The sequence below is a fragment of the Acinonyx jubatus genome, chromosome B1 (assembly GCF_027475565.1).
Source record: "Acinonyx jubatus isolate Ajub_Pintada_27869175 chromosome B1, VMU_Ajub_asm_v1.0, whole genome shotgun sequence".
Taxonomy (NCBI): Eukaryota; Metazoa; Chordata; class Mammalia; order Carnivora; family Felidae; genus Acinonyx; species Acinonyx jubatus.
The window spans coordinates 87,720,793-87,864,971 of record NC_069382.1 but is presented as its reverse complement, the minus strand read 5'-3'; positions in this window follow the sequence as shown (position 1 = coordinate 87,864,971).

Below are 144,179 nucleotides of genomic sequence, written 5' to 3'. Positions count from 1 at the left end.
AGTACATTAAAAAAAAAAAAGAAAGGAAAATGAAATGACAACAATGCATTAGTGCTTAGTGCTACAAAAGGGGTTTGATGTTAAAGGCTTATACATCAAAGAGCCAGGAGACCTGGGTCAATGGTCAAGTTCTAATGAGCTGTGTGACCTTGAGGAATTCACTGAAACTTAATGGCTTTGTAGCTCTACAAATCAAGTAATTAGAAAAATTACTTCCTAGGGATGTGTGCTAAACAAGATCATCTTCTATGACAATACTACTATATCTTAACACAGATTAACTAAGATAGCCTGTTGTTTTTTAATATGTTAGGCACCTACTATGTACTATGCTTTCTATTAGATGTTGCATATGAAGAAATAAGATTCTTTATATTCCAAACTGGAATGTAGCAGATTCTGTTAAAATGTAGCAGAATGTTTAAATGATACATATATATGGTACTTACCTATAGTGTGTTTGTGTATAAAAATATACACATAGTGTATATGATGTAGTTTACATATATTTAAGGAGATCTTATTTTGTAGAATAGTTTTAGATTCATAGAAAAATTAACAAGAAAGTTCAGAGTGTTCCGATATACTCTTTCTTTCTATCTCACCCTACCCCCACAGCTTCCCCAGCTATCAACATCCTGTACCACAGTGGTACATTTGTTACACTGATGAGCCTATATTGGCACATTATTATCAGCAAAATCTGTAGTTCGCATTGGGGTTTACTACTGGGAGGTTTACATTCTATGAATTTTGATAAAGGTATAATGAAAGGTATCCACTATTAGAGTATCATCTGGAAAAATTTCATTGCCCTAATAATCCTGAGTTCTGCCTATTCATCCTTCTTTCCGCCTTGCCCTTTGCAACCACTGATAATTTTATAGTCTTCATAATTTTAGTTTCTTTCTAGAATGTATAAGTGAAATCAGTAGCTTTTTTAATTCACTCTTTTCATTTAGTAATGTGCATTTAAGGTTCCCCCATGTCTTTTCATGACTTGATAGCTCATTTCTTTTTAACATTGAGTAATTTTCCATCATTTGTGTGTGGCATAATATATTTATCTATTCACATACTAAAGGACATTTTGATTGATTCCAAGTTTGGGCAAGTATGAATAAAGCTGCTATAAATGTCACCGTGCAATTTTTTGTATGGACAAGTTTCCAAACCATTTGTTTAAATACCAAGGAGTGCAGTTGCTAGATCATATGGTAAAAGCATGCTTAGTTTGCTAAGAAATTACCAATTTATATTCCTCAGTTACTGTGCCCACCAATAATTTATGAGTTCTTGTAGGTTCACATCCTTGCCAGCATTTGGTGTTGTCAGTTGTTTCAGATTTTGGCCATCCTAATAGGTGTGTAATGATATGTTCCTGCAGTTTTAAATTGCATTTCTCTGATGATGTGAGAATCTTTTCATATGCTTATTTTCCATCTGTATATCTTCTTTGATGAAATGTCTGTTCAGCTCCTTGGCCCATTTTTAATAGGGCTTTTTTTGTTTGTTTTCTTATCGTTGAGCTTTAAGTGTTCTTTAAATATTTGGACATTGGTCATATATAAGATGTGTTTTTGCAAATATTTTCTTCTAGCAGGTGGATTGTTTTCTTGTTTTGTTAACAGTATATTTCACAGAGAAGACATTATTAATTTTAGTGAAGTCCAGCTTATTAATAATTTCTTTCATGTATTGCATTTTTAGGGTTGTGTGTAAAAAGATATCATAAGAAAAGTGTCCTGCAGATGATATGATCAATAAAATGACCAATGTTTTGATATTAGAATTGAAAAATTAGTGCAAAAAGCAAAATTCCTTAAAACAATAAGGGATGACCAAAAGCTGAGTAAGAAAATGTGTTAAAAACATGACAAAAAAATGAATTTTAAAAATAGGAAAACGTATATAGTTACAGAGGGTAACTAGATTTATTGTGATCATTTTGTGATGAGTGGAAATATCAAATCACTATGATGTACACCTGAAACTAATAGGATATTCTATGCCAATTATACAGCCATAAATAAGAGGGAAAATAAATGAATATAAAACAAGAAAATAGTCATTTCCATGTCTTGTTAATAAAAGTGTGAATTGTTCTACCTTCTTTCAGGGGAAATTTGGCCAAATTTATCAAAATTAAAATTTCTCACAGTGCCTAAAACAGTGACATCCCATTTACTGCTATTAGCATACCCAGTGACCAGATTTTAGTTTCCAAAACCATTCTGCAATAAAAAACAAAACAAAACAAAACAAAACACTATGGTTCCTTGGAGAAATAGATGACTCTAAAATGGGCAGAGAATATAGAATATAGAATATAAGGCTGCAATACTATACAGTAGGTACTTAAAAGTAAAAATTAAAAAGAAGTTGACGAGAGTATGTCAAAGGACATAGAAGAAAACATGAAAGAGTTCTTAATGGCTAAATTGGAAGCAATTGAAAATCAAAATTTATAATAGCAAATAAACACCCAAACAATGAATAGCTACAAGTTCATACTGATATAAATATTTAAATATGTAAGTAAATAGGGACAGATACAAATATTCCCTGCAGAAGAATTATAACTCCTCTCTCCAAGTGATGGAACCTAGTCTTGAAAGGAGAAAACTCACTTTATGGAGAAACATGGCAAAAAGCAACATAACCAAACGATAAAGTTAGTATCATCAGTGGTAAGTCATGTAACGAGCATGTTCGTAAGATATGATGTGACTAGAAGAAATTTTGTCCCTTTGGGTTCTTCCAGGAACCCATATCCAGAATCAGCAAGGTACATAACCTAAACCGGACCCTGAGGTAGTGTTGCTCTGGAGCCGGTGTTCTTAAACACGGCACCCCTTCCTTATGGGTAGACAGCAAGAGTTTAGTAAACAGTGTTCCAATGAAACAAAAACATACCAAGTTATTAAAATTATGTTTTGGGGGCACCTGTGTGGCTCAGTCAGTTAAAAGTCTGACTTTGGTTCAGGTCATGATCTCTCCGTTCATGAGTTGGAGCCCTGTTTCTGGCTCTGTGCTCAGACCCCGGAGCTCAATTCAGATTTTGTCTCCTCTCTCTGCCTCTTCCCCGCTCACACTCTATGTCTCTTTCTCAAAAGTAAGTAAACATTAAATTTTTTTTAAATAAAATAAAACTGTTTTTCATGTATGAAATGTTTGTTCTCCACAGGGTTCCCTGAAGCAGATATTTCCAAGAAAAGGTAATAGATAGCATTGCAAGTGCAATACACTGTGCTAAAGGGCACTGATGGTCCTAAAGCTGCATAGTGATGAATACAACCATGATTCACAACCATAAAGAAATCTAAGATGCTTAGAATTTGTTTATTTCCCGAATGCAAAAATTTTGTTTGGAAAAAAGGCTTAAAATAGCATTTAAGCTAGAAGGTATGCTTAAATTGTTGACACCATGTATCATGATTAATCTCTATTTCCATCTCAAATCTTTTCAGTTAGTTTGATTAATATGCAATCTTGATTTGTTTATCCCTATAAATTTGATGATAGAATCATCATAATGTATAGAATATAGAAGGTCTTTGGATATTTCTGTGTTGTCAGTGTTATTTATTATTATTTATAAAAAAGTTATTTATTACGAAGTTATTTTATTTCATTTTTTTAAAAAATTAATGTTTATTTACTTTTGAGAGCAAGAGAGAGAGAGACAGAGCAGGAGCAGAAGAGGGGCAGAGAAAGAGGGAGACACAGGATCTGAGGCAGGCTCCAGGCTCTGAGTTGTCAGCACAGAGCCTGACGTGGGGCTCAAACACACAGGGCATGAGATCATGATTTGAGCCAAAGTTGGACCCTCAACCCACTGAGTCACTCAGGCACCCCAAGAAAGAATTATTTTAAAAACAAGTGATAATGCTGTAGATTTTAAACCAGTTGTTTTATTAATTGTTTTCTGTAGGTCTTAGAGATCTCGAAAATTGACCGGTTAATATTTATTAACATATATTCATCACACATATATGTGGTATGAAAATTTTGTACATGTACATGGGTGTATCATGGTCACGTCTCCAACCTGTCAGCCCAGGAAAACACTTCTTTTTGGAACTTCCTTCGTACATACATAGAACATCTCCTCCTGGTTTATGCTGTGGAACGATGTATGTGAATAATATGAGGACAGTGTGCATTCTATTACATCTTTGTATGAAAGTTTTTTTCTAATAAACCCATGTTCTGTTGGCCCCATGTGGTACCATTGGTGCATTCCTGAGATCATTTTTGCAAGTCAGTCAGTGACCATCATGCAGCAAATGTTACTAATGTGTTCTGGGAACTACAGAGTTAACCGGAACACCTGTAACAAGTTTTCCCTTCTGGGATGGTGACAGTTGGTGATTAGCGTCCAGTAACCAGTGATAGGTAGGGCTGCCAAGGAATCTGCTCAGAAGTCTGAAAATGTGCAAAAATGCGTGGGCTCAGGTCCCAGAAAGAATGAAATATCAACAAAGGGGTTGGTCAGTTGAAGGAAACTTGTATTTGCTAAAAAGGAAAACCCAGCCATGTGACTGCTAGTGTTGAGAGGACTTCAGACACTTAAGAGCTTTGGGGGAGGGACCTGAAAAATACAAATGTTTTGTGTTTGGAGGCTGGGAGAAGTCTAAAACTTAAGGGGCAGGCAGAGCTGAGATAGACCTGCAGTGGTTTCTCAAATGCAAACAAGCTAATGAGTTGATAGCAAAATATGGAGTGGAATTCAGAAAACCATGAGGATGAGATGAGCAGACGTGAAGACTAGATGTAAAACATTCATTCCCCTCTTTCATCCTAAGGTAAGATCCCAAATATTGTTAAACTGTATACCTACTAAAGCTTAGATAATTTGCTATTATACCTGGGCTGCCGTTCCTTTGTCATCTTGTGTATATGATATGGATGTTTTGGACACTCCAAGGATTGGTTACAGTTATCATAATCTTTGTCTTTGACTTCTTCAAAAATCAAGGAAATGCATGGCCAAGAATGGACTATACCTAAGAAGTTGTAAAGCTGAAATAATGTTTCTTTCAAGTAGCAGAAAAAAGTACTTGATTTTTCTCATAGAAGAATTACTACAGTCACAGTTATTATCCAATGCATTGTTCAAATTTTAAGAGCCCTGAATGACCAGTGGAAGCCACCAGTGCCCAGAGCCTTACTGTAAACCACATAGGATAAGGAAAAAAGGGACTACTTTTATTCCCACTGTCTGATATCATAAGATATCTGCCACTGTGAGTACTTGACATGCAGGCTTGGACGTTTGTAATGGTTTGTCTTTTTTACAACATTCTGGAGACAAAACCAAGATCAGTTCACCTTTGCTTGCCTGGAAAAGCATGCCAGTGACAGAACATAGATGGATGGACAAACCTTAGCATGTCAACTCTTGAAAGATGCACAGATTTTCTGTTTACAGTGATTTTTTTAATAAGGTCTTTAATGGAAACACCTGCTTGTATTTAATTGCACACCATCCTCGTACAACTGGCTAAAATTGGTGTGCCTTGAATGAGAACAAAGCACAAGGTAACATCATACAGATGATAAACTTGGGAATGAAATGAATCATAACGTAAAGAAATAAAAATGATCTACTGGATATACATCCACCAAGTACAAGGAAAGTGGCCTAACTACTGATTAGCCTCTTGTGATACTGGAGGCAGCACATCCCTCACTTGAGGTATTTTACACCAGCCTCTAAAAGAATTGGCAAAGGTGGTCACATTTGAGTGGGAGGACCTATGGCAACGTTCCATGAAAGCATTCCAAACAAATGTAACTCAAGCACTGCTATAGATCTCCATCTCTCTTTCAGACTCCATGACATATATATCTTTCACCATCCTCACAAATGACTGAACTTTTGGCAAAAATTCCACCAGTGTTCCTGAGTTGCTAGGTGATTATGGATAGACTACCACTGTTTCCTAACAGAGATTGTCTCACTGGCGGGGGGGAAAACAAAGTCATGACTCTAATATTGTCATCCTACAATGGATCCTCCAATTAATGGTGAATATTAGACCTTGAGCCTTAGCCCCCTTCATGAATAGACAGTTGCTCACCCATTAAACACAGGCATAATCTTGCTTACCACATAAACTCATCACTAGCCTTGGGACTTACAACGTTATTCATTAGGGAAACAGCCTGCCTTCAAGGTAGGCATGCCCAATGGAATACAACAGTGATCCACGATAATGATGATGGATTTATAATGTCTGCGGGATGGGATACTCTGCACAATGAGTAAAACTGAAACGTTCTTCCTGGATAAAGAACATAGCCTAACATTTATTGAAACCTACCTTTACAGAATGGTGAGGCAACAACAATAGTTTAATTCTATGGTCATACGTTTATGACTATATTATTAAAGATACATATATATATAGAATGAGTTATGACAATTTTAGCTCAACTCAGTCTTTATGTGTCACATGTAAATGTCAAAATAAAGCAGCTATATCTTAGGAAAAATAAATGGACTATTAAAGGCCATTCAAATATGCACAGTCATCACCTGTACTATGGCCCAAAGGAATTACAGTCTATCCCACCATAATATCTAAACCAGTCTGAATGAATAGGGTCTTTAAAAATAAGTTTTTGGGCATACAGAGCAAACACTGTTAGTTACAAGAAATTTATTCTATGCCAACTGTGAGAAATAAGCCCACTGACCCAATCAAAGGAGGGACATGGAGACTCGGAGCACAGTGAAGCAAGGCTTTAATCAACATTTTTGCAAGAGTGAGTGTCTGATGGACAGGCACACTGTGGGAAGTTATAGCAGGCAATTTACCTCCTAGTGTGCAGGTCCTTCCCTGATTCCACATTGACTGAGTACTACAGAGGTTACAGCTTTACCTGGATGTCACCCATGCCCATGTAAGGAAAAAAAGTAGTCTGATTAGAACAAATGTACATTCCTTGAGGTGATGCAAAGATTTCAGTTCTTTGGAGCATGCTCATTGTAAAGCTTGTGATAAATAAGCCCCCTCAAAATGGAGAGGGGGAAGAAGAACCCGGAAGTGAAGTGTTTAAGGGTTTGGGACTCCATTTTGTGGGTTGGTGGTGGGGGCGGGGGGTGGGTTCCTACTTATTTCCAATAGGATATAATTCTATTGTTAACTAGACAGCACAACTTTTATTTGGTATTTCTGAAAATGAATCGCCTCACTTACTTCTCACAGCAGCCATACCAGCATCTCCTGCAAAAGCCTCCATAAGATTGTTTGATCTTATCATCAACCACTTAGAAATTATATATGGTCATATCCACTCCGCCTCAGCTGAGTGTATAAACACCAGAATCAGGGAGTGGAGAACAAGAATTTGATGAGAAACTGTATACTTTTCTCCATTTTCAAAACAAAATACTCCTTTTTCAGGATAGTGACTTCTCAAGATAAAACAGTAGTTTATAGAATGCCTGATTTTGACCTCAAGGGATGGATGGACGGATCAGCAATGCTCTAACCAAGGACATCTGAGCAGACATTAATTTGGATACTGACTTTGCCTCAAGCAGTTCTAGGAGTATATTCCTCTGTCCCCAGATAAAGGATCATGTAAACATGATGAGTCCTGGATTTCTATGAAATACAAGGACTTGTTCTTATTCAAAAACAAGGACAAACATTTTGGATCATTTCCAAGAGTGGCTGAATATTTCAATTGGTTGGGTATGGATGGATATGCCTTATTTCTGGGAGGTAGACAATTATCTATTTTTCCATTACGCATATGGACAAAAAGCTTCAAGTAGCCTTACCAAACTGTTTTTTTTTTTTTTTTGCAATATCTTGAATTCTTTGCAAGTTGAGATATTTAGCTTCCCACCTGAGTCAGTGATGTGAGAAATCATATCCCCTCTGCAGTCTGATGTTAATCAGAACTTACAGAGTCACTTACATTTTATGAGCCTTCCAAGACAATGGGAGTCAAATACAGAGGTATTTGGAAGCCCATTCTTACCTGCTTTGACAGCTTAGCCTAGTGGAGAGCTGGCTCAGATTAATTAAATATACCATTCAAGGTTGTTTTCTAGTGCTCCTGGTATGAAACGTGTTTCTCTGTATTCACTCTCCCTAGTAGTTCTTCTAATACTTCACATCCTCTGGTAGTTTACTCATTAATTTGAGAGCTACATTTTTTTTAAGTACCTGTTACCCTCTTCACATACATGACGTGATGTGTGGGTACAACTCATTCTCTCACAAAATGCTCTTAGTCATGAAAACCCATATTCAAGTATAATGTAGTTTTGTTCACACAGAAGCTCTTAAAAATTGTGATTTAAATCATGTTATATGAGTTCATTAAAATAACATTTAAGTTCATAAAGTCCATACAGTTTTCTGGTTGTGAGAAAAAATGGCATATTACTCTTTATAATTTCATGCTGAAGTTCACTGCTATCTACACAAAGAACTTTATCAAGCTTATGATAAAAATATTTGAAAATGTTTTGAAAGTAACTTTAATTTTGCAGATTTTTGGAAAAACACTTTTGTCTCCAAAAATGATTTATAAACTGAAAAATTTGAATACCTGAATAAATGAAATTGAAAATATAACCATTGAGTTACAGTATAGGAACATATTCTGACACATTTTATGGATTTAGAGCAAAAATCAACTTTAAGTGAATTTAAAAAGTTCCAATGTTATTGTTTGGATGGTGTTATAATTTCCTTTCTAAAGATGAGTTATTAAAAGTAACAGAATAGTATTTATGTAGACTTAAGAAAAAACTTCATTGTAATTACCAATTTTTGGTGGAAATTGCTTGTATTCAGGTTTTAAATGGCATTATCATAGTTAAATTCATCATTATATTGTTACATTAAAGAAAAGAAAGGGCGGAGTGCCTGGGTGTCTCAGACTATTAAGTGTCCAACTTTGACTGAGGTCATGACCTCAGAGTTCATGAGTTTAAGCCCCACATCTGGCTCTCTGCTCCCGGCCTAGAGCCTGCTTTGGATCCTCTGCCTCCCTCTCTCTCTGCTTCTCCCCTGCTTGCTCTCTCTCTCTCACAAAAATAAAAACATAAAAGGAAAAAAAAAAGAAAAGAAAAGGAAAGGAAAGGCTGATATGGAACATTTTCTTGAAACACAATTTTTAGAAGTTAAGATGACAAAATTCTAGTTAATAAAAATAAAAAGTTTCTGTCAATTAGAGAAAAACTAAGAAATATTCTTCTGCCATTTTCTACCATCTATCCGTACAGACAGTTTCTTAACAATTTAAATTCTCAGAAAGGAGGACAATCTTCTAAAAGCATCAGTCAGCAGTTGGGTGTAACCATTGCAAGCTGAAAACTTAATATTACAAAAATATGTTTATAGGGGTGCCTGGGTGACTCAGTCGGTTGAGCATCTGACTCTTGGTTTTGGCTCAGGTCATGATTTCACCATTTGTGAGTTTGAGCCCAGCGTCACGCTCTATGCTGACAAAGAACTTGCTTGGGATTCTCTTTCTCCTCTTTTCTCTCTGCCTCTAAATGTGCACCCTCTCTCTCTTAAAATAAATAAATAAATTTAAAATAATATGTTTGTAGGAGCAAACTCAATTTTATCATCATAAGCCTTGAAAATATTTAATTTGAGGTATTTTACAAACTTAATGTTTAATATCTTCTTCAAAATATGTATTTAATTAATCTGAATAAAATTATGAAAAGATAAGAACTTTTCACCTTGCCCTATACTGATGCTAGCATTCCTTTACAGCTTAATTAAGGCTGTTATAAAATTGTCTTTTTAACTGCATGAATTTCGTAAAAATGATTGGGAAACACTAGAGAAATGAAGACTCTGAAGTTGTGTGCCTACCATTTAACGTAACAATAATAATCATTATTATCATCCTCATTATTGCCTTACTTTAACCATTTTAAGTTCATAAACAGATATAATCAAAAGGCAGATTAAAATCAATAGTAATGCTACTACTTCTGAAAATATATTTTTCATGTAATCCTGAATAAATAAATTCTGAAATAGATGCACAGGAACATCTTCCTAAGTATGTTATTTTGTAACTTTTTATACATAATGTATCATGTTGATATTTTATGCTGACAAATGTATTTCTATAAAATGAGTTAACTAGCTTTCATCAGATGTAAAGTATACATTATGCAGATTTGCTAAAATCCACATGTAACCATTTCTTGTTAGATGTTATGACTATTTCCAAATATTACTTTTATAAATGATACTATGAAAAATCTTAGACCTATATTTTTGTGCACTTTCTTATTTATTTCTGGGATCAGAGAGTGCTCTGGTTTTTGTGATTTTTTTATATAGATTTTGTAATTGCCCTCTGATTTTGCAATGTTTTAATTTACTGTAATAATCATGTTCAACATATGGCTTCATATTGAAGTTATACAATAACTTATACAATATAATAAGTGGCTCTTTGTAAGTTCTACTACATCTGAGAAGTCTTAAAGCATATGTAAAGTCTTAAAGCATATGATATTCTGAAGTTAGTACTTCTATGCATTTTTCATGGAACAATGATTCTCTAAAAGTAAAAAAAATATATATATTCCCACAAAAAACTTTTTGTATAGCAAGTTGCAAATTGATGTTGTATCTACATTTAATATTTGTGTTCAAGATTGTAAAATTGCAATGTATTTTAAGAGATTCATCTCAGAGGTTTAGGGCTGTAATTAGGAGTATAGAAAGCCAGATGCTCTTTCTGTTCAGTAAGAATATAATTGACAGTTAACTTGGAATCTCACACTTCTGCTAGATTGTTTTTCAAAATCTACAGTGATAATGAGAACAAGAGCAACAATGCCAATTACCTGGTGTTTGCAATATCACTAACAAAAAAAAAAAAGGTAACAAGAATTTGAAATCTTAAAAAAAAATGGTACGGACTTACTGGAGAAAATCTTTACTAAGTGGCCTTCACTTAAAAAAGATCAATGAAAATAGTAAGTGAGAGTGCATGAAGAAAGATCCTTGAACCATATCTTTAGGTCAAAATTAATATTATTTTTTTTTCTGTTCTGACACAGATAATTGGAAAAAAGAGTCCAACCAACAGACCCCTGAAGTGGTGTCATTTTCATTTTCTTTAGAAGACACTTGTAAGGCAGGTGAATTCACTGAAAGCATCTACACATGCTGGAAGGGAGAAATAATTTACCAAAATGATGATCATCTGTCATAATGACAGAACCTTATTATCAGGAAGGCATTGGGTGTGAACTTCTAAGAATATATGTATATATTTTTAATTCTTGTTCCACTGGAGAGGGAAATAATTTCATAGGGACATCTTCAAAGGATACTACAACAATTATCTAGACGTCTTTTCAATCTTTCTGACATGCGTTATTACTCATTTGCACACATATGTAGTAAGTACCTAAAAAAGTATAATTGTATACTTTTTGTATGTGAGAAACAAAATAATACAAATACATTGTATCAGAAAAATTACTCAGATCACTAGGCCTGTGATTATTAATTTTGAAGATGAGTTAGGAAGGATCGGCAAGAAAACAAAAATCAAACCAAACTCAGTAATGATAGTGAAGTTACTTTACCAGCAGTTAAAAAAAAAAAAAAAAACAAACAAAACTATTTCATGTATGAACAGCAGCACCCATTTAGGAAGGACTAACAGATGAATCAATCGGCTCAAGTCCCAATGAGATCACTTGTCCCAAGCCTTTTGATTATCCATGAATCCAACATCATTCAGAGGAAAATATTTACTAGAGGCAGAAGAAAAAAAAAAAGTTGAACTTATTGACAAATAATCAGAAAAACAGAACCAGAGTTTATATTTACAATTGATATGCTCTACCTCACTGAGAGTATATCTGTATTACCAAGTTTTGGTAGCATTAACATACTGTGAGGCTCTGTTCTCACTATTTTATATCATTGGCACAATAAATGAAAAAGCACACAATCAAATTATTCAGCAGAAAATATTTTGTTGTATGACATGGAAAGGATATTCTAAGGATAGAATTACTAAGTTCTAAAAAATATTTATATGATTCCTGAGGATATTTTCAAACTTAAAAGAAGCAAAAAATGACTTGAATTGTAAAAATCTTCGGTGACCAAAATAAATGCTAATTAAAGTGTAAATTAATTATTATAAAAATGATGTAAAGAAAATATTTGTGAAAAGTTTTGCAGACGTAAAGGTTAGTGATTAGTGGCTCCCTAGCTTGTATCTGTATTTCAAACACTGGAAAAAATACATATCACAGAATTTACAAGCATTAAGATGATTGATAGTTCCTAAAGAGTCTCTATCTTCACTTTTCTGTGCCCATACTTCATGGAATTTTTCACTTATGTGCCAAGATTTGTGGTTGTTCTACTTGTCCATATTTTCTTATACTCCCACATGCAACTTTCCCTGCCAAAAATGTTTCCCCTATATCTTAATTTTATAAGAATGCTCCTAATTTTGAAACCTCAGTTCGGGGTTCCTGGGTGGCTCAGTGGTTAAGCGGCCGACTTCGGCTCAGGTCATGATCTTGCGGTCCATGAGTTCGAGCCCTGCGTCGGGCTCTGTGCTGACCGCTCAGAGCCTGGAGCCTGTTTCAGATTCTGTGTCTCCCTCTCTCTGACCCTCCCCTGTTCATGCTCTGTCTCTCTGTCTCAAAAATAAATAAATGTTAAAAACAAATAAAAAATTAAAAAAAAGAAACCTCAGTTCAACTCTCTCTGACCCCATGAAACCTTGACGACTTCTCATTACCTGTTTTACAATCTTCATCACATGTGTAATCCAGTAGCAATATTTAATTTCATACTGTATTTTTCTTTTGCACCATGCATCATTTGTATTTGTACCCAAAATGGATAATTTTACTGAATGTTGCTTTAAGGAAGGTTAATGTATATATTGAAAATGTACCTGGTTGGGTTCTGCAGAAGCAAAGGACAAGTCATTAGCTGGTGTGCAGGCTTTTAGTAGGAATCAACACTAGCCAAAGGCTGAGCAGCAGATCTTCCCTTTAATGTGGGCAGCATCTATAAGTATAATACATAAATCTATACAAATCATAAGTATACATCTGGCTCAGTTGTCTCAAAATAAATACCATTCTTCCAATATATCTGATTTTTCTAGTTGGTCTTGGATGAGGCGTTAGTCAGCTACAAGGAGTTTCAATACTGTGATTCTAGTTACACCTCTATGTTGGATAGGTGAACATAGATATCACATTCCCTGAGGAAAATCTGCATTTTGAGTAGGTTGCCAGATTTAAGATTATGAAAATAAGATAGGGGAGAAAAGAAGGTATTCTCATCTACCAGAAAAAGTTAATCAAATCAACCCAGGAATTACAAATTGGGTCAGATATATTCTACCCTATGGTATCATCTTGCATCTACCAATTAGATCGAAGTTCCAGGGGGAAAAAAAAAGTTAAATCAGATGTTGCTGAAAGAAATTAATTCTTTGCTCCAACGTTAAAATGCCTAAATAGTGCAACAAGATCTCCAGCTTGTCCTCAAGGAAGCTAAATAATGTTTTATTACATATTTTAAACAAGTCGGTAATGAGAGATGTAAGATCAAGAATAATATAGAACAGACTAAGATGCAAGCATTGAAATGGTTAAATAATCAGGGTAAAAATGGTCCCCAGTCTTAAATCAATTTTCTTTTAGTGACAAAAGGCATATATACAGCATTAGAAGACATTTATTTTTACCTGTATAAATCTATAACGTGTAGAAAAGTGTACTAATTAATCATAAGTATACAGCATGATGTATTTTCACAAAATGAACATGTTTACATAATCAAGACTAAAATCAAGAAACAAAACATTACCAACACACCTAAAACTCTCCTCACGTTCTTTGTGGTCACTGTCTCCCTAAAGATAATCACAATTCTGAAATCTGCCGTCATATTTTAATGCTATGTTGTTAAAAATAATCTATTTTGAAGCAATTTCAAATTTTTAGCATAGTCGCCAGTACAGTTATAAAGGATTGTCATATGCTCCTCATTGACATTCACCATTTTGCAGTATTTGCTTTTTTTGCTCTTGCTCCTTAATTCCCCTTGCCTCATTCCCCACCTGTGGACCTTTTAAGAGCAACCCACAGATAAACAAACATGATTTTCAGTCCAGTGATTCCCAACCCCAGTACATATTTCCAAAAAAAAAAAGAGGAAATTTTCCTACATAACAACTGTATAATTCCCCTAAGACAAGGTATTAACACTGGTAATACACTGCACTTCTTTCCAATATCTCATTCAAGTATCCAACAATGTCTCTTCTTTCATTTCTGGCTCAACATCTCCATCTAGAAACAATTCACTTGCCATGATGTGTTTTGTAATTTAAATTTTGTGCTCATCTTTGTCTAATCATACTCTGTGGGAATCTTGATGAATTGAGTTGAGGGAATTTACCTTAGAGAGGATATGTGCTTGTTTTTTACATTTTTTTTTCCTGGAAGACTACAATCTTAAAGCCTCTCTTACATTAATTTGCTTTTGGATTCCTGGCTAACAGAGATAATGAAATTTCTTCCAGAATATCATGTGAGTATGGGACAATGCTTATATATTTTCAGGGAAGTGTACCCCTATCTGATGTTGAAAACGAGTCAAAATTTCTTCCTTATCTCCCTTGGTAGGTAAATAGATTTTTCCTAACTCAGTCTTCTTCTTAAGATGTATCATTTTTGGAGACCTGACTTCATGCGGGGATCTCATTTCTAATTCTCCATTATCAACAGGCCAAGGTTTTATCTGTTGTCTCCCTCTGGCTGTGCAAACTGAAATTAAATCCTATCCAATACCCTGAATTTTGTTTCCTCTTTATCACTGGCTCCTATGGCTTTCCTCAGCATTCTTTTTCTTTAGTTCAAATTTATATATAATCTGACATATTTTTCATCTTACGTAGATCTATAGATGTTTTGTAGGAGGACATTTCGCACCATATACTATTCTTTGTTGTTGTTTTGATGCACTCCTAGTGAAGTACAGACTCCCTCTCTTTAACAAATAAAAGGGAAAATAAAAAAGTCTACCTATTAGATTAATGCTCCCTCTAAGTCATTTGTTTAGCTGGCTGCTGTTCACTCAATGCCCATGTTTCTCCTTTTGTGTTTGAAATTCGTGGCGACAACACAACATTTGAGTCTCCGCAAGTCCTCTTATTATGAGAATTTTACCAGTAATTCAATACTTCAGTACTTTTTAATAGGTTTGAAACCTCCATTTTAGAACAGGAAATATGAAATTAAAATAAAACAGATGTTTCTTCATCTTCTAAAGAAATATTTGCCACGGAGAACAAATGTCATTTAAATCACAAAGGTGAAAATACAAGAATTTTCATAGATAATTTATATTTCATTAACCAACTCACTCTGAAAGGTATTACAGAAATAATATATGGATATAAATTCTCTCTGTCTCATGAGAAAGAATGATGCCTGCAGGATATTCTCAATTAATTTCCATATCTGATATCCTATAAATGTAAGATGAATTGCTATAAAAAAGGCAAGGCATGTGGGTGAGCTTTTATATAAATATATCAATGATGGATTAAACAAATCTAATATGAAAATGAGACAATCCCTCTAGGCTTAGAACATGCTGAATTGGATTATCCAGGGAACTGCTAGAAATATATATGAAAAATAAGAAGTACATCTCAAAAGAACTGAATTGGAAAGTATTTTGAAATTTTCTGAGTATTGCAAATGAGTTCAATTTGTGAAATTTGCTAAAAAGAATTATTACACAGAACTGAAAAAGATTATCAATATACTGAACTTTCTAGAAAGAGCATCAAAAAGAAATGACTCTTTTTGAAAAAACAAAAATAAAAAACACCACTCAGCCTTCCTTCACTTTTTTATCGTAATCCAAATGCCGAGGATATATATTCTTTCATGAGTTTTAGTTGTACGTACTATATCTACATCTATCTATCTATCTATCTATCTATCTATCTATATACATACCTATTATATATACATATATGTGTATATGTATTATATATGTGTATGTATACATATACACTACTTATATTTCTAAATTTACAAATAGTTCATAAATATATTGATTTTTTTAACTGCATCCACAAATATAAACTTTCTAAATTATTTTCACCACTATCCTAAAAATATAAACATAATAGGTTAAAACAGTAATGTAACATTTCCTTGGGTACTTAAACTGATGGTTGTAAAAGCTATTTTTAATGGAAAATTTTAGTTTGAACAGTTCAACATAGGAGGGAAATAGATCAGAGAGGTGCAAGGAAAGTATGTATAAAAAACTCTGTGCCCCTAGTGCAAGAATTGGTCTTCTGAAAATCATATATTCTTCTCTGTCTTCGGATTCACCTCATTCAAAACTTCTCATTATTCTTTATAATATTGTTCCTCCAATTCTGTATACACCAAATGTATCAATAAATATTTTCTGAGGCTTAGATTCTTAGCAGTCTTTTTCCTCCTGTAGTATCAGCTCAAGTTTAAGGAGCTTAAACATAATGGTAGCATCAATGGAAAGTGTCATAGCCTCTCTAGCCTCTGGTTGTATCATGAGTTCATCCTGTCTGGTTTTGGGATACCATACTGCTCCATTCCCTGCAGAGGCCAGCAGGCCTAGCCTTCACCTCTGTTTGTGAGGTACACAGTCTGCTCTCTCTTCCTTGCAATGTATGGCCTGTCATGTTCATTAACCATAGGTATTTCTTAAAAACAACATGCTGGAGTTCAGGGATTCCTAGGGTGTTTATCTCATACCAAGCTGGATGTTGTTAAGCTGTCCTCAGTCTCATCAAATTGCTTTCTCCCTTAGCATTTGTTAATGTGCTACCTGGATATCACATTGATTTCCCTCTGCTCTCATAAAACTTTTTAAAGATATTGTGTGTTTTCCTGATTAAGGGCCAGTCACAGGGGCTTAAGACTCCGTGTTCAGTCTTTTCCCAAACATATGTGGAGACCTCTGCCTCCTTTCCTCTTCTCCCCTATCCACACCAACGGGATTAATCAAGATTGGGAGTAGGGATAAACATCATATGCTCAAATGTCACTAGTGAAGAAGCCCCACAGTGCCTCTTTATTTAAAACTGAAACATGGCCTCTACTCATGATTTCATTTATGCTCTTAAAGTTTTCTTTTTATAAGACTTTTCACCTTCTAAAATAATATATAATCAAAATACCTATTGTGATTAACGTTCATTATTTGACTCACAACAAGTGCATGCAAACTGTCAATAAAAAGGTATTTGAGTAAACAATGAACACGATTTCCATGCCAAACTGAATCCTTTATATTTCTGCAGTATCCTCCATTCAACACCCATCCTTTAAAGGGCCTTGGGACACCTGGGAGCCTCAGTCTTTTTAGCGTCCAACTTATGCTCAGGTCATGATCTCATGGTTTGTGAGTTCTAGCCCCACATGGGGATCTCTGCTTTCAGCAGAGTCCACATTGGATTCTCTGTCTCCCTCTCTCAATTGCCCCTCTCCTGCTTGCATGTGCACCCTCTCTCTTTCTCTCTATCAAAAATAGTAAATAAACATTTTTAAAAAGAGCTTTTTTACCTCCTTCCTGAGTGGTAGGGATCTGCCTTTATCTCATACTCTTCTTCCCCTTCAATTCATCCTTATACTATTCTCTTTGCTCTGAGTCCACCAAAATTTCATCATTAAAATATAGATAAATCTTTAAGAATACAGAAACTGTTCTTTTTCAAAGAAATACCTCTAGTAAATCAGAATTGTCTTGATTTGAGTATCCAATGCCAACTGTAAGTGAAGAACTACATCTGCTAAGCCTTTCCTTTGCCAGCTGGAACAAATCTTCCCTCCTTTAAACACCGATGGCCATGGTCCAGTGATGGAGAGTTGCAGAGTCACAATAGTGATGCCGTGAAAGGAAATATGGCAGGCTAAAAGGCCTCAATGTTACTCATGCCATTTCTCATTCTAATAAAAATGTTTTCTGTCTCCTCACAAAAGGTATTTACTTTCACCCTAGTTTCCCACCATTATTTTTCAAGAATGTCAGATGTAGCCTTCTCTCCAGGATCTTTTCTCAGAATATCCTTCCAGATATCCCAAGTTTGACTCAGTCACCTAGAAATTACTAATTTTTTACCATCCTCAAAGAGAGTTTCATAAATACTGTCTCTCAGATTTACCTTCCACCATTCTGGGTAGGCTCTCACCTTGCTGGAAGTGGGGTAGATATACATCTGAGCCTCCAAGATGCTGTCTCCAACTGCTTCATCTCCTAACATGAGCAAAATACCCGAGAGAAGGAAGGAAGAGATTCACCTGAGACCTCCTTTAATCTAAATTCATATTCTCCAAATTTAGTTTATGTCAGAATGACCAGGAGGGCTTAAAAATGCAGGTTATTGAGCCCCATCCATAGTTTCTTATTTAGTAGATTTGTGGTTCTCACAAGGACCCAGGTCACATGATACTTTTACTGCTGGCCCAGGGACCACACTTTGGAACTATTTTAGATGTCTTACTTTAACAGCATGGCTTTTTAACCTCTTTTATCAGTTGTATAATAAAACAGGAGGAACCATAGCACTATATAAAATGAAATCAGATTTCCCTCCCACTGAAATATTTCATGTTGCCTTACTGCCTGAACTTGTATCACTTCTAACACTTTCATTAGGGTACCTCCTTCACTCTAAAACTCACTTTTGGGTGTTTCCGAGTTTACTTATAGGCAATTGCTCAACTCTATATTGCATTTAATGACTTTATTATGAGAAAGTAGAAAAATTTTAATAATGATGTCTAAATGTTAGTCACTAATGACTAAAGTAATAGTAAATACATTTTGAATATAAACTGGGTACAATGTAAACAGTGTTATTATGAATTAATACCATCCATTTAGTTCTTAACTGTTGTAGCTTTTAGGAGATCTTCCCACCTTCTCTCCTTATTTCAAAAATAACTTTGTTGTAAAACTAGTTATTTGAGTAAAATAGTTAAAATTAATTGCACTAGGAATTAGGATAAAAACTTTAACATACATAATGTTCTTTGTAAATGATGTTGTATAACATATTAAAAGTATACTATTTTAAATGAATAATATGTTTGGTAATTTAAAGAAAATTCATCATTGTATCAATGTAAATAGGTATTTTCATATTTCTAGTAAATATATTGATGGATATATATGTGTGTGTGTGTGTGTGTGTGTATATATATATATACATATATATATAAAATGTCAGTAAATGTTTTGGGTTTAATTTTAGGGGCGCCTGGGTGGCTCAGTTGCTTGAGAGTCTGACTTTGGCTCAGGTCATGATCTCATGGTCTGTGAGTTTGAGCCCCACGTCAGGCTCTGTGCTGACAGTTCAGAGCCTGGAGCCTGCTTCGGATTCTGTGTCTCCTCTCTCTGCCCCTCCCCTGCTCATGCTCTCTCTCTCTCTCTCTGTCAAAAATAAATAAACATTAAAAATATTTTAAATTTTATAATTTTTTTTCATTTTTATTTTGATATCTCTTAAAAAAGATCATTGTTGGGGCACCTGGCTGACTCAGTCAGTGGAGCATGTGACCCTTCTTCTTGGAATCATGAGCTGTATCCTCACATTAGGTATGGAACCCACTTAAAAATAAATAACAATACCGGGGGGCCTAGGTGGCTCAGTCGGTTGGGCATCCGACTTCGGCCCAGGTCATGATCTCGCAGTCTGTGAGTTCAAGCCCCGCATCTGGCTCTGTGCTGACAGCTCGGAGCCTGCTTCCGATTCTGTGTCTCCCTCTCTCTCTGCCCCTCCCCTGCTCATGCTCTGTCTCTCTCTCTCTGTCAAAAATAAGTAAACATTAATAAATAAATAAATAAATAAATAACAATAATAATAATAAACAAACAAACAAATAATCATTGCTATCTATATATTGTCAATAGAATACTGGAATTTAATGTAGCTTTCAACAGAAGATACCAGTTTACAGGGAGTTCTAGTTTTGTGGCTCAACTTCTAGTTTTCCACTTTGATTTGGGAGGGATTCATTCCAGTTGCCATAAAGCAACATTTGCCTTAGAAAACAGTGAACACATTCAAGTTGCTTAAGACAGCTCATAAATCCATCGAAGGAAAGTGAATTTAGATTTTATTTTTTTATGTCTTCTTTGGTTAAAATGTTTTCATTTCTTTACCCTACACAAATTCATTAAAATGTTGATGCGACAGGAAGAGATGTTTATGCCTACATGAGAGAAAAATTAGATGAATCAATAAAAAAATGTATCCATCTAGATGAGTCATGTATACATCAGGCTAATACATCAAATGCTCACAACAAGGAAATCAGTTAGTGATATAATTAAATCTACTTTCATACTATCTTTCTAAATTTAATAGTGAATTTATAAAGTTGTTTAACGAAATTATGCCTAAATATTTTTATTAATTAGTATGATTTTACCTCTTTTGCATCATATATAACCTTCAAATATGTATATACATATTCGCATATATTTTTTCAATTCCTTTCACAAAAATTGGAAGGGATACAGACAAGTTGTAGATGTAACAAAATATATGTTTCCATGTTCTGTATGAATATGTGGTTTGAAAGGAGAGCCTGAAGAGTACAAAACTGCCCCCATTCCCTTTCGACCTCCAACCCCACGGCACACTGCCACTTGTCCCAAATAGTTCTATGATACCTCAGCTGTATCCTTCTTTTTCTTCAGCAACATGGGAGATAGGTCTCCTATCTCCAACACTCGTGACTTTCCTTAATTTTCAAAGTCTCTGACTGGATATATTCCAAATCTTGGAATTACATCCTCTCCTTCACATCTCTCACTGTCCCTATGGCTGCTAGGATTGCTCAGTAATTTAAAAATTTAAAAAGAAAATTCTGGGGTAACTGTTTGTTACATATTCCAGGGCCTAAAAAAAATGTTTGAAAATTCTATGATCTAAGGGAGCCTGGGTGGCTCAGTCAGTTAAGTGTCCGACTTCAGTTCAGGTTATGATCCCATGGTTCGTGGCTTCAAGCTTCACATTGGGCTCTGTTCTGACAGCTCAGAGCCTGGACCCTGCTTCAGATTCTGTGTCTCCCTCTCTCTCTGCCCCTCCCCTGCTTGTTCTCTCTCTCTCTTTCAAAAATAAATAAGCATAAAAAGATTTCTTAAAAATATTCTATGATCTAATAATATGTGATCTAATAATATACTATCTAATAGAATCTTTTACTTTTCAGTACATTATTTACATGTACTTTGTAATCATTTCTTATCGACTCAACTTTTTCTTTCAAATAACTGAATAATATGTTTTAAGTTACATTTTTGATAACTTCAAAACTTGATTTATTGTAAAAGATTGCTCATTATAATAAAAAAATTCTTCCCTTGGCAATATTTGGTTCAGAATGTTAAAACAGAATGTTTGTTTTTAAAAAAATAATTCAGTGTGACTTTGCTGCCAACACTACTTAAATTGTGTAAGTTTGGTTTTTTTTTTGAATTTGCCTTTTAAGATAAATTGATAATGTATCCAATATACAGGCATCATTATAGAGATAATTTAAAGACATGTCCTCTTTTCTTGGTGACAGTTTTCAAATTCAAGTTACATAATTAGTAGAAGATTTATTTTTTTAATGTTTATTTATTTATTTTTCAGAGAGAGGAAGAGAGAGGTTGCAAGCCGGGGAGGGACATGGGAAGGTGGAGGAGGATCGCAACCAGGCTCCATGCTGTCAGCACAGAGCCTGATGCAGGGTTCCAACTCACAAACCACAAGGTCAGGACCCGAGCTGAAATCAAGAGTTGGACGCTTAACTGACTGAGTCACCCAGGAGCCCAAATGGAAGGTTTCTTATAGTCAGCTAAATTTAAGGCACTGAAAGAAACAAAACAAACTGTCAAATACTTGTATTTTCTGGTTTTGTGAAACACATGTTAATAGTTGCTGTACTTTGTATATAAATGCATTGACTACAAGAACAAAGAATGTTTCTTGTAAATGTAACATTTACATCAAATGATAATTTTGTTTGTTTGCCATTAAATTTAGCAACCAAGTTCATTTATTAAGACATTTTTTTTTATTTCAGGTAGACAGAAGTATTTAACAAGACATGTAAGAACTTCAGCTTTGTTTTTCCCATCTGTGAAGTTTACTTGTCCATGCCCATAGGTTGAATGAGAATGTTAGGACTTGTTATACAATTTCTATGCCAGTTTTTTTTTTTTTTTTTTTTCAGAACAACAGACACAACTTCAGCAATCACAAGCAGAAAGGGATTTTATGTGGGAGAGGAGAGGTTTATAAAACCTTTGGGGGGCGCCTGGGTGGCTCAGTCGGTTGGGCATCCGACTTCGGCTCAGGTCATGATCTCACGGTCCGTGAGTTCGAGCCCCGTGTCGGGCTCTGGGCTGGTGGCTCAGAGCCTGGAGCCTGTTTCCGATTCTGTGTCTCCCTCTCTCTCTGCCCCTCCGCCGTTCATGCTCTGTCTCTCTCTGTCTCAAAAATAAATAAAAACGTTAAAAAAAAAAATTAAAAAAAAAAAAAAAAACCTTTGGAACAACTTGGAGGAACAGAGGACAGAAAAGTGGTGGTGATTGTCCAAGAAATTCAGTAGCTGGAGTTAGACAAAACTAGTGATGATAATCACAACTTTCTGCAGCACCTCATTGGGAGCTTTTCAGAAGAAAAGCAAAAAAAAAAACAAAAAAAAAACAAGCAAAATTTTACCCTGGCCACCGGGCAAAGCCAGGTGATCTGCCTCCCGCCATGACTTACACAAAAATGGCTTTATATTGTCTGTTTTTTTCCACCTCTTATGAAATGCCTACTATAAAGGGAAGCAAAACTGAGAACATGAGGCATAACTTTCAGCCTCTGGTATGCAGGAAGGAGCATATATAAGGTGAAAGGAAGCTGCCTTGTGCCCCCACTCTGCATTTGTACAGCCTTTCTACACTTAACTTTTCAGAAATAATTGCTAAGTATGTGTTTCTGCCTAACGTAATAGGAATATCTCTTATAAAAATACAGGGGCACTCACCCATCCCACCAACAAATGGAAAACCAAAATTTCTTCCTTTTTTCAATTTCTAAAAGATGTTCATTTTCTTTCCTTCTTTTCTTTCTTTCTTTCTTTCTTTCTTTCTTTCTTTCTTTCCCTCTTTCTTTCTTTCTTTCTTTCTTTCTTTCTTTCTTTCTTTCTTTCTTTTCTTCCTTTCTTCTCCTCCCCCTTCTTCTCTTTTTCAGCCTTGTCCTGTTCTACCTTTGATATCCTATACATTAATGAATAAATTATAATATTAACCACCCCAAACTCACCTTATAAAAATAATGGTACAGGAAAGTAGGGAAGAAAAGTAGGATGTGGTTAATATATCACAAAAAATATATATATGTATAGCTACTATTGTCCTCATTTCTTCGACTTTTCATAAGAGCATCAATAAGGCCAGTTATAACTATGCCTGTCTGTCTTCCCTTCTCTTCCTCCTCCAAGCACAATTTACCTAGCATATTTAAAAAATATATTCAGTTCGTCTTTAAGTATGTTGTGTCATTTTAACTTCATTTGAGTGTTTTCTTTTTTAAAATAAAAATTATATTCAGATAATTGTCACTTAACAAGCAGCTGGAAAAAAAATAATACAGCAAGATCCTGTACACATTTTACTCAGCTTTTCCCACTGGAACAACTTTCAAACTATAGTATAATACCAAACCAGAAAATTGACATTGATGCCATTTACATATCTAATCAGATTTTCCTACTTTACTCATATTCATTTATGTTTGTGTATGTACGTGTGTGTATGTAGTTCTGTACAATTTAATCGTGGGTAGGTTCATGCATCCACCACCATATTCAAGGTACTGAACAGCTTCACCAAAGGTCCTCACGTTGCTTGCTTACAAGCACATCTGAATCCCTCCCACCACCCCCACCCTGTCCATGTTCTTAACTCTTGGCAACCGTTAATCTGTTCTCCATCTCTAAAATTGGCCATTTCAAAATGTTATTTAAATAGAATCATAAAGTTTATAACCTTTGAGAATTGGCTTTTTCCACTTGTTACAATTCTCTCAAGATGTATTCAAGTTGTTTTGTGTATTGATAGTTAACCTTTCTGTTTACTGCTCAGTAGTGTTCCATGTTATGGATGTACTACACATTGACCATTCGTCTGTTGAAGGACATCTGTGCTGGAAACCCAGTTTGGGGTTATTCCAGATGAGGTTGCATTGTTTATTTATGTGTGTTTTTTTTCATGAACATAAATTTTTATTTCTCTGTCAAGAGTGGAATTATTGGTTGTAGAGTAGTTGAATTTTGAGTTTTATAGGAAACTACTAAATATATTCCAAAGTGGCTTTACTATTTTAGTTTGTGCTTTCTTAATTGAAATTGTTATTGAGATTCACATGCCATGTAAAAAAGGATATTTTAATAAGAAAATTCACATGATTTATAATTTTTCTAAATACATGTAGAGTCAAATGTCAACATGCTTTCATCTAAGTTTATTTTCATCATTTTTTAAAAGCTTTTGGTATTGTTGCTTTCTTAACTATTCTTACACTATATTTGTGTGTGTGTGTGTGTGTGTGTGTGTTACTCTGCTTTGTTTTGTTTCTTCCTATTCCCCACTGGTAGGTAATTTCTATTTTTGTAGTTTCAAGTTTTTATTCAAAATCCAATTAGTTAACATACAGTGTAATATTAGTTTCAGGAGTAGAATTTAGTGATTCATCACTTACATACAACAACCAGTGCTCATCACAACAAGTGCCCTCTTTAATGCCCATCACCCATTTAACAACCCTCAAGTTAGTTCTTCATAGTTAAGAGTCTGTTTTGTGGTTTGCCTCTCTCTTTTTCCCCCATGTGTATATCGGTTTTATTTTTTTAAATTCCACATATGAGTGAAATCATAAGGTATTTATCTTTCTCTAACTTATTTCACTTTGCATAATACTCTCTAGCTCCATTCACATCACTGCAAATGGCAGGATTTCACTCTTTTTTATGCCCGAGTAATATTCCATTGTAAACATATAACCACCTCTTCTTTATCCATTAATCAGTTAATGGACTTACTTTGGGCTTTTTCCAAATTTAGCTATGGTTGATAATGCTGCTATGAACATTAGCTTATGATAACGCTGCATATATCCCTTTGAATCAATATTTTGGTACCTTCTGCATAAATACTTAGTAGGATAATCGCCAGATTATAGGAAGGTTCTGTTTTTTAACTTTTTAAGGAACCTCTACACTGTATCCTAGAGTGAATGCACCAGTTTGCATTCCTACCCACGGTGTGGGAAAAGGTTTCCCTTTCTCATCCTCACCAAAATCTGTTCTTTCCTGTGTTGTTAATTTTAGTCTTTCTGATAAGTGTGAGGTGGTATCTCATAATGTTGGTTTGTATTTCCCTGATAATCAGTGATGTTGAGGATCTTTTCATGTGTCTGTTAGTCATCTGAATGTCTTCTTTGGAAAAATGTCTATTCATGTCTTCTGCTGATTTTTTAACTTGATTATTTGTTTTTTTGAGTGTTCAGTTTTATGTTTTTTTTTAATACAAATCCTTTATCAGATATGTCATTTGCAAAATCTTCTCCCATTCAGAAAGTTGCCTTTTAGTTTTGTTGTTTGTTTCCTTTGCTGTGCAGAAGCTTTTCAAAATGGATGAAATTCCTACATGTGTATCAGGAAACCATCAAAATCCTAAAGAAACAGGTGGTAAACTCTTTGACATCAAAGTAATAACTTCTTACCAGATACATCTGCTGAAGCAAGGGAAATAAAAGCATAAATAAACTATTGAGACCTCACTGGTAATTTTGAAATAAGATATTTGGGGCTATACTTTTGGTGATATTTTAAGCTTTGAATGCCATGTACAAATCCCTCTCAATATCACAATATATATAGTTTTGCAATTGGTTCTACTTTTCTACCTCAAATAATGTTCTAGAATTTATGTCTCTATTTTCATGTGGTTATATTAACCTTGGATGTTAGTCATATTTTAGCTAAAATTATTGGTTGTGTACGTAAACTTTTACAAAGTTAAGTGCAGTGCTTATTAAAACTCCTTTCAATAGTTTCACTCTTCTGTTTACTTGATTTTTTTACTTGATTTAAGCTGTTAAATATGTTTAAAATAAATTCAAAAATTGTGTAGTTATTTGAAAAATTAATATTTTTAAAAATTGTGTAGTTATTGAGTTGATACATACATGAGAATGGATTTTTTGACTTTTACATTCGAAAGATAGCTTATTAGAAAGTGAATCCATGATTTACACTGATCTACCTTTCACAAATTCTTATGCTCATTTTTCTATTGTGTTATTATGAAGGGACACCTAATTGAGGAATAGCTTAAATCCAATCCAGCATATGTTAGCTTATGAATGACTTGATATGTATACCCAATTCTGGATACATAGGCATTTTTTTGCTTTACCCTTGGGTGTAAGTGACATTCAGAATACCTTCAAGTTTTCAGATTCTACATTAATAATTCCCGGGAATGATGAATCTTTGTTTCAAAATCTTTGATTTTCAGAATTATTTTTTATTAAGTCTTAGTTTTCTGTTTTGATTATTGTTTTTTTATTTATTTGGTATGGTCTCTGTTTCATTTACTCTACTTTCTAAAACAGGGGTATCAGTTATCTGTTGTTGGAAACTGTTTTTCCACTAGATTTCTGACTTTCCTCTGTATCTTTTCATAATTTCGCATGAATTCTGCCTGAAATTCTAAAACCTGCCCTTTGAATTTTAAACTGAAATTTCTACATTATGATGTCAATTTCTACCACTTTGCAATGTACAACTTATACTGTATTGACAATATGTTTGCTTTAATCTCTATCATAGATTTTGACAATTTTGTATTGAACTATAATATTTTCTTGTCCTAATATGAATGGTTGAGTTTTTACTTCTTTTTTTTTAACGTTTATTCATTATTGAAAGATAGAGGGAGATAGAGCATGAGCAGGGAAGGGGCAGAGAGAGAGGGAGACACAGAATCTGAAGTAGGCTCCAGGCTCCAAGCTGTCAGCACAGAGCCTGACGCGGGGCTTAAACTCACAAACCGTGAGATCATGACCTGAGCTGAAGTCAGGACACCCAACGGACGGAGTCACCCAGGCACCTCTACTTCTAAAGAGAATATATCTCGCTGTGCTAATCCAACAGGTAGTAGTAAGGTTATTCTATTTCAATTGTTTCTTTGTAAGTAGGAGCCTTGAAGCAAATATCACAAGGTTGAATACAAGCTTTTCTGTTTATAGATAATCCTTTTGGATTTGTGGCATGAAATCGGGTTTATAACCTAAAGTTAACAGTAATAACAATTCTCTTCCCTTGTTCCAACTTTATCGAGGTATAACGACAAATAAAATTGTAATATATTTAAAGTATATCATGTGATGATTTCATGTATGTAGACATTGTTAAATAATAATTAAAATCAAATTAACACATCCATCATCTCACATACTTAAAAAAAAATTTGAGAATGCTTAAGACCTACTCCCTAAGCAAATTTCAAGCACACAATAGAGTATTACTAACTATAGTAACCGTGAAGTACATTAGATCCCCAGAACTTACTTATTGTATAACTGAAAGTTCATGACTCTTCCATTATTATTGTTTCTATTGCTAATTTTACTAAGGTTTCAAGGGATGAGACTTGTCAAACCTGCATTTATACAATTATATAGCCATATTTCCTAGTGCAGCCTATATTTATATGCCTTGTTATATATTGCATATGTAATATACATTATAACATATATTGTGTATACACATTTGTTTTCACAATATATCACAAATATGATAAATATTGAATTGCTTATATATATTCATTATCATTGCACAGAATTTGTAACTTTGTATAAAATATAGAAAAATGACAAATTAAAATTAGAGTGTTTTGATAGAATCAGAATTACAGTTGATTTATTTCATTTCTAAACTTGTAAGTATATATTACAGAGTTCTATTTGTCAAATCTAGAGTCTAGAAAACTTCAGGTTGTGACAGTTATAGGAGGTAATGCAGAGGAGGAGATAAACTTGAACAGACTGTTGATTTTTCTAAGTCCTTGAAAAAATTGAAACCAGTGGGCTTTTGACTTTTTATAAGGTATAAGAAAAACAACATAACTCTGTGCTGGTCTATTTTGTTACAGCCTGAAGTGATTTTTCTATTTGTATTTTATTATCTACCTGTATTATTGGGAAGAATATCCCTCTAGTCTTTAAAAGGCAATGTTAAATGCAGCTCCCTTCAAAAAAAGGGCTTCTCTTATTCTTTGGGAATACTCTGAATATCTCATTTGACAGAAGAAAAGAATTTATCCAGGATTCTTTTGTTGGTTCAGAAAAGACGTACTGTAATTCCCAGTTTATAAGCCTCTACAAATAAGTTAGTCTAGTCATAGTCAGGATATGGGAATATATCTGAAAATTACATCAGAAACAGAAATAACAAAAGGCTTTTAGAATTCTATGTACCAAAGACTTTATTTCTTTTTAATTTTTTTTGGTCAGTGAAGTGTTTAAGTGAAGTATTTAAATACTTTCATTTTCATAGAAACATTTATATACTTTTAAAAACTATCCTTTTTTTTTTTTATTTTAAATTGTTTTCCAGAGCATTGCTTGTGTGTAGAATTTAACATACTCTTTGTCATGAGATTGTGGATATTTTAAATTGATGCTAAAATATTACAATATTGGGAAGAGCCCCATTCATTTTTCTTCTTATTTTCATATAATACTGATTTTCTTACATAGCACTATTGTCAAAAATAGATTATTTTTGAAAAATAAAGTTATATTATGTTTAATTGAAAACATACTTACTTCTGTTTTCTGTAAAATTGTGTATGAAAAATATAATTTTTACCAGTGTCGTAGTTTTATTCACATGACTAATTATGTAAGATAAATAACTTAGGTAGGAGACAATGTAAAATTATTTTGAATTTACTCTCAAATAAAGATAGGAAATTTCAATCAATGTTATTTTTCTCAGTATGAATCTATTTTTATAATTTTTTGAATCAAGTCACAAAAAGGATATTACAATGACTAAGGATTGAAGATAAATCCACACATACAAATACATTCTACTCTGTGTGTCACTTATTAGTGAACGAAAATTTCTGGTACAAATTAAATTGCTAAGATAGACTCTTTTGCCTATAATTGTAATTTTAAATATGGTGCCTTTTTCCCCCTCTATCCCTACCATAACAATGGTAGAATATTTCAATTCACCCCTCTCAGATAGTGACAAGGTGAAGAGAACAACAAACAAAAACATAAAAAACCCTTAAAAAATAATGAATTAGAGGTGAATTCAAGGTAATGGAATCTCGAAATTACAGTGTAACTTTCTGTTGAGTGTCCTTGAAACATAAAGTAAAATTTGAACAAAAAGAAATTAAAAAGTATACCATATAAAAAATACAAATGAAACAATACTATTCCCTAATAATGATGCAAGAAAGAATAATTGGTAAAATGAGAAAACAAACTGTAGAAAAATAAGCACAGGAAGATTCATAATAAATTGCACTGCTAATTGTATATAAATATATGTGAATGTTACAATGAAACTGATCACTTTCCATGAAAATGTAATTGGTGCAGTCTCTCCTGCAAATGAGAGAAATAATATACATGTTGATTTATACAGAAGGATCACAGATATATTTCAATGAGTTATCCCCTAAAAAAATAATAGGCAGGCCCATACAGTTTAATATATTTACACCAGCAGAATTGTAAAGAACAGATAATTCCAACATTATTTAAACTATTCTAGACCATACAATAAAAAGGGTATTTTTTCAAATAATAGTTATTATATGAAACATTGATAGTAAAAACTGACAAAAATTGTACCAGTAAAAGCTACAAACCAATCTTAATTAAGAATTAGTGAAAAAATTAAGATAAAATGTTAGCAAGAAGAATCCAAAAATAATTTAAAAAATTAGCAACACCATTTACAGCAGTTATTATTGGAAAGTTAGCAATCATTAAATATAAGAGCATATTCTTATGCTTTATCACATTTATACATCAAGATAAAATTATATAATTTTATACAAATGTGCTGAAGTTCCATTTCCCTATTAAAAATTACAACTCTCAGTCTAGATTTTGCTCCCCCTCATTTCACCATATGTCTTTTATCCTTTCTTTCTTTCTTTCTTTCTTTCTCAGTCTTATCTGATATTGCCTTGTGATGAGAATTTTCTTTCCCAATTAAAAGGTCTTTAACTCATTTTGAGTGGATTTTTTAATATGATATAAGATAGGGTCCAAATTTACTCTTTGGCTTATGAATATCTAGTTTTCCCAATGCTATTTATTGAAAAGATGGTCCTTTCCCCATTGTATATTTATGGCATCTATGTCAAAGTTCATTTGAGCTTCAGTGTGAGGGTTTATTCCAGGCTTTCTATTCTGTTCCACTGATGTAAACCTCATTTTATTCCACTTTGCTTTATTGCACTTAACAGATATTGCAATGTTTACAATTTGCAGTTTTGTGGCCACCTGCCTTTAATGAATCAAGTGTCACTGCAGGTCTCGGTGTCACATTTTGATAAATCTCACATTTTTTCAAATTTTTCATTATTATTATATTTGTTATGATGATCTGTGACCAGGGCTCTTTGAGGCTACTATTGTAATGGTTTTGGGGCACCATGAGCCACGCCCATGTAAGATGGCAAAAAATCCATGAACGGTGTGTGCCCTGACTTTTGGACCTACTAGCCATTTCTCATCTTTTTCCCTTTTCTTGACCTCCCTTTTCTCTGAAACACATCAATATTGAAACTTGGCCAACTGATAACCCTAAAATGGCCTCTAAGTATTCAAGTGAAAGGAAGAGTTGCATGTTTTTCACATTAAATCAACAGCTATAAATGATTAAGCTTATTGAGGAAGATATGTTGAAAGCCAAGATAGGTCAAAAGTTAGGCCTCTTGCACCAAACAGTTAGTCAAGTTGTGAATGCAGAGAAGTTCTTGAAGGAAATTAAAAATGCTACTCCAGTGAACACAAGAATAATAAAAGTGAAATGGCCTTATTGCCATTTAGGGAATGTTCTAGTGGTCTTCATAGATCAAACCAGCAATATTCACCCCCCCCTTTTTTTAAGTTTATTTATGTATTTTGAGAGAGAGAGAGAGGGAGAGGAAGAAAGAGAGAGAGCAGGTGGGAGAGGGGCAGAGAGAGAGGGGGAGAGAGAGAATTCTAAGCAGGCTCTGCACTGTCAGCACAGAGCATGATATGGGGCTCAAACTCACAAACCATGAGATTATGACCTGAGCCAAAATCAGACTCTTAACTGACTGAGCCACCCAGGCACCCCTCAAACTGGTAACATTCTCTTTAACTAAAGCCTAATCCAGAACAAGGCCCTAATTTTCTCCATTTCTAAGAAGGCTGAGAGAGGTGAGGAAGCTGCAGAAGAAACATTTAAAGCTAGCCGATGTTGGCTCTTGAGATTGAAGGAAAGAAGTTGTCTCCTTGAGACCAAAGTGCAAGGTGAAGCAGCAAGTACTGATGTAGAAGCTGCAGCAAGTTCTCTGCAAGGTCCAGCGAAGATCATTGATGAAAGTGCTTACCCTAAACAACAGATTTTCCATGTAGATGAAACAGATTTTCATATGAAAAAGATGCCAGCTAGGACTTTCCTAGATGAAGCGAAGTGAAGCAAAGCGAAGAGAAGAGAAATTAACTCCTGGCTTCACAACAGGCTAACTCTCTTGTTAGAAAGCCATACAGCACGTGACTTTAAGTTGAAGCCAATGCTCATTTACCATTCTGAAAATCCTAGCGCTCTTAAGAATTGTGCTGAATCTACTCCACCTGTGCTCTATAAATGAAGTCACCAAGCCTGGATGATGGCACATCTTTTTACAACATGGTTTGCGGAGTATTTTAAGCCCACTGATGAAACCACTGTTCAGAGAAAAAGATTCCTTTCAAAACATTAGTGCTCTTTGACAATACACCTTGTTACGCAAGAGCTCTGATGGAGAGGTACAATAAGATTAGTGATGTTTTCACGTCTGTTAACATGACATCCATTCTACAGCCCGTGGATTAAGAATTAATTTCTATTTTCAAGTCTTATTATTTAAGAAATAGTTTTCATAAGGCTCTAGCTGCCATAGATTGCAATTCCTGTGATCTGGATGAAGTAAGTTGAAACTTCTGGAAAGGAGTCACTGTTCTAGATGCCATTAAGAACATTCATGATTCATGGGAGGAGGTCGAAATATCCACATTCACAGGAATTTGGAAGAAATTTATTCCAACCCTGATGAATGACTTCGAGGGTTCAAGACCTCTGTGGAGGAAGTAACTGCAGATGTGGTGGAAACAGCAAGAGAACTAGAATTAGAAGTGGAACCCGAAGATGTGACTGAATATTACAATCTCATGATAACACTTAAGAGAGGTTTCTTGACATGGAGTCTAATCCTGGTTAAGATGCTGTGAAAGATTGTTGAAATGATAACAAAAGATTTAGATTATTACATTTGCAATATCTGAGAGAATTAACTCTAATTTCGAAAGAAGTTCTACTGTGGTAAATTCTATCAAACTGGATAGAATGCTATGGAGAAATTATTTGTGAAAGAGTCAATTGATGCAGCAAACATCATTATTGTCTTATTTTAAAAGATTGCCACAGCCACCCCAAACCAAGGAAAGCCTTTCTAAATCTGTAATGTCTCAATTTTCCCATCTGTGATTCTTCCTATCTCATGAGTGTGCATATATCAATAGATTATACTTGTTCACAGATGGAGATGTACTGAGTCTTTGATAGCTACCCAGCAACTGAAAGAACAAAAAGAGAATTTGACAAGTTAACTCACTTGTATTTTCAACCAAATGGTCTGCCTGTAGTCATTAAAGTATTCTTTAAGGCTTCACTGCTATATTTATTTCACCCAGAAAGTTAATCCCAGAATAACTCCTATGTGCGTTATAGCTTTAGAGTGAACTTTTGTAATTTTGTGCTATTTGAACATAATTCATGAATATAAAATGTGTTTACTTTTTAATGATAATGGTTATACTGTTTAAGTTAAATAGTATATAATTCAACATAATCATCATCAGCCAAAATAATTAATAATCAAATAATTCCTCAAAATTTTACATTTGATAGATTTTGTAAATTTGGAGCAATGTCCTATCCCCAATTTAGAAAGTCTTCTCACTTACGTTAAAAAAATGCAAACTTGTCAACCACAAAAACAAATAAAATAGCACCATAATCACTCCTATGTATGTAGAGTCAATAAAAAAAAGATACTTCCCCTTAGACTTTAATAAACTTTTATTTTCTTTCTCAAGATAGCTTATTCTATGGAAATGTTTGCTCATTAACTGTTTTGAGTAAGTTAGGAAGCAAGTTCCCTGGCTTAAACCCAATGCAACTGTATCTAACTGAGAAATTGTATTTCTGACCTCCTAAGGAACAGTTCTGGGCTTATACAAAAAATATGAAAATAAATAGAAACAAGTATACTAATATCTCAGTGAAAAATGTTTTTCGAAAGCTACAGCAACAACAATAAGCAAATAAACACTCCATTTTTTTTGTTTTTGTAATGTACATCAAATTTTCCCAGTTATGACATAAGCATTAGAGATATTCCATTTTCTGATAAGGCAAGCTAATTAGGAGTGCCCTGGAATGATGCAAATAGTTAGCTATTGTCTTTAAAAGGAAGATCACAAGATATTTCATATGAATACCAAATTAGCTATCGGGATACCTGGAAGGAACAATAAAAACGTAAAACAAATTAAATATATATATATATATATTTTTCACAGCTCTTTATACACACACATATGCACACACACACACACACACACACGGAGGAAAGGCCATGTGAAGAACCAGAGGAAGGTGCATCTGCAAGCCAGGAGGATTACTCTCACCAGAAACCTTGACACCTTGATCTTGGACTTCCAGTCTCTAGAACTGTGGGAAAAAATAAAAGAAAAGCTTGTTGTTTTAATGTCGTTTAAGGCACGCAGTCTGTGGCATTCTGTGATGGCATTCCAAGTTGACTGGGATAGAAGAATCTGATCAGCTAACTTATTTTGAGAGAGCAGTTTCAGTTAGCCATGGAGCTGGACACTGGGGATCATAGTGACAAATAAGCCATGGTCTTCGCCCCTGGTGAGCACACCAAATACCCAAATATATACCAGACCAAAGGAGCCTTGGCTACCTTACGAGAGTGGGTATTTGGTGAGAGAAATATAAGAAGGTCCCTCCTCCACTGAATGGGAACAGAAGAGTCATGTGTTTGCAGCCCCACCTGTTGGGAGGAGTTCACAAACGAAAACTAAGAATGCAAGAAATTTGGAGACAGCTCAGAATCCAAGAATTCTTTGGGAGACTTATGTTTCTACTATTTTACCTCTCACTGTCATTTCTTCCAACTTCAAGTTTTTTTTTTTTTCACCTCTTCAAACTCTCTTGCATCTTGCAACTCCTGTTGTCTTCTATGACTACTTTGCTCTCTGCTGCCCAGAATTTTTATTCTTTCATTCCCTCCAAGTTCAATTATAGAAGGTGGTTGTGTGATTCAGACTTTACGCGTGAGCATGCAGTATTTGAGAGGAAAAATAGCTCTGCACAGTGAAATAGAGACAACTTAAAATTTAACATTAGTCCTTACTCCCAAGAAGATTTAACCGTTCCCCATCATAGTGATTTTTTGTAACCCTGAACATTATTAATGTCCCAGCTCACCACAATATCTTTCCTGCTCTCCCCCCTTGAAGTTTTACATTTCACTAGATTCCAGACTCCACATCCCATAGTTTGTAATATTTTGCTCAGAATTGTCTTACTTTTGTAAATACATACAAGAGAATACTACTCTGGGATCAAAGAAAATGCAATCTTGCCATTTGCAACAATGTGGATGGAACTAGAGTGTATTCTGCTAAGCAAAATAATTCAGAGAAAGACAAATATCATACGATTTCACTCATGTGTGGAATTTAAGAAACACAACAGATGAACATGGGGGAAGGGAAGGAAAAAGGATATAAAAGCAGAGAGGGAGGCAAACCATAAAAGACTTAAATTCAGAGGACAAATTGAGTGTTGCTGGAGGGGAGGTGGGTAGGGGGATGGGCTAAATGAATGACGGTCATTAAGGAGGGCTCTTATGATGAGCACTGTCTATTATATGTAAGTGATGAATTACTGGGTTCCACTCCTGAAACGAATACCACACTGCATGTTAAATAATTTCAATTTAAATAAATTAGTTTTTAAGAAAAGAATGGTTCATCATCAACCTTGTAACACTAACAAAAGATTTGTAAGTGTTGTGCTGTGGTTGTTGTAGAAGGGAGAGAGGAAGAGGTTGGGGAGGGTTCTCCTTTTGTATGCATATTATTATTGATGTTTGAAAATTAATAGCCTTGTTAAGTGGTCTCTCTTATAAAGAAAACTTGACGCCATTTTGAATAAAATGTATAAGGCTCATATGGCCAGAATCAAGGGCCATGTGCCTTTCTTGTGTAATAAGAATATGTCTCAGAGCATCACTGTTCCAAGGAAGAGAGATATGGAGAAGACCTGAGTCCAACCCACAATCTAGAGCCAATTCCAGGATTTCAGGAGGAGCACATGCTAGATCAACTAAAGCCCAGGCATCCTGCAGAATGAAAAAAGCTATTCAATATACAAAGATGTCCGTTACACTGTATTTTTGCAATGGAGGATAAATGATAGGAGGGGGAGAGTGGAACCCCTGTGTCCACAGCTCTTGCTCTTTGCCATACCACTCTCTCCTCTTACCTCTAAGGACACTTACCTTTGTCTTAGCATATTGATGCCCCTTTTCTCTTCCTCCTAGTAGATTATCATTTCCTAAAGGACAGAACATGAATTTTTCTCATGCTGTCCAGTCCCTAGCACAAATCTTTGTACCTTGCTGCTGATCAATGAAAATTTCGGATAAATGGTAAACTTGAGCCTCACGTTGGTGATAACTACAGATGGCAATTATGGCTTAATTACCTGCTGGTAAATAAATATCACCAGTCCCCAGTGAGACCGGATGAGATTTAGAAATGGGCTGGCACAAATTCATCTCTCTCATACTGGCAGAGCTTACGCCTGACAGCAGAAGTAGTGAGGTGAACCACAGTAATTTGTTCTAGGGGTTTCATCGTTACTTCACATCAGTGTACTACTGAAGACATTTTTGGATACATATGAAAGGGCTTATGACTAAGGTAAGTGACTGCTCCAAATGGAAATAGTTGCAGATAAGATTCTCTATCTTCTCAAGAAAAACTATTCTGGCTGCTGAGAAAATTAGGGAGTGTTCCTGTCTCTGCTACCTTCTCCTTTTCCTTTTCAGGTTTTCATCAAATAGACTTCCTTAAAATGACCAAAGCATGATGTACTGGTATGTAATATGCCACTACACCTAGCTGTTTTATGACTACTGGTGGCATTTAACTATTATAACAAAAATGCATACCAAACTGTAGAAAAAGGAAAGAAAAATATATATATATATATATTTTCACAATCTCCTGTATTTCTCTAAAAATGTGCATTTTCAGGGTGCCTGGGTGGCTCAGTCAGTTAAGCATACAACTCTCAGTTTCTGCTCAGGTTATGATCTTGTGGTTTCATGAGTTCGAGCCCCACATTGGGCTGTGTGCCGATGGTATGGAGACTGCTGGGGATTCTCTCTCTTTCTCTCTCTCTCTCTCCTCTTTCTCTGTCCCCCCTCTACTCACACTGTCTCAGTCTCTCTCAAATACGTGAATAAACTTTAAAAAGCAAATAAAAATAAAAATGTGCATTTTCTTTTATTATCCTTGGATCCTCAATTAATGACTCTCATTGATATAGTATATAAGGACACATTAAACGTTTTGCGGAGATAAGAGAACAATGTTGAGTTCCAAGCAAAAACTATTGCCATTTTTTATGGTTAGTATGCTGCCTTTACCCTGTCATGGCTTAGTGGAATGCTTCTAAAATCCTGGAGATAATAGCAGCTTTAATTTTTTGAAGAATTTAACAATCATGATCAAATAGTAAAATTATGATTGTAACTACCAAAGAGGTTAGTAATCAAGTGATCTACCAAAGGATGGTTCCCCTGATTTTCTGTGAAATAGATTATGTCAAAACCTTGATCATATCAATATTTCTTAGTGAATGAACTATGCTTAATCTACATTTGTGATATAGGCAATGCTCACTGATTTTATTAAATAGTGGCTCTTCTAAATAGGATTCACAAATAGGCAATTTCATTTCAGGTCTTTTGCACCAAAATGAACCTAATCATTGATGGATAAATAGTACATGGATTATTTTCTGTAACTAATCTAAAAGCAATTAATATATGACTCTAAATTTCTCACCTTGAAATTTCCTGCAATAAGAGCTATAAATCTTTATCTTGGGTAATTGGGAAAAGGCATTAACAAGTGTGATATTAAAACAATTTAAAAGTTGTTTTTCGCCATCAAGAACTTGGGCAAGAATAATGAAAAGAACTGACAAAATTCCGACTAAGCAAAAATATGCAAATAAATTAGCAAAAGCTTTTTTAAGCCAGATTGACATGAACATGCTAATGACTATGTTCTGACTACTAGAGATTTCATTATAATTTGCATCCTCGATTTGGGTGCTCGTGAGCCAAGAGAGCTGTAACATTATGGTTTAATACTGCAAACTCCGTAAGCAGTCTTTCCAGGTTTGTACCCCACATCTTTCGCATGTTAATTATGTACATGCATGCAAGGTACCTAAATTATCTGTTTCTCAATAAAATGGACCAATAAAGTTGGTAGTAATGAATGCAATTAAGATTCAATCCTAAAACAAATCAGGTGCGTTTTATTTAAATGAGTCTTTTTCTTAATTTACCCTATTATATATATATATATATATATATATATATATATATATATATACACACACACACACATATATATAATACATATTATATATATATATTATATATGTAATATATATAATATGATATATATTTTCTAATTGTAAAGGATAATGTATGCTTACTGATAAATGTAGGCAGCATAGGGAAACAAATGGAAGGAAAAGCAATCTTTTTTAGAAAACATGAGGCATACTTTAAATAAATTTAATTTGCCCTTTCAAAAACCCATTAAGATAGATATTAATGATAATAGAAATATTAAAATATGTCAGCTACGATTTATTGGGCTCTTACTATAATTAATTACTTTCCTAGTATTATGTATTATTATAAGTCCTTACAACAAAACAGGTAAGTATTATTTTTCACATTTTAAAGGTAAATAAACTGTATATCAAGAGAGTTTCTATTGTTTGTCAAAGCCAATTCAGCTCTTAAGGTATGAATCAAAAATTCCAAGCCCTTTCTGTTTGGATCCAAAGCACCCCACCTTAAACGGGATGTGCTTTTGAAGCAAATCAGGTTAATTGTCTTGTTCACAACTGAACAGCTTGACAGTTAAAGAGTCAGTGCTAATATTCCCAGCTCCACATATGGTGATTAACTGTAGTTTCATAGAAAAAAATGAAAACAGTCAGTTCTTGTATATTGTTAAAAACTAAAACTAAGTAATGGAATGCTAAAAGGCAGTATGTGAATATTATTTAAATATGAGAAGTGATTTTTGATTCATCTCTTCCTTTTTATTTCTATAGTTGTTTTTTTTAAAATCACCAATGTTCCAAGACATAGCTTTGAATCCAAGACATGTATCCATGAGCTATGAAGACTTCATCACAAAATAAGATAAAATAATAAATTACAAATATCAGTGATGCTTATTTAAAAACAAATAATACTTAACACTGCCTGTGAATCTACATTTTATGTTCTAGCTCTCCTGAGACAAAAGGCATATTGTTCTCACAAAAGGGATCCAAAGAAGGAAGAGAGAAGAGTAAAGAACATGCTAATGACTATGTTCTGACTACTAGAGATTTCATTATAATTTTCATTATAGGGTATCATTTTATTCAGCAATGTTTTTAATGGAAGAATAAAATATTTTTTAATCAACTGCTAGGCTTCTGGGATTGATATAATAGTATAACCACCTTTTGAATCTCCACATTTGTGTAGACATATGAACCTTTTCTTTTCTTACAAGTATTCTTTCCATTTAGAAGGATTTTGAAGATTACATTCTACCTCCTTTGAGTGTGCCAAAATGCATGGCTTGTATGTCTCCTCATCCTGAGCCGTTTGTATAGTTACATGGGCAACCAGGTAGGTCAGACAACACAGCACAATTTCCCTGTATCTGCTTACTTCCTGGAGGCAGGGATGGACTATTCGTAGGATGCTTGTTGCTGGTTCAAAAAGGGCTAAGGCCTTGGCCTTGGGTACCCAATCAATATCTCAAACCACAGCATGTGCAGGCATTATCTTTATCCTAAATCACATCACCCCAAAGAAGTTAGGGCTTAAAAATACTAGCACAGAAAATGATGATACTGTGACTGACTGCTATTGGCATAGTATTAAATGGTTCTTCGTTTCTTGGAGGAAGTCTTCTTCCAGCATCTTTGAGATGTGCCAGACTAATTTGTTAGCTTACAAATAATGGAAAATCTCAGACCTCTTCACAGCTTTTGGCAATCATCTTCATGGTGCTGACAGGAGGTAGAATAGATTTTAAAGAACACTTTTTTCCAAGCTTATGTTCTTTTTTTTTAAGTTATTTATTTATTTTGAAAGAGAAAGAGAGAGAGAGAGAGAGAGAGAGAGAGAGAGAGAGAGACAAAAGAATTCTCAGAGACACAGGAGAGAGAATCCCAAGCAGGCTCTGCACTGTCAGCATGGAGCCCAATATGGGGCTGGAACCCACGAACTGGGAGATCATGACCTGAACCGAAGTTGGACACTTAAACAACTGAGCCACCCAGACGCCCCTGGAATGGATTTTAAAAATAAATTCAATTCTTTTTTTTTTATTTTTTTTAACATTTATTTTTGAGAGACAGAGAGAGACAGAGCATGAGTGGGGGAGGAACAAAGAGAGAGGGAGACAGAATCCAAAGCAGGCTCCAGGCTCTGAGCTGTCAGCACAGAGCCTGACTTGGGACTCGAACCTAGGAGCAGTGAGACCATGACCTGAGCTGAAGTCAGAGGCTCAACCTACAGAGCCACCCAGGTGCCCCAAAATAAATTCAATTCTTATGGACAAAGGGCACATTATGACATAAAGGTCTTCCACTACAACCCAATCAACTGTGTGTCTTCTTGAGTCCCTGAATCACACCTCCATTCAAAAGATTGACTTTTTATTTAGGCCATGTCAGTAACTGCTTTGATGACTGGAAATAGAAGTTTTATTTTTGTACCTCCAAGGAAGCCATTCAAATCTGTTAGCTGCCAAATCCTTCCTTTAGGAAATAGCCATCAAGGTCTAAGGAAGCCCAAGCAACCATCATAGTAGACATATATGGAAAAGAATACAACCTTAACTGAGCTCCTGGACAATGTGCATCCAGCATCAACTTCTAGCATGTGTGTGAGTCACCTGGACTGGCTGCTACCATGTTTTACTGATCGTGGTTTGCCTGTGTCAGCTGACATACCAAGAGCAGAGAAAAGCTATTCATGCTGAACGTTATCTAACTTGTAAAATCTTTACAAATAAAAGATGCTTACTGTATTAAGCGTCTACGTATTTTTTTGTTGTTTTGTTAACTAAACTTTTATTTTGAGATAATTTTACATTCACTTGCAATTGTAAGAAACGATACACAGAGGATCCCCTATAGCTTCGCATAGTTTCCCCTATTTGTGACATCTAGCTAAATTTATAGCCATTATACTGACAATGGTACAGTCAAGATAGAGACTATTTGTGAAGAAACTGATACCATCTTGAGTCACAGCTGGAATATCAGTTGTGTCATCACCGTAATGACAAATATTTCAGATTCTCCATAGGAGTCTGAAGGAAAATGGTCTGTCCTTTTAAAAATAATCAGTCTTGTGAACACCAGAGGAAGAGGGGTGCAGAACTGTAATAAAATCTCCTGAACAATTAAATTTCCCATATTTTATGCATGACTCTTTAATGTGAAGGTTTAAGGTATCTGATGATATACTCAATGTCTTTCTGCCCATTGCTGCTTGCTTCTCTTCAGGGCCAGGGGTATGGCTCTGTCACTTAGAGTCAACCCACCATCACCTAATACCATAAGCCAAGCATGCCTTTAAGTGTCGGAATACATCTCCACAGGGATGGATCCTGTGTTTCCTCAATGGAAGCTTTATACTTAGAAATGCAGCCATCTACAATATCACATTTTAGGGTATAGATTCAGATGTTTTCTTGGGCAAACAGGATTCCCCTCCTCCCACTTTGAGGGTAGGTTACCTCTTGTAGCACATACTTCCAAAACCATGAGTCAACACCCATCTAGCTTTACATGAATAAAAAATGGCCAATATTGTGGTCTGCAGCCTTCCCTGCCTAAAGTCCATTGCTTACCTCCGGGAAAATTCCTCTCGTCCGTCTCACATCTGACTTTTTGTAAACAGTACTCTCTCTATCACCAGTTTTGTACAAGATAGACTTCTGGGCAGGAAAACTGTGAGGCCAAGACTTTATATTTAACTGGCAGTTAGTTCTTCACAAAACCACTAATCTACCCATTTTGTAAAAGTAAATCTTATATTTAGAGGCATCTATTCCTTTGGCATTTTCCTTTAAGGTAGCACAATATTACTATGATTTATATGTTTATATTTAATAGTCTATTTTTAGAGGCATTTTAGGATTATTGAAAAAAAGGTATAGGAAGTAGAATTTCCTTACATACCCTCTTCCCTTCACACAGTTTCTCCTATTATAAAAATTTTGCATTAGTGTGGTGCATTTGTTAACAAATGATGAACTAATACCAATACATTGTTATTAACCAAAGATCATAATTCACGTCAGAATTCACTTTTTGTTTTGTTGCACATTTCTGTAAATTTTGGCAAATATATAATGATGTAACTACCATTACAATGCCATATATGATAGTTTCACTGCCCTAAAAACTCCCACGCTCCATGTGTGTATCCCTCTCTCCTTCCCATGAAACCTTGGCAACTGCTGATACTTTTATTGTCTGTATAGTTTTCCCTTTTTTTCCAGATTATCATACATGTGGGAATCAAGAGAATGTACCCTTTCAGATTGGCTTCTTTCACTTGGCACTATGCATATAATGTCCTTCCATGTCTTCCCATGGCTGTATAGCTTATTTTTGTTTATCACTAAGTAGTCCTCTACTTTTTGAACGTTTATCAACTCATCTACTGAAAGACATTTTGGTTGCTTCCAATTTTTAGCAATTGTGAAGAACAGAGCTACCGTTAACACTTCTGTGCAGGTCATTGCATAGAGACATCTTTAAAATTCATTTGAGTAAATACTTGGCAGCATTAATCCAGAATTGTATAGTAAATCAATGTTCAGATTTGTAACAAACTGCCAGTCCTCCAAAGTGGTTGTACCATCTTTCATTCCCAGCAGCAGTGAATGAGAGGTCTTGTTGCTTCCCACCCAAATCTGAAGAGTCATCTTGGACAAATATAATAGAGAAACTCTGAGCTGGGTCCATGTTTAAGAAGAATAGAGATGACAGAAAGGTGCAAACACTTAATTCAAGACCAAATCCTGCATTAGGGCAGTGACTTTAATTAGAAAGAGAACATTACATTTTGGGAATCTGTAATTACCAATTTTAGCAGTGATATTATGGAAATAAGACACATTGAATAAATCTTACTATATTAATGCCTGGCACAGAAATATAAAATCATGTTGTAATCATCTTTGGAGCTACTGAGATTAAAGTACTTAGAACTCAACAAAAAAATAGCTCCTGTAGTTTATATGACTCTTTCCTGTGACAAGGAAGAGTCCATCAGTAGACTGAGTTGATTAATAGCCTTTGTGATATATTTTTACTTTTATATATTAAAACATAAAATTACATTGTATATAATAAGCAATTCATATACTACATGCAGCTTGAAAGAGTTTTTAGTAAAAATTGCTCATACATGCATATAATATATATTAATGGTTATACACAGAAAAATTATCAGTACGTGAACAGTTAATCATTAATTGATAACCTTAAAATTGGAAAAAAACATTTATCTCCAGTAGAATATGGCAATAATTTTGTTCATACAGAAAATCATCTTTAAGCTAATACTCATTTTTGATTCTTTTTCTTTTATTAGATTACTTTCAACATCTTTTGCACTAATAAGCAATGATTTATTCTAAGATTTATAATTTCAATACAAAACCAAGTACACCAAACATATTTATTTCATTTGTACTCATTAGGTCAACTCTAACAGTATATTGATGCTGCTACATAGCAATTTAATTTTACTAATAATAAAATTCCAAAAGTAAGTAGTAGATAGATAATTAAGGCAGAAGAATTTGATTCGCAATTGGAATGTAAGAGAGAAAAAAGTTTGCAAATCATTAAAGTTTTTAATTTCTTTTAAAATTTATCTCACTTTTAGTCTTTTAAAGGATTTCATTGAGATTCAATTTAATGTGATATCTGTTGAAATAATGAGATTTATGGAAGAGATGTATTGTCATTCTTAATAGTTATACTGAAATATATTCCAGTACAATACTGAATCCTGCTAACCATTAAAACGGTGAACCAAATGAACTATCTACTTCTCAGAATAAATGACATTTCATAGATCATTCATTATAATTTCAGAGTGGCAAATAGACATCAAAATGATTTCAAACTAAGCAATAATTTGAAAGATTTGGAAAAATTATTCACACTATATATTGGAAGGGGAGCAGACAAACAAACAAAAAAAAAAGAATGGTGAATTTAATACAATTTACCAGTGCAATTTCCATAAACTAGGATGGCAAGTTTCATGAAAAAAGTATTTACTGATTTGCCTTTGTATTTTATTATTGGGTATAATATTTAACAGTACGTTATGGGTTTACAGGAGACCAACAGACATATGACAAATGGTACATTTTCTCTGAACTAAAAAATGTGCCTGTATTTCTCTCCTATGCTTAGAATTTGAAATCACTAACATGATAGTGGGCCCATGAGTCATCCTGTAGGCATTTTGCAAAATCTAGGAGCTCCTTTTATTCCTGAGAATATTTTTCTCATTCTTTCTGCCCCCTACCTACATTTACTAAAGTCATTCTGCCATTTATGTCCATCATTTGGTGTATTATGTGTTTTCAAATAGATGCTAAAATGCCCACATTTATTTTTTCACACTGTAGAAAAAAATTTTATAATCTTGTAAACAGCTAAATCTTTATGAAATATGCACTGAGGTAATTTTAATTAAAGGAAAATGTATTGTTTTACAAAAAAATGATCAAATGGTCATTCTTGAAATGATCAAAAGGTCTTACTGGTACCCTCAGCTTGACTAAACCTTAAGGAAGCTTTTTCCTTACCCTAGGCCCTAACCTCCCTTTTGTTAGAGCATTTACTTTAAAGAATTTCTAATTTCTTTTTCTTCTCCTTAAATGTACAAATCTTCTGCCAGCCTCTTGCCAGCTTCTCAAGGACTGGGAAGCCATCCCTTTAAAATATAATTATCAAGGAAGATAGTGCCCCAGTCTCCTAGTTTCTGTAGAAGGGTAGAGGCCTAACATTAGCAAGCACCTTGCTCCAAGTTGTAAAAATATCTTCTGTCATGAAGATATGGGAAAATTTACTTTTCTATTGGGCAAAAACAATTGGCAAACACTGATAGCCTATAATTTCTCTCTCGTTCCAGCCTCACTATGGAAATAGTATGGAGGTTCGTCAAAAAATTAAAAATAGAAGTATCATGTGATGAAACCATTCTTACCATCTGTTGTGTTTTGTTTTGTTTTGTTTTGTTTTGTTTTGTTTTGGCAGAGCTGATCCTGAGTTCTGGCTTTCCTTCATAATTCCAGTAGCCTTGAATAAAGTCCTCCTTGCCTATTTAACATTGTCTGGTGCAACTTTGGCTTGGACTGAAAGGATAGCATTTTTTTGAATGTTTTTTTCAAGAGTTTTCTATTATTGAAAGACTAAGTTGAGTAATTTCAACCGCCAATGAGTATGTGATGTTATTTAATTCAGTTTAGTTGAAAATTACTCACCTAAGAGAGTTTTGCTATTTTTTAAAAATAGTTAAATTTCAAAAAGATTAGCATATCTTAACACCTAATTTTATATCTTATTTATCTTGTTTAATTTCCAAAGAGATATAGAGGGATAGAGAGATAGAGATAGAAAGAAAAAGAGAGAGAAAAAGAAGAAATGAATGAACTGTGTCATTTCAATGAATGTGTCATACTAAAGTATTCATAACATAGAGTTCTTTATGGGATTAACTTAAAAATGATATTTTTAGAGGCGCCTGGGTGGCTCAGTCGGTTAAGCGTCCAACTTCGGCTCAGGTCATGATCACGCAGTCTGTGAGTTCGAGCCCCGCGTCGGGCTCTGTGCTGACAGCTCAGAGCCTGGAGCCTGTTTCAGATTCTGTGTCTCCCTCTGTCTCTGACCCTTCCCCGTTCATGCTCGGTCTCTCTCTGTCTCAAAAATAAATAAACATTGAAAAAAATTTTTAAAAATGATATTTCTGGGGGTGCCTGGGTGGCTCTGTCAGTTAAGCATCTGACTCTTGATTTCGGCTCAAGTCACGATTCCAGGGTTGGGGGATTGAGCCCCACTGGGCTCTGTGCTGAGCATAGAGCCTCCCTCTGCCCTGTCCCCCGTTCACACACTCTCTCTCTAAAATTAAAAAAAAAAGGAAAATATATTTAAAAAAATTACATTTCCCTCAATTAAAAAATGTAAATGTGATTATAATAAATATAAGGCCTTTACTGTTTTGTTTTTTTGTTTTGTTTTTGTTTTTTGTTTTTTGTTTTTTTGGTGACAATTTAGCCTTCCAACATTACCCTTTTATGAATTCATGATGTGTTATTTACTGCTTCCAATTTTAAATTTTGACAGAAATTGTTGTGAGTTGAGCATGCATATATTTGAAATCAGGGTGTGAACACTCAGTTGCCAGTTATAAGTTGACCTCAATTTAGGATGTGTGCTAATTTTAACTTTAAATTTCTATGCTGTGTGATAGATCATTTACATGTGTAATTTTATTTGTAAAGCTTGGACACCAATTGCAGTTTTGGATTGTGAAAATGTGTGGTATAAGATATGAGGGTTTTGTGGGCTTTCCCATAATTATTTTTTAATCGTTAGTTGTGTATTTACTCCAGAATATAAAAAATAAAAATAAAAATAACAAATTCTTAGCACCTTTTTCTTCCTTAAATGCAATTGCCCTTCTGTTTTTCCTATCAATGTTTTAGAAAAAATTTCAAGAAAAAGGGAAACTTTTGGAAATCGTCATATGTGTTAATATTAAAGTGAGTCTTCTAATACATATAAAATATTGTTTTCACCTTAAGTGGAACATCACAAGTAGTGTTATATAAGCAAATACATGTTTAATATACTTAAGGCATTGATTTGCTTATTTAAAAACAGTAGATAATCGGATAATTAACTTAGTCTCCTTATTAAATTTTAACTTCTCAAATACTAGTCATTTTATCAAAAATGTGTGATTTGATGAACGTAAATTATTTTGGTGGTAATTATCGGTAAATCTTTAAACATTAAAGTATGTACAGCATTATTTATGAACAAGCTTTAAAAGGTGCAATACATCTTTGGGTTTAATTCGGTGTATTTTCTTTGGAACATTAAATATTTGTCTGCTATCAGGTTTCTTATTATACTGAAATATGTTTAGATAAAATGACCACTTAACAACAGTCCATATTTGCCCAGGTACCTGCCAGGAGAGACCATGCTGCTTTAGTAGGGACTACACTGCTGGGGCCAGCTGTTCTCAAGACGTTAAAGAAAAACATCATTGAAAGAACCCTGGCATACATTCCTAAGAAAGCAGTAAAAATATTTTCATTTGGCTCTAGAGTAAACTTTATTGCCCATATCTGAAGCAAGGTCAGATTACTGCCATGTCTCTGCCTTCAGGTAGCAAGGTTTCTGGTGATTCCTCATCAACCAGCTTTCATTATTTTACACCGGGTCATTCAAACTGCCATATGATACCGTGGCTCTGCTCCCTTTAGAGTATTTCCTAGCTGAGAAACTAAAGTGTAAAGAAATCTCCTGTGAATCCTCACCTTCAAAAGTAAAAGAGAAACAATTAATAAAGTTTTACCACTTAAAACATAGAACTTTACAGAATTGGCTTAAAATAGCATGAAATTCTTCAGAATATGTACCTGACATGAGGTAACTACATTGCCATTCCCTTGAGATCTGATCACACTTCATTCAGTCTTCAAATGTGTTCTCATTTTGAACATAATTGTATGGGTTATTTTTCATCTTTGCAAAATTTGACGTTTCCTTGATTATCCATTTTTAACCTAATACCTTATACAAGCTGTTACACAAAAATTTGCAGGTATAATCACCTTAGCTTTTAAAGTAAAGGCACCATGGATGTTATGAATCATGAAATGGCATCAATAGAGGGAAAAACAATCCACCACATTGTTAAAACCCTCAGTAGCAGAGCGGTAAGAGATGCGAGAGAAGCTGGGAAAGGAAAACTGGATAAACTAGAAGTTGGCAGCTGTTGTGTTAGCATTTACGTGCTTGGTTTCTCTACCTCTCAGGTTACAATTTCTTTGCCTTAGAACCAGATTCAAGATCTGATATTACCTGAGGTGATTTTAATTTCATTCCTTAGTACAGCCGGTGCATTATTTTGAAAGACCGTAAAATTTGATGTGTCTCGATAGTAAATCTTTAGATTACATGTTTCTATGACTTTTATTCTAATCTTTTAGGGGACTGAGATTATATTTTTACCTACTCCATCTCACATGCTCAGAATAAAGTGCATGATATTTTAGTTTTCTACTGAATTTGTGATGCAAATTTTGTTGGAATTTCAGAAATTGAAGCATAGATTTATGCATATTTCAAAGTCTAACTGTTCAAAGAGGAGACAAGCTCACATGTAAAAAAGAGTTTCTTTAATTTCCCACTATATTGAGCACGACTTTTACGCTCACTGTATAAGTTTCAACAATCAGAACCACACCTACATAAAACCAGTCAATCAAGCAGAACAAATCACCACTGGAAAACATCATAATATGTTTTGTAAAATTTTATAGAAGTTGAATAGGCAATTATTTTGTACATGTTTTTCTTAATAAATGATTTATGAATAGTCATATTTTCAGATAGTGTGTTTGGTACTATATGCTACTGAATCTGGAAACACATGTGAATATATAATAAATGGCATATTAGTAGATATGTTTTAAGAGGTTAAGGTGATCCTAAGACCAAAAGAGTTGAGAACATTTTCTATAAGTAAATCATGTAGCAGGTTTTTAGGGAACAGAAGAGAAACATCTCAACTAAATGACCATTAATCTATCTTTTAACTGGTAACATATGCTAGACCTGAGAATTTAACAGAAAGCAAAACAAATAAAAAATCATGCACTAATACAGTTTCATTCTAGTTTTGGGAAATTGGTAATAAGTTTACAAAATAAAAAAAAAATTATAGGGTGCAAATGTATAGAGATAGAGAAGGCCAATGGAAAGACAATGTTACATGATACTTAGGAAAAAAGAAGTCATTCAAAGGAGGAAGGGGGTGTGAGCTCTGGGGCCATCCGGAGAAAGTAACCTATTGAAAAGAGAAAACCCACAACCATGGTTCTTGGGGGTGCTAACCTGAATGTTACTGGGAGCCTTGAGGAGGCCAGGGTGGCTTGGCAGAGTGAAGAGTGGTGAAAGCGGTAGATGAAATAAAGGGTTGAGAATTGACAAATCCATTTGTGCTGTCAAGGGATTGAATTTTACTCTGAGATGGGAAACTAATGAATGGTACTGAGGTCTATTATAGCTCAGATGGTAATGAGCTAGGCCAAAATCTAATGGGAATGAAGTCTCCTCCAGATTCCTAATGGTTTTTTTCAGGAAACAAAACCTACTGTGGAGTGAATCTATCTTCAGCAAACTGGTGGGCTTCCTCTTAGGATACTTTTAAGATTTTGAACTTAAATTTAGTAAAACTATGAAGAGCTAGGGTAGAATATTCTTAGAGGGAAATTAGATCTTCCCAGTTTTTCAGCATATTGCTTGAGAATCAGAAACAAAGTGGAGATAGCCCTATTCTATAAAATGTCAAAAAAGCCCTGAGTTAGTTCAATTCTTGATGGAATTGAAGTTAAATGGCATTTTTGTAAGAGAAAAAAAAATTGTCTGTATTGTTGTTATGAGTACAGTTCTCAAAGCATACGAAAAAATACTAGACATTCAAATGAGCAAGAAAATAAGTCTTCTAATCAATAGAAAAAGAAAAAAAAAGTCCAGAGATTTTAAACAAAGCTGAAACATCAGAATAAAATTGGTTTCATTCCAGATAAGGCAAGGTTCATTAAACTTTGGAAAATCAATCAGTGTAGCTCACCATATCAAAAGACTTGCAGAATGATCATTTGCTCGAAATTTAAGAACCTAGTGAAGATCATGATTCTTAGCCAACTGGAGATAAATCACATTCTCCTAACCTAATAAATTATAAGAATTCTTGGGAGAGCATTATACTTAATAGCATTTATTAATATATAATTATCACTGAGAGTCAAATACAATTCTTTCTATTCCCATTCATACTCAATATTATATTGAAGTTCTAACCAGTACAATAAAGAAAAGATGATATTATATGATTTTGTAGATAAAATAAATTTTATGTAGATGACATAATTGAGTACATAAAAATTCCACTGGATTTACACATAGCTTATTTGAATAGAGAAGTAATTTTAGGAAGGTCAATGGGTTCAAAGTTATCTATGAAATTTCTTGTATTTATTTTAATACTAACAACAAATAAATACATATTGCTATTTAATGTCAGTATACTTTTAAATAGTATCAAAATATAAAATACCTACAAATAAATAAAATAAATGAAAATGTTCAAGACCTATATAATGGAAACTACAAAATATTAATGAGAAAATATAAAAAAATTAATGGAAAGATATTTTATATCCATTGATTGAAACAGTAATATAAAAATGTCAATAGTCTCCAAACTGATCTAGAAACCAAATGTATTTCACACCAAATACGTGGAAAAACAATGACCAAGTAAAAGAGACATTAATAAACTAAAAAAGTGTTCATTGCCAAGGGTCATCTGGAGAATACAAATTGAAACCAGATGTGATATGACTTCATACCCTCAAAAATGGCTAAAATGAAAAAAAAACTTAGCTTGCAAAAATTATAAAATCTCACTCTTCAAAGGTCTTAACAGTAGTGCCCGTTGCTGTAAGCAGGAATTGTAGGAAGCTGGTATTATCCTACTTTTTCATTTGGGTACTGGTTACATGAATTTTCATTTTGTGAAATTTATTAGCTGTTTGTTTTTTATTTTTCAATTTTCTATCTTGTGTAATACTTCAATGATTTTTTAAAAAAAGCATTACTACATAGAATTGAGAGTCACTACATATTGATTAAAGTTCACTTACCAAACACATATAACAAAGTATACCTATATATACCAAATAATTCAAACTCCAAAGCAAAATGCTAACTTAGAAAATAGAACAAGGAAACATATTTTCATAAAGAGGAATTTTAACATACCTCTTAGCTTTCGATAGATAAATTATATTCCACTAAAAAGAGAAAACAACCATACAGAAAACTTGGAACATTAGTAAGACCACTGAGATAACAAATTTGATATACAATGCTTCTCTTAACCATGGCAAGTAATACATTTTTATCAGGTCCTCTTGGGGAATTTATAAGAAAAGTAACATATATCTGACCATAATATGTTAACAACAAATGTCACAGAATCAGTGTCTGGAGTGGCTGGTCAGAATGTAATTGCCTAAGACAAAAATAGAAAGTAAAAGAATTTTAAAATCACTTCAAACTTAAAGAAAAAGACATCGCAAAATTCATTAGTAAAAGAACTTATAATGGAAATTCATTATGCAAAATTTGAAAAGAGCGTATATAAAGTGTGTGAGAGACATTTGCTGTAGAGATTAGAGGGAGACACATTACTCTAAATCCTTGTACTAGAAAATAGTAACTCTGAGATGGTAATATAGGTAGCCAAGATAATTCATGGAATAGAAAAAATTGCAATACTGAAGTGTGATGAAAACAAAAAAAAAGTTTGTAAACACTAAACTAATGACATTGACACTCATTATATTGATTTAAATAGAGGAAGAGGGCAAGGACACAATTTTTTAAAATGAAAAGGAACACACAAATCATTATAAAAATAGGCAAGAGGAAAAGTCAGAGAAGCTAATCTGAAATCTCAAGTTTGGTTAAAGAGCTATCCAATAAAATTGAAAGAAAAAACAAACATAACTTTCTGTGTAAGGTCACTCTTCAAAATTAAAATTAGATTAATGAAACATCAAAGAATCAGTGACCCGGAAGAGAGATTCCAGAGTGCTGTATGTAGGATTTGAAATTACAGATAGCTCTTCACTCCTATGTTGAGGAGGTCAAGATAATATAAACAGAGAAATAGAAGCAAATCTACAGCTAAATATTTTGTAGAGAATTTAAAAGGATCAAAAAACAAAGAAACATGTAAATGTAACCAATGTTATAGCTAAATTGTCTCAAATACATATTTTCAGCAAACATTGAATGTAAAACTCCCAGATATTTGCTGAAATGTAAACAAAACAAAACAAAACACCAGGAACTTTATTGTGGAGAAAAACTGGGGTGCAAAATATAATGCTAAGATGGAGAATGAAGCTAAATGTTTGGATGAAACTAAATAAAAATCAAGTTTTTCCTTTTAACAGCCAATTCTAAATGCATAGTTAAGACAGTATTGTCTTAAAAATAATAACTAACTTACAAAAATAATAAGATTGGTAAGAGATATCGATATTCCGATGTATCTGTATTCATGTACTGTTTGAAAGGAGAACAGAAGTTGGTTGACTTTATAATATTTTTACTCAAATATACATGTTAAAATATTAGATGGGAGATAAGTAATATATTAAAATATTTACCTCAAAAACTAAAGGAAATAGAAAATATTCTCTGATGTATTAAAAAAAAACTATCAAAACAATACGAATCAGGAAAGAAAGAAATGACACAGCCCATCGCCCCCCACACACATACGAAAATGACATGGCAAATAGAAAATGCAAAGTAACCTAAAATCAACAAGCCTAAATAATCAGTAATCATCATCAATAAATATGGTTTTAAGTAGCTAATTAAAAGAGGTATTTTCAGATTTTAATATTCACATCTCTTGCTATTTTTATAAGACAGAAACATAATAAGAGAAAAATGGAAATTAGATTATAAAGATTCACTTTAGTAAATATTAACAGAAAGAAAAGTAGCATAGTTTTAATAATATTAGAGTACAATTTAAATAGGAACTAGAGATAGAGTGTATTTTTTAAATTACTGCTAAAATGAATATTTCAAGAGGCAGGTAGAATATACAGCAAAAATTAGCATAATCACAAAGAAAGTGGACAAAACCACAACTGGGCTAGAAACCATTTTGCCTAGATACTGATAGCATGAAGCAGGCACACAGGTGAGTTCAGTGAGTATTTAGAAAGTTTAATAATACAATATACAAATATAGTCACATATAGAACCCTAAACCCTGGGGTGCCTGGGTGGCTCAGTTGGTTAAGCATCCGACTTCAGCTCAGGTCATGATCTGAAGTTAGTTAGTTCGAACTCGCATGGAGGTCTCTGCTGTTAGCACAGAGCCCGCTTCAGATCCTCTGTCTCCCTCTCTCTGCCCCACCCCTGCTCACACTAAGTTGTTTAATAAAATAAACATTAAAAAAAAAGAACCCTAACCCCCAAATTAGAGTTGTAAATTCTTATAAATATATGTCAAATTTGATTTGAAATATAAATTGTATTACATAATTAATTATTTAATTCAGTAGGATACATTATGATCGTAATCTTGGACATACAGAAAGGAAGATTTAATTTGACACTGAAAGTGGCTTAGTGCTTTGAGAGACAGGAAATAAAAAATACGTGATGTTTTGGGATAAGGATTGATACATGAGTACAACTAGAATTTCCCTCTGAGAATAGCTAAATGGTATAAAGTGGCACTGATTAATAGTGTGCCTACTAACATAAGAATATCTAAAGAGCTCACATTATGTGCCAAGCACTTTCCTAACCAACCTTTATTTGTCAGTTCACACAGTCCATACAATCCTATTGGTGGGCTTGCCCCCATTTACCATAAGGAAACTGAAATAGAAAGAGTACAGGACCCCTAACAGCCAAAGCAACCTTGCAAAAGTAAAGCAAAGCTGGAGGCATCACAATTCCTGGACTTCAAGTCATATTACAAAGCTGTAGTGACAAAAATAGCACGGTGCTGGCACTAAAATAGACATGTAAATCAATGGAACAGAATAGAAAACCCAGAAATAAACCCACAACTATCTTGTTGATGATTAAAATTAAAGAGTATCCAATGGAAGAAAAGATAGCTTCTTCAACAAATGGTGCTGGGAAAACTAGACAGGAACATGTAAAATAATGAAACTGGACCACTTTCTTATGTCATACACAAAAATAAATTGAAAATGGATTTAAAAACTAAATGTGAGACACGAAACCATTAAAATCCTAGATAACGTGGGCTGTAACCTGTTTGATATCGGCTGTAGCCAACTTCTTACTAGATACAACTCTTGAGACAAGGGAAACAAAGGCAAAAAATGAACTATTAGGACTTCACCAAAATAAAAAGCTTCTGCACAACAAAGAAAACAATCCACAAATTACAAGGCAACCAACGGAATGCGAGAAGATATTTGCAAATGACATATCTGTTAAAGGGTTAATATCCAAAATCTAAAAAGAACTATAAAATCCAACATAAAAAATGAAGACTCGAGTTAAGAAATGGGCAGAAGACATGAATAGACATTTTTCCAAAGAAGACATCCAGAGGGCTAACAAGGACCATGAAAAGATGCCCAACATCACTCATCATCAGGGAAATACAAATCTAAACCACAATGATATATCACCTGTCAGAGTGAATAAAATCAACAACAAAAGAAACAACAGTTGTTGGTGAGGATGTGTAGAAGGGGGAATCCTTTTGCATCATTGTTGGGAATGCAAACTGGTACAGCCATTCTGGAAAGCAGTATGGAGCTTCCTCAAAAAGCTAAAAAATAGAACTATTCTACAACCCAGCAACTGCATTCCTAGGTATTTGCCTGAATACAAAAATACTAATTCAAAGGGATACATGCACTCCGATGTTTATAACAGCATTATTTACAGTAGCCAAATTGTAGAAACATTGCAGTTGTCCATTGACTGATGAATGGGTAAAGAAGAGGTAGTATATGTATGCAATGGAATAAAAAAGAATGAAATATTGCCATATGCAACAACATGGATGGAGCTAGAGAGTATTATGCTAAGGGAAATAAGTCAAATACCATATGATCTTACTTATATGTAGAATTTAAGAAACAAAACACATGAGTGAAGGGGGAAGACAGACAGAGAGAGAGAGAGAGAGAGAGAGAGAGAGAGAGAGACAACAAACCAAAAAATAGACTATTAACTGGTAGAGAACAAACTGATTGTTACCAAATGGGAGGTGGGTTGGGGTAGCAGGGATAGTTGAAATAGGTGATGGGGACTAAGGAGGGTTTTTTTAATCGTAATGAGCACCGGTTGTTTATGGAAGTGTTGAATCATTATTTTGTACACCTAAAACTACTCTGTAAGCTAACTATCAAGAATTTAATAAGTTAAAACAAAAAGGAAGACAAGTAGTTAAACACTCTGATGTGACATAGCTAATAAGTAGCAGGATAGAATTTGAAACCTAGCTTTTGTGATTATTGTTTGGAGTCAGAGTAAGGTGTGTGTGTGTAGGTGTGTGTGTGTGTGTGTGTGTGTGTGTGTGTGTGTGTTTTGAGAGAGAGAGAGCACATGTGTGTGAGTGGGATACTGGCACAGAGAGAGGGAGAGAGGGAATCCTAACAGTGCAGAGCCTGATGTGGGGCTTGATTTCACAAACCATGAGATCGTGGCCTGAGCCAAAATCAAGAGTGGGATGCTTAACCAACTCAGCCACCCAGGCATCGCAGGGTAAGATATTTATTTACTGTCTGAATATGAAATGTTTCATAGAGAATAATTTAGGGAAATGAAGAAGCTAAATTTTACTGAGTGACTCAAGATTACACGAAGATAATCTTTTGTGCCATATTCTATGTAATTTTCATTTTGTATCCTTAACTACAGAAGAAAACATCAAGACTAGAAGTACCATAAGCAGTGTAGCTGGATCTTTTCTGGAATAATAAAAACCTGTACTATATAAGGCTTTATCTTTATATCAGAATATAGTCCTAAATCGATAGCCTTTTAGCAGATACATAAAACTTTAAAGTACTATGGATTTAAAGTTTTTGTTTTGTTTTGTTTTACAAAATCTGCTAGTAGTTACGGTGCTTTTATGAATACTAGAGTCCATCACAAAGTATGTCATTTTCAAACACAGAGGAAGAAACTACAGGTGGAAAAAAATGAGAATATGCACATACAAGCCTAGGAAGATGAGAACTAATAATATATTTGTTCCATCAATGGCTTGAATGTTAGAAATTTTGTGGGAGAAAGGAACTAAAAGCCAAGCCTGAAGTGGGCATGAGTGGAGAAAATAAGAATGTCAACTCCCTCACTCTAGCTATTTGAAACACTAAGGAAATTAAGTTTTTTGTTTGTTTTTATTTATTTTTGAGAGAGACGGAGACAGAGACAGCACGAGTAAGGGAGGAGCAGAGAGAGAGGGAGACACAGAATCCGAAGCAGGGTCCAGGCTCTGAGCTGTCAGCACAGAGCCCAGTGTGGGACTCAAACTCATGAGTGGTGAGATTATGCCTTGAGACAAAGTCAGACGTTGAGCCACCCAGGTGCTCCACGAATTTAGGTTTTTATAAAATCATTGGAATGGCTAGAAACATGATTATTTGGGAATTCTACTTTTTTTAAGTGGAGAAGGGAATGGTAACAGAAGGACCAGTATGTCTTAATTTCACTGCAATGATAGATATTCAGACTATCATTTTTTAAATGTAGCTTTCTAAGACCTGATCCCAAATACTCGGATTTCATCAGGTCCCAAGCACTGCTTAGAATACTCTACTCTTGGTTAGCCATGACTGCCCTATCCTTGGGCTGGCAACATTCTCAGAAATGATGACAGTAACAGTGCTCTGAAAGAAGGTCACCGAATTGCCATTTATGCATTCTTTTACTCAACTAATACCTGAGTACCTATTCTTTTCTGGATTCTAAGTATACACAAGTGAATAAGAGGAGGGGGGGAAATATCCCTGAGGGAGTTCACATCTGTTGTGGACTGAATGTCTGTCCCCACAAAATTCTTTTGTTGAAACACTATCCTTCATTAAGATGGAATTAGGGAGTGGGAAGGTAATTAGGATGAGATGAGCTCATGAGGGTGGAGTCCTCATAGCCTGGATCAGTGCCCTTGTAGGAGTCCCTGGAGAGCTTGTTTCCTCTCTCTGTTCCCCACCAGGTGAGCATATAATGAAAATTCAGCAGTTTGTAACCTGGAAGAGGACTCTCACTAGAACCTGACCCTTCTGGCACCCTGATTTCAAACTTGGAGCCTCCAGAATTGAGAAAGTAAATTTCTATTGTTTGTAAGCCACCCAGTATATGGTATTTCATTATGACAGACTGGACCAAGACATTCCAAGTTATGTGTCTTATCCATCAGCTAAGATGATTTCTTTCATACTATATCTAAATGTTTGAAATCATATGTCCTGCAACAATCACTCACTATGTGACTCGCGTTGTTTCAACCGTGACAGTCATGCCTTATGAAAAACCAAATAAAACAACCAAATTAAAATAATAATTTGGCCATCATGGTCATTAAGCTGATTTAACTCTTTCACTCAGTGTTAAATCTACAAATTGTAGTTTTATTATTATTGCTTCTTCACTTTATAATACACATCTGAGAACCTTTAAGTGATAGCATTGACAAGGATCAAGCCATGGAGAGACAAACCAAGGTAAAATTACAAAGTGGATGGGATAGAGAAAGCACAAAAAAACTTTATGTATTGAGGGAAAGTCCGCAAGAGGTATTCTCTGCACTGACTGACTCAACAGTCTTGCCACAAAGCAGGTCTACTTACAGTCTAAGTTCTATTAATTAAAACATGTGTCAGAATCATCAAGATTTATATCCAGGGAACAAAAACTACTCTATTTGAAACACAAATCACTCAGGTTTTTACAAAGTCACTGGAAGGGTTGGGGAATTGGTTCTTACTTACATCTCAACAGTTGCTCCACAAGAACACTGCAAACCCTGGCCTTCCAGGGGAGCAAGCCTAATAGGGGAGCAAATCCTGGCATGGCGGACCTCAGGAGCATATTATCATGGCAGTTGTGATCTCAAGATCTGGAAGCTTCTGTCCCCAGAATTTCTCTCAATGGTCACAAATCTAATTATGACCGAACACCAAAACGATGCTGTCAAAACCCCCAGTGACTCTAGGACCTTGCTTACCAACAGGAAGGAAGTAAAACCAAAAGAGAATGCCTCTAGGGAATACAGTCAATGATACAGTAATGTTGATCGCAATAGTCACAGGTGATAGATGGTAAGTAGGTACACTTGTGGCGAGCAAAGCATAACATATAAACTTATAAATGTATTAATCACTATGTTGTACACCTGAAACTAATGTAACATTGTGTTGCCAACTGCATTAAAGAAATTAAAAAACAAAACAAAACCCCCCAAAAATGCTTCTGTCTCACCTCCACCTTCCAAATATGCATTTTGCAAATGCATTTAATTGGCAAAACCCAATCCGTACCCAGAATCTATGTCTCCAGAGTTTACAGTAAAAGGATGTTTAATATCCCATATTTGAAAGGGATGCATAATGCCAATTTATCCTGTCCTTAATAATCCCAACATGGAAAGCAATTTGGAGAAGGTCTTTGTTGACTGGGAAGTTTAGCAAAATAGTAAAAGGGATATTCTTGGGAATTATTTATTCTACCTCCAATGGTTAATAGACCTCACTGCTTAGGACTTTTTCTGCCAGCAGTTAAGCTTTTTTTTTCTTTTTTTTTTTAATTTTAATTAAATGTTTTCACATTACTATTTGAATGATTGATTGACTTAGTCTCCCCTCCAATTGCATTCAGGTTTTTAAAATGCCTTTCTCAGAATAAATTAATCTCCAATTAGCAGACTGATGTGGGGAAGAGATAGATACATATCTGTGGATCTTTATATCCAGAAGCCTTGCTCATTAGAATCAGATTTAGGAATTGGCAGCTTCAAATATCTGTAAACTGCTTTATAAATACCACCGAAGCTCCAAATCATGTTCCGTGGATAGTAAATTTCCTGCATGAAGGGAATTGGAATGATATTCCTAAAATACAATTTATCCAAGTCTTACTATGTTCTTTCACAGAATTATGATAATGACTACACATCAAGATTAAAGTATAATTTTCTGAACTACACAGTGCGATGTCTATGTGCCTGCTTATAATAACAATTATGATTAGACTATCATTACCAAAATACAAGCTTAGCTATATCTTGTTTCTTGGTTCTACATACACAGATTTTTTATGTATCTTAAAATGTATACATATTGGTACCTCCAGCTTCCTTTACCATCACCTGTCAATGGTAAAATTAAACTTTGACATGATTTTCTAAACACATACTTATTATAAAAAATTGGAAAACAAATTTTTGAATTAATATTTAGGTTAATGTATCACTGATTTTCTTTCGCAAAATTATTTTTATTTCATTTTTAACTTATTTTATTTTTTAATATTATTTAATGTTAAAATCTTACTTTTTATACATGCAGAAAATGTTTATGTCAGTATCTATATTCGTTATTTTTGTTTGTTACAGAATGTGGTATTCACACATTGACATTCTTGAAAAGATATAGAAATGTTTGAAACAGAGATTAAAATGTAAGTTTTAAGTACAAGTTTGAATAAAATGAATTTAAGTAGAAAAATACAGTAAAGTACTAAGTTTCCACCTCTGAAGGTACAGAGTGAAATCTACAATGAAATAATTTAGTTTGCATTTTCCCTGTTGAGTAATTGTTCACAGCTGGCTCATTTAATTTTATTAAAATATATCTTAAAATATTTGAGTTCCAATTAAATCTCATGTTAAAACACACACTACACGTTTATTATAGTACATTCGTCTTTTTTAAGTGAGTAAGAAAAACATATTGGTTACAGTCAAAGAATTTGAAAAAAAAGCATGCTATATTTTAATTAAACTATAATCCTCAGCTGGGGTTATAAATAAGTTGTTCTGTGTATAAATAAGACAGGTCTGTTTTTGAAAAAAATAGTAAAATAAGCTACAGTAAATATTTTGTTCTATCAAAACCTAGTTTACACAGGTTGCCTAGTTATTATGGCCAATAGAACTGAGCACCTAAAGCTGTGGTTTTATTATATGGAAATTACATTTCATTTTTTTGTTGAAATATAGTTGACATATAACACTGTGTAAATTTAAGGTGCAAACCATATATCAGATAAACAGTTAATGTTCAGAATATATAAAGAACTCATACAATTCAATTACAAAAACAGACAAAACAAAACAAAAAACAGAACATGGACAGAGGAACTAAGGCTTTTTTTCAAAGAAGACATCCAAATGATCAACAGATACATAAAAAGATGTTCAATATCACTAATCATTACAGAAATGTAAATCAGAACCACCACAATAAGATATCAATTCACCCCTATTAGAATGGCTATCATCAAAAGGGCAAGATGGCCAGGATGTGGAGAAAAGGCATCCTTTTCCCTGCCGGTGGGAATGCAAATTGGTGCAGCCACTATGGAAAACAATATGGAGGGTCCTCAAAAAATTAAAAGCGGAACTACTGTATGATCTAACAATTCTGTTTTAAGGAAATGAAAATAGAATATATTTTAATTTTCTAACAGTTACAAGAAGCATTTTATTTTCTAATGTATATACTTTACTGTTTTTGGTTAATACATCCTTATAAAGGACATCTTTCTAAAGTGTAAGCTAATCTATTGTTTTGGAGTCAAATATTTTTAAATAGATATTTTAAAACATGTAGGAATAGATTATTCAGCATTACATGGTAAGGCTGAAAGTCTCTCCTGATTTTCTTGGGAGCACAGGAGAGGTTTTCTACATGTATTTATCCATGAAGATTTTCCCCCCATGGAATTGAAGACCATGACCATACAGATCTAGGATCTTTTGCAATTTAAATGGTTTTGTGTGAAACCCATTATATATGAAAAATAAGAAGCTTTTCTGTTTAGATTTTGGATGTTTGAAATATGTGTGAAGTTGACACTGATAGCTTTAAGTTAATATTGTACTACAAAATTCACATTAGGTTTTCCCGTATCTTTTTTTTTTTTAATTTTTTTCAACGTTTATTTATTTTTGGGACAGAGAGAGACAGAGCATGAACAGGGGAGGGGCAGAGAGAGAGGGAGACACAGAATCGGAAACAGGCTCCAGGCTCTGAGCCGTCAGCCCAGAGCCTGACGCGGGGCTTGAACTCACGGAGCGCGAGATCATGACCTGGCTGAAGTCGGAAGCTTAACCGACTGCGCCACCCAGGGGCCCCATGGTTTTCCTGTATCTTAATTCATGTTGGACCTTATTATTCATTCCTAACTCATGCCTAGTGTCTTTTAAATATATTACAATTCTGCCTGATTTGACAAACATTCATTTATTGTTTTTTTAGGTGTGAAACACTGCTTTAGGCGACAGATTTACTAAAACAAGAAAAGGTTATCCTTTCCTTCAGGGAGTTTGAAGGGAGGAGAAGATTCATCTGCTAACGACAGATCCAGATACTCGAACAGAGAGGCTGGTGATAAAGAGAGTAAAAGCCCTGGGGCACCTGAGTGGCTCATTTGGTTAAGCACGGACTTCCGCTCAGGTCAAGATCCCTTGGTTTGTGAGTTTGAGCCCTGGTTTGTGAGTTTGAGCCCCTGTCTGTCTGACTCTTTGCTGACAGCTCAGCCTGGAACCTGTTTCCGATTCAGTGTCTCCCTGAAGAGGCAGACACCTCTCCCCCGTTTGTGTGTGTGGGTGTCTCTCTCTCTCTCTCAAAAATAAATAAACACTTATACAACAACAATAAAAAGACAGTAAAAGCCTTGAATGCCTTCTCTATGTGTCTCGATGTCTTACCTTCACATTGTTCATTCTATTTTGTTTTTTAAATATTGCACTAATAAGCATCATGTCAGAATATTTCTATGTTTGCAGACTTACCCAGGATCAAAAAATCTCCATACATGTTAGAATACATGTATTTACTATTTCTGTTCTTCCGGGGTTATCAAGTGCTCAGAGGATAGGTAGCCTTTGAAAGAAGGGCAGTTTTCAGTTTATTTCCCCAATTTTTATACGGCTGCAAGTCTTCATAGAAGCTAGTTAAATTCTATGGATCCTGGTTCTTACTGTGAATTTGGTGGAATGTGTAGCTAAAGTTTTCTACTTTTTGTAATATACAGAGTTTTATACAAAATCCCAAGAGGCATTTTTATTACCCAAACTCCCTAGAAGGATTAGCCTCGAACAAGACTGGGAACACCACAGATTTCTGATCACTTTCTATTGCTTGTCTCCTTAAGGCTACCTGGTTTCCTAACTTTTTTTTTTTTTAATCAATTTACCCTTTATACTCCCCTTATTGTGCTTATGGATCAGTTATTTTAGTCTTGGTTAAGATAAATGTATGAATGTTCTTCCTACTTTATACATTTATTTATAATAATTTTGTAATATCAAGAGTGATTGCCAAGGTAATTCTTTTAGAACATCATTTTGAAAAATGTTATGAGGTGCACAAACAGGGTAGAAAATGTAATATTATAAGATATATTATAATTGAATGGAACTTCCAAAAAATGATGATTGGTGCCGTGAATATTTAAAGAGTAGGGTGAAATCTAGACATCGTGAGCATCTGTTTTATCCATTATTTTTATGGCTAACCTTTTAATCTTAAAGTAAATTTAGTATGGTAATATTAAATTTAAAATTTTACTTAGATTAAGAGCTGAGATAATGTGATTTTTCTAATAGTATTTAATCTGTTTGAGATTTAATAATATGAATAATGTCATGAGTTCTGATGTGCCTACCTACTCTTAGATTTAACATAGAGCAATGTTCAAGAATATATATCTTCTAAAATAATGCATTTTACCCTATTCTTCCTACCTTCTCCTACCCTCCACTTCTTTATTCAAAGTTGAGGTCGTTTTGCATAAGCCAACCATCTGAGAACCGGCACAGCCAATCAGACACCAAACTATAGTGATCATATCTCTTAAATATCTTTGATACATATTTAACATGATTGTCTGCTTTATTACTCACTTATATTCTGTGCAACATGTCTCCAAAGCATTTGATGAAAGAGAGAATCTGAAACAGGGTCCAGCTCTGAGCTATCAGCACAGAGCTCACGTGGGGTTCGAACTCACGAACTGTGAGATCATGATCTGAGACAAAGTCAGATGCTTAACCGACTGAACCATCAGGTGCCCTGTTGGTATTTGTTAGTGATTCACATAATTTAAAGGTAATCTATATCGACTAATTAATTCATATACATAAATATGCATATATGTATACTCGCATCTATACATTGAAGACATAAATAAATATGCTTGCCAAAGTTTTTCGGATTTTAAGAAATTACATGCAACATATTGAGTATACATAAATTTCAATTTCTTTATTATCCTTTTTTTACAAATTAGATTGACAGATTAAAAAGTTTTCTGCAAAATAATTCTTAATGGTGTAATTTAAATTCCATTAGTTTCTTAAAGTTATTACTTAATTGTATTCTATCTTTTCCTATCATGTTTAAAATTGTGTTGTGGTTTGGGAAAAGTAACATAGTATTTTGTTAAGAATACTGGATTAAATATTACATTTTCATTACATACAAACTATACAGTATGCCTAATGATCATTAGTTTTAAGAATTACAGAACCACTGAATGGAGATTTAACATTAAAAATATGTCTATAAAGAATAAATATTGGCAAAGGAAAACTCCATTGGATTATAAGATAAGTAAACACATGCTTTTTGCCCTCAAAAAGAAATAGGATATATATTAGAAACTTGTATTTCTACTTTGTCCCTGAGTCTCATAATGCAGAATATTATTGACAGTCTAGTGGTCCCTTTTTAAAGGTATCACATTAAGCAATCAAGCCAACAACATTCATTCTTCGCTTGGCAAAAAACGTTGTTTTAGTTATTCAGAATGTATTTCAGAGCCACAGGGGAAATAAGAAATACCCAATGAAAACAGATTCTTTTCTTGAAAGCAGTAATTTTCTCTCTTTAGATGAACACAGTGTGGGAGAAAACATCAACAGTCATTCAAGTGCTTATGTCAAAATGAGGCTCGGAGTATATATACCGCTGATAACTTCATCATTATGATTTTAAGTTTCATAAATATTTCTTGAATAGCTTTTGAATTAGAGTACTAATAGTTTAATTAGTGAAAAGTTCTCTCCAGTAAGTTGTTGATTACATTTCAGAGAGAGGGAATCCTGAGTCTGTAGAGTAATTAAACATTATATATATACATACTTTACTGTATTTCTAAAAAAAACAAAAAGTGTCATAAAATGTCCCATTCCACACATTGGATTGAGAGATACTTACTAAAAATATGAACATTTTACATAAATTATAACAGAGGATATAAATATTAAGCTTTATAATAGTAGTCCTTTTTTCTTCACAAAATTTCCTATGACTTTTATTGTAATTAAACTTTCCAATAGTGCTGAAGATAAATAAAACATATATTTGTCTTTAATGAAGATATTAAAATATATATAAAAAAGAATTATCTATTGAATATATCGCATGTAAAATTATTTGTTAAACCTCAACATAGTTCTCTCTGAGTACAGATTTTAAAAGCTACATTTTTTTCTCTTTAAAATAAAAACTAAAATGTTCTCTTCCATTGTATGCTTTAGAATACTACTCTTAAGTATTTAAAGGTAATGTATGCATAGTAGGTAAAAGTTTTTAATGCAGATGTTTAAAAAAGGTATATAATCACAACATAAGACATTAATATTATAAACATTTTATATAACTGTATAGGCATTTTAAATAAAATACATACACATTTTAAATTGTCTGAAATCACCTACCATTCATCAATTGGCTCTTTCCCACTGCCTTAATTATTGTGGAAATTTCCTATGTCACTCATTCGTATATTATTATTTTAAATAGCTGCTCATTTTTTCATCATATAAGTATACTGTTAAAAAAGTTAGCAAGTTGATTTTTATTCTATACTTAAATCACTTCTATTTTAATAAAGTTGTGCTAAAATCACTGTGCAGATAACTTTGTTTACACTTCTGGTTGTTTTTATCGTAAGACACCTAGGTGAAATTTAGGTACATAGAAGTTGAGAAGATTAAAAATGGACCATTTACTACATAATAGAATATTATCACAGATATGTATGTGCATACATACATAATTTTATGAGTACTTGAAGAAAATCAAGAAATAGATGATGTCACTATATTGTTACTCTCTAAATATTTCAAATGAAAGAAAAATTTCATATTTCATACATCTACCTTTCACATCATTAAGTCTTCAGAGTATATCAAAACTCCTGGAGTACAATAAGGAAGCATTATATATATCTTGTTGAGTCCTATAGTAAATCTAACCTTCTATAAAGTCAGGTATTACCTCTTAGAAAATTGTGTTTGCTTCACACAGATTACTAGTTGCAGAAGATATGTACTATTTCTAATCTTGCTAAAAGTTGCCTTTTGTAAGGATAACCAAAATAGTCATGCTGCTTAAAGCCTGGCTGTGTCACCAGTTAACCTAGGTGAAAACCATCAAACCATACTTTTGTAAACAATGTAGACAATCTAGTGTTGGGCCCTCAGTCGAAATTTTGAACATTAAACAGCATATTATGAATCACCTGCTAACATATCTCATCCTTATATTGCCCAAGAGTGATTCTCAGGCCACCAGGCATGCCATACATAATGATAGCACTACCCAGTCCTCCTGTTAGGATGAGATGCAATCATGGTACAAATTAAGTGCACCAAAATAATAAATGTGACATGGAAACTCCTGATTGTACCATCCCTTAAACCACCTCTAATACTTGAACCAATTGATAAATTGACAAAACTTTCAAATAGGTTGTGAATAAAATATTAACATTATTTCTGATAAAGTTAGTTGGGTACTACAGCTTGAATGTGTGATTACAAGTAGACTTCTTATCACTTTCACCTATTCTTCAGCTTGGAAAGACCCACTTGAGGGGAAGTTTGGTCTGTGAAGCAGTCATATTTACCTAGACTCACTGCGTCAAACCACATTTTTTCCCACCAACTTCCTTGTTAAATCAAAAAGGATATTTCCCAATTTACATCTGTCTTTATCCATTTGAACCATGTGATATTATGTTACATTTTTTTTTTAATGCAAAGCTCTTATCAGTTGGATTTTGTGGAAAAAAAAATAATGGTATCCTTTGAATTGTCGGGCTACTTTTTCTTAAAGTCCTTCCTAGTCTTGTCTTCCTTATCCTAATATGACCCATCTATATGTTGATAAAGTAATCATTTCTGTTTCCAGCACAGATTGATATTTTGTGCTCCAGACCTATTGATCCTGGTTGTTTCTGAGTTTCAGACAGAAACAAGAAATCTAACATTTAAAAAAAATTGAATTCATACAAATTTCCTGTAAATCTTCTCTTTCTTGTATTTCTCATCCAAGCAAAAAACACCACCCATAAGAAAGTACATTTGGTTTCTTTCTGTACTCTACCTTTTCCACAAATTCAATCACTCAACAGCTATACAAAGTCCTTGCTTTGCATAATTCTAATACATATGAACTTTACTTATCATGGTGTAGTCAAATAACACCAGTTTCCCACCAACATGGTTCAAATTCCAGATACCACCTGGTATTAATCATCTAAAGTACATAAAGTACATATTTCACTGCAAGCTCTTTGGTCCACAAATCACCATATAAATAACATATGTGCCATGACTAGTGACCAACCATGTCATTTCTTTCAAAGTCTATTGATGATTGGTCACTACACATCTGTTATTCAGTTCACATACATACAGGCAAAAAAGCATAAGTCTGAATGATAAACCTGCATGGCATTTTATAAAAATGGGTAACCAAAAGAAAACTAGTGTAGTAAGATGGAAGTCCAACAGAGAGTCGTTTTTTTTTTTTTGTTTTGTTTTGTTTTTTTGTTTTTTTAAAGACGATGCTGGAGGTGAAATTCAAATTGAATGTAAATGGAATTGTAGAAAACAATAGCTGTCGATGGGAGTATTAACACTACCTTGTCAGAGACTCTAAATATACAGTAACAGGATCTTAGTAAAGGTGAAGTTACACATAAATGAGAAAAGTGTTTTGACTAAAATAATAAAGATATCCCAGAGAAAGTGATGTCCATATGAAATTTCTCATTAAAGGAAACTCCTGTGGTGCTGAGTGGCTCAGTTGGTTAAGCGTCCTATTCTTGAATTTCAGCTCAGGTCATGAGCTGAGTTGGTGGTGAGTTTGAGACCTGCCTCAGGCTCTGTGCTGACAGCACTGAGCCTGCTTGGGATTCTCTCTCTCTGCCACTCTCCCACTTGCTCTCTATCAGTCTCTCAAAATAAATAAAAATAAACTTTAAAAATAAATAAATGGGGACACCTGGGTGGCTCCGTCGGTTAAGCATAGACTTTGGCTCAGGTCATAATTTCACGGCCTGTGGTTCCAGCCTGCTTCGGATTCCGTGTCTACCTCTCTCTCTACCACTCCCTTGCTCATGCTCTGTCTCTCTCTCTTTCAAAAACGAATAAACATTAAAAAAAAAAAAAAAGAAAGTAAATAAAGGAATCTTCCAAGGTATTTTGAGACACGGAATGATGCAAAAAGGACTAAGTGATAGAAGGTGACCCAAATTTAAAAGGGAGCATGAGAATTCTTCAAAAAATAGGAAAGATATTATGTAGATCTTGAAAATTATAGAAGAAGGAAGCAAGAGCTTCTCAAATTACTCTTAGAGTTTTTATAAAGAAATGATGTACTTTAACTTTCAATGTTTCCAATGCCATAAATTATAGAACACTGTATACATACTAAATACCACTTTTACTATTTTTCCATTTTCCTAGTAATTTATAATTAATATTGAGACGCTTTTCAAATAGTGTGACAAAAAATGTAAAGGTCATGAACTATTATTTTTTCCATTGATTGTTGAGTTGCTACCTGTGGTTTCAGCTTTCACGGTCATTTTTATGATGTTGTACTACTGCCTGAAATGAGGATTGTCTGTATAGTGCATCCCCCTTTCCCAATAGTCTATATTCCATTCTGTTTCTACTGCCATTTTCAGGACACAATCAACCATTACCTGGAATATTATAACAGCTTGTTAAGTTATTTTTTCCCTACATTTTAGACTGAACTTTTTGGAAAGCTATGCTTTTTAGCAAGCTTCTTGCATTTAAATTTTCCATATAATTTTCCATTATTCCCAAGGTAAGCAAGTCCAGATTTTCTTTTTTTAACTTAAAAAATTTGTTAAGTTTATTTATTTATGAGAGAGAGAGAGAGAGACAGCGTGAGTGGGAGAAGGGCAGAGAGCGAGGGAGACACAGATTCTGAAGGAGGCTCCAGGCTCTGAGCTGTCAACACAGAGCCAGATGCGAGGTTTGAACTCACAAACCGTGACATCTTGACCTGAGCCGAAGTTGGATGCTTAACCGACTGAGCCACCGAGATGCCCCAAAGTCCAGATTTTCTAACATGACTAAGAGGCTCTTCATTTCCTAGTGCCTAGCATCATAGTCCAGTGAATCTCTAAACTTCTCGAGATGTATACTGTAGTCATATGCAAAACCTTCAGTTTTCCAAATACTTTATAATTATTTTTGCCTCAGAAGTCATTTTCATTCGTTTATTCCACTAGTATTTGAATATGGTATGTTCCAAGTATGTAAAAGATAATAATTATATAGTTTTCAGTAAAGTTTAGTGAATGATTCTGAAACCTGGCACTGTGATTTGGGAGTGATTATTAAGAGTGATTATTAAGCAAGTAACTAATATGCAATTTCATACTTACACAAAATATATGTGCTACTTGGAAAGAGTATGATTAGGAAAGTTTGGGGTGAGATTAGAATAAAGTTCTTGGAAATACTGACTGGCATTGAATTTGTAAAGATGATTAAAAGAGCCATGGGCTGGAAAGAAAATTACAAGTTAGCATTTCAGGCAGAATAATAGGACATGCAAAGATCTTTTGTTCTGTGTCTTGTCCAAGATTGCTTTATTCTTGGAAAAATGGAGAGATTAAAAGCAGGGAAGGTACACTGTATGTTAACTAACATGAATTTAAATAAATATATATATATTTTTAAATCAGGTAAGGCAAAGAGTGCAGAGTATATAAAATTGAAAGTGGTAAATACCATGTGTAGTGATCATTCTAAATATGTAGTTAAACATGATGGCATGCATGGTAGTACAATTCAGTGATACAGAAAACTATGGAACACTATTGGCTGGGGATAGAATGATAAACAAGAAGATTGTCAAATATTTTAATAGAGCCATTAGGAGACAGACGTATACAACTAAAACTCAGAGGCCAAGTCTAGTCTAAAGATAAAAAGATACCAGCAATTTGGTATGGGTAGTAGGGAAGTTCCAGCATATTTTGTATTTTCTTTAGGGAAGCACATGGAGAAGCTTTTGAATTAGAGGAGCAACAATTTTTCGTTTCTAACAGAAGGGGAGAAGGGCATGATAGGTAGGACATATGACTCAGATCTCATTATCTGGTTAGCTGAACGTTTAAGACCATGCTGTGTGATAGCTTCCATTGCCTCTTTTATTTAAAAAAAAAATAGTTAACTTATTGAGACCAGGAAGTTGTTTTGAGGATTCAGTCATGGAAGCAAATGAATTAGGTGGCACAGAGAAGAGGAATTCAACTGAGAGGCCCTATTTTTGGATGGATAAGCCTTAGAATACACATATCACACACACTGGTGCCAAATTGTGACACGAATAAAAAGACTTTAGACCAGTTATCAAAATATTTGTTTCCACTCGGGATAAAAGCTCCAAGGTCAACAAATGACGGCATTTAGGAAAGGGAGATGATGGTGTCCGTATCCAAATAGTATTGAGCCATCAAAGAGGTGCTTTTTATCATGATGATGTATGAAGGAAGTTCTAGAGTGACAACGGTGGCAGTTAGTGTGCTTAGGAGAATATTGACTTGATTCTACAACACCCATTAATGGTGTCATTTCCTAGGGCAGTCTTCAAAAATCCTGTTTGCAAACATGAGAGTCATAAAGTTTGTTAACCAGGGAGTCCAGTATATGACAACACTGAACAACGTAAATACTCTGTTAAGGTTTTCATAGTAAATCTTTTAATTTGAAAATATGCATAGGTAAAATGGGAAAATTATGTGGCTTTTCCATGAAATCTTATATGCTAAAGGCATCTATAGTTAAGTTGAGAGAGGTACATGGTTGCAATAAAGAAATATAGAAAATGCAAGAATTATATCTAAACAGGAACATAAACAGGACATAAAATTAGCACATGGAGCTAACTTGAATAAAATTGAGAGTCTGACTACGTTTCTGTGAGAATTGCATCATCAAAATATTCACAGAGTGGAGAAAAAGAGACTATGAATATTTGAGATTTAAAATTACCCTTGTGCCAAACCAGTAATAAGCAAGAAGTAAACTGGAAAAAAAAATAACTCAGCTCCCAAGATGGTCATATTCCCTGGCATCTTCACTGCAGTTTTCAAAACAAGGTAAGAAAAAAAAACATCTCTAAGAAGCAGGAGCCACGGTGAATAAATAGGAGGAAAGCTACATTTAGGAGACCAAACTGAACAGATTTTTAAAACTCAGTTTAATTGGCAAGAATATCTCTTGTATATAAAGCATGCTCTGAGTTGCTCCTAACCTGCACTCTTTCTATAAATGTGGGATCTGATTAAAAAAATATATAAGTCACCTTGCAAGCAGAAAGAATCAGGAAAATGGGGGAGTTGAATACAGAAGTGGGGAGCTGGGCAGTGCGGCCCTGAACTCAGTTTTTCTGTGGTTAGAAGCCCGCCTACATTCAGTGAAGCATGATTGCCTTCCTTGGGTTCTAATTACCACCACCTGGTACAATCCCTTTCTTCTCCTACCTGATACTTCTCTGAATTAGAGCAGGTGCCGTTTCCCATAATAGCATAGAGCGAGAGCAATCACCCTGATATTCCCATCTATAGTGATGACTCTGATAATTTAAACTAAAGCTGCACTTTGATTATAGTTGAGTCTAGATAAAATTAAATCAGATTGCATATATACGTACATAGACATATATAGACATACATGTGTTTTTTTTTAAGTGATGCATCTAAAATACTTTGTTGAAAACGATAAAACACCCTATTGATTTCACGAGGTCTGGCTCTATTGAAATATTTGAGTAGATGGGAGATACAGTTTAGGATTGGAGAGGTTTTTGTGATAGAAAGAACATTAATAACCACCTGGCTTCTTTACCAGTTCTTTAAAAGTATGATCTAGGTCTTGAAGCATTTACATAAGAAATAGTCTTTGTCCTTAGGGGGCCTTTGGTTTAGATGGAGATTTAGGCAAATTGATATAGTGTGATACTGGTAAACACTGAGGGCTCTAGGACTAATAATGGCTATTTAAGCAATCTTAGTGTTAAAGTAGTCCTTAATGATTTTCTGAAGGAATTGATAACTAAAATGAAGCATAAGGGGTTAAGAGTCTGTTATTAACGCAGTGTAATGCAAAAAAGCTCATTGATAAAGGTAGAGAGCTACATAGAAATAAGAAAAAGGAGTATTTGTGGTTACTAAAATGTATTTATCTTGAAGGATTTGGGGAAATATTAAGGGATTTACATAGGGTAGAAATTCATCCTGGGATGCCATCTTGGGATGTCTCTTGGATGCAAATAGGTATCTATTGGATTCAGGAAACAATTTGTTCCTCAAGCATGTATATGGGTGATCGTCTTGATACAAGATAATGTAAAGACTTGATCAAATGACAATTTCCCAATTAATAGGAGAAGGGGAATTTTTTTAGTTTAATGTGAAACTTTGATTTGGAGTTTGGATCCAGAATTCATTCAATGTTTTCTCTTTCTTAATTAAAGACTAATTACAACTCCAATTTGAAATATGCATGCTAAGCCATTTTAAAATAATAAGTATGTAAAGACAATAGCTGTTGGTCCAGAAACAAAATGTATTGGCCTAATCTCCAGAGCATATTATTATCAAAAATTTCCCTGTTACTATTTTTGCCCTGTTCTCCTCTATATGCCCTGTTACTTATCTGTGATGGATTATATTTAAAATGCAGCAAAACATTTATTTTTTACCTGAATTTATTATATATAGAATTTTATTAGATTAGAATTTTATTATATTAGAATATTTTACAGGGGGTTGAAATTTTACTGTTAGCCTATTAGGTGCCAGGCAATTTTATAAGTACTTTATGTTTATTTACTTCATTGTCCAATGGTATTCAGTTGGATTTTAAAAACAATTATTCTGTTAATTGCTAATACTGAAAATCATGTCCAATTTCTCAGTTATAAAAGATGATAAGTATAAACTTTGTTTTATTAAAACAGAGGCATCTACTGAGAGAGGAAGGGCATTGTATGACAGTGAGCCTAGTGGCCACCTACTGCTTAGGCAGTGATCAAAGATGATGTTGGTGAGCTTAGGACCAAGAATAACATCAAGGTTTTGGCAGATGAATACATGTGTTGGACATCAGACTAGTATAGTAAGGCCAATAGAGACACACCTAGGTTTAAGTCCTTGAAAATCAGGAAGTCTGTAACTTGCATAAGCTATCTGAAGTTTGAAATACTGGAAGCATTTTGGATAACATTTTGGATAATGGTGATGACTAAACATATGAAAGCATCTAGCATAATCCCCAGTGCAGTAGATACTCTCTAAAAGTCAATTTCATTCCTTCAGTTGAAGTATTGAAAGTATTTTTGTATCTTTTCATATTTCTGTGTGTGTGTGTGTGTGCATGCATGCACATACATCCTATTGTGATGAGCAGTACTTTTCAGCACATGAAATCAGTTCCGTATATGTTCTAGATTGGTGACTTTACTTTTTTGTCTGGTTTTCTAGTGACTCTACTAAGAATATATTTTATATTATGACCCAGAATTCACAAAACCATACTTACTTTAGGTGAAGACTTCTAATATTTAATTTTGTATTTTAATCTATTTCTGTTTTAATTAAAAAATCTAGTCTATTCTTTTTTTTCATTTTAATTAAAAACCATTCTGATCTCCACACTCTATAAATCCTTGCTATGAAGATTTCACAACTGTTAATGAATTGCACTATGCACTTTGGAAGTACTCTCCTCGGAGAACCTAGGTTACTTACTCATTCCTTATTATTGTGTAATGAGAATAATAAAAATACTTGGAAAATGGAGAGAAGTATGCCTTTCAGAACTGAAAAAAGTCTTCAACAGACATATCTGAATTAAAAATAATGGTTGTCTTCTACCCTATAAAGATGATGCCAGATGCTGGCTAATAAAGTGTCTTCTTGTAACCACTATGCAAAAAGAGGTAATGGAAACTGAGTTTCATAGAACAGTATTTAGGATGAGACTTCCTTATTATAACACTTCAGTTTTAGTAAAGAAATTTTGCTTGTCTGAAAATATTCATCAAAATGAGTTGAAATGGAGTTTTCAGGTTGTCCTAAAAAATGTAAATAGACTCCTTAAGATATTTTTGATTCAAAAACTTGATCAAGAGCTTGACCAGCATGAGATAGTGCATTAGAACAGTAAAGAATATGTGGGTTGTCATTGTGTGACTTACATCTTTCCTGAATAATATATTACAGATTGTCCATTATAAAGTATTGACATATTTCATTCTCCATGTAGGCACTGTAAAATGTGGCTCTTCTTGAAATGTATATGATATCTCAGGCATTCTTAAGAATTAAATGATAGAATTTACTTATAACATTTGACTTATCATAGAATTGAAAACATCAGAAAAAATTTTGAATCGTTTGAAGGATCATGGTTTTATATTTAACACTAAATGATCTGATGATCTAAAACCATGGCCCTGAAGGAAGCAGAATGTGAACTTTTAAGCTTGATAAACTAATCACAATTAGACATAACCTGAAATTTGGATACTGATTGCACCAAGAATCTGCTCTATCTCAATTTCTATATGAATTCTTTGTAACTTTCTTTGACCTTAGCTTTGGATTTGGTTGAAGAGAATATATTGAGAATTTTAATGTTTATCTGGCTTTAGTTTTTAAATTAAAGATTTAGTAAAATTTTAAATTAAAATACATCTGTGAAGCCTTTGGAAATAACATGTGTTTAAAGACAATAGCCTCTAGGCAAAGAAAACTAATCCTTTGTCTGCTTGCCAAATCATATTACTGTCAAAACTTGAATGGAGTAAGAAGCCCAATTACTCACTGTGATAGCTTACAGATGAAATGCAGAAAATTACTCAAGTTTTACCTTAATTCATTACATTTAAAGATTTTCATATGAGAAGATAAATAAGGTTTACTCCTGTCTACTATGTCAACCTATTTTGCAAATACCACAATTATTTGCTTCATTAGTTAATGGGATTTTAGCTTGATTTTTAAGCAGTGGTAGTCTTGGTTATTACAACTTGGTTATTACAACTATTTAGACTTTTTAGGATAGTACTTTACATAGCCTTAATAATAATATACTTCACATAAAATAGGGGAAATAGAAAGTTCTATTTTGAGTAAAAAATATAACATGCTTTTCAAATTACTAAATGAAGCCACCAAATATTTCCTCATCATAGACTGTCATTATAGGGTCTCTCTTTAGTGAGGAAAATACAAAATCATCATCATCATTGTCATTCCATCTTGTCAGCCTGGTTGGGCCCCATGTGATGGCCCTTTCGATATATCAGGTGTTTTCACTTGAAATATTCTGATCCAGCCTCTTCTTTTTGCCCAGTAAAAACACCTAGTAAGGCCACTGCTATAGGGACGCAGGGCATATTGTGCTATTTATTTCTGTATTACTCTTCAATTATGAAGGCAAACTTTTATACTACACATACACTTTTGATGGGCGTATTTCAACTTTGCTCTTAGTTAATGAAAATATTTTAACAAGGGTAAATAATGCCCATAATTTATGAAATTGTGAATATGCATGGGAATCACACACTGCTGCAGCATAAAACACTTGCCTTGTAAGCCTTCCCAGCCCTCCCACCACACCACTCCCTTTCCCCAACCAATTCACTTAGTTTGTATTCTATCAAACAATCATTTGTGTTTTTCTGCATCTTATATTGATATTACAGAGGAGAAGAATGGTTTTGTTACCATTACGCTAGTAAAAAAAAAAGTGTGGCTGCTGCCAAGCTTATGGGAATACATTTTCCTTTTTTAACTTTAGTTTCTTTAAATGATTTTCTTAATTCACTCACCTACAGGCTTATCTCACTTACTTTCCTTATAACTGCACCTGCATTTCACAGATACTAGATTTTTAGCACATTTTAGAGTATACTCAAACTACGGTTTCATAAAATATAAGAAACTTAATTATCAGAATAACAAAATGTCCTTTACTCTCTCTTTTCAGGTTATTGTGTATTTTTAATTTAACTTAAAAAGCATTTGGCAATGAATAAAAGCCTAGAAGCACATGTAGTAGAACATATAGGCTTCAAAATAATTGTAAAGGGCAAGAAGACATTGAAACTCTCAATTGTTAACAGAGAAAAATCTGAAGGGTATATGGTGGCCTTTGCTAAATATGGACAAATATGGATAGACTGTATGTTGAAGGGAGACTAGCTTTCTCCATGGAAACAGGACATTTTTAGAAGTTATAGCAATGTAAACCTAGATTCAGTCAAAAGATGGATATGAGTATAATTACAGATGTTTGAAATTTTAATCTACTAACACTGAAACTAGTAACTCTCTCTCCCTATAAGAAGGCCACGCACCTAGAACAACTATGTGACTTATTTTCTCCAAGGCAGAGTTAAGAGAGCTAAAACAAAACGCTGTCTATAAGCCTCAGATTTTGGAGTTAAGGATTCCTGATGATTTTTTTTTTTACTTGAAACACTTTAACAAGAAAAGAAAGAATCAAAATTCAAGATGCAACTTGAGGTAAGAGAATATGAAGAGCTGAAATAGGTTTTAAGGATTTCCACTCGTATTTACGGAATTCAGGACTGTTGTTAACATCAGATAATACTGTTAGTTACTTCTTTCTTCTAATATCTCGCAGATTTATTCTCTCTTTGGGAATCTTACAGCTGAGGGATATCATTGCTATGTGTTATAATTTAAATGAGATCAATTAAACACTACTTTAGGACCCTTCCTCGTTCTCGACATTACAGGGCCCATGGAAATGCCCTTTATTAGAAGGGTATACAAAGTAATAGAAATCATCTCAGAAGAATCTGAAATTCTTTGGTGTTCAACAATAAGTTCACATTTGTAATATTTTAGTTTCACATTTTTTTTGTAATGAGGGCAAAATTCACATTTATTTCTGCTACAGATTTTTTCTTAAATAAACACATAAAAGTCATAAATGTAGGTAATAAGGTACACAACATAAATATAAAATTTGTGATATCATCAACACAAAGTGAGTGCAGATACAGAGATGATAAGCAGAAGAGTTTTATATAAAATTGGCAATATCAGTTTATAATGGTTTGTTAGGGGCTCCTGGGTGGCTCAGTCGGTTAAGTGTCTGACTCTTGGTTCCAGCTCAGGTCATGGTCTCACATTTCATGAGTTTGAGCCCCACCTCAGGCTCCACACTGACAGAATGGAGACTGCTTGGCATTGTCACTTACCCTCCTTGTGCCCCTCCTTCTATCTCTCTCAAAGTGAATAAATAAACTTTAAAAATAAAAGATAATAACAGAGAGGGAGGCAAACCATAAAAGACTTTTAAATACAAAGAACAAACAGGTCACTGGAGGGGTGTTGGGTGGGGCGATGGGCTAAATGGGTGATGGGCATTAGCGAGGGCACTGGTTGGGATGAACACTGGATTGTATGTAAGTGATGAATCACTAAATTCTACTCCTGAAACATTATTACACTATATGTTAATTAACTTGGATTTAAGTAAAAATTAAAAAATAAAGAAATTAATTAATTAATTAATTAAAATAAAACAGAGTGTTATATCTTTAAAATGTGTTAAGTAATCTTTAAGGTAACCACAATGAAAATACATACAGAGAATATATTCACCAATAAATATATGATGACATTAATTCTATTATTATGACAATTCATCTAGAGAACATACTGCATTCACTGACCACTCACCAAGGAAAGAAATAAACAAGATAAGTCACAAAGCATGCATGGGTATATTTATAAAGAAAAATACATGGATAATTTTATTGGCATAGGGCATAAAGCTGATTTATATTTGGGCTACAGTCACATTGTCCAAAATGTAATGTGGTGAAAATTGTCATCCTATAACAAAATACAGTTAAAAACAAAACCACACCTAAATAATGCTGTGGAAAGCCCTATACAAAAGGAAGCACATCTTCATGAAATTGTAAAACCAGAATAATACAAAATTTAATGCAAAAAATTCTACATACAAAAAGATGAACTATTTCAAAGGAAATATACTACAATATAACAATAATTTTAAACTGTGATTGTGTACCCATGAAAAACAAATGTTTTGAATAATTGGCATGTCTTCATGGACAGTAAAACTATAACGAATATTCATTAAAATCAACCATGAAAAGCTCAAATAAAAAGTTTTATGAATAAACACTTAAAAACATTAAAATTGTATTATGTTAATAGATTCCTTCTGTTATACAGAATTTAAAGGTACAATCTATTCTTCAGAATCAAGCAAACAAAAACCTTTCATTTCTAAATAAATAAGCACCACCAAAGTTGTAAAATATGCTAACACTCACTTCATAAAAAAAATATTTAGGATTATATTCAGATACATCCTGAGGAAAGTAGAAAAAACCCTAATGATCAATTTTTCCTGAAGTAAAATCACATTTATGAGTAAAACTTTTTTTCTAAATATAGGAATTTTATTAAGTATCTACCTCATTTCATATAAAGTACATGTCCATGTCATATCATCAAATTGTTTTTAGTCATCAAAATTTAAAAGCATCTTCTATGATATTATTTTTTTTATTAATTAGTAGTAATTCCTAAATAACTCTTGATGTACTTTACCTTGCATAAAGCACATATAATGGTAATCTTTTTTTTTTTTTACTTTATCTTCTCTCCCTGACTTTGAAATACTTCGCTACCACATAAACTGAAAGAGTTAATGTGCCATCTCCTGAGAGGCCTTCCATCTCTGTAGCAAAAGGCTCTTGTTCCTTGAGTGCCATGTCTGATTGGAGAGTCCACAAGTTTACCGAGGCAGATAGCTTATCACTTCTGCAAGGAGTATTGAAACATGCAACTAAATCCTTGCTTCCAAAATTTGATCTTGATGTGTTACTGAGTTCTAGCAGATTGAAAATAGAGTCTATTGTAAAGTGTACTCAAGCTGGGTATCAGGTCAGAAAACCAGGAAATGGAAAGGAAAGAGTGAATTCTACATTTCAGGAAGAAGCAAATGGTTTCATATTTACAGCTAATATGTCTTTGATTCATGAAACTCAGAAAATATACATTACTAACAACAAGAGACAAATTGAATGTGGAAATAGCACAAATTTAGGTCTGTCAACATATGATTCAATGCTGGTATGTTGCTTAATGGGTAGATACTGGAAGGTGAGCTGGATATAACCTGTCTCACAATATTATTAAATTCAGGTGATAAAATCCAAATATTGAATGACATATACAATAGTATATTATGTTTTGGTGGTATTTTAATTTAATATGATTATAGTATCTGTCATACTTCTCTATGTTAAAACATGAAATGTGTATATGAGTTCCGTGAAATGGGTTCAACACCTCCTTGTACCTTTTAACTGTGTACTTCTGCAAAGTCAAAGCAGACAATTACAAATACAGATAATAAATTAAAATCAAAGTAATGTTTCTCTATTAGGAGAGAAAATATATTTTACATAGAATAGATAAATTTCTATGCAAAATTGTCAAACGCAATGAAGTTAATTGGGCCCCAAATACAAGAACAAGATAGTGTTCAGTTTTTCTCTTTCTGAGCAAAATAACAACAAAAACACCTTGATCCATTAGTTCATGGATATTTATTTATATAAGAGTTTTAAATCTTAGAATATTAGCTTTCCAAGACTTTTATTTATAATGTTTCTCCTATAAGCCTAAACTCTAGCTATGCATCTCTTATATAGTGAACAAAATAATGCAATAAATATGGAGAATTACCTCTCTCTGACCTTACAGGTCTAGGAGACTGACATTTTGGAAGCAAGGATGGAGAACATTAGAGAACTGATTGAAACCCAGATGGGATGGATGAATAGAAAAAGGACCCATTTTTTTTGGCTGACTCCCTCTTATGTTATATGATAGCTGTTGGTGGTATAAGGGAAAAAATGTTAACTCTGAAGTTTTGTGCAAAGAAAGCCCAAATCTTTCTGTAATAGGTAAACATATATTTCTGCAGCAAAAAGTCCTATATTTTCCTGGAATAAAATTTTGTCATACAAATTTCAGACATCAAGAAAAACAAAATAAGTGCCTAAGTGGGCGATGAATGTCTGGCATAATAGCCATGAGAGAATTCCAAAGTAGAAGCAAGTACCTCCAACTTTTTGCTGCACTATATGTATTTTATTGTTAATTATGATGCAAACAAAAATGTTGACCACTGGAAATATGAACACCCAGAAAGCTTGATAAAATGATTACTATTAGACAAAGATTCTAGACAGTTGGATATTTAAATATGATTTCCCATTCCTCCTCTATAAATGAAAATCTCTGTTTCTCCTGAATCAAACTGTGGTTGGGTTTTCTGCATGGCTGAGTGTAAACGATATTTTGGGCTTCATAAGAGTGGGCAGATAGAATTAATGTGGTTTGTACTCTACAGACTGTGTAAATGCTTGTATAGGAGTAAAACAGAGTTTGGACCTCAGAGATTTGGGTAGTTTTCATAGAAAGTCTAACATGTAGCTACTTCACTATGCCTATTCTCCTTGGCCTTCACAAGGGATCTGAAAATTTGGGCTGAAGGAAATATGTCTGTTAATTTGGGAAAATTAATCAATTTGGGAAATAGCAATTTGGGAAAATAGTGACCTCAAAATCCCTATATAAGTATAGATATACATGTATATTCATGTATATATATACATGTATATAGAAATACATGTATATTCATATTTATGTATATTTTCACATAATTTATGTGATTTTCCTGAGATTCCATATATAAGTAATATCTTTCAGTATTTATTTTTCTCTGTCTGGCTTATTTCATTTAACATATTATGAGAAATAAAAACAGCCTCTTTTGAAACATTGGTCATGTAGTTTCAAAAGTTCCACAGTATACTTCCAAGTTTCAGGTGCTCATAATTATTTATTTTACCAGTTAACATAGGAGCATGTATACTAATTAGTAAATGAGTCAGAATGAAAGAGAGATATCTTTTTTATTTGATCATAAATATTTTATTGGCCCAAATATGGAGATGTAACCAGTATTTTTCTCACTTTTTCTTCCTGTGGCAACTCCAAATCCTATACATTTATATTCAATATGAGTAAATATAGCATCCAGTTAGAATATGTGAAAAAGTACAGAAGAATATAAGATAAACACAATGTGACATTGACCCTATAAGTCAAAGATAAACACTGTTAATATAAAATTTAATGCACTTCCAATCGTTTGTGCTCATATAAAATTTAAGTTTTCATGGGTGAGAAATCAAATCCATTATTAAAACCTGGAGAGTTACTTGGGATAATTTTTCCTCTCACTTTGGAATCTAAAGGATGTGGATTTAAAATCTCTGACACTACTGTGTGGCCATGGTAAAGTCACTCAGCTTTTCTAGGAGTCACATTTTATGTGTAAATTGGTATTATTATGTAGCTCTCAGTGTAGTTGCGAAAATTAAGTGTTGTATTGCATGCTGAGGGTAGAACAGAAATTGTTATAGCCATTTTGATTTTTAATCTACTTAAGTACTTCTGTATTAGCTAACAAATAGCTATTGTTTTTGGGCCCCCAAGGTCCCCACCAACTATATCAGTTGCCTGGAATACTCTTTTGAGACCTATTAAACGCTTCCATTATAATTCAACCATTAAAAAATTATTGTCTGCCACAAGGGATTTTCAGAACCTGACTTCATACTATAGCCAGTATATATTATGATTGTGTGTTGCCCATTACACACTTGTTAAATATCTTTTTTTTTTGTCATCATATCTGTTTTGTTTTGTTTTCCAGCAGAAATGTTGGTTCTTTGCATAAAGTGCCCAAAGCTGGAGTACTATCTTCTTATTAATAGCATTCAGAAATATTACATACTGTTGGTTTACCTTCTTTAATTAAAAGATGTCATGTAATTTTGGACAGTATGGCTTTCATCTTTTTCTTAAATCAGGATTCTTAAGTAGGATTCCTGGACCTAGTGACACTACCTGTATTTAGCCATTTTCTTTTAAGTTTATGTATTTATTTTGAGAGAGAGAGAGAGGCACAGAGAGAGGGAGAGATTGAATCCCAAGTAGGCTCCACACTGTCAGTGCAGAGCCCAATGCAGGGCTGGATCTAGTGAGCTGTGATATCATGACCTGAGCCTAAGTCAAGAGTTGGTCACTCAAATGACTGAGCCACCCATGCGCCGCTTGTTTGGCCAGTTTTGTTTTGAAAGGTATTTCTGTTAGCATCCAGTATGATGGGTTGATGGCCAAATTACATTCTACCTGATCGGTCAGTTTCCCTACCATAAAGACCATCGAATCTATTGAATATTATCTCAGTGTATGGAAAGTCTACCTTAGGAAGATAGGAAATACCCAGGAATAAATATAAAACACACACACACACACATATATATATATATATATATATATATATATATATATATATATATGTATAATTATTCCCAGAAGGGGAAACAATATTTATTAACTGCTCAGTGAGTATGATATATTAATATACAGGGTCAGTTCACTTTGATTACTTATCTAATCTACTGATGCTGAATATGATAGAGAAACTAATTCATTCAGTTAAAGCCAATTTGTCTATTGAAATGTCACAAGGTGTGAACAGCTTAAAAGGGACAAACGAGGGTGGTGGGTACCTGAGTGGCCCAGCAGCCAACTTTGATTCAGGTCCTGATCTCACAGTTTGTGGGTTCTAGCGCCACATCAGGCTCGCTGCTGTCAGTGCAGCGCCTGCTCAGATCCTCTATCCCCCAATCTTTCTCTGCCCCTCCCCCACTCATTCTCTCTCTCTCTCTCTCTCTCTCTCTCTCTCTCTCTCTCTCTCAAAAATAAATAAACATTAAAAAAATAAAAAGGACAAATAAGAAAATATTTTATGGACAAAGAGCTATGTATTAGGGGCAAAGAAAACTGATTAGATCTCTCCTAATAATGTCTCAATTTATGATAATTAGAGGAAAATTAAAGTGGAAACATTTAATGAAACGTTAAAGTGAAATAAAGCAGAACGTCTCTATTTTAAATAAGTGCTCATTAGAAAGGCCACTTTTGAACCCAATGGAAGACATCCACATCCTTACTCCCATGATGTACTGCTTGATATAACATCAATAAAATCTAAAACTCCTCTAATCTTTTCAATTTGATCTCTTTCTTCTAATCATATATAACTTGATATAATTCTCACAATAAGAGAGGATTTTTGCAGTAAAACACAGAAAATTATATAATTGATTTCTTGACTGGATATACTCTGCTTTATGACATAATAACTTCATTGATTTATCTTTTTTACACACACAGCTAGCATTACTATTTGATTTGATGACATTTCTATGTCACACTGGAAATTGTCAAAAAAGCTAAAGATAAAAAAAAGATTTAGTGATATAGGCAGGTATTATCAAATATGCAAAATGATCAACAGCTTTTTTAATAAAATTGTAAAATTTTCACCTACCATGATCCCTCTCCTTTCCTCCTTAACACTTTCTTCCACTCCCTGAACATAATTGGCATCAATAAAAGCACTTAGTAAACCTGACAGAATTGTGTCTTTGTGAACAGATTTACCGATACATACAAATGTAGTTCTTAGTATATTTTTTTAATTATCCAAAATGATAAAAATGCACAAGAAAAAAAAATTAAACTGAACTGAGGAAATGGTAATTGTTAAATAAGAAGTGATTTGCCACTGGGGCCATTTCTTTCACTGTAGAACATAACTCTTAGAATAGGTTTAATATGTTTGAAAAATTCATTAGCTTTTGAAGATACTGGATACTGAGCAAATAACTCTACTGGTCTAAAGAATAACTATAATCTGAAGGAGCTATTATCACTTTAAAAGGTATTTAATTATAGTAAGAATGAGTTCACAAACTGCTGGAAGCCACATCAAAAAGCCATTCTACGTCTTAAGCTGCGCTTACACTGTCATCAAACAAATGATTATAATATACAATTTTCATTAGATCCCAGAAACAACACAATATTTATTGAACAAGACATAAAAAGCTGATTTTTTTTCTTCTGAAATATTTTACAAAATGAATTTTTAAGCTACCTACTTTGGGAACGTAAAAAAGAGCATAGATTATTAAATCTAAGACATTCCATAAAACTCATCTGAATTCTTCATCTATTTAAAACATATTTACTCTATTTTCTAGGACCCTATAATGGGGAACGTATTTTGTTGCACTGCAGTTATTTGGGTTAGGTACTAATTTTCCCTAACAGAATATGAAGTACTTTGCAATGAGGCAAATGCCCTAATTTTTTTTTTCATATGCAAAACAATTCTTAAAAGAAAGGGAAATGCTAGAGAAAGAACTATCACTGGCTGAATGGCTACTATGTTTATGCCAGTGCACTTAGCATAGAAGATACTAACTTACTTTATTTCTACAATACCACCATGTGACATGTGTTCTAATAATCATAATACATAGATATTAAGGAATTTGTCGAATATTACTGAAAGGGTATATACATTGTACAAAGCTGGTATTTTTCAAATTCCAGGTGCTACATTTAAAATACATATCTCATAGGGGCGCCTGGGTGGCTCAGTTGGTTAAGTGTCTGACTTCAGCTCAGGTTATGATCTCACGACTCCTGAGTTCAAGCCCCTAGTCGGGCTCTGTCCTGACAGCTCAGAGCCTAAAGCTGGCTTGGATTCTGTGTCTCCCTTTCTCTCTGCCCCTCCCCCATTCACACACACACACTCTCTCTCTCTCTCTTCCCCTCAAGAATAAACATTAAAAAAAATAATTAAAATAAAATAAGTAAAATAAAATAAATAAAATAAAATACGTATCTCACCAATTAAGATGGCATCCAGGGAACACTACCAGAGTGTTAATGTGATCCGAATGAATGAACGGAATGTGCTTTCTTAGAAAATAGAAGGATGAATGTGATTTACCACATAAGAATGTGAAATCCCTTGAAAGGCTGGTGTGTGGAGGCTGTTATTTGTTCTCTGATGTGTGTGCAGACTGGACTATAATCAATAAAGTTTACAAATATCAGATATGATTGAAAACATGGGAGTTTACTCCAACAAATAGTGTTGTCCATCCATGCAGTATACTGCTCTAGCAGGTACCCTAATTTCCTTCAGTAGAGTTATTCAAGCAAAACTTAAATTGGCATCTGTCAGAACTGAAATAAAAGGCATTTTTCATTCAGTGGGAGTTGAATTAAATGTCCTACATAGCCCTTTCCAACCATGACAGTTTGTAGTTTTATGATAATCATCAAAACCCAAGATAATTACCATGACAACAACATATTTCAAAGTATCTTTGGGAAAGTTGAAGTTGAGCACAATTATTTATGTAATAATTATGGGTTAGATGCGGAGTCAGCAAACTTTTTCTGTAAAGGAAAATCAGTAAATGTTTTAGGCTTTGCAGGCCACGCAGTCTCTGCCATAATTACTTAAAGTGTTGTTGGAAAAGAACCTTAGAATATAGGTAAAAAGTTATAAGTATGAGTGTGCTCCAATAAAACTGCACTACAAACAAAGGCAGGAGAGTGACTCTGGTCCACAGACCATAATCTGTTAACCTTTGAGTCAGATAATGGTGTCTCTGGGGTGCAACCTTCCCAAAACTGCCACTGAAAAAATCTTGGTTTAATCTTGTTTCTCCTAGCTAACATCTTGGCTAATCTGGCATGAGACAATGTATGTTGAAATAATACTTCCCTTAGAACGTTTCACAATTTTCTCCAGCACTAATATTTCATGATTGTAAACTCATAGTTCTTCCTTACACTTTATTTGTATATTTTTGTCTTCTTCATCTCCTCAAGCTGCCTTTGATTCACGAATAAAATGGAGACACTATTTAAGCCAATGAATTAACTGCCTGAGATTCAAATGAACAAAGAATTCACAGTCATTAGGATGAAATAACCCAGAGTTTGAGGTACCCGATGTGAATGATGGACAGAACCAGCAAAACTGAACATCTGCAGCAGCAATCAAATGTCCTCCAGGAACAGCAGGCTCTGAGAGCAGTGACACATCTGGTTAAACCTACTAAGAGCTTGAAGCCAGAGAAATTTAGTCATCTGAAAGAGAGCATGAAGATGCCCAACTTTTATTGGTCTCATTTTGTCAATGCTGAGTAAGTCAGACTTCTCATACACACTTGCAGTTTCTTCTTTAAACCTACAGAATAAAATGGCTGCCCTCCAGGCATTCCCGGCACTACTACTTTTGATGGATTTGTGTTGCCTTGGAGATTTTTGGAAGACGTATGTGTTGAAAGGATTGATTTATACTTGACATAAAGCTAGGGTTTCTAATATTATTCTGACAGCATTGATGAGCACTATTTTCTTTAATAATGTCTTCATTCATTTGGAAAAAGATTGGTATAGTTGCCTGAAATGGTTTCCAACACTTGAAACTTGTGAGTATTATAATTTTACAGTTTCTCTGAGATAACAAGTAGACTAGCTCTCTCTTCAAATCCCAGATCTGTGTCTGGCTGAGTTCTCCTTATTCTTTGATTCTCAGCTTAAATGTCGCTTCTTCAAAGTGGCTTTCTTGAGTGTTTTCTACCTAAATGCATTTATACATACACCTATGTGTATTTGTGTATGTGCTTAATGCTTTGTTTAATATTTATGTCCCTTTCTGTCTGTATGTGTGTGTGTGTTTACCTGCACTAGACTTAAAAAAGAGTACATCTTTTTTTCTCTCTATGCAAACATAACACTTAATATACACCCCTTGATACATAATAGGCTTTCAACCAATAATTGTTTGACATGCAAGTTTATGATTGAATAAATGATGATTGAATCAGGATAAATGTGGGCAGATATAACTTCATTTTAATATTACTTAATAATCACTATAGAATTACTTCTACAATTATGTCAGTGTTTCTGATCAAATCATCACTGAAGAGTAAACTTACGTGATTAACAAAACATGTTTTAATGCATTGTTTTATGTTCAGAAAATGAAGATGATGTAATTTCATTTATATGCATCATTGCATGGTTTAAAATAAATAGAATTCTGATGTAATATACTAGTTTCCGTCCCTGGTGTGCTAATTGTAGATCTTATTGGGTATTTTTCCTGAAAACATAACCATGCCTACTCCGAATTTGCTGGTTGTGCACCTGTGTGTGTGTGTGTGTGTGTGTGTGTATTTGTATGCAGTAATGGATTCACTTTGTCTCTTTGTTTCACTTTAGTTCCTAATTTCTCATTATATAATCAGACCCATAATTAGTGCCTGCCTCTTCAGTGTTTGTACACTTTCCTTTGGAAAAAGGAGAGAAATAGTGAGAACTTATGAGAAGAAGCGAGATTTGATATTGAGTTTCTTCTGCAGGATTCCTAGAGCCCCTGGACATTGGGTAGCATGGAGACAATATAACTTTAAGAGAAGAGTTGGGGCGCCTGGGTGGCTCAGTCGGTTGAGCGTCCGACTTCAGCTCAGGTCATGATCTCACAGTTTGTGAGCTCCAGCCCCATATCAGGCTCTGTGCTGACAGCTCAGAGCCTGGAGCCTGCTTCGGATTCTGTGTCTCCCTCTCTCTCTGCCCCTCTCCCACTCATGCTCTGTCTCTCTTTGTCTCAGAAATAAATAAACATTAAAAAAAATTAAAAAAAAAGAGAAGAGTGAATTGACTAGGAAAAAATAATGGTTATACTGTAAGATAAATCCATGAAAAATTTGAACAAGATGCTTATGAAATGTTAAACAAAATCCTACACACAATATTGTTTAGATTGAACAGGCCTAAACCCAAATGCATATTTTTTAACTATCCAAAGTCTACTCAGGTAATGAGCAAATTCTGTTGAATCCAATTAATATCTCAAATGCCAGGTAAACATTGGGTGATGGTAAAGGTCAAACCAGAACGGTCCATTTGCTCAGTATGAGGAGAAAAGGGATGTATACACTGCCTACATTTTTAAAATATTTCATTTCTCTAGTGGGACATTCTCCAATAATTTCCAATCTTGTTCTTTTAAAATTACTCTCTTTAAATTCATATTTAAGAAATAGTAAATGTAATAACAGAAATAGCCCATTGATAATTATTTGATTATTGAAAATTATAGTATTTGAAATAGTAGGAATAATATTACCAGTAGGATTCCTTCCATATATTTTGGAATAATCTTAAAAATTGATGACACTTATTTTTTTAAAATAGTTCCTAGGATAATAAAGAAGGAGAATAACACATTGTTCTAAAGTGCTGAGTTTAATCATCCTATAATAAGGAGAAGCTATCATCGGACATTTTTATTAGAGTCTGTAGGTTTTAAGACTCATGTTTTCCCTTCCCCTCCTATGAATGCAATATCAATTTTATGCATTAAAAAATCAATAGCCAATTTTTTCCCAAATAGTGAAGGTGTTCAAAACCAATTAATGATAAGCTTAAAGTACAAGTAAGAAAAATATAGCAATAAAAGTCGTCGTATGAACCAAAGATCTCAGTCATCTTTACTATAAGCAATAATTCTGGAGTATAATAAATCAGGTAAAATGCAACTATTTTAATTAGGATACTTATTATAAAATTGCAATAATTTAAGATATACATTAAAATTATGGGGGAAGTTAAGGAGCAGATATCTCCTGCCACACTTATACTATCTCTGAAATATTTTAATTATATTAAATATGAGAAAAAAACTTTATAGAGTGGAAGCAAAAATACGGATCATCTAAGCACATCAGAGTAACTACTAAAAGATAGAGACACAATATCTAAAGAAATTTCTATAATATCCTGATTTTTAAAATAAAATCCAAATTGAAAAATATTTTAGCTATGTATCAAATTGCCACTCATATAGTGTCTAAATATCTGAATATGAGATCTTTATTTGGACTATATAAAGATGACTAGATATAGACATACAAACATATATAATACAGTTAACATGCAACTTGCTTCTCTGAGGTACAATATGTTCTAAATAGGCTTGAGTAATACTGCAAATGTGTCATTATTTTCTAAACTTGATATTCACTGCCCTCAGCTCTTTTACTATGAATTGCTAAAATCTTTGTCATTCTGATCTAAGCCACTTCAAATCACTGCTCTCCTCACTTTTCACATAAGAACATATGGGGCAATCGATGTGACTTGTTTCAAATTGTATTCATTGTATGAACATTTATGAAATTCCTAATTTAAGCAGATACTGTGTTAGGTTGTGGAAATGAACATAAAATAAGACAGTTTTTGACCTTGAGGGTTCAACTCTAAGGGAGAAACTGGAATATTTTTTTCAATATCTTTTCTTCAACAAGAAAAAAGTTGAGAGAGCTATAAATATACATATATATATTATTTTCCTACTTATACACATATTTTATATTTTAGATATTTATATGCTTACATATTTTCTTACTGTATGTATTTTATGCTACATATCATATATATACAATAAGAATATATGCATAATATATAACATAAAATACCATATATGTATTTTACATATGCACATGTATAACCAGTAATATAGTCATTGGATATATGAGTTAACTGTATTAATATAATTTAAATAAAAACTATGTACATAAACTATAATTTATTCTAGAAATTTAAACAAACTATAACTTAAATCTTGCACTATATAGACAAGCTTATGAATAAACTACATTTTCTAACATACTGATTATATAACTTTGAAAAGTAAAGTCAGTGTCAAAAATGAGTACTTTCTAAAAGGTTAAATAAATTGTACTGCCATTGAATTAAAGCTGCTGAAAGTTCTTAAAGGTCATCTTTTCATATTTTTACTTGTTTACTAACCATATTACTTATCAGAGAACTATAAGGTATGCTTCACAGATTGGTAAAAACATTAAGCTCTATGTGGAAAAGATAATATGTGTTACTTAGTATTAAGATTATCATTTAGTATTCTTAACTTCTAAATTGCTTATCAATAAGTGATAAAGAGAATTGACATTAACAAAATTGATATCTACAAAATATGTAGTTTAAGTTAGAGTTGAAAAGATAAAGTTACCTCACCTTACACGTATACACACACACAGAAACACACTTCATCACCTTGAAAAAGAACGGGCTGCTCACAGGCCAAATGGCAAATTGACAAATTTACCTGCGGTACCGATTACCTCCCTTGTAATCCCAATTATCTCCGAGTGACCTTTTTTGCCTTCTTGTCCTGAATGAACGCTGCATTACACTCACTGATATATGCTTTACATTTTATCTTTTAAAGGAATTATAGTATTTTAAGTAACGACTCCTAAAAACTAGGAAGAGTTAGAGCCACGGGAATAAAATATAATTAGTTTTTATTATAGATTAGATAAAACATTTGGGATTAGGGAGAATTGCATAGCCCCTCACCAATCATACTATTTTTGAAACCGTTCTTTTCACTTCTCATTATTCGGAAAAATTACTCATTATTCTTTAGAGCAACTCCTGGAACATATTGTATACTTAATAAAACTTAATAAAAATACTTAATAAAAATTTGTTAAGTAAGTGAAAATGTTAACTATCACTATTCCACATATCACTGGGATGACTTCAAAAGCTAAATAAAACAATGTCTCCAATAGCTCTTAATTTACTAATTAAACCAGTTTTATTAACTTGATTACACCGTAAGTTTAAAGTGAAAAAATAGAAAGATGACCTGATATTGGTAAAGGAAATATATATGTGTGTGTGTGTGTATACATATATATATATATCTATATATACATATGTGTATATATATATATACACACACATACATATGTATATATGTATATATATGTATATATATACACACACACACATACATATATGTTTATTATATATATATAAAATATTTCAAAATACTTTACCATGAAAATGCTTTATAAAAAGTGTTTATGTAATTGGATTTCATGTTTCTGTATCATCTGATATAGGGAAAATATGGAGAAACACACATAAAAGTAGAGTTTTGTGATGGATTTAAAAAAAAAAGTGCTTAAGTGGTCTCTCAATTCTTTTATTTCCCTCCTCTCAATTATATACATATACAATTTATACAAATTTATACAAATATATACATATACAATTTATACACACAATATAATACAAAAATATATACAAAAATATATATACAAAAAATACATATATATTTATATTTATACATATACAATTGAATATATAACTTGTATATGCATAATATATATTATTGCATTATACATATTATACATGCATAATGCACATATGCTATACAATATCTATGTTACATAATATACTATCCATAATACAAATCATATATTACATATATAATATAATATATATATATATATATATATATATATAATTGAATAGATATAATTAAGTACACCTCCAAGGTCAAGTAATTCTAATACTGATTATTTTTTTCTTTGTATTTATTCATTTATACTAAACAAAAACGAAATTAATACATCCATTTCTCCCACCCCCACTCCTTGCCTCTGGCAACCACCAAGATCTATGAGCTTGGTTCTCAACGTGTATATATATATATATATATGTTTTCTTAGATTCCACTTAAAAAAGAGATCATATGGTATTTATCTTTCTCTACCTGACTTGTTTCACTTAGCATAATGCTCTCAAGGTCCATCCATGCAGTCACATGGCAGGGTTTTATTCTTTTCTATGGCTATACCACAATTTATCATTCATCCATTAACGGGCATTACATTGTTTCCATATCTTGACTATTATAAATAAGCTGCAATTAATATGGGTTATATACATCTTTTCAAGTTAGTGTTTTTATTTTCTTTGCATAAATGCCCAGAAGTGGAATTGCTGAATCATTTGACATTTCTATTTTCAATTTTTTGAGGAACGTCCCTCCATACCATTTTCCACAGGGCTGCACCAACTTACACTCACACCGTCAGTGTATGAGAGTTCCCTTTTCCCCACATCCTCACCAATACTCTTATCTTTTTCATAACTGCCGTTTTAACAGTTGTGAGGTGATATCTCATTGTGGTTTTGATTTACATTTTCCTGACAATAGTGACTTTGAGAGCATCTTTGATGTACCTGTTCACAATCTGTATACCTTTTTTGGTAAAATGTCTATTCAGATCTTCCTCTCATTTTTTAATTGGATTGTTTTTTTTTTGTTTTGTTTTGTTTTTTGCTATTGAAATGTATGAGTACTTTATGTACTTTGGATATTAGCCCTTATCAAATATATGATTTGCAAATATTTTCTCCCAATCAGTAGGATGCCTTTTCATTTTCTTGATTATTTCCTTTGCTGTACAGAAACCTTTTAGTTTTATGTAGTCCCACTTGTTAATTTTTGTTTTTTTTTAAATAATTTCAATTAATTGTTCTCGTATTTTTCCCTCTTTATGACCAAACTTATTTTCTGTCACAAATGTTCATAAAACTTGCTTATATCAATTCTCTTTTCATCTCTTCAAAGACACTACAAGTCATATTACATAATATGAATATTTTAAAAGGAAGAAACTGTTAAAGATGGAAGATGAATGTTGAATTTTTCTATTTATAGCTAAACGTGACTAAATATATAAAGCCTTTGAATCATTAAATGCCTACATTTTCTTCAGAATTATACAAAGTATAATTTCTCCTCACTCATAACATAAAAATTAAAGGTATGTGTATGGGATGTGGAATAACTGAAAATAATACCTACTTATTTTGTTAATTCAGCCAGCACATTTCTAACAAACCCTAACATAAAATGAGCCACGTAAATAGATTCCATCATACTCATGGGTGTTCATAGGAAAACTTATAGTGATAAATTTAAACATAGACAGAATTCTACCTGTCTATACGCACACTGTTCTCAACTAAACTCAATAAACATTTATAAGTTGCTTTCTACGCTTGTTAAATAGTCCAATTTTTCTGAGAGTCTTGAGTTTCCTCGTAAGCAGACTCTGAGACAAGGATGTGTGTAAAAGGAATTCAGTAGGATCTTTCCAGAAGCAAGCAGTAGAAAATGAAAGAGAGGCAGGAAAAGAAAAATAGCCAACCACGTATGTGAGATCAGAAACATCACAAAGAGAGTAATTTTGGCTCAATTCCATAGGGAATCCCTGGAGGTAGGTAGATAATAACTACAGTTATCTCAAGCAGTTGCAAAGGTGTTAAGAGTGTTAATGCCCTCATCATTGGCTAGGTTCTATCCATGGAAGATGTATATTCCTGGGCACTCCTTTCTTCACAAGCACAAAGCACTAGTGAGAACATCTGTTAACAAGGTCACACCACAAATGGAAAGGGGTTCCCAGGGCATATGCCTAGAGCAGGGACATGCTTTGATACATAGTTTAAGAGGAGAGAAGTATCATTTTATCATTCAAGGAGCTTAAAGGCTACTCTGGAAAAATACATAATACCACAGGTGCTTAGAACAAATATTTCTCCACAACATTATATGAAGCCTACCTTACGATCCAGTCATACCTAGTTAGAAGGAAATAAAATTTCAGCAGGTAGTATTAAGCTCCTCTGCCTCCAGTACCTTGAGTTTATTCTGAGGAATTTACAGATTCCCAAATTTCTAAGTCCAATGGGTGATAGTGATATGCTTAGTGTCCAGGTCCGCAGGGTAACATAATCTGCTGGACCCAGTGCCAGAGCAAATGTGGAGATCCTTGTTCAAAAGGTAAAAAAATATATTGTTAAAGTGATGATATATAAAAAAGTGTTTTTTGTTTTTTTGTTCCACCATCTCTCTCTTGACTTGTCACTTTTTATCATTATTGTTAATTAATGTTCTAAAAAAGAAAACTTTAAATTTAAAATTTTCTTCATGAATTTTACTGTTTGTCTTTGTTATGGTGAAATGCCAGTTTTAAATGCAAAAATAGGAGCATTGAACTCATATGCAGAATCACTGAAATTACACAATTTGTATTTTGTAGCCAGGACATGCATATGTATTTTGTTCTTACCAGAAGAGTGGAAACACTGCACAAAATTAACTCAACTGTTTATACTTCACTCCTTGATGCATGCATATTCTACCTACATGCTTTACATAGCCTGCTACTGAACAAAAATAAATGACCAAAAGTAAAAGAATCTATGAGTGGGACTATCTTTCTTTTTCACTTCACTTTCAACTCAATAGGGTAGTTAGCAGAGCTAGTTAGTTGGTTTCCACAGCTAAAACTAACATGATAACATTTCTTAGGTGTTTCAAAGAACACTACTGACTTCTTTCTGTGTGCAAAGAAAATTCTGGTTCAAAGAAAATGTACGGTCTCTAATTTGTTGTCACCCATTCATTTAGTCATCTACCTAAGTTGCTTCTTTCCCTTGTATTTGCTGAGACTTGCTTGAACACACTGAGGGTTCACTGGAAGTCTGTGCTCACAAGACATTGCTAATGCCGTATGTGAACAGGATGGCAATGAACATGCTTCATTGTCTCTTCAGATGTCAATTATACAAGTTCAATAATAAAATGATTAAAAATTCAAGATGGTTGTCTTTCCTCTGTTAATCTATCAATTCCTGACCCTGCCTGAAGCCTTGAAGCCACACCAAACATTTTGCCATTCTCTACCCTCTTTCTCATTTCTTCACGCTATTCCTGCCACCTGGATTATTCTACCACTTGATCTTTACCCATGACTCCTACCCAGCTTCTGAGACTGCTTGAATGAACCCTTTCTTGACACGGTTACAGCCTAGAGTAGACTCTTTCTTCCATACTTCCATAAAGCTTTTCTTAATCTCTTTTTAAGACAGAGGATAGCCTATTTCAGTAACTGTTTTTCACCGAAGACAAAAATACAGAAAACTCAGTAACTTTTTACCAAATGAACAGACCCATTTAACAGCCCAGATCAATAAGGAGATAATATGACCAAACCCCAGATGTCTCCTGTGCCTGCGAACTGTGGGGTGTGAGCTTCATGGACCACTGTAGTCTTCTGCTTCTAGCAGAAAGCATCACATGCACAGTCGAAGAGTGCAATGGCACCTGGCCTTTGGTTCTCCACATAGGATTCTACTTCTCCAGTTGTCCTAGACATTGCTGAGGGCACTCAACAATGAAATCCTTATGAAGGAGATACACTCTGATGACTGAAGAAGCTAAGGGAGAAGTACCCAACCTTTGACTCCTTGAGGAGCCAGGGAAAACTAGAGGCTTGGGTTTTGATGAAATCCTCCAACGGCACCAGAAAATTATCTAAGAACAGGATGCAGGCCTTGAGGTCCTTTCCTTTATCAAAAATCACCATAAACAAATGGGGCAGGAAATTGTTAATGTGCTGGATGAACAAAATAAGATAATTGATGAATTTGCTGACCTGGTGAAGAAGACACATGAAAAGCTTTAAACTGAAACCAGGGATGTGAATATGGTGGATAGAAATTTAGCATCTTGTGAGTTTATAATGGTGATATCATTGCTGTTATGGTGGTTGTTGCAGTCTGGCCACCAGCTAGTGGAAATAAAGGGACCACCAGCCGTGACACCTGCAATGGTGCACCCTTTTGGTACATGAAAGACACTCTCAATAAATTCCCCCAGAACTCTGAAAAAAATCAAGATAGCAGCATCCGAACATTAAACCCAACATGATGCCCCTCCGAGAGCTGGGTCTTGTACAATCATCCAGGTTGTACACTCAAGAAGTTGGCCCCGTATCCAGTACTTCTTGCCCCATTGACAGTGGATGCTTTTGAGTTTAATACCAGACTTACACAAGAGAATACTGGTCCAAGTTGAGGGACCTGGCATGTTGTCTGGCTTCCCTGTATGCACATAAAGCCCTTCTCTGTGGAGATCTTGCCAAGTCCTTGATTGTCTTGAGTATGAAAACATATGTACCTCTTACTTGCATGATCTGAAAAATCCTATTCACTTTGCAATCATATAGGAAGTTCTTCAGATGTTTTCTTCTCCAGATTACTTCTCCTCACATCTAAACATTGTCCTAAATCTGTCACCACCTCACATCCTTTGTCCACCATACTTCTTAAATCTCCTCAGCTCTCCCCAATCAAAAATAAGAGCTAACTGGAGAACTAGCCTGGAGGTTCCTGGAAATTCTGTCTCTGAGTCTGTAAACAGATACCCCAATGGAAAAGGAAACGAAATATCAGTTATACAAAATAGCATAAAAATTAATTTCTTATTGAATGATGACCGTATACAACATCACTAGATAAATAAGACATTGGAAGAAAGTGTCTAATGAGAGGAGAAGAAAGACAGAGGGATTAGATGATAGTCATGCAAAAATATAAAATGGCTAGAGGTTTCAAAGAATAAAGCAAATAAAAAAAATTCTGTGTTTTAGGATCAGAAATGTTCAGAAATGCTCTTTTCTTAAACAATTATAAGGAGAAGCAATATATTCTCAGTGACAAAAATAACAATACTGGCTTTGGTTTTTACACTGAAGACTAGCAGTTTACTTTAGCTAACCTTATCATAATAATGATAATGATGAGGAGCACCTGGGTGGCTCAGTTGGTTGAGCATCCGAATTCAGTTCAGGTCATGATCTCACAGCTCATTGGTTCGAGCCCCGAGTCAGGCTCTGTGCTGACAGCTCAGAGCCTGGAACCTGCTTCGGATTCTGTGCCTGCCTGTCTCTCTGCCCCTCCCCCGCACATGCTCTGTCTCTCTGTCTCTCTCTCTCTCTCTCTCTCAAAAATAAACATTAAAAAATTAAACAAAATAATGATATTGATGATCTATAATTTCATTGTTAATGTCGTTTACATATAAATAAGTATAATTTATAAATTGTCATTCTCCTATGGGAACCAAATTTTATAATTGTTCACATTTATCTGAGATACACTATACAAAACTTTAATTTTTAGAAATAGAAGTTTCATTTTAGGTAAGCATACATAAGAAATGCATCCAGTAAATTTGATAACAGACTTTATTTCTTTACATTGAATAGAAGGAGAATTATAATCAAAGATTTGTTCTTAACTTTTGATAAAGAACAGAATATTACCACTTTAAAGTTGTTTGTGGCCATCTCTTCACCTTGATCAACTATATAATCCAGATTCTATTTTTAAAAACTTCTTTGCAAATTAAGTATTGTAGTCACTGAAGAATAACACATTTACACTGGTTTTGAGGTGTGTATGATTTCTCCCCTATAAGTTTCCTGAAAAGAAAATTGATTCCTCTTAAAAGCAAACTCTAAATTTTAATCCTATATTTTTTTTTAATTAAGGGCTTATATTATTCTTTTTTTTTTAAATTTTTTTTTACGTTTATTTATTTTTGAGACAGAGAGAGACAGAGCATGAATGGGGGAGGGTCAGAGAGAGAGGGAGACACAGAATCTGAAACAGGCTGCAGGCTCTGAGCACAGAGCCCGATGCGGGGCTCGAACTCACGGACTGGGAGATCATGACCTGAGCCGAAGTCGGACGCCCAACCGACTGAGCCACCCAGGCGCCCCAAGGCTTATATTATTCTACAAACGAGTCTACATACTCTTAAGATAGAAATGTGTGTGGAGATTCAAAGGATAAAATACATTTGCCAAAGTTTTCTAAATAAGTTGACAAATGAAAATACGAAAGCATTTGACCTTGGAGTTCAAGAATCAACATGAAAACCAGAACAAGTGAATAACAACTTTAGATAGCTTTCAAAATTGTAGAAATAGAAATTGTTATTTTGTACAGATTTATAAGATATCTATATGAAAATAATGTGAAACATAAAGCAAAATTATTTCATGCAATTTATCAATATATCAAACTTGAAATCTGTCAATTTAATATTTATGATTAGAAGAAAATAAAGTAATATATACAACACATCTATAATGTACAAAGTACCATGCAAATTTTTTTATATTTTATGATATTTCATTTAATCCTCGCAGAAACTTAGCAGGGTAGGCTTTGATATCCTTATTTTACAAATAAAGAAGTTTAGCATCTTGAAGTTTAAACACTTTTTCAGGAGCACAATGTTAACCACTATTGGAGGTGAGATTCATATATCAATTAACATACAAAACATATTCTCTGAAGGTCAAATAAACTCCAAAAGATTTGGTTTTACCACTTTAGATTAATGGACCATAATAATTGTATATATGTATACAATTCTCTTTTTCTGATTTATGAGCATTCTTAACAGAATAAAAATAAAATCTAACTCGATCAATATGAATTTAAAAACAATCATTTAACCAAGTAGTAGCATAATCACACCTTTTTAAAAAAGATTAAAAATAGAGGCGCCTGGGTGGCTCAGTCGGTTAAGCGTCCGACTTCGGCTCAGGTCATGATCTGGCGGTCCTGAGTCCGGGCCCGTGATGGCTCTGTGCTGACAACTCAGCGCCTGGAGCCTGTTTCAGATTCTGTGTCTCCCTCTCTCTCTGTGACCCTCCCCCAGACATGCTCTGTCTCTTTCTGTCTCAAAAATAAATAAACGTTAAAAAAAAAGTAAAAACAGATCAAATTCTAGATAAAGTGAGGGTTAAATATTTAGAGTATTGCTTAAAGTTGTGATATAGGGTGCTATAAATTCATCCATGCCAGTCAAAGATTATATCTGGCATCACAGTCAATTATTCATACTGCCCTTTTCTTCCTCCCCAGAATGTATTGGTTTGAATGGCAGATTATAAAATCACCATCATTATGTGCAAACATAGGTGTGTGAAACAAACAAAGAATGTTAAGAAGTGCTTACATCAGAGGATAAAGTATAAAATACCCAACTGCAATGATAAATCTAACTCAAATCACATGAATAATATATTTGAACAATAACGTTAGCAAAACAATAACAAAGCTTATATCTAGTTATTATTTGACCCAGCAGAATGAAACAAACAGAAAAAAAAAAAAAACGACTTTCAGAATGATTCAATTCTTGATATTGTGTTGATGTACAAAGCTACAAAACAGAATGCAAACTTTGAAAATGGTTTGCTAAACCTAGAGAGGAACTTAAAATCTCTAGCATGTTAACGGGAGAAATCAAAAAGAAAACACCCATGTCATAAATTAATGTAAAAAAATTAAGCTCTAGGCTATTAATAGCTTGCTCTTATGTTAAAAGCGTACTTTTTATCCCCTTTCTTAAAAATAAAGCTGCTATTAGTCTATCGTCATTAAAAATGTTATTTGAGAAGGCTTTTTAAAAGCTGCTGCTTGTTCAAAAACCCCTCGCTAGCAGCCTTACTTGTACACTTGCCCTTGAGTGTTCAACATAACTATTATAACCCCAGTCAGATTTTCCTGTAGGAAGTATTTCCTACATTTCCCCTTATCATAGCTTTTGCCTCATTCCCATAAAATGTTCCATTTATTTACCTGCTGCCTTTACTAAACTATAAGCCCCTCAGTAGAAAAGTCTGTGATTAGCATGGAAAATTCATGCAATTAATGCATGTTTAATGGACACACACACACACACACACACACACCTTGCTTAATTTACCTGATGACAAAGAAGGTACTTTTGTCTTCTAGTTCACTTATTTATTACGCAGTATTATTTATTTATAACATATGATATAGCTTAAAGTATATCTGAATACATGTAAAATGTGGCTATTTGAATATGTATTGACAGCATTTTCTTTTAATTATCAGAGAGGCATAAAAATAAAAACTTGGTTGAAATGGTCAGTTCCATTCTTTATAAGTCCAGGTCAATAAATATTTGTCATAAATGTTTTTAATGGCTGAAAAGATTTTTATTTTTCCTATCCAATGATAGGACAACAATCTCATAAAGATAGGTGCAAGGAAATCCACTATTTTTTTAGAAAATGTGTAAACAGAAGATTCTCTACAAAATCTAACCCCATCTGGAAAACTCTAAATGGTAAATGAAAAGACATTGATTTTATAAATAAAATAGTAACTTAACCATGTTTAGGATCCCCATGTCATCAGGGCCAGCATATTTAGCCTAACATTGAAATGACTCCCTGCCTTCTGTATGTCATTGAAGCTGTTAATGATTAAAAGCATCCAAAGCCTAAGGATATACACCTGGTCTGATTTAAGACTCTAGTTCTCAGAGTCAACCCTCATATCATTGTGTATATGTCACTAGATTTGGGTTGTATTTTCATCATGATTTAAGCTAGTCTGAAGGTAGATAATATCAGCATATGAATTATAAGGAATCCAAGATCTTACAGCTCTTGGACACATTCAGGAAATAATTTGTACAGGTTTCAAAAGCTAGTTATTTGTTTTCCCTCCAATAGGTCCCGATGGTCTCTGCTGAAATACAATTTATAAGGTTTATCAGATTAAAAGGAAAATGTTGGCTAATAACGGTGTGGTACTTTTGAAAAGGCTCAGTCTTTGTAGGGAGCACTTCCACAAAAGATTTATAATTTAATTTGCAATGTCATTTTAGAATTTATTTTTTAATGCTTATTTATTTATTTTGAGAGAGGCACAGAGAGAGAGCAAGAGAGAGCGAGTGTGCAAGCAGGGTAGGGGCAGAGAGAGAGACAAACCCAAGCAGGCTTGGTGCTGCCAATTCAGAGCCCAACGCGGGGCTCAAACTCGTGAACTGCAGCATTGTGATCTGAGAGGAAACCACGAGTTGGACCCTCAACCAACTGAGCCACCCAGGCGCCTCTAACATTGTTATATAATTTAGATTCATATAGATGTTTAAATATTTATAAAATCGTTTTACAAATGTCTCCCCATAGAAAGGTAAATATCAAAATTGCGTACTAACAACAAAAAATACTTAAGTGTGATAATCTATTGTATTTACTGTATTTGGAGCTTCCCTATATCTTCCATTTTCTCTTGCCCCCTGCATAAGAGTCAGCAATCATCTACACTTCAATATCTCCTGTGTATGTGGATCCTTTCATAATGGTTTTTGGCAATGCTCCATGTACACCTCACCTGTGGATGCATCCTAAGACATTGAAATGAGACATTTCCCCCAGCTTCTTTGCATACTAATACATAGCTTGGAGCAAAATGGAAATGTTCTGTTCCCTGCTAGGAAAAATAGCATTCTTTTTAATTTAATTTTCCACAGGTACATTTTTGTCTTTCATTCTGAACTGCATTGATGGCTACTGGCTTCTGAGTCTGTTTTGGGTTGTTTCTCATTTGTGTGTCTACTTTAACATTGCTTCCTCCAAGTTTCTATTACCAATTACAGTAAAACATCTCAGAACACAAGCTAACTGATTGAACCAAATTCAAAGACATTCAGTAACACATTCATATTTGTTAAATAACTCCATCCTCATCCCTAATCCATGAGTTTAATTAAACTCCGTGCTTTTATTTCCAGGCATACATTTTCAATGTAATCTTTCTGAATTCAAACTGAATCTCTGCTCCAAATGATACTTACAAGAACTATAAGTAAAAGAAATGAATCAGTGTGAACTATGGAGTACAGTGTTCAAAGTCTCATATGAGATATTCCCCAAGAAAGAATTGTAAGGAGCATTTCTTCATTTATGCCTTTTAATTGAAAGCTTGATGGAAAAGAAATTGGTGAGAGAAGGGTCTCTGACAAGAATATTGCAATACAAATGTATTAACCGAAGACCTGCTTAAGAATTGTATACTTAAAATTGCTCTAGAAGGTATGTCTTATGTTAAATATTCTTACCTTACATCATTATCATCATCATCTTGGGGATAGGAGGAAACCATGGGAGGTGATGGATATATTTATGGCCTTAATGATGGCAACGTTGCCATGGTGTGTACTTATCCCCAAATTAATCAATCTTTTTACAAGTGAAAAAAAATAGAATAAATAAATAAACAAGTCCCTGCTAGCAGAAAGCTCAAATGATTTCAACAGAGAGGATTATTTGAAATGAAATTAAACATTGTAACAGATATAAATTTAGCCTTCTCTACGCATATATACATTTTCTGCCATATAACACATTTGCTTATGTGTTTTACTGTTATATATATAATGGCATAACAGTAAGAAACAAAAGGTTGTGGACTACTTAACTAATTTCTTTCATCTAGGAAAGAAAAACTTAAATGAGACCAAAAGCAAACAAAAGCAAAAACAAAGTTAAACAAAACTCCTGTAAGTGTCCTTCTAACTGGTGACTTAGCTTAAAAGCCCAAGATGAGACCGTTCTCAGGAAGAACTCAGAACTCCCCAACTCATTAGATTTCTCAACAAAAAGCCATTTCTTTAGGTTTCCAGGAAGGTTCTTATCTCTGATCAATTTGCAAGCGTTTCTTTATTCTCTAAATTTCAAACTAGTTTATTTTTATGGACATTTAGCACAGATTTTGATGAGTCTATTATGGTTGCAATTTATTTGTACAGTGAATTCAATCTTCTCATTGGGTCAGGAATTTAACCTCTGCTTCTATTACTAAAAGACCCAGGATACTGATGTGATACCAGTTTTGGTCAAGTTCAATTGGGAATAAAGCAGCTGAGTTTTTTTGTTGTTGTTGTTGTTTTCGTTTTTGTTTTTGTTTTTTTAGCAACAGAGATGGCAAACTTTATGTAGACTTTTAAGCATGTGCCCAATCCATATGAACTTCAAACACAGTCTTTAATCAGCATCCTATTGCCACCTAATTCTTTCTTATTTTCTAACGTTCTTTCCCATTCTGTCATGGTCATTGGCTCCACATTCATGAATTTTCTTGTCTCTTCTTCTAGAATAGGCTTTCTAAATTTACAGGCAGACAGGGCCTGAGCCCTCAGAATTTAAATCATCTGGTGAATTGGAAGTTATTCTGAAATTTTATGCTCTGTATTTCAAAATTTTATTTTTGTTCCACTTATACCTACCAGTACCACAAGCTAAGACTTTCCCAGGAGAATATTTTCCGGTATTTTCTTTTATTCTTTAGTATCTATTCTCTTAAGCTAAAGTTGCAATTCCAGTTATTCTATCCATCTGTAGCATATTAATGAACCGAATACTATAGAATAGAGAAATACATAAATGCACAAATAAAATAAACCTATGAGATTTAGGAGGAAACTGGTTGCCAAAAAACTCATGTATCATTCTGTATCTTTTTCATATCGCTTCAGAGAAATGATATTTTATGAATGTCAATCAGGATTCACTACAGGAAATGGAAACCTAGAGTGGTTTTAAGCAGAAAATGAATTATTGTTAGCAAAACCGTTAACAGGAGCTAGAAAAAACACGTGTAGGCTGGGCATTCACAAGTTTCTCCTAGCATGTTGTAGAACTCATTCAGTAAAGAATCAGGTGCTGCCAATGGAATACCAATGTCAAAAAACACCTTAGATGTGGTAGTCTAGAATAGGAAAAATGGTCAGCCACCGTCGTAACTGTGAAGAAGCAAGATGTTACTGCTGTTACAATTACCTGTCTCTCAACTAGAAAAATCAGAGGCCAGAACCTGGGTGTCCACTTCAGGAAACAAAACAAAACAAAACAAACAAAAACAAAAACAAAAACACACACCCACCGAAACAAAGGCCAAAGAATGTCTTTACAGCTTTGTCTATACAAGCAATTGAGCCTGACCTTAGCACTAGCTGTAAGAGAGTCTTGGAATTGTTGAGCTTTAGGGTCTTTCCACTATACAAAAGCTCATGAGGAGACATGACAGAATGCCAAGTGCTTAATGACCCTGTCTAATACAATATATAAGATGAAGAATAGTCTTATGATTTGGTGAATGGTAAAGAATAATGACTCGCTTCAGTAATATGACAGAAGATTCCTTACAAATAAGGAATCTTCAAATTAAAAGTCAATGTGATATCTAAGAGAAGGGAAAATAGATCTACACGTCATACTCATTCTTAATATTTTTATTCCATGACAACATTTGTTAAATAATGTTTCTATAATCAAGGTGGTCATGGAAACTGCAAAAGAATCCTAGATGTGGTGTCAAGATAGAGGTTCAGATCTCAGAAAGAAAGCATTGCAACATGGAATTTAAAAGGTCATGTTTTGTTTGTGTTAAGATTCAAGGGCCACTATCCAATACTTGAGGAAAACAGAAGGAAAAATTGAAACCCTTCCTTGTAAGGGGGTCATTTATGAAAGAAAGCAAAACCACTTTAGCTTCCCACTGGCTATCAGTAGGCAATTAATGTTTGAGATCCATCCTTTTAGTCCCAGTCCTTAGCAGATTTTGAATTAGTGGGCATTCAGTAAATGTTTGATGAATAATTGAATAGTATTTAAAATGATTGATTGGGTCAACAAAAAAAGCTAAATTATATTCACTCTAGTATAAAATGAGTCGGAAAAGTGTGTCGTAAGTTATTGAAAGGTTTCTAACAGAGCAGTTATAATGAAAGTTTCAGTTAGCAACTGGGAGAATTTCAGTCATTTGGATAATTCATGTTTGTGAAATAGCTTATTTCCCAAGGATGCCAGGTAAATGAAGCAGAATTGTATTAATTTCAGATAAATATTCTCACTTAATAAAAGAAAGTTTATAGTTATTTTACTGTTTCAGCATCTGAGCTTTGTGTTTTGTTCACACTTCTCTTATAAAATAGAAGCCTCTCTTATAAAAATAGAAGCTTCTCTTATAAAAATAGAAGCTAAAGTAAAGTAACAATATGGAACTTGTTACCTAAAGTTTTTTATGATTAAATAAAAACTGAAATTCACATTATTTAAAATATTTCATCCCAGAGGTAATAACTTCTGAATGAATATTAATCATTTGTTTGGTCCTGAAATGTACTACAACCCAAACAATTTATGTTATTGCTAAGACTTTAGGTAGGAATGATACACAATTTCAAGTTTAGTTTTTTCTTACTCAACAGACCTCTAAAGAAATTTCTTATATTATTGAATGTTTTTAAACAACTATTCTCTAAAACAGAAGTACATCTTACAGTAACTATAAACTATATGTCATAGGAATTTTCAATATTATATTTTAAAGAAAAAGTGATTGGGGCACCTGGGTGGCTCAGTCAGTTAAGCGTCTGACTTCGGCTCAGGTCACGATCTCGCGGTCCGTGAGTTGGAGCCCCACGTCGGGCTCCGTGCTGACGGCTCAGAGCCTGGAGCCTGTTTCAGATTCTGTGTCTCCCTCTCTCTCTCTGACCCTCCCCCATTCATGCTCTGTCTCTCTCTGTCTCAAAAATAAATAAACGTTAAAAAAATTTAAAAAAAAGAAAGAAAGAAAAAGTGATTGATTTTTATATTGATATTTTCATTTGATGTTCATAAGGGTGTAGTCTAAGTGAAACCTAGGCATTAGCTTTGGCCATCATAAAATCTAATTTATAATACATTCATTGAATATTGCATGCAAGTTGATCACATTCCCTTTTATTAGTGAATTGATTGAATACTTACCATTATATATACACACACAATTTTAATATGTATGCTACATATATGTAGGTATATATGCAATATGCATAAATATGAAATTTTAATTTCCAAAATGCTTTTATCATGAAAAGAAATATATAAAGAAATTAAGGGAATATTAGAGAAAAAAATAAAAAAATCAGTCTACACCCAATATGTGTCCATAGATATGATAGTGAAATATGTGCTAACAAATTCATACAAATAATGCTGGATCTCGGGGTTTAAGGCTCTGAAATTAAATTATTGTATACCATATTTATTATACGACATTATTGGAATTCTCATTATGCATTTACATTTATTTGAAATAAATGTGCAGATACAGTTATTTGACTGAAAAGAGTTTTTTTTTCTACATTCCTCATTGCTATTCATTTAAAAAAATTTTTAACGTTTATTCATTTTTGAGAGACAGAGACAGAGTGCAGTGGGGGAGAGGGTCAGAGAGAGAGAGACATAGAATCTGAAGCAGCCTCCAGGCTCTGAGCTGTCAGCACAGAGCCCGACGCAGGGCTTGAACTCACAAACTGTGAGATCATGTCTGGAGCCAAAGTCAGATGCTTAACTGACTGAGCCACCCAGGCACCCCTTCATTGCTATTCATTTTAAGGGTGTGTTTCTCCTGGCCAAATATAATGAATGAGTAGACTAGTAAGTAGTCTAATAGTAGACTAGCTATGCTAGTTTTAAGTAGGGAAGCTTTTTTTTTTTTTTTTAAAAGTAACTATTGTTACCATTAGAGGAATAGAGGTATAGATTAATTTATATATGGGCATTACATATACTAACCTTTCCTTCTTTAATATTACTCATTTTCATTTGGCTAAACACTTCTTCCTTAATGATACTCAGTGCTTGTGAACCTTTAATCAAAAGGCATCCCTGCCCTCTCTTCCCAACTAGGGAGTATCAATTCTACCAGAAGCACTCAAAGTAAGAATTTGTCAGCCCTTGCTACTTAGATGAATGGTCCTCTATTAAAGACTTGTTTTCTTAAGATGTGTCCTGTTATCTTTCCAATGGCTCTCCTTTGGCTTTAATTGGACAAAGCTTGTTTCTGTGGCTTGCAATTAAATTAAATTAAATTACATTAAATTAACTGATAAAACAGAAGATTTAGAAAAATGACAGCAAATGTATATTTTTCACAAGTTTCACATGGTCACTTATTTCTGTAGTTTATGGTTGATAGGTAATGCAGAAAGCATGTTAAAAAGTGATCATGTTCTGTATCGATACCAGTATTACTGTACCACATTTTTAAAATAGGGATACATTATTCTTGTGATTGTAGTTTACATTTCATGGCAATTCTGACCTATTACTTTGGTGAATTTCTGCTTTGGGGAGTTATTAAAACATTCCACTCAAGCTGAATGAGGAAAAGTTGGTATTATATGTCTAGTTTAATTCACCGTCTTGAATATGTTCTCACATATTTTTGGATTTTATATGTATTTTTTCTTCTTATCCTTTAATTGTGCAATATTAAAAAGTGGATTATTTCAAGTAGAGATAAAATCCTATTCAAAGAAGTAAATGATTTTCTTTTCCTCTTTTAGTCACTTTCCTCCTTATTCCTTCCTTTACTACTTTCTTCTTGATTGGGCTCCCCACTTTTACTTTATACTCATATCAGCAAAACACAGTCTGTGAGAGCTTTCATATCTTTTTCTACCACATACTGGTCATGTAATTTCTGGCAAGTTACTTAACCTCGCTAAGCTTCAGTTGCCTTATATATGAAATAAAAATACTTACAGTACGTATTTCCAATATTTGATGACAAAATTAGACAATTCACCTAGCATTCTTATCCCAGTAAGTGATACAAATTAAGAACTCAATAAACCTTAGTTATTCCTCCTATGTAGGTTTTTGGTTGGTACCAACTAGTATAATAAGTAATGTTTTTAAATGATTGAAAACAGAGGTATCTGAGAGTGGACTGGAATAATTCTCTGGTTGCCTGAGGTGAGATAAAATATATTTTGACTGCCCCAAATTTTTAAAAATTTCCCTGTAAGATCATTGAAAAGACAGTAGAGATTATGTTTTATAATGGAAAGGTTGCTTAAGAAAAAAATACATTTTTTTCCTGACCATGTATGTAACTTATTCAGAGAAAATTCTACCTGAATGACATTCAGGGGAAATGAGAGAAGAATTTAATTTAATGCCATATTTTTCAATAGCATATATATTCATGATGTTTCATGTGTAAAGCAGTCTCTTTACAGATCCTTTTCTTTCCAATGGTAGTTTGTTAATTTTCCTACATAAATGGATAGCTTTAAAGATAATTTTTTTTATAAATATAGTGGCATCTTTCAGTGCTATCAGGGTAATTCAGAATTGAAAATACCTAATTTTGGGGGTGCCTGGGTGGTTCAGTCGGTTAAGTGGCAGACTTCAGCTCAGGTCATGATCTCACGTTTCATGAGTTCGAGCCCCATGTCGGGTTTTGTGCTGACAACTCAGAGCCTGGAGCCTGTTTCAGATTCTGTGTCTCCCTCTGTTTCTGCCCCTCCGCAGCTCATGTTGTATCTCTCACGGTCTCTCAAAAATAAATAAAAATTAAAAAAAACCTAATTGTCATACCTATGAGCTAAATAAATGTTTATACAATCCACAAAAGGAAATTGGCTATACTGATAATTTCAGATACAATTTATTAATTCTTTGACATGTATGTAATTGTAAAAGAAATAAAAACATTTTATTTTTGCACAGTTCTTCTTGTCAACAAGCAAACAAACAAACTTAAGCTCCATGGCCCCCAAAAGATCCATGTATAAGAAAAGTACATTTTTTTTAACCTACCATTCTTTTTTTTTTTTTGTTACCATTGCCATGCACTAACCTAATAGCTCAGTTTGGAGAAAATAAGAAAAACACACAGTGCCCTCGGTTGTGTGCTGTTATATTTGTTCAGACAGATGTTCCTAATTCATTTTTGTTACTCCAATTTAGATTTGATCACACACAACTTTATCACTGTCTTTGGATTCTTTGAAAACTTAACTAGACTCAAGCCACAAAATGTTTATAACTATATAGTTTTATATGTGTTTATTTTTTTCTCACAATATATACTTGGAAAATTCTGTCTTTCCTATTTTTACTTCATTTCTTAAATTATGCAAAGTATATGTGTGGCTGAACCTGAAGCAAAATTCTTTCTAAGTTACTGTTGCAAGATAAAAGTGGAATTAGTATTTAGGAACAGAGGGGATGGTGACTGCACTTTAAGAGTTATTCAATCATTTAAATATATTAATTTTGTTATCTATAAGAAGAAATGCTAATGCATTGGTGTACAAAAAGCTGTACATAATGAAAAGCTAACAACCTTCAGGGTATCCATTCACCATAAAACTAATTTCACACCTAGTCTATTATGTAATGTGCTATGAAAATAGCTCTTTGCTTTAAGATATCATTATACTAGCTTGCATGTACAAATTTGTTTCTCTTCTTTGACATAAAGATTGCACACACAGTAATAATTAAACTCCTAGACTCAATCTATAAATTCATTCTTATTTTCTACATTGAGAAAATCTATTTCTATAATAACCCATTCACAAGAGAGTAAATAGAGGTAGAAAGATAAAAATATTTCTTCTCCATAAGTCTCCAAACTAGGTAGATGGTAAACTAAAATGCGTGGCAACTTCACTGTTTTGAACTTCTATTTGAGATATTTCTTTCTAGCACTTTCTGGCTGGAATGCCTTACAAGAATACTTCTGGTAGAAACATCATCTTGTACTGAGCATGTACACTGTGACTCTGAATGATACTCAAACAAGTAACTTAAAATATTATTTTTATTTTTTTTTCCTTTTTCAAGTCTTTGTTTAAATTCCAGTTAGTTAATATGCAGTGCAATATTAGTTTCAGGTGTATAATTCAGTGATTCATCACTTACAACACCCATCACTCATTTCACCCATCCCCTTGCCTACCTCTCCTCTAACAATCCTGTTTGCTTTGTATAATTAAAATTGTGTTTTTTGGTTTCCTTTTTCCTCCCTGCTATCTTCATCTGTTTTGTTTCTTAAATTCCACATATGAGTGAAATCACATGACATTCATCTTTCTCTGACTTATTTCACTTAGCATAATACACTCTAGCTCCATCCACATCATTTCAAATGTCAAGATATCATTCTTTTTTATGGCTAAGTGATATTCCATTGTGTATGTGTATGTGTGTAAATATATATATATATATATATATATATATTATTTATTTATTCCTTTTTCAAGTTTTTATTTAAATTCCAGTTAGTTAATGTACAGTGCAATATATATATATATATATATATATATATATATATATATATCTTCTTTATCCATTGATCAGTCAAGAGACACTGGGCTGTTACCCTGATTTTGCTATTGTTGCTAATGCTGCTATAAACATCAGTGTACATGTACCACCTTCAATCAGTATTTTTGTGTCCTTTGGGTAAATAACTAATAATGCAATTGCTCGATCAGAAAGTAGTTCTATTTTTAACGTTTGAAGCACCTCCATACTGTATTCCAGAATGACTGCATCAGTTAGGACATCATTTTTAAAAATACATATTTTAGAAAAGAAAAATAAATCAATCAAACAAGAAACGCTTCATATTGTACCTAAGATGTTTAATTTTGCATGTCATAATTCACCATTAGAATTTTATTTACTTAATATTATTAAACAACAGCTTCCATTGATTCTGTTCTTTAGCAGTTAAATTAAAGAAGAAAACATTTTTTTGAGATTCTTATTTTCCATTTCTTTTTCCATAAGCACTCTAATGTTTTTTAATGTTTATTTATTTTTGAGAGAGAGAGAGAGAGAGAGAGAGAAGGAGTGTGAATGAGGGAGGGGCAGAGAGAGAGGGAGACGCAGAATCTGAAGCAGGCTTTAGTCTCTGGGCTGTCAGCACAGAGCTGGACGTGGGGCTCAAACTCATGAATTGTGAGATCATGACCTGAGCTGAAGTAGGATGCCCAACCGATTGAGTCACCCGGGCACCCCCATAAGCACTCAATTTAGATTGAATTGGAATAATTAGGGATTAAATAAACTTCAATGTGGGATATTGATTAACAAAGTTTTGTTTGTTTTGTGGGGTTTTTTTGTTTTGTTTTTTTGTTTTTTTGTTTTTGTATTTCAGTTTTTGTTTCACATATCTTATTAACCTGTGATCATGGAGAAAAAGAGGAAAACTAAAGAAAAAATCCTTCTGAGTTTTTTTGTTTTGTTTTGTTTTTACTATTTTTAGAGAGAGAGAGAGTGTAATAATGGGGGGGGAGTGTAAAGTGACAGAGGGAGAGAGAAAGAAAGAGAAAATCTTAAGCAGACTCCACACTCAGTGTGGAGCTTGATGTGTGGCTTGATCCCATGAGTCTGGGATCATGACCTAAGACAAATCAAGAGTCAGATGCTCAACCAACTGAGTCACTCAGGCACCGCCTCTGAGATCTTTGGAAGTAAATCTGATGACCATAAAAAAATGGAAACTCTACTAGATACTACAAATTAAACCTACCATTCTTTTTCTTTTTCTTTTTCTTTTTCTTTGAGAAAGAGAGAGAGAGTCAGTAAACACTGGAAAGGGGCAGAAAGAGAGAGAGAGAGAGAGAGAGAGAAAGAATGTTAAGCAGGTTCCATGCTCAGGGAAGAGCAAAAAATGGGCCTCATTTTTTCTCACAAGACTGTGAGATAATGACCCAAACTGAAATCAAGAGTCTGATGCTTAAGCAATTGTGTCACCCAGATACCCCTAAGCCTCTAATTCTTAAATTTAATATTTTTATAAAGCATTAATTACACAGTGTTCTGGGAAGTGGAATTGGTAGCTAAACACCAATATGTAGATAAGTTGATGTACCCAATATTTTTCTAGTATATGTGCTAAGATTCTTTACTAATTAGATTTGTAGCCACAATCTATGAGAAAATAATTAATCTTACATAACACATAATAGTTTTTTATCTACCACTAAGATGTTAATAATTTTCATTGATTATTGAATATTGAAAAATGATAATTTTATGGCTGTTAATAGGCTCATAATATCATGAAAAATGTGGTTTTAAATTTAATTATAGTATAAAATAGTATAAAATGTTTCATAACATCTCGATACAGTCATGCAAACTGTTGGTAAAAATAATACTCAGATATTTGTAGTCTCCTTTTAAAATTACCAAAATAAGTAACTAAATAAATCATAATCATTTTGCTTTAAAACAGATGAATTTTTGAATCATAGTTCAAATTTCTCTTTTATATTTCTTATTTAATAAACAAAATTAGGACAAATATTTAATTTGACAATATTTAATATATATATATGAAATACGAAAAAGAAAGCACATTTATTTAAAAGAAAATATATTGATAACATCAGACAATCTGCATGAGACATCTAATTATTTTTTTTATTAAAATCAGGTGGAGTAATATTGGGTTATGTACCAATTTTACTGACAACTACCCACTAGGACTAAAAGAAAAGGTGACACTTAAAAATATTTGTTAAATATTAAAATATTTATATTAAAATATTAAAAAATGTATTAAAATATTAATGACCAACACAATAGTGAAAAAATATATAAGACAAAGTTCAGGAGAAGATGGAAAGATGATGGCTTAGTCAAGCATTATGGATCTTCTGAATCCCTGAATGAGTCTGCCAATTCTCAAGGGTGTCTGCTAGGATAATACAATCAAAAGTGCTTTTGAGAGTCACAGGCCCCAAATCGGGTAGAATATAAAAAGGGAGGCAGACCCTCCTAACCTCTCTTATTTCAGTCTTGGCCCTTGAGGGTCTAGACTTAGAGATCACCTGCTGTTGGAAGTAAAACATCCCTCAAAGGAAATTAAATCTAACTTTGAAAAATCTTAATTTTTGAAATTCAAATAAGATGATCCTGGGTAACAAATATAAATCATTTCTTGAGAAAAACTTCAATATCCTATGCCTCTCATTATTAGTACACATGCTTCTGTACAGTTTCAGTCACTCAGTCAAACAGAACTAGGCAAATGCACAATGATCCATGTCAACAGTTTAAAAAGTAACAGAAACAAATCCATAGAAACATCTGAAAATGGAATTTTCAGATCCCCTCTTCAAAAGAAGATCCACAGCAAAGTAATAAAAATGCCATTATTAGGCATGCCAGAGTAAAACTGCTGAAAAGTGAAAACACTGAGAAAATATCAAGAATAATTAGGAATAAAAACCAATTATTTTTATAAAGACAATAATTAGAACTCCAGCTTTTATAAGATAATAGCAATGGAAAAAATGGAGTCAGAAGATAGTGGGATGAATAATGTATTCAATATCTACAGGAGCAAAGTTGTCAAACTTTAAATATAAATTTTAAAAGTATGTTATGATAATTTAAAGGAGATAAAGTCAACTTTAGAGAAAAAAATTATAGAGAATTTGCTACCAAAAAGCACACACAAAAAGATATATTAAATGTTGTTCTTTGGGAGGAAAAATAATCTCCAGATGGTAGCACAGAGAAGCAGAAAGGAATGGAGATCTTGAAGAGGGTAAATATGTGGGCTAATTTAAGAGAATGCTAACTGGATAAAACAAGGAGTGCATATGTTAGAATTAAAATCGCTAAAACCATTGAATGTAATTTAAGAAATGTAGTAAATGGAATTAAAACTTCTATTAAAGACTTTGTTTTGTCTAGGAAGAGGATAGAAGAACTGAGTAATATTAGAACTTGCTTAGCCAAGAAAACATGATGCAATGTGTACATAAAATAAAAAAAAAAATGTTTAACACACACACACACACACACACACACACACACCACAAAAATGTCAAGCTAATCCAGGAGTAATGCACAATAATACAACATCAACCCAAAAGAAAGACGACAAGAATTGTCTAAAAAGGTAGTTCAATAAGTCACCTAAAGTAAGTTAGCCGAATTTGGCTAATGTAATCAGAAATTATATTATATGTAAATTGTCTAATTAAATGTCCAAATTAAAAAAAAAATGATGGTTGGATTACAAAGTAATTTCTATTTATTAAAATATCTGTAAAATGTAAGGACAAAGTCAGTTTGGAAGTAGAATGACGGAAAAAGGTATACCATGTGTGATGGATAACCTCTGAGAAGGCACCCAATGATTCTCACCTCCTGATATTCACTGAATTGTCTACTATAATGCCATAATGATTAGAGCTGATCTGTGTTATCTATAGTATTCTGAGACAATGTCAGTGTGTCACAATCTAGATCATGATTTCCACATTGTTTTCTGTGGAGGAAGGTAGCCTTCATGTCACAAGCACACTTCAGCAACCTGTAGGAAGGCAAGCATGAACAGAAACTGAGGCCCCCCAATAACAGCACAGAATTCCAATTATTTGGAGAATCACCTTTGAAGCTGATTCTCCAGCCACAGTCAAACCTTCACATAATGGTAGCCTCAAATAACATCTTGAGGGCAACCATTTGAGAGATACACAAGTCAGAAATCTCCAGCTAAGCTGCTCTATTACAGAAATAATGAGAAATAATCAATGATTTTCATTGTTTTTAGCAACTAAGTTTTGAGATAAATTGTTATGCAGCAACAGATCATTGATAAATCATGTAAACACAAAACAACATAATAACCACAACAAAACAACTAGAATGGTTATATTAATAACTGATAAAGAAGGTTTTCAGCCAAAAAAAATTACTAGAGATAAATAGGTATATATCATAATAATAATAGAATCTACTTATGAAGATTATATAAAATGTTAAAAATGTATGCTTTTAATAACACAGTTTTAGGTAAAACAAAAAGGAACATCTGCCTCACAAATAAAGCTGTAAACCGATACCTAAAATGTATCTACAAAATTGCCATATGTTTACAAGTTAATATATAATGTATACTTTATATATAATATAATATCTCATGGGCCAGTAAAGAAAACATCCTGAAAATTACAATATCTTGGAGTGGGTGAAAAGGAAAACACTACAAACCAAAAGTGTGGTAAGCAAATGAATCCATTTTCAGAGAAATGTTTATTGCCATAAATATATTATAAAAGAAGAAAGAATTTCAAAAACCTAAGGATACACTTCATGAATCTAGAAATGTTAGTAGACCACAGAAAGTAGGAGAAAGAATAGTAAAAATACAAGATAACTTGATGAAATTAAAAAAAAAAAAACAGATAAAATCATCAAAAACGAAACTGGTTCTCTAGAATGATGGAATTTTAACTCTTCACCAATATTAATACAAGTAAAAAATGAAGGTGCCATAATCATTGATAATAATAAATAGAACATCAATATGATCTTGCAAAATTAAAATGGCAATAGTTAATATTGTGAAAGATATACTGTCAGAAAATGAACACTTAAATTTTCTAGAAATATTATTAGAAAAATACAATTTAACTGAAACAAAATTAAATAGAAACATTTGGAAAGTTAACTGTTTAAGCACTTGAAATCTAAATAAAACCCTTTCCATAATCAAAACTTCAGACATAATGGCTTCAACAAATAATTCTAACAAAAACTTACAAAAGAAGTAATTTCAAAATTACAGAAATTTTTCCAGAAAACAGGATAGTGAATACACCATGAACTCACATCTGTAGTCAGCCAAATCGTGATACCAAAAGCTGCCAAGGAGATTAGACGAAGGGAAACTGCAAGTCAGTGTCAAACACTTAAAAAACAAATTTAAAAAATGAAATTCTTCTATATATCATGAGCAATAAATTTTATTGAAGAGATTTACTTCTGTAGATTTTGATATTATCACATGATAATTCCCATGTATTCAATGTATGTGTAAAATAGAATTCTAAAAGTTAAAACCCCTTTTAAGTCAGTCAACACCATGTCCTGGAAAACTGGCACCACGATTCTTCAAGATATGCCTCTTTTTCTTTGTTTAATTATGGCTACTGTGATTGTTGAATTTTCTTCTGTTAGCTTGACCAGGTTATGGTGTTTGGTATAATTATTTTGTCAAACACTCATCTAGATATTGTCATGAAGATATTTTGTAAATGTGATTAATATTTGCAATCAGCTGCCTTAGAGATAACCTTGCATGATGTAGGTGGGCCTCATCTACTCAGTTGAAAGAAGTAAAAGTTAAAAAAGTGTTGTTGTTGTTGTTGTTGTTGTTGTTCTTGTTTTTTCTGAGTAAGGAATTCCACTTCAAGACTGTACCAGAGGAATCCTGCCTCAGTTTTCTACCTACTGTTCTTCTCTGTAATTTATATAAATTATTTTTCTTAGGAGGGTTTTGTTTCCATCAGTTGTCAATCCAAAGCCAATGTTGTATATTTTAGTTTTTGGCTCTAGATCTCAACATCTGTGCAAGCCATTTCTTGTCACAGTACTGTGTAAAGAGACACTCGAAATCTCAGTGGCTTACAGCAATATACAATTATCACATGCGGATTCTGTAGGATGAGTGACTTCAGTTCAGCAGATTTAGTAATTAGATTGCTGTACTTCAGTCTGTAGGCTGGTTTTGCTTTCCTCAAAACTCACATCTGTTCCATTTTGTAACCCATTTTCCCCTGTTGCCCCAGCTTATTATAGTGAACTAATGAAATCACTTTACCAAGCTAAACATCAATAAGATGGTGAAATACATCTTGTCTGCAGTGTAGGGAGAGAGAAGTGGGCCACACATAACCCAGGTCTTCAGATAAAAATGTGTTAGAAATCTACTTTCTATCTGGAGTAAGAAGAGTTATTAATTGTTTATAACATTCCTATAAAGAGTTAAACACAGATTTTTTTTTGTCCAGATCCACCATCACAACCACCCCCAGCAGTTTCTATACCAGGAAAGTGTCTCTTAGTCTCCACTCTTCCAACTTACCACCTTGTATACTTCACCACCTTGGTCCTACCTGCCAAGTTGTGAAGTATAGACCAGCTGCAAAAAGTAAAAAGGATACATAAATTATGTTTTCACAAAAACATGCCAAAAATTTTCAGATACTTTGAGTATTTAACTTTATAACAATCAATAATCTCAATATATGGATCATTCTTTAAAAATGCTTAAGTCTGGGGCACCTGGGTGGCTGAGTCAGTTAAGCAATCGACTCTCGATTTCAGCGCAGGGCGTGGTCTCGCAGTTCATGAGTTCAAACCCCACACTGGGCTCTACATTGGAAGTGCTGAGACTGTTTGGAATTCTATCTGTCTCTCTCTCTCTGCCGCTACCCCACTTGCATTCTCTCTCTCTCCCTCGCTCAAAAAATAAATAAATAAATAAATAAATAAATAAATAAATAAATAAACAATTTTTTTATCTATTTGATTTGGTAAAAATGAAATCTTATATTTACATTTGCATATCAACACACGTATTTAATGTCATGGCCACCACAAAACTTCAATTAGAATAAAGGTATACAACTTTTTTATCTTCACATATGATATATGGAAAACTAAGAATTTCTAAGACTTTCTATGATGCTGTGAAAAAATATTAGAAAATCAGAAGTTTCAAAAAACATGAATATTATTACATGAGAATTGTTGATAGTCCAATTTTTATATATATTTGAAAAATTAATTTTATTTATGAATGACCAATTTTGAGATTTAGTTCTGACTAGGTGTGTTAGTACTTAATAAAACTTGTATTTCAATGTATTTCTATATCATCTCTTCTGTGATATGAGAAAATTGATATAAGAAAATTCACCTCAGATACTTTCCTAAATAATGGAAAAAGATCTCAAATATGGATAATGTACTGTATCTTCTTCATTGTTTAAATGATAACAGACCATTATAAAGAAAGGAGAAAAATGTCATATTGATTTATCCATGTAATTAACATATAGATTGAGCATTCTTATTTGAGATTTAATGCTTTCTGGCATTTCTAATTCACTGTAAAGAAAATTTAATAAGTATAGATCTTCAGTTTTATAAACTATTGGGATAGATGGTGGTGCTGGTTGCACACAAAGTGAATCTATTTAAAAAATGTACATATCAGGGCACCTGGGTGGTTCAGTCAGGTAAGCATCCGACTTCTGCTCAGGTCATAATCTCAGTTTGTGGATTTATGGGTTCCTGGGTTCAAGCCCTGCATTGGGCTCCACACTGACAGCACAGAGCGTTCCTGGGATCCTCTCTCTCCCTCTCTTTCTGCCCCTCCCCCAGTTGTTCTCTCTCTCTTTCCCAAAATAAATAAATAAACTTAAAAAATTAAAATAAATTAAAAAAAATACATATAAATATTGACTGTATTATGTTTTAGAAACCTTACTCAAACTGGCTAAAACCCAAGAGAAATTGATTCATTTACACAACTATAAATGTTACTTAACTGAAAAGATGCACTGGAACGTTCACATGGATAGATTCAGATGAGGGATAATATTGGAACACTTCTCTTTTTTTTATTTTATTTTTATTTTTTTTTTTAACGTTTTATTTATTTTTAAGACAGAGAGAGCATGAACGGGGCAGGGGCAGAGAGAGAGGGAGACACAGAATCGGAAGCAGGCTCCAGGCTCTGAGCCATCAGCCCGGAGCCTGACGCGGGGCTCGAACTCCCAGACCGCGAGATCCTGACCTGGCTGAAGTCGGACGCTCAACCGACTGAGCCACCCAGGCGCCCCGGAACACTTCTCTTTCACTCTGCAACTTTCAGCCCTGCTTTCCTCTAAAGTGGCTTGATAGCCCTCCTTAGGTGGTAACTGAGAGCTCTGCTTTAGAAATGCCAGGAGAAAATCCCTTCTCTCCAAATATTTGGAGTAAATTCCTTGGACATGGCTCTGCTTAGCAAGGCTTGTAACATGTTCAGCCGTGAACAATCGTGGGTGGGTGTGTGGTGCTCTAATGGGCCAAGCTAAAACTTGTGCCTACTTCTGGAGTGCGGGGTGACAGCAGTCACCCCATGTACTGATTTGGAAGAGGATGTTTTTCCTCAAAAGGAAACTGAGAAGCTTTAAGAAGAAGAAATGTAAATGCATAAATAACCCATGTAATATTTTGGGGAAAAAGTTATTAAAATGGATTGAATTGTACATGCCCACATTAGTAGATAATTCCTACTTCACTGAAAGATAGCAGCTTGGTATTGCTGAATCTGAGGAAAGAGAACTTCTCCCTGCAAATATATACATATATATATATATATATATATATATATACACACACACACACACACACACACACACACACTCAAATTAGTTTGACCCATTAATAGCTGAAAAAAATCCATAATGTTGACACACTTTTAATTAGCCAGCCACTGCATTTCTCAACTCTTACTATTGCCTTTTGGACTTTTGTGCATAAGTTCTTTAAAACTTACAGTCACATGAATACTAAATGAGTAACTTCACTGAAAATCCTGTACTTGCAGCAAAATGGAATTGCACAAAATAGAGTAGTTTTACTAATATCGACCAATATATTCTTTAAAACTTGTATATATTATCATATTTTCAGTTAACTTTGCACAGCATTCATATGCTTAAAAGTTGAAAAACATGTGAATACGTACTACTAAAACACATATTCAATGTTGAACCATTCATCTGAAACAAAGCATTGCATAATTATTATTGTGTAGATATAGAGAAATCATGAATCATGGGCCAAAAGCATTAATGGATTTTATATGCTTATTCACAGTTCAAATCTGAATCTGGCATTTAACTGGGGCTAATTAAATACTTTTTGGCTTATGCATCTATAACCATGACATAAAAAATATTTACATGGTCAGAATATGGATAAAGCACTCCAGAAGTTGTAATGCCTAAGAAAGAACATAAGTGCTTTCACTAGGCCCAATGTTAAGAGCTAATATCTATACCTATAAAGCACCTCATATCTGCCAGGGACACTTTTAAGTACTTCACATATATTAAAGTACTCAATCTCACAACAATCCTGTGAAGTATATGCTACTATTACCTCCAATTTAACACTTGAAGAACTGAGAAGTTGGGCGTTTAAGTATCTAATTCAAGGTCACTGGTAAGACCTATGACTCAATCGCAGGCAGTCTGGCTGAGCGTCCACACCTTCAGCATTAAACTATGAGTAAAACTGTGAGTTAAATGGAAGAAACTTTTTTTCTTTTACTTCAAACACTATGAGTAAATGTATAAACTAAACATCACAGAGCATCTGGTATTTATATTGACAAACAAAGGATAAATGCATGAAACCAATTAATAAATTGTATACGTGTAATAATTTTAAGGCTTATTTTATTACTAATAATTGCAGTTGTGCTACAAACAGTTCTGGAATTTTTTTTAAAAATGTTTGTTTGTTTTTTTGTTTGTTTGTTTAGAGAGTGCATGTGTAGGGGAGCAGCATGAAGCCTGATATGAGACTTGAACCCAGGAACGTGACATCATGACCTGGGCTGAAATCAAGAGTCAGGTGCTTAATTGACTGAGTCACTCAGGTGCCCCAACAGTTCTTGAATTTAAAAATCATTTCCTATGTTTCAAGTGGCTGTCTGCTATCACTTATGGGTTGTAACTGGATTCTTACATATTCTGTGTTTCTAGTGGTCATGGTAAATTGCATTTAACCCTCATACTAGAACCAAAACTTTGGCTAAATATATCTCTGCAGAAACCAGCTCAACCACTGAGTTGTGTGTGTGTGTACGTGTTAGAAAATTATTAATGCTCACACATAATTTAGTCTTATTCTAGATCTCACAGACCTTGAGATACCCTTCTGTATTCATTTTATTAAAAGAAAGAAACATTTAGGAACATGTTTGGAAGCCCCAAATGCTGAAGTAAGCTGTGCCATCTGTGTGGAGTAAAGCATCTTCTCATAGTTCTGAGAACATTTCTGCTTACATTCGACTGAATATTAATGACATCAAACTGTGACCTGTCCCTTGTTGGGTCTGATGCATAGCTTTTCCTATAAATTTCAACAAATATCATGATAAGGATATATTTTAACCATTTTTTCATAGTTCAGGCACATAACATTGAGCAATGCAGTGAAGCATAACTATTTTCATATTTTGCTGATACGGAAAACTCTAACAATTTTAATAAGCAAGATACATGACACCTAACAATTAATTAGGAAGAAAGAACATGTCAGATTTCTAGTGACACTATGTGAAGCTTAAAATTTTTATGAGAAAAGATATTAAAGGAATAGTCACTGTCCATTCTATCCCAGTAGCTTGTAAACTCACACACCAGCTCTACATATTGTATAGGTTTATGTTTTAAACAACAGTTTATTTCACGAATGCTTCCCTAGTTATTTAATGTGTGTGTATATTAGAACATATCTCTAAGGATTATTAGCATTATTTCCCCTATTACTTCTTTGATCAGACAAAAATACAGAATTTGTCCCTTTAATTCCTTTTTATTTTCACATATCTTCATTATAATGAAAATATCAAATATTGTTTTTTTCTTCTTATGACTATCATAAGTTTCTGAATTATTACAAATTACTATTCATTATGGGTTACAAAAATTTCTGCCATGCAAACAATTATTTTTTATAGAAATAATTACCAGAGGGAAATATGTTTAAAGGCTTGATACACATTTCTCAAAGTCTGTGGAGTTAAAATACTTGAGGCCTTTGGGTTTACTATTAAAAATACATTCTAATCTCATCCTTAAATAACTCTTATCATATAGATAATTGCTTAACATGTTACTAATGTCCAAATGATTGCTATTGAAAACATGATAAATTCCTTAAAAATTATGCTTTATTTCATTTCTATTTTGAAAGATAAGTGATTGCTTCAGGTAAGGTGACTTTTCTTTATCAAAGTCACTAACAGCTGAGACAAAAAATGTATATGTTCCATATATTGATTAAAATACTTGAATTCATTAAAAAATATATTTCAGGTCAACCTGCACACAAAGGCAATGCAACATTTCTGTGATATCATCAATTGTAAATAGCTACACGTAAAAATTTAAAAGTTAATTCATCATGGTAGACACCTGAACAAAATCTGTCCTTATATAAATACAGAAAGCAAAACTATATAAATAATGGACTTTTTTATAAAAAATAAATCGAAGCTTATTTTATATTTTAAGGTTGTATTCTCAGAAGTTTATAGTCAAATGAGTAATCAATGACAATATTAGATCTAATAAGAAAATATTTAGCAAGATGGTGAAGCTATTGGGGAGATCATCACACCTTTCCTCAGTCACTCTTCAATTAAATCTTTATCTTTTAAGAAAATGTTTATTGGGGTGCCTGGGTGGCTCAGTCTGTTGGGTGGCCAACTTTGGCTCAGGTCGTGATCTCACAGCTCAAAGACTTGGGAGTTCCAGACCCGCATTGGGCTCTGTGCTGACAGCTCAGAGCCTGGAGCCTGCTTCAGATTTTGTGTCTCCCTCTCTCTTTGCCCTTCCCCTGCTCGCTCTCTCTCTCTCTCTCTTTCTCTCTCAAAAATAAATAGACATAGAATTTTTTAAAATGTGTATTTATCTTAGAGATGGGTGGCAAGCAGGGGAGGGTGAAAAAGAGGGGACAGAGGATCCAAATGGGCTCTGCATTGGCAACAGAGAGCCAGTTGTGGGGCTCGAGCTCACAAACTGGCAATCATGACCTGAGCTCCACTGACTGAACCACCCAGGAGGCCCCTTAATTTAATCTTTAAAGGACCTTAAAAAAAGTTCCAAGTCTCTTGTGTTTAAAAAAGAACATATTAACAACCCCAAACAAATCTTTCCAATGTAAATTCCTTATTTGCAGTCTCCTTAGACCTCACCTTCTTTTCAGAATGAAACCTTTCCACAAGTGTACTTCATATTTACTATTACTATTAACTCTTTACTGTTTACTAATTACTATTTACTATTACTATTAACTCTTCTTCCACTCCCTCCTTGACCCACTTTAACCTACCTTGCAGTCTTGTCATCCACCAGACCAGCTGTAGCTAAATTTATCAATAACATCCCCATCAGTAAGCGAGGATTACTTGTGAGTCCTAAACATCTTTGTCCTGTTAGTAGTTTGCAAAAGTATTAATCACGTTTTCCTTAAAATCTTTTTGTTTGGCTTTTGTGATACTACTATGTATTTATTTTATGTGCTGTAAAACTAAACACCACAAATTTAAAACAGCAGCTTAAAACAACATTACATTTCTTAGTTACAGTTTCTGTAGGTCAGGAGTCTGGGCAGAATTTAGCTGGGTCCTCCGCAAGGATCTCAAAACACCCAATCAAGACGCCAGCCAAACCATAGTGCCATCTGGAGCTCAGCTGTAAATGAGTTTCGTGATTGTTGGCAGAATTCACTTCTTTGTGCTTGTAGGACTGGGGTTTTTAGCTCTTAGAGATTATCCTTCTCCATAAGCAATTTACTACATGGCTGTTGTCTTCTTTCAGGCCATTGTTGAAACAGCTTCTTGTAGAGAATATATCTGATTAGAATAAGACTAGGATAATATCCCTTTCCACTAGAGCCTTTTTTATATCTGAAAAATCCTTTCCATTTAGTACATAAGGTAACCTAAACAAAGGAGATTCATCCATGACTTCTTCCATATGGTCACTTAATCACAGGGTAAAAGATCATGGAACCAACTATGATTCTGTCAATTATATCACATATAACTTCTGTTCTTTTTTAACTTCTCCAGTTATTTTTCCATCTTCTTTTAAACCTATCCCCCTCTACTCATCAAATATTCAAGGTTTTACTGAAGCCTTAGTGTCTTCTCTACTTGAACTCAATACTCAATTCCATGCCATCTTCATAAGTATCCTTGAAATTGTTTGCTTCTCATACATAAAATCCTCACAAATTTATATCAGTGAACTATTTATTCTCTGATCTATAGCCCCAAATCTCCAAATTATAAAAAAGAGCACAAAATATACACAAAATCAATTTCTGTTCTTCTCCTTATTCTGAATTGTGATGATCTTCTACTGTCCTACTTCTCAGTGAATGATATAGAAGTTACCACATTTTATAAGTAAGTCACAAAATTAGGAATCCTCTGTGACTTGTCTTTTACCTTTTCCCCTATAGAGCATATCTCCAGGACCTGTTGATGTTTTAATTTTGAGTATTTTATAGTTGTCTACTTTCTCCATTTCCACTGCTCTAGCTTCTACTTCAGGCTGCTATTGCCTCTTGTTCAGACAAGAGAAATGATCTCCTGTGGGGTACAGCCACATTCACTCTTATCTTTGCAGGTTTTTCATTCTCACATCATCCACAGTCATTTTTTTCCTCCATAAAAAAATATGACCTTATTATTGTTATGCCCAGAATTCATGATCCCCAAAGACCACCAGGGAGCCGAGTCCGATGCAAAAGCAAAAAAGCCTTTATTGGAGCTAGCTTGAGCTCAATCCCCTACCTGCACCGACGCAGCGGTGAGATACCGGGGAGAGAGAGAGCGAGTTTCAAAAGCACAAAGGTTTTATAGGGGTCTAGAAGCATTTGGTGAGGTAATGGCTGTGGCCTCAGCCGATTGGCTGAGGAAGGGTCGTGGCCTTGGCCGATTGGCTGGGGAAGGGTCAGAGTCCTGTTACGCAGGTCACCGGGCATGTTTTGATCGGGAAGTTTGAACGGGTGAGCGGGAGGTCACTCAAGGGGAAGAGGCGTGGTCTGAGGTTTCTGCGATTTTCCCGGAAAGGGGGCATGTCAAGGACATAGTCACTCAAGGTGGAGGACACAGAACAAGATGGAGTCGGCCAGCGTAGGTCCGCCCTTTCAATTATCTCTATGCTTAAAATTCCTTATCAGTCCTCATTTTTATCTAGATTAATACCTAAATTTTTAATTTGGTTTCTATGTCTAAACACTGAGACAGTTTTATCTCTGACTAGTTCTCCAGCCTTAATTTTCTCAGATCTATTATTAGAGATTGGAAGTCTTATGTGCTCAAGGTGTTTGAGCAAAATCTCTCACTAATCTTTGACAATTAAGCAATGCATATATACAGGTTTCACCAAGGAAGCCTATAAAAAGAATGGAAGGAAGAAAGGAGGGAAGGAGAGGAAGAAAGAAAGAAAGAAAGAAAGAAAGAAAGAAAGAAAGAAAGAAAGAAAGAAAGAAAACAAGAAGAGTCATTAGTGGCTGAACATTGTGGAGAGACAGACTTCACAGATGGTCGGAACCAGTTATTTCTGTCGTGTAGGTAGCCTCTAGCAGCTGGACAAGGCAAGTAAACAGATACTCTTTTCGAGCACTCAGGGGAGTGCAGCCTTGTCAACCCTGTGATTCTAGGAATTCTGACTTTTGGAACTGCAAAGTCATAAATTGGTATTGCTCAAAGCCACCACACTTGTGGTTACTTGTTACAGTAGCAATAAGAAACAAATACAGATTTTGGAAGTGGGATGTTCTAACAAATACCTAAATCTGTGGAAGGAGATTTAGAATTAGGCAATGAGCAGAAGATAGAAGAATGTTGAAGGACATGATAGAAAAATCTTACATTTCTTTCAAAAGATTGTTGGGAATATAAATGTTAACAACATTGCTAGTGAAAACTCAGAAGGAGTCATGTGGTGAGAAAAACCTATGTCATGTTAGAGAATACTGAAATCATGGTGAACAAACCATTGATAGAAATATGAATGTTAAAGTTGATACTGGTAAAGGCTCAGAAAAAAGTGAAAAACATGTTTTTTGGAAAATGTAGAAAAAGAGATCCTTGCTATATAGGTGGATAAAGCTTAGCTAAGTTGTGTCCTTTAGTTATGTGAAAGCAGAAATTGTAGGCAATGAATTAGCATATTTAGCCGAGGAGATGGCATAAGATCCAAAAATGGAACAAATTAGATTAAGTATGAATGAATGAATGCCCTTTCTCCAAAGACAGAAATTGGCTTATTGGGTAAAATAGCAAGACCCAAATATATGCTGGCTCCAAAGATACATCTTAGATTTAATGATATAAATAAGTGAAAATAAATAGATGAGGAGACCTATTCAAAAATAACCATAAGAGGGGAAGAGTGACTATAATAAGATCAGATAAAATAGACTTTAAGAGAAGAAATATTACTAGAGAGAAAGATGAATATTTGACTGTTAAAAATTATCAATTTATCAGGAATACATATTGGTTATATGTATTGATGCATCAAATGTTTCCCAAAATCCATGATGCAAAACTAACTAAATTGAAAAATCAATAGACAATTTAATAAAACTACTTGGAGTTTCAATACCCATGACCAAAGGCTAATAAACAACTAGAGAGAAAATCAACAAAAATATAGAATTGAATTGCACTATCAACCAATTTGTTCTAACTCATATCGGTAGAATATTCTGCCAATGTATGAAGAACAAACATTCATTTCAAGTGCATATGTAACATAGTCTATGATACCCCATATGCTAAGTCACAAAACAAATCTAAATAAATTTATGATTGAAGTCATATGAAATGTGATCTTTGAGCACATTGGAATATAATTAGTGATCTGCAATGAAAAGAAATTCATAAAAATATGAGATACTTAAAATTAAGTAATAATTGTCTAAATTATCTATAGGTTGAAAAAGAAATAAGATGATAAATTTTAAAAATAAAATGGAAAAAAGTTAAATTGAATAAAAATGGTAATACTGCATTTCAAAATTTTTTGTGATGGATATAGCAGTGCATACAGGGAAAATGTAGCTTTAAATAGTTAGACCAAAAAATAAGTGCATAAGTAATAACCTAAGCTTCTTAATTAATACAATAGAAAAAAGAACAAACTAAACAAAAAACAGTAACAAATTATGAAATAATAAAGACTATATCAAGATCAATGAAACAAAGGAGAAAAATTAATAGAGAAGTTCAAAGAAAACAAAATAGTCAATTATTTTTTTAAATCATTTTTAATAACACAACTGACAAACCCATACATAGGTAACTAAGGACAATTTCACAAAATCAGTAATGAAAGAGGGAGCACCACTACTGATTTCACATAAATTAAAAGAAATACATGGAAAGATTAGCAAATTTATGTCAACACATTAGATAACTTAGTTATCTAAGTAAATTTGGCAAATTTCCAAAAAAGGTATAAATTGCCAAAACTGACACAAAGGAAAAAATATATAAATACACACCTATAACACTACCACAAACAAGGCAATTTGTTTAGCATGTATTCTACACTGGAAACTTCCTTTAGAACATTCAATATAAACTTTATTTATCAATCAATATAAATTCAGTGGGGAATAAATTTTAAATAATATTTTCATCAATAATTATCCTAAATATTCTGATAGTTTCTTTTCAAAACTCCTAATGACATCTTTAGCAGATTCTACTGATTTCTGGGCATTCTTAGTTATTAAGCGTCAGCTGAGTTTAAACATATAATCTCACAATAGATGATTTTCATCTTATTTTCTCCCCTCTCCAAGAGCAGGTTTAAATTCTGTCCTCAGAAACTTGACATGGGAATAGTGAGTGGACTCCTCTCTTACTCGTTTCCAACACCTTGAAAAGGAATGCAAGGAGGGAGTTGAATTCAGAATATCTCCTTGCCTTTCTGCTTCTAGATCTAACTCTTCTGCAAGACCAAATGGAGGACAGTTGGCAGAGACCAAGCAGAGGTAACTGGTTCACTATTATAAATAAATAAAAAATAATTTCTAATTTTGTTATAACTTTGTCTGCCACCATCTTCTGTCTGCAAAAATGGTGAGTATGATTGCTTTATGTTTTGATTTATCTCAGCCTTCTCTGTCACTAAGAATACTCTGGGTTATCATGCCTTTCCTTGATAGAGAGAAGTCTCACTTAACCCTGTGGCTAACCCAATTGCCCTCTGATTCTTACCTACTATGAGGTGCGGCAGTCACCACTGAGGTTGTCTTTACTGCCCTTTACGGTCTGCAGGAAATTGAGATGTGTTTCAATCAATTCTCTCTTTGGCCATCTGTATGAAGGCCCCTTATTACCTTTCTGCTGAGCAGAGACTTCTCTGACTCTAGGAAATCATATAGGACACAGACAGTTTGCTCTCATTTCTCAAAAGTCATTAACTTCCAGGGACGAATTCCAGACTCTCTCAATAATTCTCTCAATGTACTCTGGTCTACTCAATGTACTCTGGTCTAAGGCAGCAAAAGGATGGACCTATGGGGTGTAGAAATTGAAGAAGAGTCCAACTGTGGAGCCGAAGTCAGTCATTACCAGTCTTCAGAAACGCTTCCCTTGTGTTATCTCGCTATGTTGGATGTGGGTGGGGCATAAGGAATTGTCCTCCATGCAACACGAATATGAGACATTTTCTTTGATGACTTCCCTCCCTTTCTTTCCATTCCTTTATTGTTTTGATCATGAGTGCTTTGAAGGAAAGGTGGTTTGCCAGCAAGTCCTGCCACCTTTGCCTTCCATTGTGATAGCCCTTCAGAGTGGGAGAGTCTTGTTACAATTGTTGGGATCTCTAAAACCAAATACTGTTCAATCTGCTGTGGGGCCTATAGCCAGAACAATACTACACATTCTACTCTATAGTCTATATTCATTGTATGAAATAATCTTTTCAAAAGACTATATAACCTCAATATTATAAACCACCCTCTCTTATGCCCCAACTTTATAGATGAGTTTTATGAAAGTTAAGTAAGTCAACTAAGGTAACATATTTAGTATGTAGCTGCAACAAAACCTGCATCTGCCTGACTCCAAAATCAAACTCTAAATCACTACAGTTAACTGAAAATGTGAAAAATAATATGAACGTTAACAATACACATTTGTAACACAGAAAACTCAATGATCATCAGAGGGATAACATTTAAAATAGGGAAATGAATTTTTATTTATATACTTGAATGACTTTTATAATATAAGAACATTCAAATAGTAGACATTAGACACTTAAATGACTAAGCCTATAAAATTTTTGATGAATTGTATTTTGTTAGTTTCTTTGAAAGCAATTTATCAATGTGTATCAGAAGTTTCTGATAGCATCTTATCATTTAATTCAAAAGTTACCTTGTGATATTTTAATGATATTTTTAAAAGATATAAAATTATATTGGCATTGATTGGAGCATTATATATAGTATTGAAAGCATAAATTTCAAGAATTAATATCATTAAACAAATTATGGATGCCTTATTAAAATGTAATATTATGTAGTAATTAAATGATACATTTTAAATGAGGTGGATAATGCTTATTTTACATATATAAATAATGTCAATCTATATCATATATTTTATATCAATAATGTAAAAGTTAAAGAAAACAGTGGACAGAAACTTGACATAGTATACATATTTGTTTCTAGAAAATGGATTATTTTTTTCTTTATACAACAGTATGCATTTTCTTACATATGGACTTTCTAAAAACGGATATATGTCTCCTATTTTTGCAAAATGTAAAAAACAAATTAGACAGCACAGATCAGGAAAGGGTAGGTACTGTTACACTATAGAAGTTAAAAGACAATAATTGTCTGTCCCAAAATTCTGAAGAAGCTAGATGGCATTAGAAGAGATTATTATCTGTCCATCCTAGGTTACAATGGCAATCTTGAGAAAGTTACATTTTTTTCTCTTCTCCTCTTTTTATGCCTTCTTTTCCTTCATCTTAACAGCAAATTCAAAATGAGAGTATTGACTCATTTCGATAAAGAGAATTTCTAAAACAAAGATGTAAAGTTTCTATAGAGACTAGACTGAGCAATTGTGATAAGCAAAGCTAAAGGTGTTGATTTTGGTCCATGAGATAAATGTTAGACAAGACAATCACTGGGTCTTGATTAAATTAAGTACTAATATCTGGTAGAGAGAGTCTCCCATGTTGTGTATTTCCTTCAATTGAGTTATTTATTGGTTTTGTTATTTCCAGTTGTTTTATTTTAAGCAATATTGCTTGACATTAGTGTCTTTAAAACCATGCTTATTTTTCAATTCTGAAAAGGTCTTTCTATTATTTACTTACCTTATATTTTCCTTAGATATCTCTACTTACTCAGGATAGAACTTCTATTGTGGAGAATTGTAAAACACTCACCCGTTTGGGAAACTTGTTTGTGTTTTACATTTTCCTTTATATTTCTTCGCTCTGACTTTTATCAGTGGACTCTTTGATTTTCTTAGCTTGGTCATCTCTTCTAATTGAATTTTTAATTATTTTCATTCACATATTCAGTATATTACATATGTTAATTTATTTGTATCACATTTCAATTTCCAGATGTACTAATCTTCATTGCTATTATTAACATATTCCATAACAGCCTTTACTCATTTCATGGACATGATATGCTCTCAAATTTTTGAGAATATTAATTCTATTAAGTATCATCTTCTCTTTGTATTATCTTCTTATACAAGGTCTGTTCTTTTTTTTTCTGAGTTTGATGCCTCTCTCTCATTGTGTTCATATACTTTAAAATTTTCGTGTGATTCAATGTTACTGTAAAATAAAATATTATGTTGTTATTGTCTACTTGGATTTGAATTTATCAAGCTTTTAGCCATCCATTTAGGGATAGGTATTGACTACTTTCTGTTTCAACTGGATATGACTACTAATGAACATGACAAAGCTTGTGTCTATTGGGCACAGGATCATGGGGGAAGAGACACATAGAAACCAGGTGAAACAAGTATTCAATTTTATTTTTTATTTTTTTTAATTTACATCCAAATTAGTTAGCATATAATCAGACAATGATTTCAGGAATAGATTCTATAATGGCCCTCACCCATTTAGCCCATCCCCTTCCCACAACCCCTCTAGCAACCCTCAGTTTGTCCTCCATATTTATGAGTCTCTTCAGTTTTGTCCCCCTCCCTGTTTTTATATTATTTTTGTTTCCCTTCCTTTATGTTCATCTGTTTTGTCTCTTAAAATCCTCATATGAGTGAAGGCCCTTTCCATACTTGGGCTCTTTCCATATTTTGGCTGTTGTTGATATTGCTGCTATATATGTTGATAGTGCTTATAGTTCGAAACAGCACACCTGTATCCCGTGGATAAATGCCTAGTAGTGCAAGTGCTGGGTCATAGGGTAGTTCTATTTTTAGTTTTTTGAGGAACCTCCATACTGTTTTCCAGCGTGGCTGCACCAGCTTGCATTGCCACCAATAACGCAAAAGAGATCCTCTTTCTCCACATCCTCGCTAACATCTGTTGTTGCCAAAGTTGTTAATGTTAGCTATACTGACAGGTGTGAGGTGGTATCTCATTGTGGTTTTGATTTATATTTCCCTGATGATGAGTGATGTTGAGCATTTTTTCATCTGTCAGTTGGCCATCTGGAGGTCTTCCTTAGAGAAGTGTCTATTCATGTCTTTTGCCCATTTCTTCACTGGATTATTTGTGTTTTGGGTGTTGAGTTTGATAAGTTCTTTATAGATTTTGGAAACTAACCCTTTATCTGATATGTCATTTGCAAATATTTTCTCCCATTCTTTCGGTTGCCTTTTAGTTTTGCTGATTGTTTCCTTCCCTATGTAGAAGTTTTTATTTTGATGAGGTCCCAGTAGTTCATTTTTGCTTTTGTTTCCCATGTCTCAGAAGACGTATTGAGTAAGAAGTTGCTGCAACCGAGGTCAAAGAGGTATTGCCTGCTTTCTTCTTGAGGATTTTGATGGTTTCCTGTCTTACATTGAGGTCTTTCATCCATTTTGAGTTTATTTCTGTGTATGCTGTAAGAAAGTGGTCCAGGTTCATTCTTCTGCATGTCACTGTCCAGTTTTCCCAGAACCACTTGCTGAAAAGACTGTCTTTATTCCATTGGCTAGTCTTTCCTCCTTTGTCAAAGATTAGTTGGCCATACTTTTGTGGGTCCATTTCTGGTTTCTCTGTTCTGTTCCATTGATCTAAGTGTCTGTTCTTGCGCCAGTACCATCCTGTCTTGATGATTACAGCTTTGTAGTATAGCTTGAAATCTGGGATTGTGATGCCTCCTGCTTTGGTTTTCTTTTACAAGATTGCTTTGGCTATTCGGGGTCTTTTCTGGTTCCATACAAATTTTAGGATTATTTGTTCTAGCACCGTGAAGAATGCTCGTGTTACTTTGATAGGGATTGCATTGAATATGTAGACTGCTTAGGGTAGTATTGACATTTTAACAATATTTGTTCTTCCTATCCAGGAGCATGGAAACTTTTTCCATTTTTTGTGTCTTCTCCAATTTCTTTCATAAGCTTTCTATAGTTTTCAGTGTATAGATTTTTCACTTCTTTAGTTAGATTTATTCCTAGGTATTTTATGGTTTATGGTGCAATTGTAAAAGGAATCAATTCCTTGATTTCTCTTTCTGTCAATTCATTGTTGGTGTATAGGAATGCAACCAATTTCTGTGCATTGATTTTATATCTTGCAACTTTGCTGAATTCATGAATCAATTCTAGCAGTTTTTTGGTGGAATCTTTAGGGTTTTCCATATAGAGTATCATGTCATCTGTGAAGAGTGAAAATTTGACCTCCTCCTGGCCAATTTGGATGCCTTTTATTTCTTTGTGTTTTCTGATGGCAGAGGCTAAGATTTCCAATACTATGTTGTATAACAGTGGTGAGAATGGACATCCCTGTCTTGTTCCTGACCTTAGGAGGAAAGTTGTCAGTTTTTTCCCATTGAAGATGATATTAGCGTTGGGTTGTTCATATATGGCTTTTATGATCTCAAGGTATGCTCCTTCTATCCCTACTTTCTTGACGGTTTTTATCAAGAAAGGATGCTGTATTTTGACAAATGCTTTATCTGCATCTATCAAGAGGATCATATGGCTCCTGTCCTTTCTTTTCTTGATGTGATGAATGATGTTAATTGTTTTGCGGATATTGAACCAGCCCTTCATCCCAGGTATAAATCCCACTTGGTCGTGGTGAATCATTTTTTTAATGTATTGTTGGATCCGGTTGGCTAATATCTTGTTGAGGATTTTTGCATCCATGTGCATCAGGGAAACTGGTCTATAGTTCTCCTTTTTAGTGGGGTCTCTGTCTGGTTTTGGAGTCAATGTAATGCTGGCTTCATAGAAAGAGTTTGGAAGTTTTCCTTCTATTTCTATTTTTTGGAACAGTTTCAAGAGAATAGGTGTTCACTCTTCCTTACATGTTTGGTAGAATTCCCCTGGAAAGCCATCTGGCCCTGGACTCTTATTTTTTGGCAGATTTTTGCTTACTAATTCGATTTCCTTACTGGTTATGGGTCTGTTCAAATTTTCTATTTCTTCCTGTTTCAGTTTTGGTAGTGTATATGTTTCTAGGTATTTGTCCATTTCTTCCAGATTACCCATTTTATTGGTATATAATTGCTCATAATATTCTTATTATTGTTTTTATTTCTGCTGTGTTGGTTGGGATTTCTCCCGTTTCATTCTTGATTTTATTTGTTTGGGTCCTTTCCTTTTTCTTCTTGATCAAACTGGCTAATCGTTTATCAATTTTGTTAATTCTTTCAAAGAACAATCTTCTCGTTTCATTGATGTGTTCTACTATTTTTTTTTTTTTTTGGTTTTGATAGCATTATTTTCTGCTTTAATCTTTATTATTTCCTGTCTTCTGCTGTTTTTGGCTTTGATTTGCTATTATTTTTCCAGCTCCTTAAGGCGTAAGATTAGGTTGTGTACCTGAGATCTTTCTTCCTTCTTTAGGAAGGCCTGGATTGCTATATTCTTTCCTCTTACAACCGCCTTTGCTGCATCCCAGAGGTTTTGTGTTGTGGTGTTATCATTTTCATTGACTTCCATATACTTTTTAATTTCTTCTTTAACTGCTTGGTTAGCCCATTCATTCTTTAGTAGGATGTTCTTCAGTCTCCAAGTATTTGTTACCTTTCCAAATTTTTTCTTGTGGTTGATTTCGAGTTTCATAGCATTGTGGTCTGACAATACACACAGTGTGATCTCGATATTTTTGTACTTACTTAGGGCTGATTTGTGTCCCAGTATATGATCTATTCTGGAGAATGTTCCATGTGCACTGGAGAAGAATATATATTCTGCTGCTTTAGAATGAAATGTTTTGAATATATCTGTTAAGTCCATCTGGTCCAGTGTGTCATTCAAAGCCATTGTTTCCTTGTTGATTTTTTTGATCAGATGATCTGTCCATTGCTGTGAGTGGGGTGTTGAAGTCTCCTAGTATTATGGTATTACTATTGATGAGTTTCTTTATGTTTGTGATTAATTGATTTATATATTTGTGTGCTTTCACAGTTGGAGTATAAATATTTACAATTGTTCGGTCTTCTTGGTCTATAGACCCCTTGATTATGATACGATGCCCTTCTGCATCTCTTGATACAGTCTTTATTTTAAAGTCTAGATTGTCTGATGTAAGTATGGTTACTCTGGCTTTCTTTTGTTGACCATTAGCACGATAGATGGTTCTCTATCCCCTTATTTTCAATCTGAAGGTGTCTTTAGGTCTAAAGCGCATCTCTTATAAACAGCATATAGATGGATATTGTTTTCTTATCCATTCCTTTACCCTATGTCTTTTCATTGGTGCACTGAGTCCATTGATGTTTAGAGTGAGTACTGAAAAATGTGAATTTATTGCCATTATGATGCTTGTAGAGTTGGAGTTTTTGGTGGTGTTCTCTGGTTCTTTCTAATCTTTTGTTGCCTTTGGTATATATATATATATATATATTTTTTTTTTTTTTTTAATTTTTTCTCCCCTCAGAAAGTCCCCCTTAAAATTTCTTGCAGGGCTGGTCTAGTGGTCTCAAACTCCTTTAATTTTTGTTTGTCTGGGAAACTTTTTATCTCTCCTTCTTTTTTGAATGACAGCCTTGCTGGATAAAGAATTCTTGGCTGCATATTCTTCTGATTCTGCACACTGGATATATCCTGCCACTCTGTTCTGGCCTGCCAAGTTTCTGGGGATAGGTCTGCTGCATGTCTGATCTGTCTTCCCTTGTATGTTAGGGACTTTTTTTTTTCTTTTGCTGCTTTCACAGTTCTTTCCTTGCCTGAGTATTTTGTGAATTGGATTATTATATGCCTTGTTGATGGCCGGTTTTTGTTGAATCTAATAGGGGGTCCTCTGTGCTTCCTGGATTGTGATGTTTGTGTCTTTCCCCAGGTTAGGAAAGTTTTCCACTGTGATTTGCTCACATAACCCTTCTACCCCTATTTCTGTCTCTCCCTCTTCTGGAACCCCTATGATACTGGTGTTGTTCCTTTTTAATGAGTCACTGATTTCTCTAATTCTTAAATTGTGCTCTTTTGCCTTAATCTCCCCCTTCTTTTCTGCTTCGTTATTCTCTATAAGATTGTCCTCTATATCGGTGATTCTCTGTTCTGCCTCATCCATCTTTTCCGCTGCTGCAACCAACTGTGATTGCAGCTCAGTTATAGCATTTTAAATTTCCTTATGGCTATTTTTTTACTTCTTTTGTCTCTGCATAAAGGGATTCTAATCTATTTTCGGCACGAGCTACTATTCTTATTGTCGTAATTCTAAATACAGTTTCAGACATCTTGCTTGTAACTGTGTTGGTTAAATCCCTGGCTGTTGTTCATTCGTGCTCTTTCCTTCATTTTGTGAATTCCTTCATTTTGTCATTTTTAAGGAGAAAAGGAATTAATAAGGTAGAAAAATTGAGATTAAAAAATTAAAATTAAAAAAAATATTAAAATTAAAAATTAAACACACACTCACCAAAATCGAATAGATGATGCTAGATCCTAGGTGTGTTTTGGTCTGGGTGTTGAAAGTAGTTTGACAGATTAGAGAAAAAAAAAGGGGGGAGAGAAAGAAATCATTTGAGAATTTGAAAAAAATGAATACACTGAAGTAGACTAAAATGAGATGATGGGAGTAAAATAGGATTTGAAAAAAATATACACAAAAATAAAGAATATAGTAGAAAAAAATTAAAGAAAAATATTTTTAACAAAAATTAAAAATAAATATGATTTTTTTCATTTTCTGTATTTAGAAAAAAGAAAAGAAATGAAAAAGAGAAAAAAAAGAAAAAGAAAGAAAAAAAGAAATTGTTTGAAAATTTGAAAAAGTGCATACACTGAAGTAGACTAAAGTGTTGGAAGTAAAGTAGAATTTGAAAAAATTTACACAAAAGTAAAAAAAAAATATGTAGTAATTAAAATTAAAGAAATATTTTTTAATAAAAATTGAAACTAAAAATGAATTTTTTCTCTGTATTCAAGAAAAAGAAAAAAATTGTAAAAGAGTAAAAGTAAAAAGAAAAAAAACAAAAGAAAATTGAATAGATGAACCTGCTAACAGATTGAAGTAGGACTGAAATTGCTTCTTTCTCCCCTAGAAGTCAGTCTATGTAGCTCTTTATAGTCCATAAATTAAGCTGTTGGTGAGACTTATGTTCTTGAAGAGTGAAGTTGGCCCAGTTGGGTGGGGCTTAGTGTAGCAGCTCCACTCTCCACTAGATGGCGCTGCTAGACTACTGGGGTGGATTGTTGTGGAGCTCTTAGGTGCATATGCGTATGTGCAGGAGTGGTGAAAATGGCGCCACCCAGCTACCCAGTCTGTTCTCCTGAATCAGCAATCACGCACCTGTCCTCTGTCTTCAGCTTTTGTCCACTCCCCACTTTTTCACTCTCTGTGACCAGGCCCCAGGCAGTACCTCTCTCCCAAGTTTTGTCCCAGATGTGGCTGTTTTCACTGGCACCTTACTTCCGAAGGACTGTGCCTTTGACCCATTCTGCCCCTTCCTGGGAGGGTCTCACTGAGCAATGGTCAAATGAGCAATGGCCAAGTATCAGCTGCACCCAGGATGGCCTGCTGGACCCTGTTGTTGCCAGTGCCCTGAGACTGCAGACAGGTGCCAGCCCATCCCAGAAAATGTTCACAAGACAGTGTAGCAGCAGTGTTTCAGGGATTATGGAAAATCAGAACACACATCTGGCACCAGGCTTCACCCTCAACGACCTTACCCCAGCACCAGCAAATGTGGCTGCCTTCTGGGGTCTGCTGGGACCAGATGGCTTCAACAGTCTCTGCCAAATGTCCTTCCAGCAGTGAAACTGCTTTTCCCCATGTGGCCCAAGAACCTCCTGGACCCCATTCTGTTCCTGGGGAGTCGCCCTTCCCACCAGAGCACTGCCAGGTATCTAGCTGTGGAGTTGCAGCCTTTGCACTCCCCTTGATTACAGTCTTAATGGACTTTAAACCTTCTCCTTTCTTCTTTCTCCCCTTTTAGTTTAGTCCCTGGGGCTGTTTCCAATTTCCACTTTCTCTCCAGCTGCTTTTGGGGAGGGGTGCTTTTCCAGTATTCTTCCCCCTCCCCAGTCTCCGTCCTCTCTCCACCTGCAAAAGCAGTTCCCTACCTTTCGTGGCTTCTTGCACCCCAAGTTCAGCTCACCGCACCATGTACCTGCTGAATTCTGTGGTTCAGGTTGTGCAGATTGTTGTGTTAATCCTCCAATCAGTTCTCTAGGTGTGTAGGATGGTTCAGTATTGGTCTGGCTGTATTTCATGGATGGGAGACACACAAAAAGCTTTCATGCTATTCTGTCATCTTGGCTCCTCCCTGAAACAAGTATTCAAATAAGTTAACAATAACATTCACTCTATTATATGTGAGCTAAATAAACAGCTGATGAGTTAGACAGTTACTGGTAATGATCCAATTTTTGATAGGTTCATTGGTTATCTTGTTATTATAAATATAAAGTTTGCCTGGATTTGTTTTCTTTCTTACAGTTTTTCTCCAATTTTATAAATCACTTTTCTTTTATTTATATTTTAAGGATTGCCTCGGTGGCTCTGTCAGTTAAGCATCTGACTTTAGCTCAAGTCATGATCTCACGGTTCATGGATTTGAGCCCTACATCGGGCTCTGTGCTGACAGCTCAGAGCCTGGAGCCTGCTTCAATTTCTATGTCTCCCTTTCTCTCTGCCCTTCTCCCACTTGTGCTCTGTCTCTGTCCCTCAAAAATAAATAAATAAATATTAAAAAAATAAATTTTAGTTAACATATAGTGTAATAGTAGTTTCAGGAGTAGAATTTAGTGATGCATCACTTACATATAATACCCAGTGCTCATCACAAGTGTCCTCTTTAATACCCATCACCCATTAACCCATCCCCCTGACCACCTCCCTTCAGCAACTTTGATGAATGGATAAAGAAGATGTGGTATATCTAACCAACCAAGGAATATTACTCAGCCATCAAAAGAGTGAAATCTTGGCATTTGTAACAACATGGATGGAGTTAGAGAGTGTTATGCTAAGCACATAAGTCAGATAAAGACAAATACCATTTCAGGCTTAGGAAACCACAATTTTTCATGAGAGCTCACAACCACATGTTCCTAATTTTTGCCTCAGAGAGAAATATCACCTTTATTATACAGCACACAAAGTTTTTATCTGCTTTACAGAAACTCTGTATCTGTCTACCAAGGATGTTTGCTATTACAAATATCATTGCAACGATAGTCCAGAACAAAAATTGTCAGTAAATTTTATTGAAAGATGTTCAGAATGAGAGAGATGCATAGAAAATTATTTCCCAACGTTATAAACCATGTCTTCATAATTTATATAAATGAAGGGATGAATAATATAATCTTGGTTGTATTCAATGGCATTTATAAACATTTATTTAAGTATCTGTATATGCATTTTACTTATTTGGAGGATTCCTTTGTGTGTGTGTGTGTGTGTGTGTGCGTGCATGTGTGTGTGTGTGTGTGTGTGTATGATTTAAATTCAAAGAAGTTTGCACTTTGTGTATCTGTATGGTTAGTATACTTACAATAATTTTTGGACATGTTATAAATGGATTTCTTAAAGGAAAACTGCCTAACATTATTTTATATCTATTAGAGATATAAACCTGTTACATAATTCTTTTTCATTCAATTAGGTACAAATTGTGAATTCAGTGCTCCATCCATATGTGAAAATTATATATGGAGTATATTTTTCAATGAGCAACTAATAATTACTATTTACTCAAAGTACATGAGTAAACTCTTAAATGATGATATATATAAAATCTACTAATTTAATGGCACAAAGGATACAATTTTGTAGTGCATTTGCGTAATGAACTACATGTGATTGTTAATGTAAATGTATGTATGTATGTATGTATGTATGTATTTATATTTATATTACCTAATATCTTTCAGTTGAGTCTAACTCATTTCACTTGGTTGTTGGGCAGCAACCTCTTTCCTCACTGACTCTGTTACTGAAGGTCCGGTGTACTTCCTGTTCAGTCTTTTGAGTGCCATCAAGCCCTGGTGGTCTCTTCAATCTTGTAAGACCTAAAGGAGTACTCATCTGAAGTGAACAGAATCACCACTAACCCACTCCATTTCAGTCACATCCTCCATTTGATCCCTGGTCTAGACTGTGTATCTCACAACCTGTGTTGTGTGGTTATTGTCTCCTTACCACAGAAACTCTATGCCTAGTTCATTGATTCTTAAATCTCAGTGGTATTCTATATCTGTGACTGGAGAACTGGGAAATCCCTCTCATTTTTTACTGGAATTCATCTTTCTGAGACATGAGGTGCTATTTCCCGTCCTTTAAATAATTATATTGCCAAATTTACTCTGCTTCTTCTGGCTAAAGTGGTCTATCAAACTCTGTAAGCTGTTGTCCCAAAGTCTTTTTAAAAGAGGGGACAAAGCATAATTTTTTTCTCTCTTTGATTTTCAGTGATATCATCTGAAAGTTTGCTTTTCCCCTTCTCAACATGTTTCAATCCACTCAGGAACTTATACATCTTTGTGTATAATAGGAACTTACTAAATCTCTCAAACATATTAAATATATATCTGAAATATTCTTTTAAAATATTTTTATGTTATTTATTTTTGACAGAGAGAGAGAGAGACAGAACATGAGTGGGGGAGGGGCAGAGAGAGAGGGAGACACAGAATCTGAAGCAGGCTCCAGGCTCTGAGCTGTCAGCACAGAGCCTGATGGGGGGCTCGAAATCAGACTGCGAGATCATGATCTGAGCCGAAGTCGGACTGTTAACAGACTGAGCCACCAAGAGGCCCCAATTTAGAAATGTTATCCTTACGATCTAAGTGACAACATCAATTGTCACACACACCAACCATATATTCTAATGGTATTTATTTGGTGTTATTATTCAATAATGTTTCTTTTTATTAAATTGGGAATTTAGAAAGATCAGATTTAAAAATATCTATTTAGGGATGCCTCGGTGGCTCAGTTGGTTAAGCGTCCAACTTTTGATTTTGCCTCGGTTCGCGATCTCACAGCTTGTGAGGCCAAGCCCCTCGGGCTGTACACTGACAGTGTAGAGCCTGCTTAAGATTCTCGCTCTCTGTCCTCTCTGCCCCTCCTCTACTCATGTGTGCTCTCTCTCTCTCTCTCAAAATAAATAAACTTAAAAAAAAAACATTTAGGGGCGCCTGGGTGGCTCAGTTGGTTAAGCATCCGACTTTGACTCAGGTCATGATCTCACGGTCCGTGAGTTCGAGCCCCGCATCAGGCTCTGTGCTGACAGCTCGGAGCCCAAAGCCTGTTTCAGATTCTGTGTCTCCCTCTCTCTCTGGCCCTCCCCCGTTCATGCTCTGTCTCTCTCTGTCTCAAAATAAATAAACGTTTTAAAAAAAAACACACACACACATTTAGAGATGTATGTTGAATATCACAATGAAGAGTCATGTTTATGTATTTTATCATGATTATTTAAAATCTTATATACAAAATTTATTACATAAATACTTATTCATTAATATTAATATTAGAGGTTATTGACATTTATTGGATGACTACATTTAATTCTCCAATATTTAGAAGAGATGATTTTTAAAACAAGGGAAAACCCACTACAACAAAAACTATAATGCACTTATTGGAAAAGGAAAAAAAGCTGATCACTTAATATAAAAACAAGTTCTTTATGAGACTTTGAATTTAATATATGGTAATGTACTCAATTTCTAGAATTCAAGAAATATTTAAATTAAGTGAATAAATCAAGTTTTAATGGCAAGCACAGTTTTTGGATTTTTTACACTTCTGGTTTATTCAGTTGCTATTCACTTCTATTAATGTAGATAAAATTAGATTATTCCCTAATTCCTTATTTGAATACTGAATATGATTTCAAGAGCTATATAACATCTTTGAAACACATTTTAGAAAACTTTCCCCTTTTGGAATCAGATGAAGTATTACTTAGATCAATTCAAAGAATGCCAATAGATAAACTGTGCATGGATATATGTGTGTATCTACATACATATATATACTATATATGCATATGATAATAAATGTGTATGCATATATATATATATATATAGAGAGAGAGAGAGAGAGAGAGAGAGATAGTGTATAAATATATGTTGGTATTTATTTTCAGATTTTGTATTAAACACCAAAGCAACCACTAAGCTTAATCCACAAAGGTGTCTCCTGGAATCTTTAGTATCATTTTTTTATGAAAATCATCCTAAATGCTTTATTTTAGCTCATGAAGGCCAGATTAAAGTTATTTTTGTCAGCTTTACACAGGCCATAAATAGATTCATGCTCTCCAATGATTACATAGTCCTACCCACAGCCACAAAGCTGTCTACTGAAGCAGCTATTACCTGAAAAATACAATCTATCCAAGAAGCATGCTCAACTAGAGCTTTCCATAATGCCATAAGACAAAAATTATAAGTAAAGAAATGGGATATTGTCTTAATTTCCTCAACTAGGGGCATGCATTTATTTTTAATTGAGTGATTTCCTAGACCAGAATTTGTCTTGTTTGTGACACTTCCTTAGAGAAGCATTAATATGCAGCTTTTAAGACTTGAGTTTAGAAATGTTTTGCTTACAATCTAAGTGACAGCGTCAGTTGTCACACACAGTGACCATATATCAAGGAATTACACTAGCATTAGGTAGAACAGCAGGTCCATTTGTTCAAATGCTCACTGAACATATGAGTGATTTTCTCTAACAAGGTCCCCAGGGAACCAACTTGCATCCATCACCGCCCGCATCCTGACTGGAAGATAACTATTTTAAACTCCTGCTAAAATATGTGATGTTTTAAGATTGAAATAAACTATATGTCAGGAGCCAGAGAGAAATACACTGTTGGAATGAATACCAGAGAAAATTTGATAAAAACCAGCAACTGCTCATCTAATCAGATTTTTATTTTTGTTCTTATGTTTTATAGGTTATAAATATATATTGATAAAACTAAGAAACGGAGCTCTATAAGATTATTCTCACTGAAAGTTAGACTCTTTGGGTTTCCTAAAATGTGAATATTTTTAAGGTTCAAATAGATATAACACACACACACACACACACACACACACACACATTACCGTATGTAAAACTCTTAGTATTTTGTTGAATTTATTTATTTCTTCAACAAACTGCTTCTCTGTTTTTACATGGGGCTTATAACTCTAGTTAAAAAGAAAAGCTTTAGTTAATGTATGTAATGGCAGCCACACCCTAAGGTGATGCCCAATGATTTACCTTCATAATACCCCCTTCCTTTGAATGTGAGGGCAGCTATGGCTTGTGTCTGAATAATAGAATATGACAAAGGTGATAGGAGGTAAACTTTAATTAGGTTGCATTATGTGAAAATTTATGTTAACAACCTGGAGCACCAACGATTCTTCCTGCTGGCCTTAAAGAAGCAAACCACTGTGTTATGAACTAACTATGGAGAACGTGGAGAGCACTACATGGCAGGGGACTGCAGTCAGGCTTTAGCAATTGAGAGAACCTCCAGCCACAGCCTGTAAGAATCTAGGAACCAATGGGATCTTCAAAAACTTGAGATAACAAATACAAGTATTTTAACCCACTGAGTTTGTGGTACTTTGTTATTCAGCACAAAAACTAATGCAGTATGAATTTATTCATCTAGGATTAATGTTAGTATACTGGCTTGAGCATGTTGGAGTGGCATTAAAGTTCTGCAATTTGGCTGTAAAGCTTGAACAAAATATTTGATGGCAGTCTATGAGGTTGAAACGTTAAGAATTTCTTGAGAGAATGTAAAAGAAAGGGTTCAAAGATTTAAGGAGATGGGCATGTAGAATGTTCAAATTGCTCAGTTGTCCCAGGATCATAACTCAGAATTATGGCCGAACATTTCCCTTATCGGGGTATTGATGGATGTGTAGTTGAACATCTTTGGAAACCTTTGTGCTGCCTACCTTCACAGAGAGGTTAGGGAAGAGGATGTTGACATGGAAATGGGTGCTTTTATCTAAATCGGATTACCGGGACTCAAGAATGACAGGGGGTTATCTGTGGTGCCTAACATTAAGAGACAGTATAGAATCACTACCACTGCAATTAAAATAAAAGCTTTAGTAAATACAGTATGTTGATGGATGGGAAGAAACATATTAAGAAATTTCTTGCTATATGTTGATGGGTAAATTCTAGGCCTGACGAGCAGATACTTAATATCAGTTTATATAGAAGAGCCTTGTCTTCTTTTTTCAGCTGCAAGCCTGTTTTCATTCCCTGAATGTAATGTCTACATTCCTACAGCCCCTCAAATAAAGGGAAAGCTTAGTCAGGTGACTGCATTAGAGAAAATGAAATCTGAATCTTTATTGGGATTACTAGATACTGGATCTGAACTCATACTAATTTCTAGTGACTATCATATCACCACAATCTAGCAGTCATCATTGTGTGTTATGGAAGTGATGTGATAAAGGTGTTTTGATAATCTATTGCTGTATAGTTCCAAAATATGGTGGCTTACAACAATAATAATCATTACTTTTATTCACAAATCCTCTCTTTGGGCAAGGCCCAGCAGTAGGTTTTGTCTCTGCTTCATGCAGCATTAGCATGATAGGTGATGTAGCTCTACTAGGACTGAAATGGACATGTCCAAGATTAGTCACTAACAAGGTTGGTGAACTGGTAGTGGCTATCAACTAAGAGCACAAACTGGGAAATCATCATGGGTCTCCATCCTTCTACAAAAGTCTCTCCACAGGGTTGCTTGGGCTTCCTTCCAGTATGGTGGATTTGTTCTGTGACCCAGTAATATTCTAAGAGGAGGAGATAAGAGATCACACCTTTCTGTCTACAGAGAGACTTCAAATCCATCCTTGACCACTTCCTGTTTCAGAATTATATAGGAATAGTAATGAGCAATAACTGATGGAACACCTACCTTGGTATCATGAACAATTTTGGATTGATGAGTTAAGTGGAAAAATCGCAATTTATGCTCCTTTTATGTCCAACCAAAAATGGTAATCAAAAAATGAATGTAACATCCCAAGAGGAATTATAAAAATTAGTGTCATAATCCAAAACCTTATACAGGGACTATTATTTTTATAATGTCCTCATTTACTGCTTTGTAATGTGAACAAACAAAATGTGTCATAAACAATATTGTGTAGTATTTATATTTAAATCACAAATAAATACTGGGAATTCAAGAATATTTTATGTTCAATATTGGGTATCTCTATTTATAAATAGAAATTGTTTCCTATCTTAGTCTGTTCAGGTTGCTATAATAAAATACCACAGACTAGGTGGCTTAAGAACAACAAAAATTTATTTCTCACAGTTCTTGAGGCTTGGAAGCCCAAGGTCCAGGCACCAACATGGTCACATTCTGGGGAAAGCCCTATTTCTTTTTTACATCTGGCACCTTCTTGCTGTATCTTCACACAGTGAAAGGGGCTAGGGATCTCTTGTATAAAGGTACTAAATCTATTCATGTGAGCCCCAACATCATAACCTGAGCACCTCCCTAGGGCCCAAACTCTTAATTCCTTCATATCAGGTATTAGGATTTTAATATATGAATTTTGGTGAGACACAAACATTCAGGCCATAGCACTTGCTAAACAAAATGTAAGACTGAAAAAGTAAGACTTTATGTCAAACTCTCGTGTAATATCAGAAGCATATATTATCATAAGGGAGTTAATTATTTAATTCAGGAATAGTTATTCCTTGTATACGTTGTGCCAGAAATACTGTGCAGAGCAAGAGAGAAAAGTTTTTTGCCCTCAAGGAGTTTTTATTGTAATAGGGATGGTAAAAAATAAATACTAATTGCCAAATGTTACATATTCTACCTGCCATCCTATTTTTAAAACACAATTCTCTAATTAAGTAGATCCTACTCTTTTAGATTTTTTGAATGGGCAGGGGGCAGGGGAGTGGGCAATGGAGTAACATAAGAAATGGATCCCGGACTATTTTAATACAAACAAAATAACTGTCCTACGTGTAATTGGCTCAGAAATAAAATATTATGACCTGTTGACATTGTTTTATTAAAATACAGAGGTCTGCATTGGATACAGTTTTCCTTAATGATATGCATTGGTTTTACTTGAATACTACTTAGAATGGAAGCACCTGGAGGGCACAAGATTTGTGCCTCAAGAGGCTAAAGACAGAAAAAAATAATCAAATAAATATCTTAGCAGTATGGTAGCTGACCACACTGTTTCAAGGGATGCAGAATAAACCTCTCTGAGCATGTCACTATCACTTAATAACACAGAATATACCATTATATTCAACAGAGTTTGC